At 43.9% G+C, this 106,163-nt stretch overlaps 1 protein-coding gene across 1 annotated transcript; it reads right to left on the reverse strand.

Annotated features, from left to right (window-relative positions):
- Positions 1 to 14,128: 14,128 nt before the first annotated feature.
- Positions 14,129 to 69,346, reverse strand: P2RX7 (purinergic receptor P2X 7). The gene is made up of 13 exons (XM_040250780.1): positions 69,113 to 69,346; positions 46,946 to 47,114; positions 45,737 to 45,805; positions 41,350 to 41,422; positions 38,920 to 39,016; positions 34,234 to 34,314; positions 33,466 to 33,595; positions 28,407 to 28,543; positions 22,746 to 22,836; positions 20,937 to 21,002; positions 20,701 to 20,850; positions 18,633 to 18,734; positions 14,129 to 15,102 (listed from the first exon to the last, which is right to left on the reverse strand). The coding sequence occupies exons 1-13, from the start codon at positions 69,235 to 69,237 to the stop codon at positions 14,605 to 14,607; spliced, it is 1,788 nt and encodes a 595-aa protein (XP_040106714.1). The 5' UTR covers positions 69,238 to 69,346; the 3' UTR covers positions 14,129 to 14,604.
- Positions 69,347 to 106,163: the final 36,817 nt, after the last annotated feature.

Below are 106,163 nucleotides of genomic sequence, written 5' to 3' on the forward strand. Positions count from 1 at the left end.
CCCCATGAACCGCAGCACGCCAGGCCTCCCTGTCCATCACCAACTCCCAGAGTTTACCCAAACTCATATCCATTGAGTCGGTGATGCCATCCAGCCATCTTATCCTCTGTCGTCCCCCTCTCCTCCTGCCTTCAATCTTTCCCAACATCAGGGTCTTTTCAAATGAGTTAGCTCTTCGCATCAGGTGACCAAAATATTGGAGTTTCAGCTTCAACATCAGTCCTTCCAATGAACATCCAGGACTGATTTCCTTTAGGATGGACTGGTTGGATCTCCTTGCAGTCCAAGGGACTCTCAAGAGTCTTCTCCAACACCACAGTTCAAAAGCATCAATTCTTTAGTGCTCAGCTTTCTTTATAGTCCAACTCTCACATCCATACATGACCACTGGAAAAACCATAGCCTTGACTAGACCGACATTTGTTGACAAAGTAACATCTCTGCTTTTTAATATGCTGTCTAGGTTGGTCATAACGTTCCTTCCAAGGAGTAATCATCTTTTAATTTCATGGCTGCAATCACCATCTGCAGTGATTTTGGAACCCCCCAAAATAAAGTCTGACACTGTTTCCCCATCTATTTGCCATGAAGTGATGGGACTAGATGCCATGGTCTTAGTTTTCTGAATGTTGAGCTTTAAGCCAATTTTTCCACTCTCTTCTTTCACTTTCATCAAGAGGCTCTTTAGTTCTTCTTCACTTTCTGCCATGAGGGTGGTGTCATCTGTATATCTGAGGTTATTGATATTTCTCCCAGCAATCTTGATTCCAGCTTGTGCTTCTTCCAGCCCAGCGTTTCTCATGATGTACTCTGCATATAAGTTAAATAAGCAGGGTAACAATATACAGCCTTGACATACTCCTTTTCCTATTTGGAACCAGTCTGTTGTTCCATGTCCAGTTCTAACTGTTGCTTCCTGACCTGCATATAGATTTCTCAAGATGCAGGTCAGGTGGTCTGGTATTCCCATCTCTTTCAGAATTTTCCACAGTTTATTGTGATCCACACAGTCAGAGGCTTTGACATAGTCAATAAAGCAGAAATAGATGTTTTTCTGGAACTCTCTTGCTTTTTCCATGATCCAGTGGATGTTGGCAATTTGATCTCTGGTTCCTCTGCCTTTTCTAAAACCAGCTTGAACATCAGGGAGTTCACGGTTCACGTATTGCTGAAGCCTGGCTTGGAGAATTTTGAGCATTACTTTACTAGCGTGTGAGATGAGTGCAATTGTGTGGTAGTTTGAGCATTCTTTGGCATTGCCTTTCATTGGGATTGGAATGAAAACTGACCTTTTCCAGTCCTGTGGCCACTGCTGAGTTTTCCAAAGTTGCTGGCATATTGAGTGCAGCACTTTCACAGCATCATGTTTCAGGATTTGAAATAGCTCAACTGGAATTCCATCACTTCCACTAGCTATGTTTGTAGTGATGCTTTCTGAGGCCCACTTGACTTCACATTCCAGGATGTCTTGCTCTAGGTGAGTGATCACATCATCGTGATTATCTGGATCGTGATCTTTTTTGTATAGTTCTTCTGTGTATTCTTGCCACCTCTTCTTAATATCTTCTGCTTCTGTTAGGTCCCTGCCATTTCTGTCCTTTATTGAGCCCATCTTTGCATGAAATGTTCCCTTGGTATCTCTAATTTTCTTGAAGAGATCTCTAGTCTTTCCTATTCTATTGTTTTCCTCTATTTCTGTGCATTGACTGCTGAGGAAGGTTTTCTTATCTCTCCTTGCTATTATTTGGAACTCTGCATTCAAATGGGTGTATCTTTCCTTTTCTCCTTTGCTTTTTGCTTCTCTTCTTTTCACAGCCATTTGTAAGTCCTCCTCAGACAGCCATTTTGCTTTTTTGCCTTTCTTTTCTATGGGGATGGTCTTGATTCCTGTCTCCTGTACAATGTCACGAATCTCCATCCTAAATTCATCAGGCACTCTGTGTATCAGATCTAGTCCCTTAAATCTATTTCTCACTTCCACTGTATAATCATAAGGGATTTGATTTAGGTGATACCTGAATGGTCTAGTGGTTTTCCCCACTTTCTTCAATTTAAGTCTGAATTTGGCAATAAGAAGTTCATGATCTGAGCCACAGTCAGCTCCCGGTCTTGTTTTTGCTAACTGTATAGAGCTTCTCCATCTTTGGTTGCAAAGAATATAATCAGTCTGATTTCGGTGTTGACCATCTGGTGATGTCCAGGTATAGAGTCTTCTCTTGTGTTGTTGGAAGAGGGTGTTTGCTATGACCAGTGCGTTCTCTTGTCAAAGCTCTGTTAGCCTTTGCCCTGCTTCATTCTGTACTCCAAGGCCAAATTTGCCTGTTACTCCAGGTATTTCTTGACTTCCTACTTTTGCCTTCCAGTCCCCTATAAGGAAAAGGACATCTTTTTTGGGTGTTAGTTCTAAAAGGTCTTGTAGAGTACAAGTGCAAACGGATTGCATTTTATACACTGGAGGAAGCACTATGAGATTAAAGGTAGCTTAGAGATCATATTTATCCCAATCCTTTTGCAAATATGAAAGCTAAGTTGAGGTTTAGAGGGGTTTCACAGCTAGCCAATTGAAGTTCAGGCTTTGGACATCTCCTGTTACTTTGATAGATAAAATCCTAAAAGAGAGGACTCCACGTTTATATAATTTCATTCAAATGTTGTTGAAAGGAATCTTACCTTGTTATAAGGAAAAATCATGCTTACCCATCCTATTTACTTATTTTTTAAATCTAGACTTTTATAGATGAGGTTTATTCAAACCCAGTTATTTTATAAACTGAGTTTCCCAGGACTTCCCTGGGGGTCTAGAGATAAGAATCCACCTTCCAGTGCAGGTAACATGGGTTTGATCTCTGATCAGGGAACTAAGATCCCACATGCCAGGGTGTAGCTAACCCCATGTGCTGCTGCAACTCCCGAATCTGTGAGTGCCACAACTAGAGAGAAGCCCATGTGCCGCAACTAAGACCTGATGCAACCAAGTAAGTAAATAAGTGTTAAAAAAAAAAAAAAAAAATCAGCTCTCCATGAGGAAAAAAAAAAAAGTCCAAAAAGACAACATGAGTTTCCTACAGGGATTCCTTCCTCTGCTCAAATGTTCTGGTCACTCTGATTATACCTCTCTCTGCTTCACTTCAGTATTTGGATCTGTTTCTTTGAGGCAGCAGCTTCAACCAGCCTTATACTCTCCAGGCCGCTGCTGTCCCTTTTCAGGACAACCTACCCCAGCACTTTTTTTTTTTTTGATAAGGCCTTTGTGGCAAATTCTGAAACCTCTGCATCGCAAAGACACTCAAAGTAATTACCCACTAGCGCTGCCTGGCTGCATGTGGGTTTTCTCACCTTACCCACCTTGGAGGCCAAGCCACTCTGCTCTCCCAGCAGCACAGGAGCTAATTTGGATGCAGCCTGAGCAAGCAAAGCTGACTCAGGTGCCTCTCTAGGCAGTCCTCAGACTGTGAATGGTATGCATATGCCCGTGGTATGCATGGATGCCTCCCTACCGATGAGCCTGAATCTTCACAGGCAACAGCAAGTGCCTGTGGGAACCAAGTCCCTTAGTGCTTTATCTGAAGCTGAAGGCAGATTTATTCCCAGAAGAGCGAAAATGTCTTTCCTGATAGTGGATGGCAAAGTCAGTGCCTCAAGGCAAGGCCAGTGCCTCAAATTCCACACTAAGAAAGCCCAAGGTAAGATATATATCCACCAACCACTGGCTTAGCCCTTCTACCTTGCATGTCCTCACAAATATTATTCTCCTGGCTTGCTGACCAGGCTGGGGATCTCCACTGGAATGTTTTCTGATAGGATACACTTATGTGTTTGGAGGGAACAAAATGTATGAACAACAAGCTGAGCCAAGCCTCCAACTGAAACTCAGACTAAAACAATATTGTTGCTGTTGTTCAATTGCTACATCATGTTGGACTCTGCGACCCCACAGACTGCAGCACGCTGGGGCTCCTGTGTCCTCCACTATCTCTTGGAGTTTGCTCACATTCATGTCCTTTGAGTCAGTGATGCTACCTAACCATTTCATCCTCTGTTGTCACAAAGATTCTAGATGCTGCAAAAAAAAAGAAACTTTATACTTTTAATGATATATGGAAATTTCCATGAAATGTAAAAATCCTACAGTTGCTTAAGCATTGGTTTCTGCTTTTGTCGATGTAAAAAATTGTGGTAAATATACATAACATAAATTTAACTACTTTTCAGTGTACAATTTAGTGGAGTTAAACACATTCAGTGTTGTATAACTGTGGTCATTATCCAGTTCTAGAATTTTTTCATCATCAGGAGCTCTGTTCCCATTAAACACGAACTCCTCATTTTCTTCTCCCACCAGCGGCCCCTGGTAATCTTTATTCCACTTTCTGTCTGTATGAATTTGTCTTTTCTGGATATTTCATATCAATGGAATCATACAACACGTGGCCTTTGTGTGTCGCTTACTTCAATTACGATAATGTTTTCAAGGTTCATCCATGCTATAGCATAATGTCAATATTTCATTCCTTTTTATGGCCAAATAATATTCCATTGTATGTATATAATCCATTTTGTTCATCCATTCATCTCTCCATGGACACTTGGGTTGTTTCCATCTTTTGGCTATTGTCAATAGTACTGCTATGATCATTTGTGTACAAGTCCTTGCCTTCAGTTCTTTTGGGTATATACCTAGGAGCAAAATAGCTGGATCGTAAGGTAATTCTGTATGTAAGTACTTGAGTAACAAATACTTGACGAACTCAAGCATTAGATTTTGTACTTAAAATATATTCATCACAGTTAAAAGGAAGAGAGTTATTTGGTAGGACTACCATAATAAAGCACCATAGACTTGGGGCATGCGTGGGTGCTCAGTTGATTTAGTCGGGTCCTACTCTTTGTGACCCCATGGACTGTAGCCCACCAGGCTCCTCTGTCCATGGGATTCTCCAGGTGAGAATACTGGAGCAGGTTGCCATTTCCTTCTCCAGGGGATCTTCCCGACCCAGGATAGGCTGTGGTGGGGGCGGTGTGTGTGTGTGTGTGTGTGTGTGTGTGTGTGGTGGTGGTGTGTTTGTGGGGGTGGGGGGTGGGGGTGGGGCTTAAATAGCAGAAATTTGATGATCAAGGTGTGAGCAGAGTTGATTTTTCCTGAGGCTCCTCTCCCTGTTTCTTAGATAGTCATCTTCTCCCTGTATCTTCATCTGATCTTCCCTTTTGCCTGTGTGCTAATCACCTCTTCTTATAAGGACACCAGTCAGATTGGATTAGGAGCTACCCATGTGATCTCATCTTACCTTAATTGCGACATAGTCATTTTTTGAGATAATGGGGGCTAGGACTTCAATATATACATTTTGGTGGTGGTAGATATGCTATTAGTGACTTACCCAAGACAAATCAGGGTATAGGAAAACCCAAAAGATGGTTTTTAAACTTGATTTTTGGATTTCAAGAAATGCCATCAACCTTTCCTGCTGTCTCTGAATTTGTCATTATCCGTGACATTTTCCAGTGTGGAATGAGGTGATTCTTTGTCTCTTTAGATGTGCATTCAGGCTTAAAGGTTTGTAATAAACACTATCTTTGCAAGAAAAAAATGAACTCTAATTGAAGATTCACATTTCCCTTAAGCAAGAAACATCATGCAGATTGTGTTTTGTCTTGAACATATTTCAGTGTCACTTACTATCTTTCTATGGCATCATTTTAAATAGCTGCATACAACTCTGTTATATGAGTGTTCCATAATTTATTTAACCAACCTTCTAGTGTTGGAGTTAATGGAATTTTTAAAATTCTTACTCAGATTCTTTTCTTTCTATCACCACCACCTAATTAGTAGTCCAGGTTGCTGTTTTGAATCCCTCTAACATGATTCCAGCAGACATCTAAAAGTAATCTTCCTTCCTGGGATCTCCCCCTTCACCCACCATCCTCATAGCTGTCTGAAGACTGTTCTTAAGTCACTGCTTTCCTCATCTCACCTGCCAACCCAAGAATGGCTCCATCTTAACTTTGCAGTCACTGCAGTGGAAGCACAGAGTCCTAACCACTGAACCACTACGAAATTCCCTTTTTTTTTTTTAATTTATTTTTTTAATTTTGGCTGAGCTGGGTCTTTGCAGCACTCAGGCTTCCTTTCGTTGCCTTGTGGTATGTGGGATCTTAGTTCCCCAACCAGGGATTGATGCTGTGTCCACTGCATTGCAAGGTGGATTCTTAACCACTGGACCACCAGGGAAGTCCTCCCCCCGCCCCCACCACCTTTAAAAAAAAGATTTCCCCAAATCACCCTTTATTTAATTTTCATCCACTTAATTCCCAACATGAGGAGCCAGCCAAGCCTACTTGTAATCTCAGCACATATCATGCTTACTTCTCTGGACCTGGCTGGGGCCACGTCCTGTTGGGAATCCCTCTTCTCATCTCACTGAATATTTGCAGTCTTCATCTAGGAGGGCCAGCACATGTATCATAAGCTGTACGAAGCCCCCTGTGGTTATCCTTGTCAGTATGGATTTTTATTTTGCCTTTCTTTGAGCGTCTGTCTCACTGAGATGGGACCACACAGTTTATGAAGCAGTATGAAAATAAGTAAGTTTGTGTCCCTTCCTGGCTAGACTAGAAGGTAAGGGCTTTGTTGTAAATGTCCCAGTCACACTGGCCATCCGACAATTCTTGGGATGTACTCATTTCTTTCCCACTTCGGTGCTTGGTGCTTGCTGTCCCTCTGCCTGAAATGTACTGCCTCCAACTCATCATGGTTAGTTCCTTCTTACTATTCAGATCTAGTTTAAATGTCACTTCCTTGGAGGGGCTATCCCTGACCCCTGTAACCCCATTGCTGGGACTTCCCTGGGGTCCAGTGGCTAAGACTCTCCTCTCCCAATTCAGGTTCAATCCCTAGTCAGGGAACTAGATCACACATGGTGCACCTGAGGACCCCACATGCTGCAGTGAAGATAGAAGATCCTGGGTGCTGCAACTCAGACCTGGCACAACTAAATAAATAAATATTCTTTTAAAAAGAGATAAGTAACTCCATTTTTGAAAAAATTAAAGAACATTGCTTGTTTCCTTCAGACCCTTTATCCCAGGCTGTGTTCATTTCATTTATTTACACGTTGCTTGCCCATCTTTCCCATTGCACCTAACCTCTTGTTCCCTTGTTTATCCTGGTTCCGTACCTACACAGTGCCAGGGTGTTCAATACATTTTTGCTGAATGAATTGGTGTGGGATTGGATGGAATGGAGAAAGAGATGATGGATGCTGAGGCTGTCCCTTGGATTTCTGGCTTGGGAAATTGAGCTGATGGCAGATGTTGCTGCTAACTGAGCTTCGGAGTTCTAGAAGAACACCTGTGGGCGGAGCGGAGGAAACAGAAACGATTTCTCCTCTGTGCTTATTTGAGGTGCCTCTACACTGTTTAAGTAGAATATTCATCCACAGGCAGTTAAATATAGGGGCCTAGAGCTTAGGACTGGAGAAGGCGATGGCACCCCACTCCAGTACTCTTGCCTGGAAAATCCCATGGATGGAGGAGCCTGGTAGGCTGCAGTCCTTGGGGTCGTGAAGAGTCGAACACGACTGAGCAACTTCCCTTTCACTTTTCACTTTCATGCGTTGGAGAAGGAAATGGCAACCCACTCCAGTGTTCTTGCCTGGAGAATCCCAGGGACAGGGGAGCCTGGTGGGCTGCCGACTATGGGGTCACACAGAGTCGGATACGACTGAAGTGACTTAGCAGCAGCAGCAGCAGCAGCAGATCTTAGGAGTGATGCTTGGGTACTGTCCAAATAACAATATAGCCAGCATCGTTAGACATGGTTAAACTTAAATAATAATCATGCCTCACACTTATTGATCGCTTACTCTGTACCAGGCAGTGTGCTGAGTGCTTCACATACATTTACACTTAGAACATTTAATATTTAATACAACCCTTGGACACAAAGATACAACAAAAGTTTCTAAGGATTCGATAAATTGCCTGAAGCCACTTGGCTAATTAATGGGCAAGCTAGGCTTTGAGCCAAGGTGGTCAGTTTCCAGGGTCCCAGCTCTTCCCTACTGCACCACTGTGCTGGAGTAGGCAAGCAGGCACGCAGAGCCAAGCCCTTTGCCTTTGAGGAGCTTCTCGTTTGCTTGGGGAAGTAAAATATAACTCATAATTTAAACTGTCCTCCACAGGCTTGCCTCAGGCTCCCATCCAAGCCTGCCAAATACAGTAATTATTTGATTAAAATGACTAGTGTTGGCCTCCTCTGATTGCTGAAGACTCAGATTCATATGACCTTCATAATTCATTTAGAAGAAATAAGGATGTTGGAAATGCAAAATCCTCTCCACAGATCATCATCTATTTTGGAAACAAGATTCATAACCCTCCTGGGACTAAAAAAGAGGAATCTGAAAGATCACAGTAAAAGTGAAAGAAGATAGTGATGACTGCTGCTGCTGCTGCTGCTGCTAAGTCGCTTCAGTCGTGTCCGACTCTGTGCGACCCCAGAGACGGCAGCCCACCAGGCTCCCCCGTCCCTGGGATTCTCCAGGCAAGAACACTGGAGTGGGTTGCCATTTCCTTCTCCAATGCATGAAAGTGAAAAGTTGAAAGTGAAGTCTCTCAGTCGTGTCCAACTCTCAGTGACCCCACGGACTGCAGCCTACCAGGCTCCTCCATCCATGGATTGTCTACGTCCATTCAAAAGGGAGCAGAAGGATTTCAGTCAGGGGACTCGGGGATTCCTAGAATGATGACTGCATAGGATCAGAGTATGAGCTGAAAAACACACAAGCAGCAGAAAGTGTAACCACACCCAGTGCCCTCTGAGTAAATGGTGGTAATGGTCCCAGGTCTCGTGGGCTCTAGGAAACAGGACTTTGCAGAGTGACTACACAGAAGCCAAGCCTCTTATTTTTTAGGAAAACTGGAATTAAAGGTACCTGAATCACCTCCTCTTCACCCCATTGGTAAGGGAGGGATTCCCACCCTAAGGGTATGGGGATGGCCAAGCATATGACACTTAGCACTGGATAGATGAAACCGGCAGCAATTCATTAGTCACATATACTCACAGCACAGGGAAGATGGACACCACATGCCTTGCGGGTCACGTGAGGATGGCATTTAGGAACAGAGTGCACATCCGGAAGCAGTGGGAGTCGCGCTTGCTTGGTAGGATCAGGAAGGTGAGGCGTCCTGTGCTTCCCACAGGAGGATGTCATTGGCTCTTCTGGGTAATTCCATGGCCTGCTGGGGAACTCAAATCCACTCTGCAGGGATCAGCAGGAACTGCATCTGGTCCATCTAATAAGGAGGGAAAGCTGTTGAACTAGGTGACCTTTCCTATCAGAAGAGAAACTTGCAGTTAAGCCAGTTGTTAAGGCAGATGTTAAGGCAGCATGTGATATTAGACCTTGATTTTAGGCTTTACACCACAGGGTGGAATGCATCTGTAGGCTCTGTTGACTGCCCCTTGTCTCTAGATTTGGCACATTCCTGCCCCTGACTCAAAGTCAACGAATGTTCTCATCCCCATCTACCTGGGACAGGAGATACTCTAAAATTCAAGGCACAATGGGAATTCCCTGGCTGTCCAATGTTTAGGACTTGAGAGGCCCTTGATTCGATCCCCAGTCAGGGAACTAAGATCCTGCAAGCCTAAGAGGAAGAGCAAGAGAGAATAGAAAATCAGTCTGTTTTGCTGCATGTTTGGGACAGATATTGCATGGAGTAGGGAAAGACTGAAATGAAAATTAAAACTATATCTACCACCACTCTTAATGATTAGAATTATCTTTTAAAAATCAAATATAATCTTACCAGGCTCCTACCTAAAACCTATCAGTGAGTCTTCATTGGTCTTTCTTAAGAGAAGGACAAAACTCCGTGCCATGACCTTTAAGACCCTATGCAGTCCAAACGCTGCCTATCCAGTCTTACCTCATTCTTTGCTTCCCCATACTATTTATGAACAGGCATACAAGTCTTCTTAAGTTCTGCAAAGCTTCTATGGTTTTTTTCAGCCCCAGGACCTTTGCACATTCTATTCTCTTTGTCTAAATTGCTCTTTCCTCCCCAGCTCATCTAACTCATCTAGAATTTATCCTTTGGATTTCAGCTGAAGGGCTCCTTCCTCAGGGAAGACTTCTCTGATTTCCCCAAATAGGTCAAGTTCCCTTAATACAGGCTCTCAAAACATCTTCTTCATCATGATACTTATCATAAGTTACAAGTTTACATTTATTTGAATTATTTGATTAACATTTATCTCCTCACATCACCATGAGAGCAGCAACTTATCTATCTTTGATCTCTAGTAAATGCCTAAAAGAAAACTCCTGTTTACCTGTAGTCTGCTCATAGTACTTCTGACACTAAATGTGCGTGGGGTTTTCCAACACAAGCAATTCTCCAAAACTCTCCAGATACCAACTGGGTGTCTTGCAATTCAGTTATGACATGAATTGCCTGGAGTTAGCGTAAACCTCACAGGTTAAGAACTCAGTGCCACAAGATTGCCCCCACTTCAGACATCCAAGGCTGTCACCTATATTTCTGACCAACTGGTTATAAATTGGGGGTTCCTGTAACCTCCTCCTCAGGTTCAATAGTGGCTCATGGAACACAGGAAAACACATTTACTCACTTATCATAAAAGATATAATAAAAGATACAGATGAATAGCCAGATGAAGAGTTACATAGAGTGAGGGCCAGAAGGGTCCTGAGTACAGAAGCTTTTGTCCTTGTGGAGTTGGGGGTGTACCACTCTCCCCAAATGTGGATGTGTTCTTCAATATGAAAGGTTTCTTAACCGCAGAAGGTAGGGATTTTTACGGAACCTTCATTACGTAGTCAAAATCAGTGACTAACTCAGTTTCCATCCCACCCCCGACCCCCACTCTGGAGGATAAGGGAATAGGACTGAAAGTTCCAAGCTTCTAATCATGGCTTGGTCTTTTGGTGACCAGCCCCCTTCCTGAAGTTATCCAGGAGCCCACCAAGGCTGGCCTCATTAGAATACAAGACAGCTCTATCTCCAGGAAATTCCGGGGAATTTAGGAGATCTGAGTCAGGAACTGGGGGCAGAGACTAAAATACATCTTTGTATAATCGTGCCTCAGGGTGTGTGTGTTGAATGACTGTGTCAGTGAATAAGACTGCTGATTTGGGGATCTTCTGAGAAAAGAAAGTAAAAGGAATACTTCAATAAATACAAATTACACATTTTTTTTATTATTATCAAAACAGTTAAGACATCTGCTTTGCCCAGCTAGAATTAGGAAGGGTTTTAAGGATTCCCTCTAAAGAGAAGAATGCAAGTCTATAACCAATGCTACATGAAATCAGGCAGGGTTACAAGAAAGCAGATCTCCGATACAGAGATGAAGCAGTGAATACTGTGCAGTTACTATAACAGAAGAATGGATTTAAGTACAAAAACCAGACCCTATAAAATGTGACTTTAATTAGGATGCCTTTGGCGTTGACACTGTTTTCTACAGTAGACTAAAAATAAGAATATAAATGTGATGCATGTTATTCTAGGAAGTGTCAGACACGCAGCTGACGTAACACTTCACCCTCTCACCCAGAGCATCTGAGAAAGGTGAAGGAAAACAGTAGGTGGATCCAGTGATTATTTGTCATTCCAAATTCTGACTCCATCTGGGGCCTCCACAAGGTGAGAGAAACACACTAGGAATAAGGCACCAAAAAATTTCATGTAAAGGCTCAGAGGCTATCAGAATGGAAATCTGTAGCAGGTACATAGAATTCTTGGAGTAAAAAATTTCCGTTCTGAAGAAGTCATATGTAATTCACTTTTCAAAAATATCTCTGAAAGGTAGTAAAAATGAGAGTTAAATCTGGCCCAATTAACTTGATTCCTGAGTTTAGAGCCAGATAAAATGCTAGGTCAAAAAAGGAAGGTTTTTGTTCATATTATTTTACATTAATATAGTAGAAAGCTGGTAATTTTTAAAAAGTATCAAAATGCTAAATATTAAAGAGTATGTATAAAAACTCACACACCATTTATTAGTCACAGTTTTGAATACTGCTCTGTATTTATTGTTTAAAATAGTTGTCATTTAGAAACAGTCTGTTCTAGTGCTAAAACCTTGAAAAGGAAATCCTTAGGAAGATTCTAAAACCTGCTATTCATTTTTATACTCTCAGCGGTTGATGGATAGAAATGGTAAGAGCTTTGAGTGTCAGTTGCTTTTTAAGTAGCAATCAGACTGTATCCATTGTAACTGGTTGCAAAGTACAGGATGTTAAAAGCACAAAGGTGGCTTTTATTTTTTCCAGTTTTTAATAGCAATAGTTACTTCCAGTCATAGAAATGTGATGTGGATTGCAATGTACTGGGTAGCTCAGCAGTTAGATTTGATGGATTCCAGAGCTGGTCTGGTGAGTTACCTGATTTGGTCTGCAGTCATATATATATTGCTGAAGATATATACGGTACATATATATATACACATATATATTGCTGGCTTAAAACTCAACACTCAAAAAACGAAGATCATGCCATCCAGTCCCATCACTTCATGGCAAATAGATGAGGAAACAATGGAAACAGTGACAGATTTTATTTTCTTGGGCTCCAAAATCATCGCAGATGGTGACTGCAACCACAAAATTAAAAGATGCTTGCTCCTTGGAAAAAAAGCTATGACAAACCTAGACAGTGTATTAAAAAGCAGAGACATTACTTTGCCAACAAAGGTCCATCTAGTGAAAACTATGGTTTTTCCAGGAGTCATGTATGGATGTGAGAGTTGCACCATAAAGAAGACTGAGCACCAAAGAATTGATGCTTTTGAACTGTGATGTTGAAGAAGACTCTTGAGAGTCCCTTGGGCTGTACGGAGATCAAACCAGTCAATCCTGAAGGAAATCAGTCCTGAATATTCATTGGAAGGACTGATGCTGAAGCTGAAGCTCGAATACTTCAGTCACCTGATGTGAAGAGCCTACTCATTAGAAAAGACCCTGATGTGGGGAAAGATTGAAGGCAGGAGAAGGGGATGACAGAGGATGAGATGGATCACTGACTCAATGGACATGAGTTTGAGCAAGCTCTGGGAGATGGGGAAGGACAGGGAATCCTGGCCTGCTGCAGTCCATGGTGTCACTAAAAGTCAGATACGACTGAGGAACTGAACAATAACGACATATATATATATTATGGCTGATTCGCATTGTTTTACAGTAGAAACCAACACAACTTTGTAAAGCAAATGTCCTCCAATTAAAATAAAAGGAAACCTAAGCCCTCGAGGGGCTCCAGGGATGTCCAGGCTACCCAAGAACCTTAGAACCAGAGAAGGTGTAGGCTGAGTCTACATCCTATGAGTTGGGCTTGCTGTCTGTCCCTGTATAACAGACAACCCCAAACGTAGTTTAAGATAGCAATTCTCTTCTGTGGGTTCACTGGGAAACTCTCACTTAGGGTGTCTGTGCAGCTGCAGTCATATGTTAGCAGGATCTGGAATAGTCTAGAGGCTTCTTCTCTCCCATGTCTCGTGACAGGCTCAGATGTCTTGAGTGCTGGGCGCTGGTCAGGCATCTCTCCTCTCCACGTGGCTGCCTGGGCTTCCTCACAGCAAGATGGACTCCGAATGGCCAGGTTTTTACATGACAGCTGGTTTTCTTTGCAGCAAGAGTTTCAAGGGACAGGAAATGGAAGCTGTCAGCATCTTAGGACCAAGACCCTGAATCAGATACAGCATCACTTTATCATTGGATAAAGTGATCAAAGCTGTCAAGACCCAAGGGGAGGAGATATAACCCTCAGGTCCTATGTAACAGATGTCAAAAAAATTTGTGGCCACTTTTAACCCTCCTCATTCTTTAACCAGGACCCAAAGGGTTTGTTCATGGTTGGACATTATCCTAGTCTGACCTCAAAATGCTCTGCTTCGTATCCATCTAGTTAAAAAAAAAAAACATTATTTTTTAAAAAATTCATTTTTGGCTGTGCCGGGGTCTCCACTGCTGTGCGTGCGCGGGCTTTCTCTAGTTGCAGAGAGCGGGGGCTATTCTTCGTCGCAGTATGCGGGCTTCTCATTGCAGTGGCTTCTCTTGTTGCGGAGCATGGGCTCTAGGGCATGGGCTTCAGTAGTTGTGGTCCACGGGCTTAGTTGCTCTGCAGCGTGTGGGGTCTTCCTGGATCAGGGATTGAACCCATATCCCCTGCATTGGCAGGTGGATTCCTAACCACTTGACCACCAGGGAAGGCCATATTCATGTGGCTTTTATGCATTAATAAGAAAATTTGTGTACACTGTCTCAATTTGCTCTCCTAATTGTGAAACAGTAGGTTGGCTAATAAGGCAACTAAGGTACAGAGTTTACAGGCCTGGGATCTCAACCTCCTAGGGATAGAACAGAGAAATGAAACTGAATCTCTTGACTCTCATCCATGCTGAAGGATTCTGGTTTATCTGTTGTTTGTTTACCCCGTCACTTTGCTCTCTGACACACAGAGAGCTGGGGGAGAGGAAAGCCCATTTCCCTTTGGCTGAAAATCTGGACACACATCCTTGCAGGTGAAGCTCAAGGTGCAAGCAAAGGCAATGTTCTGTGACTGCTCAGCGCATCAGTAAGGACTCTTGAAGCCGCTGTACTGGCCTTCACTCTTGGGGAACTCTCTCCGGATCCTCCAGCGGCAGCAACTGGGCAGGATGGCGAAGTCAGCCAGGTCCTGGGAGCCAAAGCGCCAGGTGGTGTAGCTCCTGTAGGCACAGTGCCGCAGCCGGCTGTTGGCAGAATCTGCATCCAGCACCAGCAAGGGCTCCTGGTACTGCACTAGGAACTGCAGGGCCCGCCTGGACAGCACAAGGTCCCTGAATGGCTCTGAGGTGGTGATACAGGCACCCAGCTTTTTCCGGCAGCACAGCTCCTCCAGGCATCTTTGGTTCTCAGGGAGTTGGGATGGAAGGCAGTTTCCGCACTGGCACCAATCCGGGCAGTCCCTGGATTTAAGGTGCACCTCTTCACCGAGCAGCTGGATCTCCTCTGGTTGTCCGGGAATGGGGGCTGGGTCGTGAAGAGACAGAGGCAGCCAGGACAAGTCTGCAAAGTCCAGCTGGGGTCTCTGAAAAAGGCAAGTTTCCAAACCCGTCAGCAGTGACAACCCCTAAGGTTCTGGGTTCTTTAATTTTCTTATGAACTTATAAAATTACATTTAATACTACATTAATACTAGTAGCTCTCATTTATTAAATGTACATGTCAAGTCTGTGTTTCGCAAGCATCGCCTCATTTAAGCTTTCGAAAAACCTCATCAGGGCTTCCCTGGTGGCGCAGTGGGTGAGAATCTGCCTGCCAATGCAAAGGACCAGGTTTGATCCCTGGTCTGTGAAGACTGCACATGCCGCGGAGCAACTAAAGCCCATGAGCCGCAAGCTTCTGAGCCCGTGTGCCTGGAGCCTGTGCTCCGAAACAGGAGAAGCCTCTGCAGTGAGAGGCCCGTGCACCTCGGCGAAGAGTGGCCCCTGTTCACTGAAACTGGAGAGGGCCAGCATGTAGCAAGGAAGGCCCAGAGCAACCAAAAATAAACACAGGGTTTTTTTTCAAAAAAAGGAAAACCTCATGAGATATGTGTCTTGATCTCTATTTTACAGGTTTGGAAAGTGCAGTGCAGAAAAGCCAGGCCTTAGTGCATATCCTCTCATCAGAGACCTCCGGGCCCCACCCACCTGATCTAGGTAGTTCCCCCCCGCTCAGGTCCTTCTCTTGCCACAGGATGATGTTCTATGCTCCTCATTAGTACTTACCACCATCTGAAATCATCTTATGAACTGGTATGTTTCCTGGATGATTCTTCTTCCACATGAAAGCAGGGGCCCTGTTTGCTTTGTTTACTGCCTGTATCCCCAGTGCCTAGGACAGTGCCCAGCACATAGTAGACAATAAATACTTGCTGACTCAGCTCTCCTTTCTCACCATGCTCCCTTTTCTGAAAAGTCCCCTTGTTATCCTCCAAGGGAATTTGCCATAATTGCCATCATTTATGACTATTCTTTGTGACATATACCTTCATTCACCAGACAAAGAGAGTATGAGTTGAATACATTAAAACTAAATGGTTCATGTACATGACTGTACACAACACCATTATTATAATAGCCAAAGGGTGAAAATAACCTGTGTCCATCAATGAATGAATGGTTAGAAAACTGTTATGTTCAGGACTTCCCTGGTGGTACAGTGGTTGAGAATCCACCTGCCAGTGCAGGGGACGTGGGTTTGATCCCTGGTCTGGGAAGATCTCATATGCCACAGGGCAACTAAGCTTGAGCACCACAACTACTGAACCCATGCTCTGCAACAAGAGAAGCCACCACAGTGAGAAGCCCACACGCCACAACAAGAGAGTAGCCCTTGCTCACGACAGCTAGAGAAAGCCCACATGCAGCAACAAGACCTGCACAGACCAAAAAAAAATTATGTTCATGCAGCTATGAAAAGGAATGAATTACTGACAAATACTAAACATGGATGTTTAGCTAAACATGGATAGAACCTTGAAGACATTATGCTAAATGAAAGGAACCAGACATAAGGAGACAAGTAAGATTCAATTTACATGAAATGTCCAAAATAGGCAAATTCATGGATACAGAAAGCAGATTAGTGGCTGCACAGGGTCTGGGGAGAAGTGAGTGGGAGTGGCTGCTGAATGGATTCAGTTTCCTTTTGGGGTGATGAAAAAGTTCTGGAGCAAGGCAGTGGTGATAGTTGCTCAGCATTGCAGATATACTAAATGTCACTGAATTATACTCTGTAAAATGGTTTAAAAGGTAAATTTTATGTTATGTGTCTTTTATTGCCCTTCCCCAACATATGAGAGTTCACTTTATACCCAGACCTGATAAAAACATTACAAGAAGGGAAAAATTTTGGCCAGTCTCTCTCAAGAAGAGATGTAAAGTTCTTAAATATTAGTGACTTGAATCAGCAGTAAATACAAAGAATAATACATTGCATTCAATGTATTTTATTGCAGCAATGAAATGTTGGCTTAATATTTGAAAACCAATCAGTGTGATGTACTAAAAAACAACAAAAAAAGAAAACTCATTATTTGAAAAGCCTGAAAAAATACATTATTTAAAACTCAGTGTCCAGTCATGATAAAAATTCTTAGTGAACTATGAACAGAGGGGAATTTTCTTAATCTGATAGGGTATTCTTTAAAAACCCACAACAGGGAATTGCTGAGACTCAGCACTTTCACTGCAGTGGGCCAGGGTCAACCCCTGGTCAGGGAACTGGGATCCCTGAAAGCCATGAGGGAGGCCAAAAAACAAAAACAAAAACCCTACAGCAAATACAATAGTGAAATAAAAAAACTTTCTTCTTGAGATAGGAAATGAGACAAAGCTGCCTGCTCTTATCATTTCTGATCAGTATCGTGCTGGACATCCTAACAGGTGAAATAAGCATCTGGAGCTGGAATAAACAAGAAGCGAGCTTCCCCTAGAGCCTTCAGAGAGAGTACAGCCCTCCTGACACCTTGATTCTAGGCTTCTAACCTCCACAACTGTGAGAGAATACAGTTCTGTTGTTCCAGGCTCCCTAGTTTGTGGTAATGTATTACAGCAGCTGCAGAAAACTAATGCAGTCAGTGAAGATGTCCAGCAGCCAGAACTGCTGGGGAGAATGTGAATGAGAACACCCACTTTAGAGAACTTACAGGCAGTAACTATGAAAGCTGCACACAGGCCTGCCATGACTCAGCAGTTCCGTTCTCAGGCGCCATGTGTTTACTGTAGCGGCAGCACTGGCATGAACCCCGAAGTGGAAACTAACCAAATGGGTAGTTCATTCAACAATTGAATGGATAAATAAATTGAATGTTTATAAAACAAAAATTATACAACAATGAGAATGAACCACTGCTACACACATCATGGATGACTCTCACAAAAATAATGTTGAGTGAAGGAAGCCACTCAACAGGGTATGTACTGAATACATACTATAGGATTCAAATTTTGTAAAATTCTATAAGAGGTAAAACTAACGTTTGAATGCAGGATAACGTCTACTTTTAAGGGAAGATAGTAATTGGGTAGAGGCGTTAAAGGGCCTTCTGCTAGTAATATTCACTTTTAAAATCTGGGTGCTGGTACCACGTGTTGCATGGTGTTTACTTTGCATCATTTGTGATTTATATATATTTCTAGATATATTTACATTTAATAGTATTATTTTAAAAAGGACTGGGATTTCCCTGGTGGTCTAGTGGTTAAGAATCCACCTTGCAATGCAGGGGACACGGGTTCATACCTGGTCGGAGAGCTAAGAACCCACATGCGGCAGGGCAGCTAAGGCCATACACTGCACCTGCTGAAGCCAGAGCACCACAACTAGAGAGGCCGTAAGCCTCGACGAAAGATCCCACATGACGCAAGGAAGATCCTGTGTGCCACAGCTAAGACCCCACGCAACCAAATTCATCAGTTAATTAGTTTGAAAAGACTAATGAGAATTTCCTGGGGATCCAGTGGTTAGGGCCTCAGGCCTCCACTGCAGGGGGTGTGGGTTCCATCAGGGAACTAAAATCCTGCAGGCTGTGCCGCGCAGCCGAAAAGCAAAAGCAAGCACTAAACAACGTACCAGGACTTTTTCACCTTTGACATCTTGCAGACTTCTCCCAAGCAGTCTTTCATTTACCATCCTAATATAGGGTTCATCCACAAAGGACACATATTTTAATGTCTAGGAGATAAAAATTAAAGGGTTAGCCATTTTAGTACAGAGTTACACCTACTGTGTATCTGAACATATCTAAAGGCAACTGTTATTCCTACTTACCAAATGACAACCCGTTAAACAAGCTAACCAGAAACTCTTGCTAACTAAGAAAGAATTGATTCTGAGTATCAGAAATGGAGCCCCAGCCACCTTAATTTGTAGACTTAGAGTATCCACAGCTTACTGCCTGTTACCTCCAGGTACCCCAAGTGCTATATAAAATTCCTTTGTTATGGTCCCTCGATTTCAGTTATGCTAAAGTTAAATATCTCCAGAAAGTTATACTATTGCAACTTAAATTATTTATATCTTCATTAAATTGCCTGCCATCTTGGGCTGTGAAATGGTGATTAATTTTAGTTGCAAAGATGAACTTTGATTTTAATTGCAAATACATGTACAATGAACAATGAATTGTGCATTCAGCTGCTACAAAAGGACAGCAGTGTTTTTGGACAAGGGAAAGAAACCTTCTTTGTTGTTTTTAAAGTACCAGAGATTTCTCTTTGATTGGAGGAAATCATGGATTCCAAAATTAATCAAATTCCAAATGAATCAAATCAAAACCATACAGATGAACTAAAATTTCCTTTGACTACTCCCCCATCTGAGGCTCCTTTCCATAAGCAATCACTGTGAGTGATATGTGAGTGTCCCAACCCGATTCCCTAGTGGCTCAGAGAGTAAAGTGTCTGCCTGCATGCAGGTAGACCTGGGTTCGATCCCTGCGTCAGGAAGATCCTCTGGAGAAGGAAATGGCAACCCACTCCAGTACCTTTGTCCGGAAAATCCCATGGACACAGGAGCCCGGTAGGCTACAGTCCATGGGGTCGCAAAGAGTCGGACACGACTGAGCTATTTCACTTTCAACCTTTTTGTATACATTTATTACTTCCCCACACACATTTACATGTGTGTGTATAATGCACATAAAAATATACAGAACATATATGTATGTATATAAACAGACATATATATGTGTAGAAAATACATTAAATAGTTTTTGTGTATAGTTGCTTTTTAACCTATATATCATACCACAGATATTGTTCCATAGTTTGCTTTTTCCCTTTCAGCAATCCCTTCAGCAAGCTCATGTCAGTACCTCTAACATAATAGTTATCAACATGGATTCTGAAACCAGCCTGCCTGAGTTAGAATTCCAGCTCTGCCAACTGTATGACTTTGGGTAAATAATTTAACCTTCCTGTGCCTCAGTTTCCTCATCTGCAGAAAGATAACAGTAGTACCTATCTAGAGTTCTACTGATAATCACACAATCCTATAAACCCACCTGTAAAGCTGTGTGAAGGTTTAGTGAGTTAACGTATACATAGCACTGGGAACTCTATATGAGCATTTGCTTTTATAATTATCTGCGTCATTTTAAAAAACTGGTGCCAGGCATTCCCTACTATGGACTTATCACAGTTCATTTCACCATTCACCTGTTGGGCATTTGGGCAGTTGCTCTTCATCATTGTCACACATAGCACTGTGATAGACATCTTGTACACGTGAACTACTTGGGTACCCGTGTGAGTGTTTCTCTAGGGCAGGTATGGAGAAGCAGAAATGCCAGGGTGTAAAGTATGTCCTGTTTAAATGTTACTAGATTGACAAATTGTTCTCCAAAGTTATTATACTTTTATTGCACAACCAGTTTAATAAATCTGACCAAATTGACAAATCCTGGAACACAAACATTTGTTTTCCCTATATCGTGCTTCTCCAATTTTGTCTCTTTTCTTTACTAAAATGAAAGGATTCATCTGAGGGAGAATGTGGATTGGGGTAGGATCCTGATACTTATCCACCGCGGGATTGACTGCACCTATGATTGTGGCCTTATTTCTGCACTCTCCTCAGTGATCCAATAGGCCCTTCAGGTATTTTGATTTTGATATCCTGTAGACATATCTAGTCTTACCCGTGTTGGCTCCACAATGGATTCATACTTCTTCTTGTAGTAGTATTCATTGACTGCGCAGGGTTGACAGCACTTGCACCAGGGATAAACATGCGATTTACAGTATTTACTTGAATAAGTGTTGATGAGCATGTCAATGAACACGGTGGCCTGGAGAAAACCAGACAAGCACCTTTTCAGTGAAACTTCCTTTAGCCACATCATTTTCATAAAGTGTGAGAAAAAGAATCTCTTACCAAACCAAAGTAGGAGAGGGTTGAACCAATGTACACGATCAGCTGGATGATGTCAAATTTCCCCCCCTGAAAACAGTACAAAAGATTACTTGGTTGAAATTCAGAATCATGCTTTTCTGTTCTAACATGTAATTTTAAGTTCCAGCAGAGGAGGGAGTCTAGTGCCATGAATTTGACAACTGCATCCAAGGTGTTCATAGCAACAAAGATTAAGGAGACTGAAAATATGAATCCCGTTCTTTCTGCTTCTGTCTCTCAGGATGTGATTGAAAACATGGGTGTTTTAAACTAAGAAGCACTGGAACCCACACACTGAGAAGAGAGCCACTAAAAGTTTATTTTTCCATTCAAGGTGAGGGTTTCAGAAGAGCTTTCCCTAAAAGTGATTTGAAATTACTTTGGAAACAGAGGGAAGGAATGTCTGCACAAAGTCTCCCCTTAAATGTCCTTGTGATTTTTATTCTCAGTGTCTTTGTATCTTCTCACTATATCTCATTACCACATTAGGTAAATAATATGCTGTCAGACAAGATATGTGGGCATCCATTGGTTTTTGCATCTCTCCTCCTTCTGGAGGAGACAGCATGCCAGTTTTCCTTTGGAGAACCATCTCTGTGCATACTTAGTCCCTGTCGTTTGCAGGGAAGAGGCTGGTTCAGAGCTGGTCTAAGACCAGCCATTGTGAGTGACCCTAGTCATAGTGATTAGTTCATCAGTGAGTATGTGGCTCATGCTGGGCCAGTCAAAGCCAGTGGCATCTGCTGAGGTTTTTGCTGAGATGTTCTCTTTCCATGGAGGTTGCTAAATTGCAAAGATATAAGTAGCTGCTGAAACCACCACCTAGAGATGACCCACTGGGAATGACACCAGAACAGAAGAGAAAAATGTAAGAGATAGAGGGCAGCAGGTTCCTCATGATGTTATTAAAACATCTGGATTCAGCGATAGCTGAAGCCTGAAAATTGGCTCTGGATTTATCAGTTATGTGAACTGAAAAAAAAAGGACTTTTTTTTCTTTTTTGAATTGGGTTCTGTTCCGTACAAACTATTTTACAGAGGGATCTCTTTCTCTCTCCTTTTTTAAAAATTATTTTTAATTAAAGGATAATTGTTTTACAATATTGAGTTTGTTTCTGCAATCCATCAGCATGAATCAGCCATAGGTATACATATGTCCCCTCCCTCTTGAATCTCCTTCCCACCTCCCACCCCTTCCCACCCTTCTAGGTTGTTACAGAGGTCCAGTTCGGATTCCCTGAGTCATACAGCAAATTCCCACTGGCTATCTGTTTTACACATGGTAGTGTATATGTTTCCACACTTCTCTCCCGATCCGTCCCGCCGTCTCCTTCCTCCCCGCTCCACGTCCATAAGTCTGTTCTCTATGAATGTGTCTCCATTCAGTTCAGTTCAGTCGCTCAGTTGTGTCCGACTCTTTGCAACCCCATAACCCACAGCACACCAGGCCTCCCTGTCTCCATTGCTGCCCTATAAATAGGTTAATCAGTACCATCTTTCTAGATTCCATATATATGCATTAATATATGATTTCTCTCTCCTTTTTAAGCATCAGAATATTTTAAAAGTTGAGTTATTAGGTTTTTTCCCCAAGCCCACTCTTGTACTCATTAGATGACTTGTCCAGGAACAAGGACATTTCTTCCCCTTTTTATATCCCACGTGCAAAGTGCATAGTGCCAGCTAATGACTATGACCAAAGCATTCACTCTTTGAGATACTACAGCAGTAATTTAAGACACAGTCATAGGAACGGAGATGCCAGTGGCTGAGAGCAGAGAAGAGACTTACGGTGCCAAAAACCAGGATGTCAAATCGGATCCCGTAAGCTTTTATTAGGGTCCGCTTTTCAGTGTTATTTTCCTTATAGTACTTGGCATATCTGTAGGAGGAAAAGGATCCATATTTATAAAGACCTATCTGAAAGTGCTGGTATTTTATGAAAAGAAAAACCGGAACAGAAGCCGATCTAGTCTTCTTTGCCTGATCTAGTCTTCTAGTCTTTCAGCTCTGCTGTTGTTAGCAAAGGGAAGAACACAAATTTCTCTCTCTCTTCACCTGGAACCAAAGCACCACCTCCGCACGTCACCTCCTCTACTTTTGGCATAACAGAGTGATGGGAAGTCTGCTTTTTTTTAAAAAAAATTATTTTTGAATATTTATTTAGCTTCCTCTGTGGCTCAGCTGGTAAAGAATCTGCCTGCAATGCAGGAGACCTGGGTTCGATCCCTGGGTTGGGAAGAGCCCCTGAAGAATGGAAAGGCTACCCAGTCCAGTATTCTGGCCTGGAGAATTCCATGGACTGTACAGTCCATGGGGTCATAAAGAATCCAACACAACTGAATGACTTTCACTTGGCTGCTCCAGATCTTAGTTGCAGCATGCAGGATCTCTAGTTGTGATCTTCGAACTCTTAGTTGTGGCATATGGGATCTAGTTCCCTGCCCAGAGAGACTGAAGCCAGGCCATCTGCATTGGGAGTTCAGAGTGTTACAGACATTTACAGCAAAGATATGAGTAGCTGCTGACACCACTGCATAGAGATGACTCACTAGAGATGGACCACCAGGAAAGTCCCAGGACATTTTTTTTCTTTGAGTTATTAACACATAATCTACTTATAGGTGTGGGGAGAGAAGAAAACAAAAATGAATCCTCTGCCAAAATATAGTATGGAACATCTGAAATTCTTATTTTTTTCTTTTTTTAAGCTCTCTGGATCTGACAAAGAGATGAATTAGATGTTCTCAGCGCTTTCCGTGCCTGTTTCTGGCCAAAGAGGTTTCAGTTTCTTTGCATCTGAATGTTCTCATTTAATGACAGCACTTTCTTTTGCTCTATTAACTGATTTGCTTTTTAAAATGCAAAGCAAGCATGCATCACCACTCCATGCCCCAGGGCTGCATAATCTCTCCATGCAAGCTGTTTTTTTGGAAGGTTAACACTGTAGTAAATATTTGAATTTCAGTTTTCAGGGGCTTGGTATGGTGGTTCTCATACTGAGGGCAAGAATCACTTGGGAAGCATTTTCAAAAGGCACATTCCTGGGCCTCACCCCCAAAGGGTGGTTTCAGATGGTGTGAAATGTTTCTGGGAACCTGTATGTCTAGGAAAGGGACCAGCTGGTTCTGATACAGGTGAACAGTGGACCACACTCAAGAAATACCAGGCCCTCATGGGCAAGGATGCTTTTGCATGCTATAGTGGGTTGAATAATGCCCCCACCAAAGGCAAGTCTCAAGTGCTTAACCCCTGCACCTGCGAATGTGACCTTATTTGGAAATAGGATCTTTGCAAGTGCAGATGAGTTAAGGATCTCAAGATGAGATCATCCTGGATTTAGGGTGGGCCTTAAATGCAATGACCGTATCCTTATAAGAGGAAAGAGAGGGAGAGTTGAAACAGAAACACAGAGGGGAAGCCCATGTAAAGACGGAGGCAGATACTGGAGGGAGGCAGCCACGAGTTAAGAACCAAGCAGTTTCATCTTGTTGGAATTGGCTTGAAACAATATTTTGGGTCAATAAAATTTTCTGTCTTAGGAATTTAAAATTTAAAAAAACCACTAGAATTGGCCTATTTTTTTTTTTTAATTTGATGTTCTAGATGTAGTGCTGGTGCTAGAAGGGCTATGGAGTTAACTCTTGAACAGCACAGGGGTTGGGGTACCCACCCTCTGCCCAGTGGAAAATCCACTTTAACTTACAGTTGGCCCTTCATATCCATACTCCCTCTGCATCTGTGCATTCAACCCACTGCAGATTGTGTAGTACTATAGTATTAATATTTATTATTTAAAATAGTCTGTGTGTGAATGGACCCATGCAGTTCAAACCCGTATTGTTCGAGGGTCAGTTATATATTGCAAGCTGATATCCTTGAGAAGCAGAAAAAATAAGCATTAGTCACATTAAGAGCAGAGCACCAGTGAAGATCTGTAATTCCTTGGTGGCTCAGTGGTAAAGAATCTGCCTGCCAGTGCGGGGGACTCAGGTTCAATTCCTGAGTCAGAAAGATCCCTTAGAGTCGGAGATGGCTACCTGCTCCAGTATTCTTGCCTGGAGAATCTCATGGACAGAGGAGTCTGGCAGGTTACAGTCCATGGGGTCGCAAAGAGTCGGACACGACTAAGCACAAGAGCCATCGGAAGCTAGAAGAAGCAAGGAGAGATCCTCCCTTGCTGCCTTTAGAGAGAGTATGTCCCTGCTGACACCTTGATTTTGGACTTCTGGCCTCAAGAACTGTGAAAAGTTTCTGTTGTTTAAAGCCACCAAGTGTGTGGTAATTTGTTAAGCAGCCACAGGAAATGAATATACATATATACCTGTTCTGAGAGCAGAGAAGCCCATCAGGCATTCTGTCCTGCTTTACATGTCTTATAAATAAACTAAATCATTCCCTAAGGACCTTTGGCCACAGATCTTTTGTTAAAGGATGAAATTTCTGCAACATGATCAATTCCTTCAACTTCCTGTGTTTTAGAAAGCTTATATTTTCTCATATACCTCATATAACCTCTAATTTCCTTCTCTTTTCTGTGGCTATTTGAAAATAAAGTTACCCATCAGGTCTCCACAATTTATTTTTGGCTACAGATTTCTTCTGGTGCTTGATTCCAGAGAACAAATGCTCCTAACACTTTGATCTGAAAGATCAACTAGTTCTTCAGAAAGCTCAGATCTCTCCAGGAGCTAATGTTCTTAGGCTCAGCTCAGAGACTTGAAGGACATTTGCTAACATCTGATGGGTACATTGCCCTGCATGCATCTGCTGGCCGCTGAATAAACAGCTTGTGAGGGCAGTCGGGGACCACTGACCCAGGCCTTGCTTCCTACTAATGGCCACAAGCCTATTCAGTAGAGCAGCAGGGAACGATCAAAACATTACCTAAACTAGGAGCTGGTTTCAGGGCCCTGGATGAGACTCCATGGACCCAGAGAAGGCAAAAAGCCTCTTATGGGACTTCCCTGGTGGTCCAGTGGTTAAGACTCCAAGCTCCTGATGAAAGGGGCTCAGGTTCGATCTTTGGTCAGGGGACTAGATCCTACATACTATAACTAAAAAGATCCCACATGCTGCGTTTAAGTTTCCACTTGTAGCAACTAAGACTCAGGGCGGGAGGGGGAGAAGCCAAATAAATAAATATGAAAAAAATAAAGTCATTGAAGCAAAGACAGTGTTCTTTAAAAATGCCTCTGTGTGTTGATCTCAGCCAGCTCTTAGTTAGGAGTTTAAAACTCAGATGCCTGTAGGGGCCAGACAGATGACAGAAATGAGTGATGCAGCCAGGTATGAGGCAATAAAGAGTGGTGAGGACTGTGGCAAACCAAGAGGGAACCACTGATACCCAGCTCCAGCTGAGAGCTCTCCTGTGGGATATTAAGCCAGTGTTACATGGTTTGATTTTTTTCCAAATAGTTTAATTTTTTAGAAAAAGCAGGAAGTCCATCTTTTTATGTAGAATATCTCAACATTCAAAACATTGTATAGGCCAACAACAACAATAACAACAACAACAAAAAAGTTTGAAGTCTGCTTGCCAGTTAATGATGCTGCTTTACCTAAAATATGAATAGATCCATTGGCTTGAGTGGATAACAAAAAGTCAGTAAGAGTGCTAGCAGAAGGGTTACAAGGCAGTGAATGGGTGTGTGTGTGTGTGTGTGTGTGTTTGCACATGCACTTTGGCCTGTACTTGCACACTCAGATTAAGTAGACACCTCATTTTATTCATTCTCGCAGGCAACTAGCAACCTGGTTGTAAGAAACAACATATAGTCAAACGAAACATCAAAGAAGAAAGCATGTTTGGGATGCTAGATGACATAGCCTAGACCAGTGCTTCTTAAATTTTAATGTGCACATGAATCTTTTGGGAATCATAAGATGTAGATTCTAGGCACTAGTGGTAAAGAAACCGCCTGCCAACGCAGGAGACATAAGAGAGTAAATTAAGAGTGGAAGCTGAGATTTTTACATTATAACAAGCTCCCATGTTGAGGCAAGGCCCATGTTCCTGGTAATAGGATCACATTTTGAGTATCGAGGGTCTAGATTAGTGATTCTCAAACTTGAGTTTGCATTCAAATAATCTGGGAGGACAATCCCTGGAGTGTCTAATTCAGTAGGTCTGAGGAGAGCCTGAGAATTTGCGTTTCTAACAAGATCCCACATGATGCTGATGTGGGGACTCACACTTTGAGAGTCCAGACCGTTAGTAGTAAAAATATTCAAGGAGGCAAATATGTTTGCAAGTTGATTCCCTAACATGGACTCCTATGTGTGCAGTTTCCCTTCTTAACTAGGAAAGCTCACTCTTCAGGAAAGTGCACAGTGCCTATGGGGGGTTCCTATCACGTCCTTGGAGAGGCCTTTTCTGGTTGCATCCCTGCTCCCCACCCCATCAAACTATCTTGTTTGATTTTCTTTGAAGCATGTATCATCATCTGAAATGGTCTTATTGGATTTCTTTGTTTGTTCTATTGAGATATAATTAACATATCATAAAATGCACATAAAACGCTTACTCCTTGGAAGAAAAGTTATGACCAACCTATAGAATATTAAAAAGCAGAAACATTACTTTGCCAACATAGGTCCGTCTAGTCAAGGCTATGGTTTTTCCAGTATTCATGTATGAATGTGAGAGTTGGACCATAAAGAAAGCTGAGCCCTGAAGAACTGATGCTTTTGAACTGTAGTGTTGAAGAAGACTCTTGAGAGTCCCCTGGACTGTAAGGAGATCCAACCAGGCCATCCTAAAGGAAATCAGTCGTGAATATTCATTGGATGGACTGATGCTGAAGCTGAAACTCCAATACCTTGGCCACCTGGTGAGAGGAGCTGACTCATTTCAAAAGACCCTAATGCTGGGAAAGATTGAAGCCAGGAGGAGAAGGAGACAACAGAGGATGAGACGGTTGGATGGCATCACCGACTCAATGGACATGAGTTGGGTAAACTCCAGGAGTTGGTGATGGACAGGGAGGCCTGACATGCTGTGATTCATGGGGTCTCAAAGAGTCGGACACGACTGAGCGACTGAACTGAGCTGGCATATGAAAACACCTCACAGAATACCAGGTTATACATATTATATGATCTCATATAAGCCTCACAAAAGAGTTGGTTAGACAAAGGAAGTTTCACCAGAAGGTTATCTTCGGTTATCTCAGGATAGAGGAATTATGGGTGATTTTTATCCTCTTCTCTATGTTTATCTGTTTCCCAAGTTTTGTCTTTTATCTTACAAAGAGAGTGCAGTTCTTTAATAATTCATACAAAAATTTAGTCCCTGCCTAGCTCTGAGAGGAAGTCTTTTACATTCATCTTGTTGCCTTGGGAAACAAAACTAGTCTTACTGGCTGCCGGGGATACAATTCAGCAGGGTCTGGGAGGTCCCTGGGAGCCAAGGGCTAGTTACTGGGCAAATCCGACCTGGAGCACTGTTACCTGAAGTTGTAGCCAGGGTACAAGGACTCCTTGGCGGTCTTGTCATCAAGGCGACGGAAACTGTATTTTGGACGGCAGTGATGGAACCATCTGTCCAGGTTGCAGTCCCAGTAGATCTCAATGCCCATGATTCCTCCCTGGGGAAGAAAACAAGAGATAATCTCTAAGCCTCACTGGACGTGGGTTTTGCAGCCATCAGACATCTCCCTGCATAGTGATGATCACTGAAGGAAAAATTTGCTTTTGAGGGTAAAAAATGCTGATAAAAAATTTCAGAGCCCTAAGTACCATCCAATTTAACTCATACAATGACTACTTTGGCAACTACAAATGCATCTCCCTGCTCCTCCTTCCACCTGGAACACACTACCATTAAATTTACTTTCCTAAAATAGAACTTTCAACAAGTAGTAGTAATGTTAGTCGCTCAGTCGTGTCCGACTCTTTGCGACCCCATGGACTGTAGCCCACTAGGCTCCTCTGTCCATGGGATTCTCCAGGCAAGAATACTGGAGTGGGTTGCCATTCTCTTCTCCAGGGGATCTTTCTGATCCAGGGATCGAACCCAGGTCTTTGGTATTGTAGGCAGATTCTTTATCATCAGAGCCACCAGGGAAGCCCAACTTTCAACAAACCCCTCCTGTAATCAGACATTATTAATGCCTCCACCCCCATTAAAGATTAAGTTGAAACTTATCATACTGGAATTCAGCATGCTCCATCACTTCCTCTCCGCTTATCTCTGAATTCTCCCTTGGAGAAAGCTGTTATGCCAGACTATGCTTTTCCCAGACACACTTTGCATTTTCACCTCTTTTTAATTTTAAAATAAAGCTGTATCTCAACAGCTTTATTGAGATACAATTAACATACAATTCGCCCACCTAACATGTACAATTCCACACTTTTTAGTGTATTCATGTATATCTGCAACTGCTACCACAGTCAATTTTACAGGATTTTCACTACCTCCAAAAGAAAACATTAAACTTTAGTTATTACCCCTCTCAACACTGCTGCTGCTGCTGCTAAGTCACTTCAGTCGTGTCCTACTCTGTGCGACCCCAGAGACGGCAGCCCACCAGGCTCCCCCATCCCTGGGATTCTCCAGGCAAGAACACTGGAGTGGATTGCCATGTCCTTCTCCAATGCATGAAAGTGAAGTTGCTCAGTCGTGTCCGACCCTCAGCGACCCCATGGACGGCAGCCCACCAGGCTCCTCCACCCATGGGATTTTCCAGGCAAGAGTGCTGGACTAAGCAACCACGAATCTACTTTTTGTCTCTATAGAGTTCCTTATACTGAATTTTTACATGAATTAAATCATGTAATACGTGATCTTTTATGTCTGGCTTCTTTCGCTTAGCATAATGCTTTTAAAGTTCATCCATGTTGTAGCAAGTGTCAGTACTTCATTCCTTTTTGTGGTGGAAGAACATTCCATTGTATGGATACACTACAGTTTGCTGGTCTGTTCATCCTTTGATGGACACTTGGGTCGTTTCTACCTTTTGACTATAATGAATAATACTGCTATGAATGTTTACGTACAAGTTTTTGTGTGAATATAAGTTGTCATTTTTTGGGGGTACATACTTCAGAGTGGAATTTCTGGGTATGCTTTGCCAGAAATTTTATTCTTGGCCCCTGACCTTTTCTCCCAACGAAACATTTCTCCCACCCACTTCTCTAGCTAAATTCTGCTAATCCTCCAAGACCCAGCCAACATCTTTCCCCATCCACTCAAGCACCCCTATACTCCTCAATTCATGGTGACCTTTCTCTCCTCTAAACTTCTAAAGAATCTGCTCATCTCTTACCTATACTTGGTACTTCTTTTTTTTCTACAGACATTTTTTGAGCACTGGCCATCATATTTCACTGAAGCTTAGACACCATTGCTTGTAAGACACACAGGGTTTTTTTTTTTTTTTTTAATGTTCCTCCAAGGAAAAAACTGATGTCAATTAAACTGTGAGACTCCATCAACTGAAAGCACTTACTGATTTCAAAATTATTAAAAGTGAAAAAAGATATCTCTGAATTGATGAAATTATGCATTTCAACACAGTATGCTAGATGTAGTATTCTGAGCATACAAAAATGAGTAACAAAGAGGTTCTGACTTGGAGAGAGGAGAAACAATACAGAATAATCACAACTGCCTTTTATGGGGGGTCAGACACTAAGCCAAGCACTCTACCTACTATAGTGTATTAATACCTTTGTCACTTGGCATCCATTTTGCCACCTTCTAGGAAAGCTACCTGGAATTTCCTTTAGGAAACACCTTTCCTAACTCTCAGTGGTTTGAATGGGGCTGTGACCTCTCCCAGGAGTGGGCACCTGACTTAGTCCTGGCCAATCAGGACAGTGCTTCCCTCTGGACCTGATGATTAGTTCAGATAGATTATGTGGCCCAAGGTAGGGTTAGCCAGAACTCTCCTTGAGACATTTTGCCAGCACCATAGGGGAAAAGGTCCTCTATTGGTTGAGACCACTAGCTATGGAGTGTGAAATTCTAAAGCAGCACTATCTAATAGGATTTTCTATGCTGATGGATATAGTCTATATTCATGCCCTATAAGACAGTAGCCAGTGGTTATTGAAATGAGGCTAGTATGACCAAGGAAATAAGTTTTTAATTTCAGTTAAGTTTGAGTCACTGCATGTGACTTGTGGCCACCATATTGGATGGCAGAGTGCTAGAGCTTTGGTGGCTTTGACTTGACATATGGCGAATATCATCATTAAGGAAACAATCAAAAAATGAAAGGAGTCAGATTCCTGAAGACATCATTTGAGTTCTGGGATGCAGCTATGCCTAAATCTATCATACTCTTCATTCAGCCAACAGATATTTATTGACTGTCCATTATGTTCTGAACGTTATACAAAAATGAACAACAACAACAAAAAGAGCTACCTTCATGGAACTTACATTCTAGTCAGAGAAAATAGACAACAGACAAATGGATATGATTAAAATATATAGTATGTCAGGTAATGCTTGGTACCAGGGATAAAATAAACTTGAAAATGGCCTGCTAGAGGTGGGAATTGTCATTGTAAATGTAGCAGTAAGGGAAAGCATCACTGAGCTATACTTGAGTGAATACTGGAAGTAAGTGTAGGAGGCAGTTAATTCTATGTCTGGGGCTAGACTGTTCCAGGCAGAGGGAATAGCAAGGGAAAACTCTCAAGGTTGGAAGATGCTTTGGGTATACTAGAATGTTCATTCTGCCTGGTCTTTCTACACAAGTTAATATGGTTCCTTTTTTGCTTAAGTCACTTGAATTTTGTTTCTGTTATTTGCCCCTAAATTACTTTTTATTTTTTGCTTAAATCACTTGAGTTGGATTTCTATAATTTGCGACTGGAATAATCCTGAGTAACCAAAGTGTGGTAGTCTGGATAATTGTCGTTGTTAGTCTCTAAGTTGTGTCAGACTCTTTGTGACCCCTTGGACTGTAGCCTGCCAGGCTCTTCTATCTGTGGGATTTCCCTGGCAAGGATACTGGAGTAGGTTGCCATTTCCTTCTCCAGGGGATCTTCCCGACCCAAGGGTTGAACCCACATCTCCTATACTGGCAGGCAGATTCTTTTCCACTGAGCCGCCAGGGAAGCCCAGCCTTAGTAATAGCCCCCGAAATACACCTAATCCTAGGTCCTAATCCCCGCATCTCTGAATATGTTACCTAAAATGGCAAAAGAGACTGCATCCGTGCGTGCTCAGTTGCTACAGTCGTGTCTGACTCTTTGTGACCCTACGGCCTGCAGCCCAACAGGCACCTCTGTCATTTGGCTTCTCCAGGCAAGAACTCTCCTGGAGTGGGTTGCCATGCCCTCCTCCAGGGGATCTTCCTGACCCAAGGATCAAACCCACGTCTCCTGCATTGCAGGCAGATGTTTTACCACTGAGCCACTGGGGAACCCCCCAAAGAGATTGCTGCTGCTGCTGCTGCTGCTAAGTCACTTCAGTCGTGTCCGACTCTGTGCGACTCCAGAGACAGCAGCCCACCAGACTCCCCCGTCCCTGGGGATTCTCCAGGCAAGAACACTGGAGGGGGTTGCCATTTCCTTCTCCAATGCATGAAAGTGAAAAGTGAAAGTGAAGTCGCTCAGTCGTGTCCGACTCTTAGTGACCCCATGGATTGCGGCCCACCAGGCTCCTGCGTCCATGGGATTTTCCAGGCAAGAGTACTGGAGTGTGATGCCATTACCTTCTCCGAAAAAGACTGCAGATGTGATTAAATAAAGATCTTGAGAAGAGGAAATCTGGATTATCTGGGTGGACCCTATAAAGACATACTGATCTTTATGAACAGAGAGGCAGAGGGAGATTTAACACAGGATAAGAAATCAATGTAGGGGACTTCCCTGGTGATCCAGTGGTTAAGACTCCATGCTTCCAGTGCAGAGGGCACAGGTTTGATCCCTAGTCAGGGAACTAAGATCCCACATGCGGCAGAGCAAATAGGCCTGCAGGCCACAGCGAAGGATCCCATGTGCTGCAACAAGGACCCAGTGCAGCCAAATAAACAAATATTTTTTTAAAGAAAAGAAAAATGAAATCAATGTGACCACTGAAGCAAGATGCTATGCTGGTGGCTTTGAAGCAGGAAGAAAGGGCTATGCACTAAGAAATGCAAGGAACGCAGTTTTGAAAGATGGAAAAGGCAAGGAAATGGATTCTCCCATAGGGCCTCCAGAGGGAGCATGGCTCTGCTGGTATCTTGATTTCGGCCCAGTGATACTCATTTTGGACTTCTGACCTCCAGAAGTATAAAAATGTGTTGTTTTAAGCCACGAAGTTTGTGTTAATTTGTTACAGCAGCCACAGGAAACTAATAGACGAAGAGTCTCACACATACGGTTGTTGTGGGATTAGATGTGGTGATGCAGGAACAGTCCTTGTCACTGAACATGGATTTACAAAATCCTCCATAAATTTGAGCATATTATTAAGACCCAGTGGTCCAGCCTCTTGGCCATTTGTCATCCTCCATCCCTTGACCCACCCTCCCCACATTACACTTTACAAACAGGCATCACCAACCTGAATTGCCACTTCTGAAAAATTATCTCCTGTTTCTTGGAAGATATCTCCTAGTCGGAAAATGGGACACTGTGGATCCCGAGTCTTGTGAAAGATGCAAGTGCTGTTTAAATCCGGCAAGATGTTTCTCCTGCACATGATGGAAAGCAAACAAACATCTCTATTGAAAATTGAGATCCATCTCTTTCATGGGAGTGAACCAGTGTGGTACCTGGCACCGTGAGGGCCTCCAACGATCCTGCCTTCTGGGATTCACACCCTTGTGTATTCCCCTCTTACACTGTCCAGTGTTGGTCTGTGTGGCCAGTAATATATGACAGAAGTGATGGTATGCCACTTCTGAGATTAGATTATAAAATACAGTGGCTTCTCTCCTAGTTACTATCTTGCTTGCTTGCTCTTTGGCTTGGATCACTTGCTCTGGGAAGCCAGCCACCATGTCCCAAGGGGACTCAAACAGTCCGAAGGAGAAGTCCACATGGTGAAGAACTGAGTTCTCCTGATGACAGTCACTTGAGTGAGCTTGGAAGAGGATTTTTCCAGCCCTAGTCAAGTCTGGAGATGGCTGCAGCCCCCATTGACAGTTTGACTGTATCCTGAGAGACCCCAAGCCAGAACCTCCCAGTGAAGTCATTCCCAGATGTCACTCTGGGATGCCCAGAAACTATGTGAGAAAATTAAAGTTTATTGTTTTTAGCTTCTAAGTGTTGGGGTGATTTGTTATGCAACAGTAGATAACAAATACAGCCAGACATTCTGGGCACTTACGTGGTGTAATTGTGGCCAGGGAAGTCGATATTATTCTTGATGAGTACAGTGAAGTTTTCAGCACTGACCAAGAGCGCAGGCCTAAGAGAGAGAAATGCAAAATTGGGGATCAGTGACTACAGGGACCAAGGGAGTCAGTGAGCCAGTGACCAGAGGCTCTGATTTCTTGCTTGGGTCAATATGATGTTTGGAGAGAAATGCAATCCAGTGGGCAAAACCTTCCAAAATTCTCCAGCTTCTCCAGGAAGAATTTCTCCCTTCTTAAGACCCCATGGAAGGAGTTCCCTGGTGGTCCAGTGGTTGATAATCCTTGCTTCCACTGCAGGGGCACGGGTTCGATCCCTGGTTGGGGAACTAAGATCCCACAGCTGTGTGAGGTGGCATAAAAAAAGACTTCGTGGCATTTACTGTAATACTTCTCACTCTGATATAATGGTATGTCTAGGTACGCACAGTGGTGTGTTGGTAAATGTTTAAAAACCAGCTCTCCAGGAAAACAATAAGCCCTGAAATTGTAGCAGTTACTGACTATTGTGGTATATATACCCCCACCATCGCTGATTTCAAGCTACCAGTAGAACATCACTGAATTGGAATTGGGAAAGGATGAGCATAAATGGCTCAGAGCTGGTATAAGCCAGCTCCAGCACACTCCTGTTTGTATTTTCCACAATAAGCTTGGTGATCCTGCAGGGCTGAAACAATAATTTTCTCATCTTGGCATCCTCAGCCTTTAGCACAGGGCCACACATACATACTTGACTCTATCATTCACTCTCTAGAGGCTCTGAGTAGTATAAAATCCTCCATGAGTGAGAGGAGCCCAAATTCTAGACTGCCGGAAGGTCCCCCCACCATCCATGCATTCATTCATTCAACAAATATTTATTGTACCAGGAATGGGGCTGGGCCCTTGGGACGCAGTGATGAACAAGACAATCAAGGTTTTTGTCCTGGTGAGGTTGAGAATCTGTTAAAGGTGGAGAGAACAGGCTCCCTAAAATAATGCCACTGGTATCCTGTTGCCTGGCACACCTGAGTAGGTGGCAAATATACATTGGGAGAAGCACAGGCTAAAGGTGGAGGGTATTTGGAAGGGAACATCAAGAACAATCTGCTCTGGGGGCTTCCCTGGTGATCCAGTGGTTAAGACTCCATGCTTCCAGGGCAGGGGACAGAGGTTCCTTCCCTGGATGAGGAACTAAGATCCCAGATGCCACAAAGCAACTAAGCCTGGGTGCTGCAACTACTGAGCCCACACACTGTGGGGCCCGTGCTGTCACAAAGACCCTGTGTACCGCAACTAAAATCCAATACAATCAAAATTTTTTTAAAGAAAGAATGATCTGCTTTTTATTTCAGGACTTCCAAAGCCCAACTTTGGCTCTACTGGGGATGTAATTATAGAGAACACTGTAATTTTTGCCTTTCTACATCAATTCCCCCCCTCTAGCAGTAGCACCTCAATTTTTTCCCTTTTGGAAAGCCAGGTCTCTTCCACTCTCAGTCCACTCTCATCTCCTGCCCATCCCTTACAGCTCCCAGGGTGGGCATATGACCTGGAGCTGGTTTAACAGTGTAATCCACAGAGTCCAAAAGTCTGTTCTTTACATCTGTGTCTCTTTTGCTGTCTTGCATATAGGGTCATCTCTGTGGGAGAAGGTGAGAGTGGGATGATTTGAGAGAATAGCACTGAAACATGTATATTACCATATGTGAAACAGATCACCAGTCCAGGTTCGATGCATGGGAGAGGGCTCTCAGGGCTGGTGCACTGGGACGACCCTGAGGGATGGGATGTGGAGGGAGGTGGGAGGGGGGTTCAGGATGGGGGACACATGTACACCCATGGCTGATTCACATCAGTGTATGGCAAAAACCAGTACAATATTGCAAAGTAATTAGCCTCCAATTAAAATTAATTAATTTAAAAAATCACATCCCAAATGAAGCAGCTTGAATTTCATGGTGGTCTTAATATAGTCTACATTTTTAATAAGTCATCAATTAAAAAATATTTAATCAACCAGCTTTGTGCTGAGCCATCTTGATAGAGATAAAATACCATTTTCACCTCAAAGAGTCCCTAATCTGATTGGAAAACACTAACATAAAAGCAATAATAAAAGTATACAATAATGACAGAAAAAAAACAGTGTAATCCAATCCCCTTGGCTTCAGTGACTGATTCTTTGACTGTCACATGCCTTAGGCCATTGAGAACACCCCAGGATTATTGTGGGAACTATTGGGAAAGAAACACTTGTTTTCTTTAGGATTATTAGTAGCAAGGACGATGTAAACCTGGAGCGCCCCAGACCACAGTGTGAGGCGAGCCAGCATGGAAGAAGAGACAGAGGTTGGAGAGAGGAGAAAGGTAGAGGAAGAAACAGAGAAAATCTTAAGACATCATTTAAAGCCTTGATCAAGCCTTGCCTGAAGCCAGTGTTTCTGGACTTCTCATTTACGTGAGTCAAAAACACAAGCCAAAAATTAACAGTCCCTTTTTTTTTTTTCTGAAGCCAGTTGAAGTTATATTGTCACTTGCACACGCACAAAATCTTGTTTACAATAGATACCTAATATTTGCGAGAACCTTTGCCTTTAGAACATTTCAAACTTCTGGGCAACATGCTCAGAATCAAAGGACTAAATGGTCCCTTTTATTTCTCTTTCATGACGCTTAAAAATCTCCTTTTCAGAATGACAGCCCTCTGTGCATGTGTCTTATCTCTTCTATTAGATTGCAAAACTCTTGGGACCTGCTCCATATCTGGGTCTTCTTGTATTTAAAATAAAAAAAAAATGAGCACAGTTCTCCCTACTATCTGATAATGAATGTGCTGGAGAAACAATTAAATGAATCATCTTTGTAATGCTTCTCTATAACATATGAGAAACTGAAGGTAAGGGATTTACTTGTCCAGGGTCATGTAAAATTGCAGCCCAGGTCACAGAACACCAGAGATGCACGGTATTTATGTGATAAATGAGTTGCTGGCAGAGCCAGGGCTGAAAACCACAGGTAATCAAGAAGCTCTTGCCTTGAACCAGGGCCTTTTTGAATGTAGGCTCGTGTCCCTCCTGGGTCTTGGATAATTTCTTCTGGGACAAAGAATCTTCCCTGACCTACAAACGAACCTGGGCGGTGCCATTAGCGAGTGAGAGCCAGACACACTGGTGCTGCCTGGTGCTTCGCACTCCGACATCAGGAACTTTTGCCTGAGGCTTCTAAACAGTTAGTTTGGGGAAGTTTTCTCTTTGCCCCATAGATGCTGAGTCACATTTCTCTAGAACTACACTGTCCACCATACCCTAGGCACGTGTGGCGTGTGTGACTATTTAAATTGTGTCTGTGTGCTCAGTCTCTCAGTCGTGTCCAACTCTCCGTGCAACCCCACGGACTGTAGGCCGCCGGGCTCCTCTGTCCATGGGATTCTCCAGGCAAGAATACTAAGTGGGTGGCCATTTCCTCCTCCAGGGGATCTTTCTGACCCAGGGATTGGACGCATGTCTCCTGCACTGGAGGCAGATTCTTTCCCACTGAGCCACTGGGGAAGCCCGACTATTGAAATTAAATTAAACTCAAAATTCAATTCAGTTGTGGTAACCACATTTCGGGTGCTTAATAGCCACATATACCAGTGGCTACCAGACTGGATGGTGGAGGTACAGAATCTTTCTGTCATTGTAGAAAGTTCCATTGGACAGTGCTGGTCTAGAACCACCACACGTCTAGGGGCAGATCATTTCTGTGTTTGTGTGTTATTGGGCACTTTACAGTGTGCCAAGCACAGGGCTCACTGTGCAATCACTGTGCAGTTATCATCTCATTTAATTCTCACAACAGCCCAGTAAGGTTGATACAGTTGTTATCCTCATTTTATTTTTAACTGAAAAAAATATATTTTGGCCACGCTGCTTGTGGGATCTTAGTTCGACCAGGGATGGAATCTGCGCCTCCTGCATGGGAAGTGCAGAGTCTGAATCACTGGGTCTGCTGGGGAAGTCCTGTTATTCTCATTTTAAAGACAAGGAAACTGAAACCCAAAGGGGTTAAGGCACTTGTTCAAGGTCACATAGCAAGGGTGCATTAAAGCCGGGATTTGAATCCAGCTCTCCTTATTCTCTGCTGAAATGCAGTCCTCCCAGTGTTTTCCGAGGTTTAACATCAAGTTCTGCCTTCTGGGCCTGACCTTGAGAAGAATCAACACAGGGGAACACCAAATGTGTACATCACTGTGAACATTTAAGAAAACTTCTTTTCCCTTCCCTTCCTTCTCTCCTCCCTTTCCTTCTTCCTTTTTCCTATTTTCCCTCCCACCTTCTCTTCCTTAATCACTCAGTACAGACACTAACAGTCAGAGTGTTCCCTGCTATAGCACTGGAGGTGGTGTCTGGAGGTGCCCTGGAAAGTGCTGGAACACTCAAGGGGCAGGGGGCACCCAAGGGTGCTCAAGGTAGTAGCTATTTACCAGCTGGTCCAGGATTATGTCAGTATTTTGACCACAAGCAAGGCCCTCCCAGAGACCACTAGTGTGTCTGGCCTGGGAGTCACTAAGCCAGTAAGACCTGGGACTTGGGGAGGGAGGGTGGTGCTGAGAAGGGAAGCTGGGGCAGTGCCTCGCAGGGCTTCGTCTGCTTGAAGCTGCAGGCCACTGTGTCTGTCCCCTCCCTACAACTCACGCCGGAGCCTTTTCCGCTGCCTCGACAGGACACCAGGCGAAGACTTCACAGGTCTTCTGCTTCTCTTTATAATCTATACACCTGCCGGTCTGGATTCCTGTGAAGGGTCAAGGGGTTGTAGAAGCACAGGTGTGAAAGAACCGTGGGAGGAAACTCCACTCCACTCAAGCAAGAGGCTGTTTCTCAATCCAAGCAGTTTTAGTTTCTGTGTAACCTCATCCAAACCACAGGCTTACATAAGAAAAACCAAGCAAGCAACACATCGAACAGTAAGGTTTTCAAAGAAGGATCAAAGAGAAGACATAAAGACCACAGATGCTGTTAGATTTTTGCTTGCTTGTTTGTTTCTTCACAAGAAAAGATGCCTGAGAGGCAGGCAGAACAGGGTGTATTCTTTTGCCTGGTATAAATGGACTAGCACATGGCTTCTAGACAGACATCTGAGTTCCTCTAGGTGTGTACAGCATGGACCAGGATGTACAGGGCCATGCAGTAAGCACGGCACGTCTTCCTGGAGTATCAGTGTCACTAACAGATATTTGAGGGGAAAGTTAAATACTAAGTAGTGTTGGTTAACTCTCCTCCAACTCAAAGCACAAGCATTATGGAATGGAATGGAATATTCATATGCCTTTCTGTGTACATGTGTGTGGTAAACTGGCTTTTAAGGCAATGGCACCCCGCTCCAGTACTCTTGCCTGGAAAATCCCATGGACAGAGGAGCCTGGTGGGCTGCAGTCCATGGGGTCGCTACGAGTCGGACACAACTAAGTGACTTCACTTTCACTTTTCACTTTCATGCATTGGAGAAGGAAATGGCAACCCACTCCAGTGTTCTTGCCTGGAGAATCCCAGGGACGGGGGAGCCTGGTGGGCTGCCGTCTATGGGGTCGCACAGAGTCGGACGCGACTGAAGCGACTTAGTGGTGGCAGCAGCAGCAGCAGTGATAAAGAACCCACCTGCCAATTCAGGAGACATAAGAAACATGGGTTCGATCCCTGGGTTGGGAAGACCCCCTGGAGGAGAGCATGGCAACCCACTCCAGTATTCTTGTCTGGAAAATGCCCATGGACAGAGGAGCCTGGAAGGCTACAGTCCATAGGGTTGCAAAGAGTTGGAGACAACTAAAGTGACTTAGCACATGTTATAAATACTGATGGCTGGAGAGGATGTGGAGAAAAGGGAACCCTCCTACACTGTTGGTGGGAATGTAAACTGATACAGCCATTATGGAGAACAGTGTGAGATTCCCTAAAAAACTAGGAATAAATCTACCATATGACCCAGCAATCCCAGTACTGGGCCTATACCCTGAGAAAGTCACAGTTCTAAAAGACACATGCACCCCAGTGTTCATTGCAGCACTGTTTAGAATAGCCAAGATATAGAAGCAACCTAGATGTCCATCTACAGATGAATGGATAAAGAAGAGGTAGTACAAATACACAACGGAATATTACTCAGCCATATAACAGAACGAATGAGTCAGGTCTAGTGAGGTGGGTGAACCTAGAGCCTGTTGTACAGGCTGCAGAAGTTGTACAACTTCGTGAAGTTAGTCAGAAAGAGAAAAAAAAATATCATATATTAACTCACATATATGGAATCTAGAAAAATGATTTCAATGAACCTATTTGAGGGGAAGGAATGGAGAAGCCGATGTAGAAAATGGACTTGTGGACACAGTGGGCTAAAGAGAGGGTGGGACGAATGCAGAAAGTAGCATTGACATATATACACTGTCATGTGTAAAACAGATAGCTGATGAAGAGTTGCTGTATAACACTGGGAGCCCAGCCTGGTGCTCTGTGATGACCTAGAGGGATGTAGAGGAGGGAGGGGAGAGAGGCTCAGGAGGGAGAGGATGTATGCATATCATGGCTGATTCAAGTTGTTATATGACAGAAACTAACACAACATTGTAAAGCAGTTTTCCTCCACTTAAAACAAAACAATGGTATTTTTACTTTTTCTTGTTCTTTTTTGCGAAATCTGTTTCAATTTCATGTGCCTTTTTTTAAGTTAAAACAAGATCTCTGGAAACTCTGAAGGTTGATATTGCCTCCAGGGGCCCTGGGCGGGGTACACGTTCATGCTCCTCAACCTTTGGGGAAATTCAAGAGAAAATGTGTAGAATACTCAGATGATGCTATTGGGCATTCAAATTTCTATCAGTGAGAACCCTGAAGGGGATAATTCTGTGAGGTTTTCAGGAGCTGCCCTCACTGGGAATTAGAGTCACATTCATAGTCAGCAGTTGGTCCTCTGGGTTCAGAGTCGAGGCATGGGGCAGGCACAGGCCCATCCGTGGCCCAAGGAAGGTGGATGAAGGCAGCTGAGAGCCAGAAGCTAAAGAGCTGGGCTTCTCATACATCACCAGGATTCCAGACCATCCCCCTGCAGGTCTCAGAAAAAGAAATAGAACATACCTTTGCTCAGTGGGCCCAGCCATCCCTTTTTACAGCCCTGATCAGAGGAACAGAGCGTCCTGGGGGTGGGGTACTGCAGAAAGAAGGACAAAATAGTGGGGAATAAATTGTGTCTCTAAGATATAGGAGAGCAGATGTCTATGTTCACACAAACATTTGTGTGCAGATAATGCTCAAAAATCAAAACAGCCCAAACAGCCACCAATAGATGAACAGACAACTAATATCTAGGACATTCATGCGATGGAATGTTATTTGGCTATGAAAAGGAATGAATGAAGTACTGACACCTGCTACAGTGTAGATGAAACTTGAAACATGATGCTAAGTGGAAGAAGCCAGACAGGAAAGACCACGTATTGTATGGTTCTGTGTATATGAAATGTTCTGAACAGGCAAGTCCATAGACAGAAGGGTGATCCGTGGTCGCCAGGAGCTGAGGGAAGTAGGGTACTGAGAGTGACTGCTAGTGGGTATGATGTTCCTTTTTGGAATGATGAAAATGTTCTGGAAACTGACTGAGATGATATTTGCCCAGTTCGGTGAATATACTAAAAAACACTGAGCTAAACGCTTGAAAATGGTGTGTTTTATGGTACATGACTTATATCTCAATAAAAAATAAAAATAGGGACTTCCTTGGTGGTCAAGTGGCTAAGACTCCGCACTCCCAATGCAGGAGGCCAGGGTTCGATCCCTGGTAAGGAAACTAAATCCCTCTCACTGCTACAAAGATTTCACATGCAGCAATGAAGATCCTGCATGCTGCAACTAAGACCTGATGCAGCCAAATAAATGAATACTTTTAAAATTAATAAATATATAAAAATAAGTAAAAGTCTAAGAAGCATATGCCAGGGGCCACTTTCAGGGAACAGCCCTTGGTTTGGAGATCAGGGGCCTGGATCATACAGCCTTGTGGCTGAGGAACCAAGTGAAGCAGACAGGTGCAATGGCTCAGCAGGAAATGTGGAAATAAAGGATTCCAGCCAGCCCTCTCTCCTGGCCTGAGAAAAATGAGGTCAGTCAGCTTCTAAGACTAAGGGCTGAGGGCAGAATGAGGAAAAGAAAAGTGAGATGGCTTGGTTTATGCATTCTCGACTTCCCGATTTCTGAGGACCAGGTTTAATGGTCAGTCTTAGGGAGACCAGGAGTTTCATGAAAATAGGCTCTTCCGTGCAGTGTTACAGAAATTCAGGGGAGGGCCCAGGCTTGGATGCAGGTGCAACCAGGTTTGGCAATAGCTGCATCATTTTCTAGCTGAGTGGCCTCAGCCAGGTTACTTTGCCTCTCTGTACCTCAGTTTCCTCACCCCTAAAAGGGGAATGGAGAAATTTGTCTTATATGGTTGTTGTGAAGATTAAATGAGTTATGATGGGAAAGGGGTTAGCCCATGGCTTTTGCTTAGTGAATGTTTCCTGTAGTTTTCAATCTCTTTCACTTTCATGTTCTCTTTTCTTCCCAAGTTGCCTTCTTCCTGTCACCCAGCATGTCCTTGGTTTGCTGCTCTTGTGATCCCCAACTATATTGTGAACCCTTTGAACACAAAGCCTGGGTTGTGTCTTTGTAGTCTGAGTGTCTGACACATAGTCAGTCTGGATAAACATGGAAAGAATGAATGAATGATCATTCACTGTGACTCATGGGAAGTTACGTTATTTTGATTATCGACTGGAAAGAAATCTCAGGAAAGAAGATAAACCGACTCTATTTTAAGGTGAAATTCCAAAATTAAAAAAAAAGAAAAAACAACAGACATTCTAATCCTCTCTTTTGTGATTGTCACATGCATCAACGATGGCCACAAATTCTCTGTCACTCTTGCCATTGGGAGGTATCTTCCCTTCCCTTTGAAGCTAGGTCTGACTCTGATCGAATAACCAACAGAAGGCAGTGGGAGTAACACTGTGTCAGCTCTAGTCCTGAGCTTGGGAGGCCTGGAATCTTCTTTTGGTCTGGCGGATCCTGAGCTGCTGTGAGGAAGTTTGGAAAGACTACGTGGAGAGACCCTGAAAGGAGGAGAAGCCTTAAGAGTCCCCAGAGAGGAAGAGAAGGCAAGCCATGAGAGCCCCCACACAGATCCCAAGATCAGCAGAACTGCCCAGCAGAGCTCTGTCAACCCCTGAACTATGAGAGTTCCTAAAATACTCATGGCTTTAGGGACTTCCCTAATGGTTGAGTGGTTGAGTCTTCACCTTCTAATGCAAGGGGTACAGGCTCGGTGCCTGGTCAGGGAGCTAAAATCCCACATGTCTCACGGCCAGAAACACAAAACATAAAATAAAAGCAATGTTGTAACAAATTCAGAGAAGACTTTAAAAAAAATGGTCCACATTAAAAAAAAAATAAAAAAAGAAATGCTCGTGGCTTTAAGTCCAGCAGGTTCAGGGTAGTTTGTTATGCAGCAATAGATTATTAGGACCAATGTCTCTTCATTTCAGTGTACACCTGGGGCTTGGCCATTTACTGGAGACAGATGTCAAGCCCTATCCTTGACTTCCACCTTCCGGTAAGAATTGCAGGGCAGGGAAGGGGGGTGGGGTTGGGGGGGTGGAGGGGGCGGCTGTCAATATGCAAAGAGAGGAGGCAAATTTCCCACTAGAGCAACCCAAATCAGCTCAGATCACAGATTAAAATCCCCAGAGTTACAGTATTCTCCAGGCTGGCATTGCCTCCACAGAACTCAGTCTGAGTGACAGCCTGTCTGAGAAGGAGTAACTTGTCATTTGGGTCATAACAGCTCGCATTGGAGTTCATTTTACAATGCATCATGCCTTGTTTCCAGCCTGTCACAGAGATTCGCTCATTGTTTCAATAATCCCAAGACCTAGGTTTTGCAATCAGCCCCATCTTGCAAATGACACCAGGACACAGAGCCGTGAAGTTACCTGCCCAGAGTCACAAAAGTAATAAGTCAAGTTTTGAACCATTTGCAGTCAAGCTCCTAAAATCCAGGCTCTTAATCTCTGTGATATCCTGACTCTCTTCCTTGACTTCTTTTACAAGTCTCTTTATTGATTTCTTGTAAGGGTCAATAACTTGAAAAGTATTTGTGAAAAGTGCCATGGCAGGGGTGGGGGCCGGGGTGGAGGAGTGTGAGTAGCAATTTCAAAGTATGGGACAGAGGGAACCAAAGGCCCCAACTGGATTCAACTTTGGATGCTGCTGGGTAGGGAGATGGAAGGAAATATTTAGTTGGACAGGCAGCTGGCTACTTCATTAGAGTAGCAGGGACATTTCAGGGGAAGTGGAGGCGAAATAAACGTCGAGAGGTCTCTTTTTAGGGGAGCATTATTGAGACAGACCTGAAGGGAACGTTCACTTATTTCCAAATTTAGGTAGAAATGATGGCAAGGACTGTGATACGAGAGAGCATATCCACACTGAGCTCCCAGACACTCAGAAATCTAGGCGTTGTCACGAGAGGGCTGATGAGCAAGACCCACAGGCAAGGCTGGCCTTCCCCACAGGCGCTGCACCTCACCTCTCGGTGTTGGGACAGTCCCTGGTAAAACACAGTTGTCTTACTTGAGAGGGGAACAACAGGAGGGTGTTGCCTAGGAAGACATCACTATAGACAAACTGATCAGAATAGCTAGTTGTCATTTTATAGAGCAGTGAACAAGACTGGGATGGGACAGAATAAGATACACATGTTTTTATAGGGAAGAAAGTTTTCCAGAAGAAGGCAGAAGGTTGAGAGAGAGTACGGAGAGGGCAAAGCAAGGTGGGGAAAGAGTGAGTGGATGGTGGTAGTGAGGGTGAGAGATGTCGGGGCTTCCCCACTTCACGTAGCGCCTAAAACTCAAGAAGTGCAATGAAATATCAAACTTGCACTGTCTGACATCTTCCCAGGCTCACCCTGCAGGCAGTTCACAGTGAACAATGGGAGAAGTTGTAAATGAGGACAGCTGGATTCTAAGTCTGGCTCTGCCTCCAGCAAGCTGTGTGATATTGGGAAGGTCACTGATTCCAGTATCAGTGCTGATCTTTGTGCTGACCTGTGAAATAAGGCTGGGAGTGCTGCTACCCCCCTAAAGTTGTTGTGAGGCTCCATTAAAACATGAGACACTATGCAAACGCCAAGGTTCCATGCTGTCCCAAGCTGCTCCGGGAGCAAGGAACGGAGCAAGCAGGCCTCGAGCTGCACAGCCTCCTAGTGCCACAGCTGGAGACCCAGGGCGACAGACAGAGATCTGGTGGTTACAGAGCCAGAAATGCAGGGTCTTCTCACCCTTACCAGCCAGCCCACATCTACACCCCTGTTCTGTAAAAGCAGAGGCTCAGTCAATATCTGTGGGCTCTACCACACCCCTGGTCCCAATTTCCATTTTCTCTGACCTGTGCCTCCTCCAGAAATTCTTATCACCCATCCCTCTTTCCTTACCTCGGGACACAACCCTTGCTCTTGGCCTTCTGTCTTGAGAAAGTTTGTCATCATAAAAAAGGAGTTCCCCTGCAGAGAAAAAGGAGAGAAGGCAAAATGGCAAGCCCTTTAAGAACAGAACTGCTTAATCATAGTAATCCAACTGGCTAAGTGCCTGGGGGCGAACCTTTCCACTCTTCTAAGCTTCAGTCTAGAAATCTGGGTCTGGAAGCAAATCGACTACCCAGAGCGCTTAATATCCAAGCTGGATGAGCCGCCCTGCTGAGCCGAGGGAGAGAGGAGGAACATTCAAATTGATTGAGCACTCATTTTCCATTCCAGCCTCAAAAGCAGCCTTTTCATTTTGAGGGGACACAGTAAGTCCCATTACATTGAAAACCAAAAGATATGAGGAGGCAGAGGTGGGGGTGTTACCTCCATCAGAATGCTATTCAGATTATCCAGGACTTTAATGAAAGGGTCATAGGGCATCCCACCACCTGGGCAATAAATAGGTGGAGATTTTAATGACACTCTGTTAGAAACAAATGGATAGCAGCTTGGCTTTTATGGTTTTTCAAAGCTTTCCAGCTTCCAATGGGCCCTTTCGTCCCTCTTACCACCCCTCTCCATTTGTTCTTTGGTGTTCTCAACTCCACTTCAACCTCTCCCTTTTGAGAATTCTACGTTCATTTTATCTTTTTTTGGCAGATTGAGACAATCTCAAGCCCTTTCGCTATGGTCCACACCTTTCCATTCTTTGTCATCTGTAGCCTTCCCTTGTCCAAAACTGTAGCCAAGAGTTTTCCTGGAGACATTTTTGTTGATAAAATGCCACACAAACAATATAAAAGGGCTCGTCCCCTCAAGGCAGAAAGTTCTTTGCCCTTCTGGATCTAGGCAAAACTTGCTGACTTGATGGCCCTGCTTCTGACAAGCTATGTATAAATAAAGTTTGAGTGAATCAAATCATGTTTTCAATGCACCAGGACACACTGCTATTTTGAGAAACCCTGTAGGAATTGATAAAGCAAAGTGTCATCTCCTTTGAGTTGCTGCATCTGACCCAATTTTGCAATTTTTAGGTTTTCTCAGTTGGGATTTTCACAGAGCTTTTTAAATGGGGCCAGTGTTTTTCTGGAACGAGTCTCTAGGTCCCAGGGGAGGAGGAAGAGGGCCTGGGGACAGTGACCAGGGACGATTCCTGGGAGGATGCTGACAGGTGCTCACCTGCAAGGGGAAGGTGTAATCCGCCATATCAAAGACACTCCGCACAACCTTCTTCTGCCCATTCTCCATAATCTCCTTTTTCACCTCTGCTATCCCTTTTATCTTGCTGTGCACAGAACTGATGACAGGCTCTTTCCGTTGGTACCGCTTGTCACTCACCAAAGCAAAGCTAAATGACAGACACAGAAAAGCATCAGCGATTTTCTCAAGGGAGACACAGTGCCATGGTTTTGGATGCAGGAACTGAAAGCCAGCTCCATTAAAATCCAGGCTTTGCTGGGTGACTTTGGGCAAGTGACTCGCCTTCTCTGTGACTCATTTTCCTTACCAGTAAAATGGGAAGAATAGTCATACCTACCTCATGGGGTTGTTTTGAGGATGGACTGAAATACCCATGCAAACTCCTCAGCACTGTATCTGGCTCATAGTGAGCTTTCATCATGTGGAAACTGTTGTCCCCAATACCAGTCTCTAATATCACTTAATATAGACCTTAATTTATAGATTGCCTTCTCAAATAGCAAAGTCCACCCCAGGTCAGTCCACCAGCTTTGTTCTGGGACTCAGTAACACATTAGCATCTACCTAAGGGTTTGTTCCAGGTTTCCCAGATGGCGCTAGTGGTAAAGAACCTGCCTGCCTAATGCAGGAGACATAAGAGACCTGAGTTCAATCCCTGGGTCAGGAAGATCCTCTGGAGGAGAGCATGGCAACCCACTCCAGTATTCTTGCCTGGAGAATCCCATGGACAGAGGAGCCTGGTAAGCTACAGTCCATAGTGTCACAAAGAGTCAGACACAACTGAAGCAACTTAACATGTACACACATACGTAAGGGTCTGTCCAGCAGGTCAGCTTCCTGTTTTCCAGAAACACCTGCCTGGTGTTAAAAATAGCATTGGTAATAGCAGCTTACCCTTTATTGAGTACTTAGTACATGTTCTAAATGCATCACCTCCTTTAGTGCTCACAACAGTGATAGGAGACAGTTCTGTAATCATCCCCTTTTGTAGATGAGAGAATGGGCTCAAAGAGGTGAAGGAACTTGCCCAAGATTGCACAGGTCATCAGTGGCAGGCCTGAGGTCTTTGACTGGTCGACTATAGAGCCCAGAGCAAGACCTCTTAACCGTGTGCTATATTTATTCATCCATGATGTGGCTTTGCCTCTGGTTTCCTGCCTTCTGATCTATTCATAAGCTATTAATGCCTTCTTTAGAATATGACTCTATGTCATTATAGTGGGGGGAAGAGAGGGAAAAAGTGGAATTGATAACTAAAAATGGTAGATTCCATCTTCATTTATCCATTTCCTGTTTTCCATTGCCCTGAATAATTGATTTTATTTTATTTTGTTTATTTATTTTTTGCTGTCCTGTGCATCATATGGGATCCTAGTTCCCAGACCAGGGATCAAACAGATGCCTCCCCTGCAGTGGAAGTGTGGAATCTTAACCACTGGACCACCAGGGAAATCCCTTAAGAGTCTGTTTTAAATGCTTTGTTTATTCATTGGGCATGTATCTGTTTGGTTTCTTCCCTCTGCTCAGCCTCTAATATCTGAATGTTGTTAGGCAGTCAGTAGCTGTCCTCTATGACCTGACCCTGGGAAATAGAGATACTGTAGGCCAAGGTTTGGTCCCAGCTGTTCTCAACCTTGGCTGTACAGTGGAATTACTTAGGGAGCTTTCAAAATTGCAGCTCCCTGGTCTCATCCCTGGAAACTGATTCAATAGGTCTGGGGAGTTATCCAGGTGCCTATATATTTTTCTGAAATTGATTCTAATACCCAGTCAGGGTTGAAAACCCCTAAGAGACTCATGGAAAAACAGCTCACATTTGGCAATATGAAGTACTGTACATTTGAGGTGCATTCCCCACGCCCCAACAATTTCACTCTTAGGTGTATGCCCCAGAGGAATCCTCAAAGAAGGTGCCCAACAATTTATGTACAGGAAATTGTAAAGCTGCACTATTTATAATAGGGAAAACTGGAAATCATGGAAATATTCTTGAACACTGAATGGGTGAATAAATTGTTGGATTTATTCTCTGGAAGGTTCTGTAACAGTGAAAGTGAATGGAGAGCTGCTTGCATCGATGTGGAAATAACGTAACATTGAGTAAGGAAAGCATGCCGCAGAATGAGATAGAGTTTAAAGAAATTAAAAATGATATTATGTGCTCAAACAAATACCTGTCCACACATATTCATGGCACACTATTCACAATAGTCAAAAGGTGGAAACAACCCACACGTTCATTAAAAGATGATGGACAATCATCTACCCGTGAAAAGGAATGAAAGGAGACACACGCTGTCCTGTGGACAAACCTCAGAAAACTCTGTGCTAAGTGAAAGAAGACAGACACAAAAGACCATGTAGTGTATGATCCCACTTATACGAAACATCCAGAATAGGCAAATCCACCGAGACAGTAGACTGATGGCTCCCTGGGGCTGGCGGAAGGGGTAAACGGGAAGTACGTGCATAATGAGGTTGCTGTTGAGTTCTGTAAGTTTATTTCTGGCTCTGCTGGGTCTTCATTGTTGTGGGAGGGTTTCATCTAGTTGTGGCGGGCAGGATGGGGGCTGCTCTCTAGCTGCGGTATGCTGGCTTCTCATCACGGTGGCTTCTTTTGTTGTGGTGCCTGGCTTTAGCTGCCCCACGGCGTGCGGAATCTTCCCAGACCAAGGACTGAGTCCATGTCGCCTGCATTGGCAGGCTGATTCTTAACCATTGGACCCCCCAGGGAAATCCACATAATGAGGTTTGCAGAGAGCCCAATTTGAGATCCAATGAGCATATATGAGACAGAGCTATCCAGTGTAATTCCATAGACAAATATGATGATGCTTATTCAACAGTGTATTTCAGCCTATCATCACAATGCACGATGTTCTTCTGTGTTGGATATTGCAACAGTCTCCCAGAATAACCGTGTCCATTTAACCCTCCATTTGGGAAGCTCAGTCTCTTGTTGTTGGTATGTCGCTCAGTCACATCCAGCTCTTTTGTGATCACATGGGCTGTAGCCCACCGAGCTCCTCTGTCCATGGGATTCCCAGGCAAGAATACTGGAGTGAGTTGCCATTTTCTTCTCTAGGGGATCTTCCCGACCCAGGGATCAAACCTGTGTCTCCTGCATTGGCAGGCAGGTTCTTTACCACCGAGACACCTGGGAAGCCCTTAGTCTCTCATATTCATCCCCAAATGCATGATGTGGTATAGATCAGCCTTAATGGAATCCAGCCCTCTCAGAAATCAGAAAACTTGTCTTTATATATCCATGGTTCAGTGTCTTAAGACTCCACACTCCCAGTGCAAGGGCCTAGGTTTGGTCCCTGGTCAGGAAACTAGATCCCACCTGCCACAGCTAAAAGGTCTAAAGATCTTAACGCGACTGCAAGGTCCTAACGCAACAAAAACTGAAGATCCTATGTGCTGCAACTAAGAACTGATGTAGCCAAATAAAGAAATAAATGTTTTTCAAAAAGAATCAAAATGCTTCAGAGATGCATCAAAGAAAATAAAGAGGAAACAAAAGAGTCTGCATATGGAAAGAACATTCTAACGATTGTCCTAGCAGCTGTCTCCTGATCTCCTTGGTGAATCAGACAAGCCATGCCACCTCTTTGGGTAATGGATTTAGTCTCTGAATGGGGAGATAACTTGGACAGCAAAGAGATCAAACCAAATAATCCTAGTGGAAATCAATCCTGAATATTCATTGGAGGGACTGATGCTGAAGCTGAAGCTCCAGTACTTTGGCCATCTGATGCGAAGAGCCAACTCATTGGAAAAGACCTTGATGCTGGAAAGATTGAACACAAAAGGAGCAGGGGTCTGCAGAGGATGAGATGGTTAGATAGCATCACTGACTCAATGGAAGTGAATTTGAGCAAACTCCCAGAGATAGTGAAGGACAGGGAAGCCTGGCATGCCACAGTCCGTGGGGTGGCAAAGAGTCAGACACGACTTAGCGACTGAACAGCAACAACAACGGGGGGATAACTCCCTGGCTCCCTAATCTCTGTGACTGTTCAGCTCTAAGAAGCTACAATTCTCTGTATTCGGAAGAGCGCAAAACCACTGGTCCCTGGAGTGAACAGGGGCATGATGGAACTGGGGGATTCAGCTGGGCCTTGTAGGATGGATAGGTGGAGATGGGGGAGAAGAAAGCTGAAGAGTCTGGGAAGACGAAAGAGAATAAAAGTGACAGGAGCCTGGGTCCTCACAGACCAGTCTAGCTGAAGAGGAGGGCTGCGGAGGGGCAGCAGGAGGACAGAAGGATGGAGGGGAAGGTCCGCTGGAGGAGTCCCCAGACTGGCACACTGCACCTGACTCACCAGTTGTAGACCACGATGCACACCATAAAGAGGTTTTTCAGAAACCCAATCCACGAATTCTCAATGAGAAGGACTTTCACAGACTTGGCCTGGCATCTCAGGGGGGTTTGGCTGCATGCACCCATGGTGAGAGAGTCCTCAACGTGCCACGGGAAGGAAATGCCTCTCAGCAAAGCCAGACTTCACCCACACAGTGCCTGAGCTCACTGAGCAAAGGTAACACTAGAGTGAAAGGGTGTGACCTGAACGTGAACCATCCTCCCATCCGGTTAACTGATGTCTACCCCAGGGCCAATAGACTTCTGTGGGCCCCTAAGAGAACTGTGGGTCCTTCCTGGGCCCTCTGTGCCTCATGGAGTAGTTGAGCCTGCAGCCTCTGCAGCTTATGTTTAAAATCCCAAGAGAAGAATCTGATTGTGTCCAACCCTGGTCCACTCAGCTGCGTGAGTGTGTGTGTGTGCGGGGGTGGTTAGAAAGGGGCCAGGGGAAGTCAGAGATGTACTGCGAAGAAAGCGAAGGAGAGCCTGTACCCTGAAAGGCAAGTTAAATGCTGGCTTCCTGTGGCTGCTGTAATAAGCCACCAAGAACTTAGTGACTTAAAATAACACAAACATTTTTTCCTCTTAGTTCTGGGGAGTCAGATGCCTAAAATCATTCTTAGAGGATTCAGATCAAGGTGACAGCAGGCCTGCTCCCCACTGGAGTCTCCACTAGAGAGTCTGTTCTCACCTCTTCCAGCTTCTAGACCATCCCCGGATTCCCAACCACAACTCTCTACCCTCAACTCTTGTCACATTTTCTTTTTTTCGACTTCAACTCTCTTGCCCCTCCCCCTTATAAGGACTCTTGTGATCATGCTGGGGCCACTCAGATAATCAAGAATAAGCTCTCCATCTCAAGACCTTGAGCTTAATCACATCTGCAGAGTTCCTTTCATAAGGTACCATATTCACAGTTTCCAGAGATCAGGACATGGAGATTTGGCACAGGGTGGGGGGCATTATTCAGCCTCCTACAGTATAGGCAGGGCTTCCCTGGTGGTTCAGCAGTAAAGACTCCACCTGCTGATGCAGGAGACGTGGGTTCGATTCCTGGGTCAGGAGGATCCCCTGGAGAAGGAAATGGTGACCCACTTCAGTATTCTTGCCTGGGAAATCCAATGGGGAGAGGAGACTGGTGGGCTATAGTCCATGAAGTCGCTAAAGAGTGGGACACGACTTAGCTACTAAACAACAACAATATACCAAGCCTGTTCTACTCTGCCAGACCATTCCTTGAGCTAGCTAATGAAGGGGGTTCAGTTTCTTGTTACTCACAGCTTGGCTAAGACATCATCTTTTCTTCCAATTCTCTTTGACTATTGCACTTCTTATCCACTGTCTAGTTCATTTGGAAAAACCTTCCTTTTCATACTTCTTAAACTGTCTCTCTCTTGTTCCAAAAACTCCTACTCCAGAACACAATACTTTCTATATATCCTACTATATGGAGAGAAGAGAGTGAGTCCTAGTCTATTAGTTAATGTTTACCAATTAGAGGAAATATTGGACTGGCCAAAATTTTCATTTGGCTTTTTTCAGAAAACAGTATAGGGAAATCCAAACGAACTTTTTGGCCAACCCAATATAATGGATAGGTGTAAAGGCATTGAGCTCAAAAACTCAGTTATACAGATATAGGCCATGGACCACCCAAATTGGCAGAGGTTTATCTTAGAGGCCCAACATTTTAAATAAGTCCAAACCCATATTAGCCAAAGCTGTGCTATATCCTCTAGTAAACAAAACCCAAAAAACTAGTGTCGTCTTAAGCTTTGGTGAGAGAAGTAGAATATTTTCCTTGAGGGTGGTGTTAAGCCAATGACCTATGCCCTAATTAGGCAAAAGGCAGAAGGAGCCTTGTGTTCAGGTCTTACGAGCCACACATTTAAAGAGAATCCCTTTGGTGGTTGTAAAAGTGTAAACTTCACAGAAAAGCACAAAGAACATGAAAAGGTTCCAATGTTCTCCCTCTCAGAGGTTATCACTGTTGAAAATTTGTGCACATGTTCCAGATACCTCTTTATGCCCCCACCTAGACACACAAACATGGCCACACTCTACATGCTATTAAATAACTTGCTGTTTTTGCTCAATAATATATTAACTCTTTTCACAATAGTAGCGCAAAATGGATGATAAAGATAGATCTATGATATATACCCACTTTGAATAGTTACAGGGTATTCTAGTGTTTAGGTTGGAACATATGAAATTGCCCATTTTGTAGACAAAACTATAGAATATTGGCAATTCCATACGGTTCAGCCTAAGAGGTGAATTGTGAAAATTTGCCAGCTATTCTCTTACTGATGGATATTGAACTGGAACTTTTGTTCAGTTTTGTAAACATTTTTGGTAGTCTTGATATAGCTTTTACTATGTGTCAAGCACTCTTTTAAGCATATATTAATAACAAACCTAACTCTTTCCACCCTAACCTGCCCAAAAATAACCCTGTAAAGAAGGAACAGTCTTACGCTCACCTTATAGCTGAGCAAACTGTGACACCAAGGAAGTGAGCCCAAGTTCACATAGCGCTGTAGACTCAATGTTTGTGACCACCCCCCCACAAATTCATAAGTTGCAATCTAACCCCGATGCAATGGTATGAGAAGGTGGGGCCTTTGGAAAGTGAGTAGGTCACAAAGATGGAGCACTTATGATTGAGAGTAGTGCACTTATAAGAGGCCCCTGAACCAGCTCACCTCTTCTGCCATGTGAGAATACAGCAGAAAGATGGCCATCTGTGAACCAGGAAGTGGGTTTTTATCAGAAACCATATCTGATGTTGCACTGACCTTAGGATTTCCAGCTTCTCGAACCATGAGAAATAAATTTCTGTTGTTTACAAGCCACTCGGTCTTCAGTATTTGTTACAGTGAACTAAGACACGTGGTAAGTAGCAGCATTAACTCCCAGCTCGTGCTATTGTAAATGGAAGTGCTTTCTTAATTTCTTTTTTAGATTGCTCATTGTTGGCGTGTGGAAACATGACTGATTTTTGTGTGTTGATCTTGTGGTTTGAAACTTTACTGATTGGTTTATTAACTTTAATGAGTTTTTTGTGAATTCTTTGTGATTCTCCATATATAGGATCTTTTTTTTTTTTTTAAATTTTATTTTGGCTATACCAGGTCTTCGTTCCAGCTCACGGGATCTTTAGTTTCAGCATGCAGACTTCTTAACTGTGGCATGCGTGGGGGATCTAGTTCCCTGACCAGGGACTGAACTGGGGCCCCCTGCATTGGCAGCCCAGAGTCTTACCTACTGGACACCCAGGGAAGTCCTCCATATATAGGACCTTATCACCGAAGTATAGTTTACATCTTCCTTTCCAATTTGGATGCCTTTTATTTCTTTTTGTTACTTGATTGCACTGGCTAGAATGTCGAATACAGTTTTGAATAACAGGCATTTCAATGGTAAAAACACTCATCTTTGTCTTGCTCCTGATCTTTGTGGGTGGGGGAAACCCTCAGTCTTTTGAGGCTCAGTCTGTTCTCTTCAGTATTATACTTCATGTATTCTCCACTCTCCCCTTTCATGTTGCCAGGCACATGTTTACACAAGAATCTTGTCACACTTCAAGTAAATTTTACACCTTAAGATAAGTCTCTGAGTCAAAGGATGTGCACATTTTTTTTTTTAATCTCAGTTAATTTTACCAAACCACAAACGCTTGAACCATTTCATGTTTCTACCAGCAATGCAAGAGTGCAGGCATCACCTTTTAAGAGAGCCTTGACAAACCAGAGTGTGGTTGTGTGGGCTTGGCTGGGATAGTAAAGAGTCTGGATACTGTCTTAGGGGTACAGAACCAGAGGGACTTCGGCTATTATTGTGGAGAAGTAGAGAAATGTAATAGCAGGCTGAAGCCATTTGGAAACTGTCAAGTAGAAAATGGACCACAGGGCAGAACTCTAACCAAAAGGGAAAAATTATAGGGAGATAGATTTTGATTCAGTGTAAGGAAGGAATGTCTAATAATTAGAACAGTCCCAGAACAGAACAAGCTTTCCCTGTAGTTGCTAGTTGGTGACAGTGATGACAATGACAACAATGATGATAATTTTCATTTATCCCATCATCTCCCTTTCTCTTGAGTCTCCTCTCCATCTGCATTTCAGCATCAATTTCCCATCTTAAAAATAAACCTTCCCTTGACCCCACATTCTTCTCCTACTACTTGCTGCCTCTCTCCTCCTCTGTATCCAAGTCCCTTGAAAAAGTGAGTCACCACATCCATTTCCGAGTCTCCATTCACTCCTCTGCTCACTCCAAACTGGCTCCCACCCCTGGAACTTCTATAAAGCCTCTCTTGTCAAGCAAACAACAACACCATCACTGAATCCAGTAGACGTGCCATGGACCTGATCTTCCTGGAATTCTCAGCAGCATTTGACCATGCCTCCACTTTTCCCCTCACCTTCCCAAATCCACGTTCTCCTGACTTTCTTTGGATCTCCATGTTTGCCCTTTCTGAGAATCCTTTGGTGACCTCTGTGCTTTTCACTGCTTAAAGGCTAGAATTTCTCAGGGGTCTGTTCTAAGCCCTCTTGTCTTCTCATCTGCATCCTCTCTTGCTGGTCAGTTGCAGCTACTGCCATGGTGCTAGTCAACCATTTTTATGCTGGTGATATAGAAATCTACATCTCTCACTCCAGATTCACATATCTATCTATCAAATAAGTATCTACATCTGCATGTCGCATAGACTTGTGCCTTTAGTGCCTTCAGTTCTGAATTCATCTTCCACCCTAGATGGGCGTTTCCCCCCCTTCACATTTCCTATCCCCAGGAAGTTCTTTTACCACTCATCAGTGGCCAAGCCAGAGCATGGCGAACAGCCTAGTTTATCCTTTCCCTCATCACCCCATCCATTCAGCTGTCGAATCTTATTGTTATGTCTTCCTAGCATTATTCAAAACCATCTACTTCTCTCATCTACCGCTGTTCACTCCTCATTCCAAATCACCATGAACTCTCACCTGGATGGCCCGATACTCTCCTAAATGGTCTCCCTCCCTCTGCTTGTACTCTTACCTCCTCCATTTTCTACAGTACTTTATGGGGAGCTTGGGCTCTGGTTTCAACATCGGCTCTATCACTTACTACTTACCTGACCTTGTGTAAGTGACTTAGCCTGTCTTTATTTTTTCTTTAATTTTTAGTTGCAGTGGCTCTTCACTGCTGCACCGTGGCTTCCTCTAGTTGCAGGTCACAGGCTTCTCACTTCGGTGGCTTCTCCTGTAGCGGAGCACAGGCTCTAGGTGCACGGGCTTCAGCTGTTGCAGCATGGAGGCTCAGTAGTTGTGGCGCACGGGTTTAGTTACTCTTGGCCCAGGAGTTGAACCTATGTCCCCTGCATTGGCAGGTGGATTCTTATCTACTGTACCACCAGGGAAGTCCTACTTGGCCTTTTGGAGTCATTGCTTCTTCTTCTATAATTAGGGGATATTAGAATTATATTGGGCTCCCCTGTTGGCTCAACTGGTAAAGAACCTGCCTGCCAATGCAGGAGATGCAAGAGATGTGGGTTCAGTCCCTGGGTCAGGAAGATCCCCTGGAGAAGGAAATGACAACCCACTCCAGTATTCTTGCCTGGAAAATTCCATGGACAGAGGACCCTGGTGGGCTACAGTCCACAAGGTCGCAAAAAGTCAGACACGACAGAATTATATTGGCCAGGGTTTCTAGTTCTAAACAACAGAGTCCACTCTGCCAAGTTTAAGAAGATTGTCTAGAAAAGGCAAATCTATAGAGGCAGGGTATAAGTTAGTGTTTGCCTGGATCCAGTGGGTAGGAATGGGGAGTGACTGCAAATGGGAATGATGGATCTTATTGGAGTAATAAAATATTCCAAAACTGAATGGTGATGATTTTTGTCCATCTTGCAAATTTATTAAAAAATCATTGAAGTATATGCTTAAAATAGGTGACTTTTATGATATAATAAATTATACCTCTGTTGGATCACAATAAACTGTGGAAAATCCTGAAAGAGATGGGAATACCAGACCACCTGACCTACCTCTTGAGAAACCTATATGCAGGTCAGGAAGCAACAGTTAGAACTGGACATGGAACAACAGACTGGTTCCAAATAGGAAAAGGAGTATGTCAAGGCTGTATATTGTCACCCTGCTTATTTAACTTATATGCAGAGTACATCATGAGAAACACTGGGCTGGATTAAGCACAAACTGGATGACACCACTCTTATGGCAGAAAGTGAAGAGGAACTAAAAAGCTTCTTGATAAAAGTGAAAGATGAGAGTGAAAAAGTTGGCTTAAAGCTCAACATTCAGAAAACGAAGATCATGGCATCCAGTCCCGTCACTTCATGGCAAATAGATGGGGAAACAGGGGGAACAGTAGCTGACCTTATTGTTCTGGGCTCCAAAATCACTGCAGATGGTGATTTCATCTATGAAATTAAAAGATGCTTACTCCTTGGAAGGAAAGTTATGACCAACCTAGACAGCATATTAAAAGGCAGTGACATTACTTTGCCAACAAAGGTCTGTCTAGTCAAGGCTATGGTTTTTCCAGTGGTCATGTATGGATGTGAGAGTTGGACTATAAAGAAAACTGAGTGCAGAAGAATTGATGCTTTTGAACTGTGGTGTTGCAGAAGACTCTTGAGAATCCCTTGGACTGCAAGAAGATCTAACCAGTCTGTCCTAAAGGAGATCAGTCCTGGGTGTTCAGTGGAAGGACTGACGTTGAAGCTGAAACTCTAATACTTTGGCCACCTCATGTGAAGAGCTGACTCATTCGAAAAGACCCTGATGCTGGGAAAGATTGAGGGCAGGAGGAGAAGGGGACAACAGAGGATGAGATGGTTGGATGGCATCACTGACTCAATGGACATGAGTTTGAGTGAACTCCAGGAGTTGGTGATGGACAGGGGGGCCTGGCATGCTACAGTTCATGGGGTCGCAGAGTTGGACATGACTGAGCGACTGAACTGAACTGAAAGTTGTTTAAAAAATAAAGGAAAAAGGAGATTTTAAAAGGACATTAGGTAATTCATACAGTCTCTTGGTAGACCAAAAACCCGGCTTGCTGAAACAATGCACAGCTAGGAACAACACCCAGAAAACAGGTACTATTCCAGAGAAAAGACTCTGCCAGCCACTGCTGAGCCATAGGTAGAAATTCATGCCAATAGTGTTTGAGTGCCAGAATCTTAGTCACTGCCATGCCCCAGTGAGCTCAATGCCTGGGGCCACATCTCCTATAGGAGGCTGAATAATGACCCCAAAGCTATCATGTCCTAATCCCCAGAATTTATAACTGTTATCCTGTTTGGGGAAAAAGTCTTTATAGATGTGATTAAGTTAAGGATTTTGAGGTGGTGAGATTATCCTGAATTAGGTAGGCCCTACATGCCATCATATGTGTTCTTATAACAGAGAGACAGAGGGACTTCCCCGGTGGTCCAGTGGTTGAGAGTCCACCTGCAAATGCAGGGGACACAGGTTTGATCCCTGTTTCAGGAAGAGTCTACATGCTGCAGGGCAGCTAAGCCTGTGAGCCACAACTACTGAGACTGCACTCTAGAGCCCTTGAGCCACAGCTACTGTGAACCCCTCATGTCCTAGAGTCTGTGCTCTGCTAAAAGTGAAGCCATTGTCTTGAGAAGCCCATGGGCTGTAACTAGAGAGTAGCCCCCACTTTTTGCAACTAGAGAAAGCCCATGTGTAGCAAAGAAGACCCAGCACAGCGAAAAATCCAAAAATTTTTGATTAAAAATTAAGAAAAAAGACAGAAGATTTCATGCACACATACATACACACATACAGGAGAAAGGTTCATGAAGGTGAAACGGAGAGTCAGGGATGCAGGCCTTGAAGACTGGTGTGATGTGACTCCAAGCCAAGGAATACAGGCCACCCCCAGAAACTGCAAGCGGGAAAAGTCTTCTCTAGAGCCTCTGGAGGGAGCATGGCCCTGCTGACCTCAGTTTTGACCTAGTGATACTGATTTGAGGTTTCTCCAAAACTTGGAGAGAATAATTGTTATTTTATGTTTCTAAGTTTGTGGTTGGATTGTTCCAGCAGTGACGGGAAATTAACAGCTGAGAACAAGTGGAGGCAAGAGAACAAGTGGAGGCCCACATGCTGCTTATTTAAACGTTTGAAAGTCATAACAGACTTTCTGGGGATTCCCTTATGTGCTTTTTATTTTTGCTTTTTCCTCGCTGCTTTTAATATTTTTTTCTTTGTATTTAATTTTTGATAGTTTCGTTGATATGTGTCTTGGCATATTTCTTCTTGGGTTTATCCCATATGGGACCCTCTGTGCTTCCTGGACTTGATTGACTATTTCCTCTCCCATGTTAGGTAAGGTTTTGACTATATACTCTTCAAATATTTTCTCAAATCCTTTTTCTTCTTCTTCTTCTGGGAGCCCTATAATTTGAATGTGGTGCATTGAATGTTGTCCCAGAGGTCTCTGAGACTATTGTCAGTTCTTTTCTTCTTTCTTCTGTTTCATGCCAGTTACTTCCATCATTCTATCTTCCAGCTCACTTATCTATTCTTCTGTCTCCTTTATTTTGCAGTTGATTCCTTCTAGTGTATTTTTAAAGATATTTATTTACTTTTGACTGCACTGGGTCTTATTGCTACTCGGGGGCTTTCTCTAGCTGTGGTAAGCTAGTTGCTAGTTATACTCTGTAGTTGCCACGTGCAGGCTTATTGCAGTGGCTTCTCTTGTTGCACTGGCTCTAGGGTGCATTCGCTTCCGCAGTTGTGGTGCGTGGGCTCAGTAGTTATGGCACCCAGGCTCTAGAGTGTCGGCATCAGTACTTGTGGCCCACAGGTTTAGATGCCCTGTGGCATGTGAGATCTTCCTGGACCAGGGATTGAACCCATGTCTCCTGCATTGGCAGGCGGATTCTTAACCACTGGACCACCAGGGAAGTCCCTGAGCCTTTAAAAGTAGGGCATTTCCTTTGGCTGGTCCCAGAAGAGAGGTCAGAGATTTGAGGCATGAAAACATTGTGCCATCACTGGCTTGAAGATAGAGGGGAGCCACACAATAAAAAATGCAAGTGGTCTCTACAATCTGAGAGTGGCCCCTGGCTAGCAGAGCTCTGAGTCCCATGATGGCACAGAATTGAATTCTACCAACAGGGAGAATGAGCTTGGAAGTGAATTTTCTCTCAAAGTGAGAACTCAGCACAGCATAACGTTTTGATTTCAACCTTGTGAGACGCTGAGCAGAGAACCCAGCCATGCCAGGCCCAAACTACTGACCTACAGAACTGTGAGCTAATAAGTGGCAGTATTTTAGGTGAGTTTGTAGTAATTTGTTATGCAGCAATAGAAAACTAATACAGTCCCACAGGCTCCTTACTCCATAGAGAAGCTCACAGCTAGCAGAGAGCCAGGGTGGGATCTCTAAACATGGGGTCCAGGAAGTGGCCCCTATGGTGTCAGTCAAGGCTGGTATCAGCCCCATACATTCCTTCAGATGAATTCTGCTCATGCTCACCACCCCATGTTATTTCCTGTGTACCAAAGCGTTGTTGCACGGTGCATATGTTTGAAAAGCTTGAGTCTCATGCCTGTGTCCTAGCTGCAAGGGATGCTGGGAAATTAAGTTGTGACATACAGTCAAGAAGTGGAACCCATTACCTGGGAATTTTCCAGTAGTTACGCTGTTCAAGTCATGGTTACACATTATGAGGACCAATTCTGTAGGGTTATTTATAAGGATCAAACAGGCTAATACATGTCATAAGCTAAGAACAGAATCTGGCCCATGCTAAGCACTCAGTAGTACTCAATAGGTGTTGCCATATTGAAAGTAGAATGCTTTCTTTAGAATGAAATTATTAACCCTCAGTATGAACTCTGAATCTATAAAACCCTTAATGTTTCCTTTATGGTTGGAATTTTTCATAATAAAATGTTGACAGTGGGGTAGGAAAGACTCTTCCTTTCTCAGTGTTCTCAGGATGAAGTCCAAGCCTGTTCCCAGTTGGATTCCTGCTGGCTTCTCTAGTTCCACTTCTCTGACATTTTGCACACCAGTCAGTTGACATGTGTAGTAGTGTGAATAATCTATGTAATCTCGTCCTTGCTCTTCCCAGCATGGTGTTCCAAACCCAGCGGGGCTGGGAGATCTCTACCCTCGTGGGAAGCAGGGCTCGAGTGTGGTGCCCAGAAGCCTGCCAGTATGTGATAGCCGGTCCACAGAGAGGCCTCTGCCATTCTGCACTGAAATGAGAAAACCAGGACAATAGGACAAGCTCTTCATAAAATGAAAATCATTCACTTAAAAAAAAAAAATCATTCACCATCTTTTTTTTTTTTTGAAGACTCTGTGCTTCTAGCTTTTTTAATGTTTTGGTTTAGACATTAGTGAAGGGAAGCTGAAATATGGTAGTAGTCGAGGTGTTTTAATAGTTTGACATAGTTAACAATGCTGCGTTAGTTGGCAATCTAGCCTCTTCTTGGTCTTTTATGTTGATAAAAGGCATCATCATCCACCAAGAAACCTAGCGTCATCTTTGCCTTCTAGAAAATCTGTCATTTTTACCTCTAAAACATAGCCTGTTTGCTCACTTCTCTCCAGGTGCACTACCCCATTCTAGTCCAAGTCACCACCTTCTCTCCTCTGGGTGGCTTCAAAAGCCTTCTTACTGGTCCCATCACTGCCCCTTTTGCCCCCCAACAATCTACAGTCTGCACAGTGGCTTGACAGTGCTTTTAAAAGCGTGAATCAAATGGTTTCATTCCCTTGTATAAAACTTTCTAGTGGCTTCCCATGGCATTGAGAAACAAATCCCAACCCTGGCCCCTGCCTACCTCTGTCCTCAGCTCCTGCTCCTTCCTTCTCACTCACCAGGTTCTGGAACACGCTGACCTTCTGACTGCTCCTCTGTTTTGCTTCCATTCATTTGCGTTTGCTGGTGTCTTGGCCTCATATATAAGGTGGCTCAATTCTTCTCCTGGAGGGGGTCTCCTCCTGCAGTGGGTCTTCTCTGGGCCTTCCCATCCCTGTCGCATCAACCAGCGGCCCGGGGTGCGTTGAGAACATGGCAGATATCGTCATGTTTCTGTCACCCTCAAGTGGCAGGGGCCATGCCTGAGTTGGATTTGCCCCTCTCTGGCCTCTGGTGACTCTTTCCGCCTGTGCGGGGGACTCACTTCCATTCCACAAGAGGAAACCCAGCAACACAAGTGTGTGGTCACCCTCTGGTAATGGGCAGCCAGCCAGGAGCTACGTTTAATGATTGCAAATTAGCACAACAGCACCATCTCCATGGTGACAGAGAGCCTGAGGCTGTGCAGGACAATGTTGCCTTTGCTATTTTCCTGGGTGGAGGCTAACTTGAGGGAGAAGAAGCAGTTGTGAGTAGAGTTTGTTCTCCTGTTTCTCTCTCAACCTTCCCTGCTCTTCTGTATTTATTGGAAAAGCTTCTGAGAGGACTAGTCTCTAGTGAAGAGGGAAATCTTCCCAAGAAAACACCAATATCTTTTACTTCTCAGCTTTAAATCTTCCTCTCAAATCATTCAGAATGAAATCCAAATAACTCAGAGTGGGCCTTCAAGGACTTGAATCATCTGTCCTCCCATCTCCACCCAGGTTACCTCTCCTTCAATGCGTTGTTCACTCTGCTTCTACCACTCTGACCTCCTTGCTTTTCCTTGAATACCCTATCAAGTCCTCACTTCAGGGCCTTTGCACTTCCTATTCCCTCCATCAGAAACACTCTTCTTCCAGATATTTCGTGACTTGTTCCCTTTTTGTGGGCAGATCTCAGCCCATATGCCTCTATCACACATATGCTCATTCTCTGTCCTCTTCCCTAAATTATTACTCTTCATAGCACTTAACACCGTCAGACATTTTATTATGTTTCTGCATTTTCATATCATGTCTCTTTCCTCCTTTAGAATATAATGCAATGAGTTGCCAGAACTTTGTTTCACTGACTGTTATTAATATAATCTCTATTATATTAATGTTTACAGAGTCTGACTCATAGTAGATACTCTAAAATTTGGGGAATGGGGACTTTTCTGGTGGGCCAGTGGCTAGGACTCTGTGCTCCAAATGCAGGGGGCTCAGGTTCAATCCCTGGTTGGGGAACTAGATCCCACGTGCCACAACTGAGAGTTTGCACGCTGCAAATAAAGATCCCGCATGCCACAACTAAGACCTGATGCAGCCACATAAATAAATATACAAAATAAAATAATAACATTGAGGGAATGAATAAACAATGGAGAGAGAAAAAATGATGGGATGCTCATCCCAGCCTCCATCATCATCCTTCACTCGCCCTGGTCAACTCAGAAAGACAAAGAAGAGCCTGGTGAAAAGGAAGAATGGTTGGCTAAATATTGAGGAGACCCAGTGCCTGGGCTTTCAAAGTCTGACAGATAACTACTTTAGTGGTATGGTTTGTGGGTTAAGAACATTGGTTTTGGATTGAAATGTGGCTCAGACGGTAAAGTGTCTGCCTACAATGTGGGAAACCTGGGTTCAGTCCCTGGGTCGGGAAGATCTCCTGGAGAAGGAAATGGCAACCCACTCCAGTATTCTTGCTTGGAAAATCCCATGGACAGAGGAGCCTGGTAGGCTACAGTCTATGGGGTCGCAAAGAGTCGGACGTGACTGAAGCAACTTAGCAACTAAGCGACTTCACTCACTTTCTAACTGGATGACTTTTAATAATGTAACTCCATCTTTCATAGCTTCCATTTCCTTATCTGTGAAATAATGAAGAGAATACTTAAGTCCCAGCACATCAAATGAGATGATATAAATAAAGCTAACAGTAGAAAGAAGTTATCTTTATTGTCATTCAGGTGTTTGATTCTCAGTTTTCCTGGAGTGTAGTCATCATTATCCCATTCTTCCCATCTCATTGAGGCCAGAAGATGAAACAGAGTCTTGGAAAACCAGGAGCTGATTCTCAGAGGCACTTTTTGTTGAGAATACCAATGTCCCAGCCTTGACAATAATTTGGGGTGGAGTCTCCACAGCCCAGGTACTGGGTTGAGACAAGCCAGGAAGAGACCTGTAGCCTTCAGAAGTCCCTGGAATTCCTGGCTTTTGGAAAGACCTGTAGTGGCTATTTGGTTTTTGTCTGTCTTTTCCTTCCACCCACTTTTCCTACTTCTTCTGGGATCCCCTGGAGTAGAAAATGATAACCCACTCCAGTATTCTTGCCTGGAAAATTGCATGGACAGAGAAGCCTGGTGGGCTTCATAAGGTCGCAAAGAGTCGGACATGACTGAAGCAACTTAGCATAGCACAGCACAACCATCAGTCTTTTCTGTGAATTTTTTGCCAGAGCTATCAGAAAAGACTTGTTTGTTCCTCTGGGGTTGCTAAAAGGGGAGGATGTGGGGATATGAATGTGACATCCAGCTACATAGAGAGCCTATTCAAGAAATAGAGCCAAGATGTGGGGAGAGAAATATAAATGGGGGAAAAAAAAGTGTGTGGAGAGAGACCCAGCCCCCACAATTTTACAAAGCCTGAACTTTTATAACCATCCATGTCTGAGGACCGCTCCGTCTCTTCCACTGCCCAGTTATGTGAGAATAAATCCCCCTATGTGGCTTGGTGGCCAACATGACTTAGGTTTCTGTCATTTAGTAGCCAAACAATTCTGCCTAACACAGCCCTGTTCAGTATCCTCTTCACGCACTCCCGCACTCCCGGAGCCCTGGAATCTGGAGCTGCTTGATCTTGCCTGTGGATACAACCCTTGCCTTTGATTCTAAATCTGAACCCAGTTGTGAAGGACTGTGAGATGCTGATCAGCCTCTTGTCTTATTTCCTCTATTGCCTGCCTTGTACCTCCCTGTCTTCTTTCATTATCCCGACTCTGCCTTTTCAGCCGGAGTGTAGACAGCCTCTGAACCCAGGACCTCATGACCAGAATCCTCCCCCTGTTGCTATATATATCCTGAGTATTACCTAAAGCTGTTTGGATTTCCGCCTCTGGTCCACATTATTTGATGTCAACTACCTCCCCCAATCCCTGTGCATCGTGGGTCTACCCATTTCACAGATGGCCTAGCTGCAGTTATATCAACTTGAGGCCTCACAGTACATTGTAAGGCAGCATTTTCCAAGCTGTGTTCTATGGCAAGGGTCCCCAAACCCTGGGCCAGCGACCCATACTTGCTGTGGCCTGCTGGGAAGCGGGCTACACAGCAGGAGGTGAGCTGTGGGCCAGTGAAGGAAGCTTCATCTGCTGTTCTCCATTGCTCACATTACCACCTGAAACACAGCCTCCCACCCCACACACCCACCCCCCATCCGTGGAAAAATTGTCTTTCACAAAACGAGTCCCTGTGCCAAAAAGGTTGGAGACAGGTGTTCTATGGGGCTTCATTCAGTGAGATGTAAATAACTATATGGTTAACACAGACGGGGGAGAAAGCAAAGCCAGAAATACTTTTTCTTCAGTTTTATATTTTAAAATATAAACAGTGGAGAAGCATTTTATGTGGGGGTTATCTTGTAAAGTCAGCACTTAGGTAAAAATTGTGTCTTGTTAAAGTTGCCTACGGTAAATCCTTGAATTGTCCACTGCTATTGCTGCTGCTGCTGAGTCACTTCAGTCATGTCCAACTCTGTGTGACCCTATGGACTGCAGCCCACCAGGTTCCTCTGTCTATGGAATTCTCTAGGCAAGGGTACTGGAGTAGGTTGCCGTGCCCTCCTCCAGGGGATCTTCCCAACCCAGGGATCAAACCTGGGTCTCCTGCATTTCAGGCAGATTCTTTACTGCTGAGCCATCAGGTAGGACCCTAAATTGTCCACAATGCATAGCAAACAGATCTTCCACCTCCCCACGAGTTCATCAGAGCCAGTTTTCCCTTCAGCTCTGGAACAAGCTACTGTTTTCTGAGTTTTGCTCTCAGTGAAGGTGAAGGAGTTGGCTTATTTTAGGGGACGTTTTGGGTGGAAAACATTCACAGGTAGAGTGGCAAGATGCTCACTGTTATGAGAAGCATGTGGGAACAGAGACTGAGGGAACCCCATCACGAGCTTAGTCCCAGGCACCCAATTGTTGACTCATCGCACTGTTTAAGTTGTGCTGTCTCCACAGATGTATAGAACAGTCTTTAGGACTGTGGGAGAAGGCGAGGGTGGGATGATCTGAGAGAATAGCATTGAAACATGTATATTATCATATGTGAAACAGATAGCCAGTCCAGGTTCGATGCATGAGGCAGGGTGCTCAGGGCTAGTGCGCTGGGATGACCTAGAGGGATTGAATGGGGAGGGAGGTGGGAGGGAGGGTCAGGATGGGAACACATGTACACCTGTGGCGGATTCATGTGAATGTATGGCAAAAGCCACCACAATACTGTAAAGTAATTAGCCTCCAATTGAAATAAATAAATTTAAATAAAAAATAATAATAAAGTAAATAAATTGTGCTCTCTCTCCATGCTCCTGTGGATCGTGTACAGCTGAACTTGCGGGAATTAAACGCTCTTAAGATAAAATCCCACCATATGAAAGAAAAATATTTATCATTGTAAGGTGTTCTCATAATAATCTGTTCTTATATATACAATAATCTGCTTTTAAGACATTGTGTGCTAGACCCAAGAATACCGGGAAACCGCATCACAGTGTGGAACTGTGACATGGGATCTATGTATTGACTCATAAGGGAGCATTTGCTAACTATATTCTTTATTATCTATTCAGTGATATCTGGTCTAAGTAATATGTTTTATTTTAGAATTTTAACATACATGCTTATTATTTATTGAATAGTAAACATGACTCAAATAATGATATTCCTGGTAATATTATTAAGAAGAAGAACTAACACTTTGGCCTGGCCATATGTTGAGTATTTTTCACAGCCATTTTACATTTTATTAATTCTTTTCATTCTCACAACTATTATCCCCATTTTACAGATGAGGAATCAAGGCTCAAAAAAGTGAAGGATATTTGAACCCACATTTCCAGATCTCAAATCCAAGCTTGGGCATGGTTACTTTAAAAGTCAAAGGAGAGAGTATTTGTGAAAGTACCTATTATATTCAAAAAGGTTATTTTTAATAAAGAGCTATCATTTGTGAAGCTAGGCATCGATAAGGGCTTGTCAGGCCTTTTCTTGTGTGATTATCACAACAGTGCTATGCACTGATGCAGAAACTAAGCTCTGAGAGGTTAAGTGACTTAGTCAAGGAAACTTAGCCAGGCTTATGAAATAAGTTGCTTTAACTTTTAACTGGTAAACTACACTGTCTCCCTAATAGATTCAAGTTATCATCATCACCACCATCATCACAGAGAGCAAGGGGACTTTAGCCACTAGGGAATTATGAGTCAAAAGACACAATGAAGACTTCACTGGTGGCGCAGTGGATAAGAATCTGACTGTCAATGCAGGGGACATGGTTCAATCACTAGCCTGGGAAGATTCCACATGCCGCAAGAGCAACTAAGCCAATGGCCCCAACTGCTGAGCCCACGAGCCACAATTGCTGAAGCCTGCGAACTTGTGCTCTGCAACAATAGAAGCCGGTGCAGTAAGAAAGCCTGCACGCAGCAATGGAGACCCAGCACAACCAAAAATAACAACAAAATAAATTATTTTTAAAAATCACAATGAGTTAATCACTCACTAGGATGCCTATACTCCAAAAGACAGACACTATCAAGTAGTGATGAGGATGTGGGGAAAATGGAACATACATGGTTGGTGGGAATACGAAATGGAGCAGCGACTGTGAAACACAACTGGGCAGTTTCTCAAAAGGTTAAAAATAGAGTTTATCGAAGGATCCACCAATTCCATTCAGAGGTACATACCCAAGAAACTGAAGACATGTTCATACACAAACATTCATAGCACATCATTCATCATAGCCTGAAACTGGAGACAACCCAGATTTCCACCCCACAGTGGTATATCCATAAAATGAAGTATTACTCAGCCAAAAAAGAGAATGCAGTAAGGAAACATGTTCCAGCATGGATGAACCTTGAAAACACAATGCTAAGTAGAAGAAGCCAGACACAGAGGACCACATATTGCATGATTCCATTTATATGAAATATCCAGAATAGACAGATCCATAGCGACTGAAAATACAATAGTGGGTGCCTAGAGCTGCAGGGAAATAGATGGATGAAAGTGATGGTTGAGGGATGTGGGAGTGGTTTTTTTGAAGTGATGAAAATATTCTGAAATCGATTATGGTGATGGTTGCACAACTCTGACTATACTAAGAATTACTGAATTATACACTTTAAATGAGTGACTTGTTTGGTATCTGAATTATACCTCAATAAGATTTTTTTTTTTTAATCAAAGAAGGTCTTCTTGACATCTGGGAGGGCCTAAAGTGAATTTACAGGTCTGATCCTATTCCTCCCTGAAGTGGTGATGACTCACATAGATGCCAGCCTTATACCAGGCGCACCCTGAATCCTTGATTCCTCTGCTGGAATCCAGGGTGTTCCCCTGCATTTTCCCACCTTCCCCAGGCATGCCCTGGCCCAGCTTGCCCCAGCAGGCCTGGGTTAGAACCCAAACTGTCACCCTCCCTTCCCGTGGCTTCTTCTTGCAGCTGACTTGCACTGCTTCCTCTTGCCTGCTGCTTCCTCCCTCAACTCCCACTCCTCCCCAGCTGGCTGTCAGCCTCACATCTCAGATTTTAAAACCTCAAGGAATTCAGGATGTGCCCCAGAAGCTGAACCTTGAGGTTTTCTGTGCTGCTAGCCACTGCAGAGACTTAGGGTCATCCCCACACCCTACTTACCCAATGTAAGAAAAGAGCACCACGTGGAAGAACCATTTAATGGTGCCATAAGTCTTGCTTTGGATCCAGATGATTTTGTCTGTCTCATACTGGAAAACATCATTCCAGCTGCAGCAGGCTGTCATGGTGAGAGGCTCGCTCTCCACTCAGGGCTGGACCAGGGCTCAACCCTCCCCGTTCTGGCCACCGCAGACCCTCCAGGACGAGGAGAGTGAAATGTCCGGATTCTTAGCAGAAGGCTTTGAGTTCCTCCAATGACGGCAGAGAGAGGGCGGGTCCTGGCAATGGCCCCAGAAGTGCCAGGGAATAAACAAGTGAAGCTAAGTGCCTCGGATATCCACGCCCTAGCCGGCCTCCCCCAGATTCCTGCACAAAGATGGTGTTCAAAGGAAGGGCATTTTAAGAATTCTGCCTTATCCCCTTTTTCCTTTCACTATTTTTTGGCTCATTTCAGCTGGGGTAAAGGGACAGCCCGTTAAATGTCAGGAGACCCAGTGCTTCCACTGTGTTTTAGTAAAGAGCCCAGATCCTTCCGTTGCCTCAGGGCCCACTCAGAGACAGATCAGTTCATTTCTAGAAGATCAGTTCATTTCTAGAACCCTTTATTCAGCCCCAGATGTATGTGAACACTGGATGAATGAAGGTCTCCCCATTCCTCCCTCTCTCACATCTTTACAACACTTTGTTCTGTTTTGCTGGGGGCTGGGTTTGGGAGAGGACTTTATTTCTATGGGGAATATTTCCTGCCAACCCTCTAGATCCACTTTCCACCCTGCTCTACGGGTAGGTCAACCCATGACCTACCCAGTCAGCCTAATTTTGTTGCCATCCAACAAAATTAGATTTATTAATCCATTCGATGAGGGTATGCACATCATGAAGCAAAGAGATGGAGTTCTCATCAGATTCTGGGAAAGGTGGAGTTTAGATCAAATTTAAATGAAAGCAAGTTTCCCAGGTGGCTCAGTAGTAAAGAACCTACCTGCCAATGCAGGAGCCACAGGGTTTGACCCTGGATTTGGTAAGATCCCCTGGAGAAGGGCATGGCAACCCACTCCAGTATAGCCTGTGGTGTTGCAAAGCGTTAGACATGACTGAGCAACTGAGCACGAGCATGCACAAGTTTTCACAGGCTCAGAGCAAAGCAGGTTTATATAAAACAGCCAACTTCAGACCTGGATTGCAAAATGGACCCAAGGCCCTGTTTCCTTGGAAGCAATAAAGCTAAGATAGATGTCGATTGTTTTTTCCAGAAACACTTTATCGGAAGTTTTGCACCTGAGTTGCAAATCGAGGCTGCCTTTCTGTGTCAAGATGACTCAGGTTCTCCAGGCAAAACAGGAACTTTCATCCTTTTTAATTTTTAAAAATATTTATTTATTTGGCTGTGTTGGGTCTCAGTTGCAGCACGCAGGATCTTCGTTGCATCATGGAGGATCTTTCATTGTGACGCATGGACTCTCTAAACGTGGTGCATGGGCTCTAGAGCACTCAGGCTCACTCACTGCAGCACACAGGCTTAGTTGCCCCGAGGCATGTGGGATCTTAGTTCCCCAGCCAGGGATCCAACCCACATCCCCTGCATTATTACAAGGCGGATTCTTAACCTCTGGACCACCAGTGAAATCCCAGGAACATTTCATTCTTACTGATGTAATTTCAAATAGCAAAGTTTCTGAAAGTCTGTGATTTTAGAGGATGACGTTTCTCAGTGAGTAACAAAGCAGCAGCCACTCACTCAAAGATGGGGAGTATTATTACCTTGTGCATGCTAAGTCGCTTCAGTCATGTACGACTCTTTGCGACCCCATGGACTGTAGCCTGCCAGGCCCCTCTGTCCATGGAATTCTCCAGGCAAGAATACTGGAGTGGGTTGCCATTTCCTTCTCCATTATCACCTTGTAGCTATACAGAAATGCTGTTTCTTGTTCCCTTTGCAGTGGAATTTATCCATTTCTGCTCTTCCTGCCTGCTAAGTAGCCAGGCAGATTTTTACTTTTCCAATCTGAGCTGATTTTTACTTTCTCACCTGCTGTGTCAGGGACTCCGTTACCTCCCAGCTTCCAGTTCAAGAGGCAGGAGAACAGGAGGACAGTGAGGTTAGATATGTGTTTCCTTGGCTTCTCTCCACCCAACTGCACATGGTAGGACTTCTGGGCACCACGCCTTCCTTTTCCCTTCAGGCTCAGATTTGGTTGCCAGCCCCAGGGGGCTCGCTATCCCTTACTGGTTTCTCTGAACTCTGCCCACACCTCCGTAAATGGTCCCATCATTAGTTATTTTACTGGAGTACATCACTGCTTTCCTGCCAGGACTGAATAATACAGTTATCTTCATCTATGTGAAGAGGAGATCCACAGTAAAGCTTGATGGTTAGAGCACAGGTGCTGAGGGACGAGGGACTAATTGTCTAGCTTCTTTTAAAAATTAATAATTTTTTTAAATTTGGCTGCTCTCGGTCTTGGGCTTCCCTGATAACTCAGTTGGTAAAGAATCTGCCTGCAATGCAGGAGACCCCAGTTTGATCCCTGGGTTGGGAAGATCCCCTAGAGAAGGAAAAGACTACCCACTCCGGTATTCTGGCCTGGAGAATCCCAGGGACGGGGGAGCCTGATGGACTACTGTCTATGTGGTCGCACAGAGTCGGACACAACTGAAGCGACTTAGCAGCAGCAGCAGCAGTACCTCAAACTCTTGAATGAGCATTTAAATGCTTGCTTGACCCCATCCAACCCCTGGGGAACCAGAAAATTCAGTCTCACTCTATATCCCTCATGTGCCCAGAAACAGAAGCAGAAATATTTAGTGAACAGTACTGATAACTTTTGCATCTTCTCTCTGGAAAATTTAATTCACACATATTGTTTTAAGAATCACCAAAAACTAAAAAAAAAAAAAGTGGGGGGAGGGTGAGAGGAGCAAATATGTCTATTATTTGCTTGACTCTGAGATATATAGCTAGAAACAGGTCCTCCTGCCTAACTTGGAGAGAGGCAGTGCAAATTTAAAATGTAAGTTCCCTTATTCAAAAATGAAGAATTTCAAGATGGCATCTGCAGGGCATCAATCCAAGCTCAGATCTGTTCTAAGCCTAGGTTCCTATGTGACTGTACAGGTCTCATGTCCATACAGTTGACCATGTCTGAAACGATATAAGATGGTCTCCAGGGAACTGTCCTTGTCGAGAGACTTACTTATTACCTTTCTGTAAAGTTTTCTCCACCCTATATATGCATTACCTTACCAAAACAAAAACAAAACACTGACAGATTTTAAAAATTGTATCTCCAGACCAAACTTGCCTTTGGAATTCCACATCTGTAGTCTATGAAACTCCAGATCCAAACATCCCACAGATCCTTCAAATCACAACTTCAAAATGGGATACTTTCCCATGAAATAATAGAGCAAATAATGATTAATGAGAGTGGAGACAGTAAAGATGAGCTACAGTGGTCTGTTGCCTTGTGAAGTAGGAGCTTAGGTCTTGAATGAAACAGGCTGGAGGGCTTGGGTGAATTTCTCTTAGTCAAGGGTGTGTGTGTTTCTGGTTACAGAATCAGAAAATCAAATGACTTCCTTCAGAAAAAAAAGAAGGTTTTGTTGTTGTTGCTGTTGTTGTTTCTAGGAAACACTGTTATCTCACAGAACTGAAATGCATAAAATGTGGCCCCAAATGGTGAGAACCCATCAGAAGAATAGGGAAAAAAATGTCCTGTGCTGAGGTTGCTCTTCCAATTTGTCTAAAGCTGTGATGTTCCCCCTTCTGCATTTCTCTCTTTCCACCCATTGTGTCTCTTTCTAAACGCTGGCCATCTCTGCTTCTCAGAGGCTATCATGGTTAGAGGTCCACCATTCAAGTGATGGCTTCCCTGATAGCTCAGTTGGTAAAGAATCCACCTGCAATGCAGGAGACCCCAGTTCGATTCCTGGGTCAGGAAGATCTACTGGAGAAGGGATAGGCTACTCACTCAAGTACTCTTGGGTTTCCCTTTTGACTCAGCTGGTAAAGAATCCGCCTGCAATGCGGGAGACCTGGGTTTGATCCCTGGGTTGGGAAGATCCCTTGGAGAAGGGAAACACTACCCACTCCAGTATTCTGGCCTGGAGATTTCCATGAACTATATAGTCCATGGTGTTGCAAAGAGTTGGACACTACTGAGCAACTTTCACTTTCACATTCAAGTGAAAGTCCAGATCAGTGCCCAAATTCAGAATTCCAGGGGAGTGAATCTTAGGGTATTGGCTACCTTCCCTTCTTTCTCTATGCCACTTCCCCACTCCCCTTCCTGGGCTCACATCCCAAATAAGCTACTTTCACCCAGATCCTGTCTCAGGGTCTACTTTGGGAAAACCAGTCTATTTCAACCTTCTCTACTTTTGTTAAGGAGTCAGAAATTTATTCTTAGAGCAATAGGTCAATTTCAGCGCTGTGACATGATCTTGTTTTCACTTTAGTAAAATCACTCTGGCTGCACTGTGGAAAGTGGATAGAAGGGGCAAGAGTGGAAGCAGGCATTCAGCTCAGAGAGGGGGCATCGTGACATAGAGGAGGGCTGAGGACAGATCCCCAAATAACCCAATACCATGGAGACTCAGCAGTGGCATCAGGGAAGGAGAAGACGATGGAGGGCGTGCATGCACTCTGAAGGCAAGGAGAGCAGTTCACAAGCCAGTGGCCACAGGAGATATTAAGAGCAATTATAATGCTGCAGGATTAAAGGGCACTAGTTAGGAGGCTGACAGGTAAATTAATGGAACAGAATAGAGTCAAGTATAAAACACAGGATAGCAGGAACTTAGTGTATGATAAAAGCATTTACAATCAGAGGAGAAAGAAATTACTCAAAAATATGATCTCAGAGCATTTGGCCAGCCATTTAGAGGAGGTCGGTAGTGGGAGAGGGATGTGGTATTCTAACATTTCATATTAAAATAGATGTGCAGCTGTTTGAAATGTGATAGAATCATCAAAAGTGAACAGAATCGGCTACACAAAAGAGATCATCAAGCCACCATTCTGTTCATGTTGCACACATTTTGTGTTATGGTAGAAACGCAAAGATAATTGGCTGGTTGTTTTGTTGTTTGAAATAACTGATAACTACACCTCACCGGCAGCCGGCTGGTGCTTGGTTATTTCTCCCACTCAAACTTTGCCTTAGTGTCAAGTCTAGCATGGATTTGCAGTGCTAATAGATGATAAGATGATGAGGCAAGCCTCTTACTCTCCTTCAGGAATGCAATGTTTTAGCCAAGATTCACAGTTGTTTCTTTCCTGGTAACTGGAGCTACTAAAAGCAGCACATCAAAATGATATTTATTTTACCTGTATTTCTCCATGGCGGTTTCCTGTGAACCTGCCTCTCTAACCCTCACTTCCTTCCTTCTTATCCCCCAATTCATATCCTCGTAAGTTGGTCAAGAGTCTGCTGCTCAGGGATGTCACGGAGTTAGGAGAAGTCCTAGTGCCCTCTTATTCAGCAATGTTTTTCTTTGAGTTACACTAAGTTGGTGTTGTCTAATACAGTGGCCAGGAGCCATGCATGGCTGTTTAAATTTAATTAAAATCAAATGAAATTTAAAATTCAGTTCCTCAATCTCACTTGCCATAATTCAAGTGCTCAACAGCCACATGTGGCCAATGGCTGCCATATTGAAAATGTAGAGCGTTTCCACTGCTGTAAGGTTTTATCAGACCACACTGCTGACTAATCTGTGAAATAGAGGAGAAACTGATGTACAGTTGCAGGCAAGTGAGGAAGGTCAGGGCAGTCCCAGTCAGATGGCATCTATTTTTTGTATGAAATAGGAGGCAGAGAGAATAGGATGTGAGAGAATGGGAGGCAGATAGTAGGAGGTTCTGTGAGCTAGAAGATTCAAAACAGTTGCTATGGTAACCAAAGAGAGCCAACAAGGAAAACAGGAATTCCAAGGTAGTATTGAGAATCAAGGACTATGAATGTCTTATTGCAACAGTCTACATTGACTAAAATTATGATGAAGGCCTGGCAGCCTTCCCATCTAGAAGATTAACCTCCCACCTCCACACCCAGAGACCAACCAGTGCTTGCCAAGTGGCTCAGATAGTTTTAGCATTTGTAATCATTGGTATCTACTGCCTTTATCCTGGTCTTCGACATTTGTTCCAGACACGCGAGCAAAGCTACATCTCTGCCTCTCCTTCCACCAAAGTGACTCTTCTGCTGGGGCTTGTATCCTTTGCTAGCCCCACAGTGCAGGGCAAGAAGCTTCCTCTTTTCTCCCTAACTCAACCAGAGCCCTAAGAATGACTTGGTTCACTCAATTTATTCTGGGTGTAATTCCTGTATCCTTCTCATGGGTGCTGGATTTCTTTTATCCCAAGATCTTCTCTCCAAGCCAAATATATCCAAGCCAAATACACATGCTCTTCTTGGGATCTTTTAAAACCCATTTCCTAGTCAAGAACTGGCCACTTCAGGGACTTCCCTGGTGGTCCAGTAGCTGCACCCAATGCAGGAGACCCAGGTTTGATCCCTGGTCAGGGCACTAGATCCCACATGATGCAACTAAGATCTGATGCAGCCAAGTAAATATATATATATATATATATATATATATTTAATTTTAAGAGCTGGCCAATTCAAGTGATAACTGATATGTTCTGTAAACCTAAACACAGAGGATAGGGAAAGGGTGGGGAAAACTGGCATTCTTCTAATGGTGGATGGGAGAGAGGTGTGTAGGGTTTCTTCAAGACCATGGCCCATTGTTTTCTCCACCAGTCTTAGCAGGACAGGTATGAACACAGTACAGAAGGATATGTACATTGATCCAGGGCTGATCTTTTGCTGGGAGTTAAAAATTATGTCACTTAGGGTGATTTTTATGTGAAAGAAATAGAATGTTTGACTCAAACTGGCTTCATATGAAATAAATTATTATCTCATGTAATAGGGTATTGAGAGGGAAGACAAATTTCAGAATGGGTTGATTTTGTGGCTTGGTAACATCATCAAGGTTCTTTCTACATCTCTGCCCTATGATCTGTGTTGCTGGGTTTATCCTCAGAAAGAAAGGGTTTCCCTGGTGGGTCAGACGATAATGAGTCTGCCTGAAATGCAGGAGACCCTGGTTGATCCCTGGGTTGGGAATATCCAATATCATCCCCTAGAGAAGGAGATGGCAACCCACTCCAGTATTCTTGCCTGGAGGATTCCAAGAACAGAAGAACCTGGCTGACTGTAGTCCATGGGGTCACAAAGAGTCGGACACGACTAAACGACTAACACTTTCACTTTTCAGAAAGAAGATCGATTCTTTGTCTCTTTCATGGAAAAATCTTTTCCAGAGCCCTTATCCCCACCTTACTCTACCTTGTACTAAAAGAAGTTAGTCACACACCTGTTCCTTTACTGACAAGAGAGAAGAAATGACCATGAGCAGCTCGGACCAATCACCTGGATTTAAGTAGATGTATATATATATATATATAATCTTTGTGTGTAACCTGAATTACTTTGCTGTACACCAGAAACTAACACAGGTTATAAATCAGCTATACTTCAGTTTTTTTTAAAAAAAAGTTTCATTCCTTTTAAAATGTGAATAATTCTGTCTCTCTCTTTGTGTATTTTATTTATCCAGTCACCCACCAGTGGACATTTAGGCTGTTTCCACCTTTTTAGCTGTTGTGAAAAGTCTTGCTCTGAACATGGTTGTTCAAATTTCTGGTCATGCCTCTCTTTTCAGCTCTTCAGGGTATATGGCCAGAAGTGAAATTGCTAGATCATGATAATTGCATGTTTAATTTTTTTAGAAACCAAGGTTTTTTTTTTTCAACTTAATAAGATATCCACATGAAAGCTTCTCCTTTTTAACCCCAAAGCTGAATATTTCACCTCAGGAGGGGAAATACTTCCCTTTTATCAATGAGTTACCTTCTCTCTCATTAAAGCAGAGATAAAAACCGTTCATTCCAGCAGGACATTCTGTTACAGAGAACAGAGGGAAACACTGAATAAGGTTATGCTGCATAGATGGAAATTTAGGACATGGAATGAAAAGTAGAAGTAGAGAGACAGAGAGAAAGCAGAGAGAAGATGAGTTGGGACTGTGGCATGAAGACCCACCAGCTCTAAGGGTCCCTGGAGTGACCCTGAACAGAGAATTCTTCATTAATTCTGGAGTCCAAAAAGCCTGACCCATTTACAACTGCTTGGTTTTTTGTTTTTGTTTTTTTCATGAAATTCCATGTTACATATTTTTCTCTGATCACATGCATAATAACTGTGACTAAAAGGAAAAACCTTTGTCTATCTCTATACTCACAACACTCCTGACATCAAATGTGTGGGTTTTCCACACCAATAAATTTTCCAAGTCTCTCTTGTCTCTCCCTAACTAGATATCCTACAATTCAATTATGACACTAACTACTTACAGTTAGCACAGGCCCCGCAGTTAAGGAATCAGTCCCACAAAGCTGCCCCTAGCTTCAGACACCAGTCACAAGTAGTGGGTCCCAGGTTTTGACTTGACTACAGACTGGGGTTCCTGTGACCCCTTCCCTGGGTTCAGTAATTTACTATAATGGCTCACGGATCTCAGGGAAACATGTTTACTGGTTGATGGTAAGGGATAAGAGACAAGAACAGTCAGGTGAGGAGGCACATAGGGCAAAGTCTGGCAGGGGCCCAAGTGCAGGAGCTTCTGCCCCCGTGGAGTTGGGGTGTGCCACTCTCCCAGCATGTGGATGTGTCCGTCAACCCAGAAGTTCTCCAGGCTCCATAGTTTAGGTTTTTCTGGAGGCTTCATCACATAGGCATGATGGGTTATTAAGTCAATATCCAGCCCTGGAAGATGGGGGGTGGGACTGAAAGTTTCAAGCCTCTAATAATGGCTTGGTCTTTCTGGTGACCATCCCCTCTCCTGAACCTATCCAGTAGCCCACCAAGAGTGGCCTCATTAGGACAAAAGTTGTTCCTATCACCCAGGGAATTACAAGAAATTTAGGAGCTCTGTGTCAGGAACCAGGAGCTGAGACCTAACGTATATTTCTTATTATATCACAGTGACCCGGTGTGACTGAGTATTTATTCCTCACAATCAAACAAGCTTACTAAAATAGTCTCATTATCTTGGCCCCTGTCAAATTGACAGCATCTTCATGTCAAAGATGTTGACCTCCTTCTGCCCTTTCTGTGGAGTCACTGATGTGGCTTTCATCAGGGTAGTCTCAGTCCAGCTCAAGAGCTCCAAGCCACATGAAGAAGCCAATGGAATGGATAGAAACGGATCAGGTCACCAGGCTGGGGCTGGACACATGGAGATGGTGACGGGACAGCAGGCACAACAAACAGGAAGTGAGGACCCTAGCTGAGAGTGGGCCAGGAGGCTGAGCCCCACGAGGTTCCATGGAGAAGAGGTGGGGAGACCACCCAAATTCTCTTCTGCTAAAAGAGGGCGAGGGTGTTGGGGGAGTCCGTGATTTGAAGTTCTGTGAACCTCTCCCTGCCCATTTCATTGCTCTTATCAAAACACTCACTGTCCACTTTATCCAGTCAAACTTAATTTCCCTTGTCTGTCTCTTTTTCATTCCCACCCCCATTCCTCTTATGCCTAAACAGCCTCCTACTTAGCATCCGCCTACCCAGGAGATTGCCTTCCTTTCAACTGCACCTACCACTTAGTTTCTCCAAATAAGTGAAAGTTGAATAATTATACTTCTTCTTGCAAAGCATACCTCTTCATCCCAAATGTCTCTGGGTTGCCATACATGATAAAAGGTCTCTGACTGACTGATTTTCCTTAAAGGAATTAACATGAGGTTACTCATTAAAAGCACCATGCCTGGTACTTGATATGTTCTTAATTATAGTAACAATAGTAATAAGAGGATATAAGATCCTAGAAGATAAGGACAGTGGTTGCTCTTTGCCCAGGTTCAATAAGCCAATATTTAAAGATTTAATTTTAGCAGAGGTAATACATTTTTCTGCCATGCCTAACTTCTTCTAGCTCAACCTGAAACCAGCAGCCCCTGCCCTTCATATCCCTGCTGCTGCTGCCGCTAAGTTACTTCAGTCGTGTCCGACTGTATGTGACCCCAGAGATGGCAGCCGACCAGGCTCCACCGTTCCTGGGATTCTCCAGGCAAGAACACTGGAGTGGGTTGCCATTTCCTTCTCCAATGCACGAAAGTGAAAAGTGAAAGTGAAGCCGCTCAGTCGTGTCCGACTCTTAGCGACCCCATGGACTACAGCCTACCAGGCTCCTCTGTCTATGGAATTTTCCAGGCAAGAGTACTGGAGTGGGGTGCCATGGCTGATTTGACGAGGATGGGCAACTGCCAAGCAGAGCCAGACCATTGGCTGGCCAGTGACCAATTGGGATCTCTCTATCAAGAGTATAAATTAGACTTCCCTGATGGTCCAGTGGTTAAGAATTCACCTGTCAATGCAGGGGGCACGAGTTCAATCCCTGGGCCAGGAGGATCCCACATGCTGGGGAGCAGCAAAGCCCATGCCCCACAACAACTGAGTCCATGCTCTAGAGCCTGTGCTCCAAAACAAGAGAAGCTACCACAATGAGAAGCTCGTCTACCATAATGAAGAGTAGCCACTGTTCGCTGCAACTAGAGAGAGCCTGTGCACAGCAACAAAGACCCAGCGTAGCTAAAAATAAAGACACATTTTTAAAATGTTTTAAAATTTTTTTAAATGAGTATAAATCAAGAGGCAGTGACATTAAGGGACCAAGTAAAAAGAAGAGCAATAGAGTTAAAGTCCTCCAACTCTAACCGATGTGGTCCCTGAAATCACTCTGGTTCTTGCCCTTCCTAAAGCTGTAGCTTTTCTAGGACATACTATTAGAACTATGTCTTTAATATGCAAATCATTTCCTGGAGCTAACTTGAATAGGTGGTTCTGGGCACACCTCACAACTCTGCTACTTCTATGTGATTTGAAGAAAGTTATTTAACCTCCTTGAGCCTTATTTTCCCCATCTGTAACAGGTGATGCTAATCCTTACCTTATGGTGCCCTGGTGATTAAACGAGGCATTGCACTCTCAAACTAGCATTTAGCAAGGATGGACATCCTTGTTTTATTTTTTTTCCCTTCTCTGCCTAAAGGCCACTGAAAATGTCCTGATATGGGCACTGTATCAGTTAGGATAAGATCTCAACTGCATGCATTAAAGACACCAAATAACAGTGGCCTAAATAAGGTAAAAATGGATTTCTTTCTCACATACAGTCTGGATGACAATGGTCCAAGGCTGGTATAGCAACTCTGAGCAATGAGTTCATCACGGACCCATCTCTAGGGTCCCTTACTAGCATCATCCAAAATGACTCCCCATCAGAGTCAGATTCCAAATAGAAGGATGGAAAAAGGAGGAAAGGAGAAAGAAAGGGAATGGCATGTTCTTCCCCTCAAGAGCACAGCCTGTCACTGCCACTTGCGGCTCATTAGTCACGTGGCCACACCTCCTTGCAATAGAACATGGGAAAGGTAGTCCTTATTCTCTTTGACCATGTTCCTTGCTTAAAATCTGATGGAGGGTTTTCTTACTTTTATTGAGAAAGGAGAATGGATATTGAAGGACAACCAAGAGTTCCTGCCACTGGTACCAATGAAATGGTCCTTTGACCTGGAGCCGAGCAGCCTGAATGAGTAGCCTCTTCCATGCATGGGCTTCCCTAGTAGTTCAGTTGGTAAAGAATCTGCCTGCAATGCAGGAGACCTGGGTTTGATCCCTGGGTTGTGAAGATCCCCTGGAGAAGGAAGATCCCCTGGAGAATTCCATGGACAGAGGAGCCTGGCAGACCACAGTCCATGGGGCTGCAAAGAGTCAGACATGGCTGTGCGACTATGTTCATGTTCATGTCCATGCATGGAAGGAGATCTTTATGTTCACAGGGAACCTGGTCAGCTAGAAGGCATGTCATATGGCCCAGCCAGGGAAGAGCTCTAGAGAGAATTTATTTGCCCAGGTAAAATGACCTGATAGTATTTTTGCAGAGGAAATTGTTGTTGTTCAGTTGCTCAGTTGTGTCCGACTCTTTGCCACCCCATGGACTGCAGCACACCAGGCTTCCCTGTCCTTCACTATCTCCTGGAGTTTGCTCAGACTCATGTCCATTGAGTTGATGATACCATCCAACCATCTCATCTTCTGTTGCCCCCTTCTCCTCCTGCCCTCAATCTTTCGCAGCATCAGAGTCTTTACCAATGAATTGACTCTTCCCATCAGGTGGCCAAAGTATTGGAGCTTCAACATTAGTCCTTCCAATGAATATTCAGGTTGATTTCCTTTAAGATTGACTGATTTGATCTCCTTGCTGGCCAAGGAAATCTCTAGAGTCTTCTTCAGGACCACAGTTTGGAAGCATCAGTTCTTCAGCACTGGGCCCATATGATTTCATCTAGCTTGGCACCTTTTTCACAACCCTTTCCCCATCCTTTTGTTTATTAATTCAGACAACACATGTTTATTGAACACCTACTATGTGAAAGGCTCTGTGTCAAGAGCTGGGTGTATGTGGTGTGGTGGTATAGCCTGGCTGGCTACAGTCCATAGAGTTGCAAAGAGTTGGACATAACTGAACAATTAAGCAACAGCAATTTATCTAAACCAGTGGTTTTTTACAGGGGTAATTGTGCACCCTCAGGGAACATTTGGCAACATTTGGAGACATTTTTAGTTGTCATGGTCGTGGGAGTGCTGAGTGAGTGAGTGAGCAAAAGTCACTCAGTCCTGTCTGACTCTTTGCGACCCTGTGGACTTTACAGTCCATGGAATTCTCCAGGCCAGAATACTGGAGTGGATAGCCATTCCCTTCTCCAGGAGGTCTTCCAAACCCAGGGATTGAACCCAGGTCTCAGGCATTGCAGGCAGATTCTTTACCAGCTGAGCCACCAGGGAAATGCTACTGGCATCTAATGGTCACGGATGCTGCTAAACATCTGACAATACACAGATCAACCCCCTACAACAAAGAATTTTCTGGTCCAAAATGTCAGTAGTGCCCAGAGCTGAGAAAATCTGGTCTATACGGTGTTGGCACCTCAGCTCTAAGTTCAACTGTAAATGGTGAAATCAAGGGCCACAGTGTAAGACACATAGTAGGTACTTAATGAATGTTTGACAACCACATGAATGAGTGAATGATCAAATGAATGATCAGATTTTACGTTTGTAATTTGGCCAAGTGCCTGGTACAGGGCTGTGTTAGAATGGCTGTTCATAAATGGTTATTGACTCATTTCTCTAAATGTCCCCACTGAAGAGCACCTGGACAGCAGCTGGGAACGACATCTTGCTGGCTGGGGGCCAAGATGGCCTCACAGCACCGGTTTGGGGTTACAATCAATTGCTGTGGGCAGCCACAGAGTGACGGAGCTGACAGTGTTTCTCCACACAGTGATGGATTCATTGCCTTCTCTCCTGCCCTTCTTTTCTCAGACTCTCTGCAGAGAAAGGTTTATAGGGCTGAGCTGAGAGCTTGTGGATTCAGCTCTTGAGGAAAAGGAGGAAAAAAATGAACCCAGACTGAGGATTATTGTTCATATATTTGAGGATCAAGAGCCAGTCAGAATTAGAGACAGGGATGGAGGGGAGGGGGCTTCCCAGGTGGCTTAATGGAAAAGAATCCACCTGCTAAGGCAGGAGACTCAGGTTCCACCTCTGGGTTGGAAAGATCCCCTGGAGAAGGAAATGGCAACCCACTCGAGTGTTCTTGCCTGGGAAATCACATGGACAGAGGAGCCTGGCAGGATACAGTCCATGGGATTGCAAAAAGAATCAGACATGACTTAGTGACTAAACAACAACAACACAGAAGGTTGCGGGAGCCGGACTCTGCTTCATCACTACACTTCTTCTAATTAATTTATAAAACAAATATTTAATGAGTGTCAGCAACTCTTTGGGGGTTTATGTGAGTTAACTAAAGAGATCAAAATCCCGCCTCTGTTGGAGTTTATATTCTAAAGAAACAGGCTGAACAGTAGATCCTAATATAGTGTGTGTGTGATTTTCCTATGGAGAAAATTCAAATGAGGAAGGGAGATAAGATGTATTGAGGGATGAACTTAACACTACCTCTATCTAGTTTCAAAACATATTCTTTTAAAAATGTTATTTATTTACATATTTATTTGGCCATACCAGGTGTTAGTTGTAGCACGTAAGGTCTTTAGTTGTGGCGTGCGAACTCTTAACTGTGGCATGAGGGATCTAGTTCCCTGACCAGGGATTGAATCCTGGCCCCTTGCTTTGGGAGCATGAAATCTTAGTCACTGGACCACCAGGGAAGTCCCCCTGTATTGCTGGGTTGTATATTTAACTTTTTGAAGAACCACCAAACTGTTTTCTCCAGTAGCTGCACCGTTTTACATTCCCGCCAGCAATGTCTGAGGGCTCTAATTTCTCCACAATGCCAGCACTTGTAATTTTCCATTTTGTAAATAACAGCCATCCTAGTGGTATGAAGTGGTATCTTATGTGGCTTTGATTTGCATTTCCCTAATGCAGATTATTAGGTGTTGAGCCTTTTTTCATTTGCTTATTGGCCATTTTTATGTCTTCTTGGAGAAACATCTATTTAAGTCTTCTGTCCACTTTTGAATTGGGTTTTCTGTCTTTTGTCATTGAGATGTAAGATTTGAGGGTGAAATTTTAAATAGGGCAGTCGCGAAAAGCCTCCCTTAGGAAGATGACATTGTTTTTTTAAAAACGACATTTATTCATTTGGCAGCACTGGGTCTTGGTTGCATCATGCGGGATCTTTGATCTTCATTGCAGCATGTAGGATCTTTAGTTATGGCTGGCGAACTCTTAGTTCCACGACCAGAGATCGAACTAGGAACTAGTTCCTTGAATATGTTTAATGACTACATTATTATTTTTTGGTCTCCATTGTTTTCCTTTGTTTCTGTATTTCTCATTTCTCTAATTAAACTTATTCTTTGACTAAAGTTTTCTACAGACAAAAGGCAGACAGAGGACATGGGGTGGTGGGGGGTGGGGCGGGAAGGACCATAGGGTCCTGTCCCATTTTAGAAGATGACTTTAAAACAATTTTTATTTATTTATTTTTGGCTGTGCTGGGTCTTTGTTGCTGTGCTCAGGCTACTCTCTAGTTGTGATGTGCGGGCTTCTCGTTGTGGTGGCTTCTCTTGTTGCAAAGCACAGACTCTAGAGTGCAGCCTCAGTAGTTGGGGCTCCGAGGCTTAGGTGCCCGGACTCATGTGGAATCTTCCTGGACCAGGGGTCAAACACATGTTTCCTGCATTGGCAAGTGGATTCTCAACCACTGGACCACAAGGGAAATCCAGAAGATGACCAAGTGAAGATCTTAGGAGGTGAGGGAGCAAGCCCTCTGGATGCCTGGGAAGAGCATTGCACGCAGAGGGAACAGTGAGTGCAAAGGCCATGAGGAAAGTCATTTTCACTTGTCTTTAACTCTATTTTCCTGTCTGTTAATGGGGAAAAATAAGACCATGAAGACAATCTCACATAAAATATTGGCAAATTATCAACACCTGGGCTTGCTCACACTTAAATAAGGTACAGCTAACCCTTCAATGGGGGCTTCTTAGGTGACTCAGTGGGTAAAGAACCTGCCTGCAATGCAGGAGATGCCGGAGATATGGGTTCAGTTCCTGGGTTGGGACGATCCCCTGGAGGAGGACACGGCAAACTACTTCAGTACTCTTACCTGGAGAATCCCATGGACAGAGGAGCCCCGCAGGCTACTGTCCATAGATCTCAAAGAGTTGGATGCGACTGAACACAGCACAGCACACAGCCCTTCAATAACACAGGAGTTAGAGGCACCAACCCTGTGCATAGCTGAAAATCCCAGTGTAACTTATAGTCAACTCTCCATATCTGTGGTTCATCCACATCTGCTGGTTCAGTCAACGACGGTATTCACTATTGAACAAAGTCCTCATGGAAGTGGGTGAGGGCAGTTCAAACCTATTCAAGGGTCAACTATACTTCTCAGAGCTTCAATCTGTTCACTTGTAAAACAGGAATAATAATTGCTATCTACCGCACAGTGTTCTTTCAAGAATCAAATGAAATAATATACTCAGTTAGGCCTGGCACACAGTCATGCTCAGAAATGGGTTTGAACCTCGATCAGGAGGACTTCAAATCCTGAAGCCTCCAGGTATAAAATGATTTGTAGAAGAGTCTGAAGGGTTTCGTGGCTGGAGGTCTGCAGTCGAGCCGGACACAGACTACCATATACCCTCCTCTGTGCTCCTTATATTTTTAAGAATGTGATTTGTTTATATACTAACACCAGTCAGGGGGATTAGAGTCTGAATGCTAGCTTTTACCAAGTGACTTTAGGCCAGTTTCTTAATCTCTTTGAACTCAGTCTTCTCATTTGTGCCTCAATATTGCTGACAGAATTGAAGAGCATGTATGTGTCACAGGAGGATTGACAGACGATGTGTATGAGTGCCAACGGCACATGTGAGGCGCTCAAATAATTTCTTTCTTTCATTGCTTCATCCTATGTCTGTCTGCCCAGCAAATGCCATTTGAGGCATTAAAAAACGCCACAAGATTACCTTTAATCATCCCTTCAACACATGTTGCCATGATGGTTTGCTTTTTTTTTTTGTGTGTGGCAGGCATAATGTGGGCTTTGGGGGGTCTCAGGTGAGAGTTGAGATCATGGTTACTGTTCTTAACCAGCTACTGGACCTTGAGCAAGAGTCTTAACCTCTCTGAGCTTTAGTTTCCTGGCCTACCTTACAAAGCAGTTGTAAGGATCTGAGATCATTTTTTGTAAAGCATCCAGCACCCAACAGGACTCGTAGCCTCAGGGCCAATGGAGGGCACCTTGGTATGAAGAAAAGCTTGGGAGTTCCAAGCAGTTTGGGTGGTGAGGGAAGAACAGGAGAGAAAAATCCCAGACTGTCTAGAAAATCTGTACCTAGCAAGACTGAAGCATAATGAGTGAGCTTCTAGTCCTCATTTTTCTCCCTTTGGAAAAAGCTAAGAATCAGGAGTCCCTAGCATTCTGTCCAAGGCTAGCTCTGTGCCCTCAGGCAAGTTGCGTTCCCTCTCTGAACCTCAGTTCCCTGGGGTCCCTCTGGGACCCTCTTCTCTTTATCCATCTGTGGCACCGCTAATGACCAGTAGAGGGTAGCGGTGAACTATGAAGTCTTTGCTTCCAAGTCTGTTTTGCTTGCCTTCTTGCTAAAGTTCCACCTGGGACAAGAAAACTGTGGGAAATAATAATAGTAATATATTTCTCTTTTTCAAAGAGCCACATTTTATCCTCATTGCACAGTCAGAATGAGGTCTTGCCATAGTACAAAAATGAGAAAGCAGAACCTCAGAAACATAAGAAATTTAATCAACAGAAAATGTTGGTCATACCACATCTTAAATTTAGAACATTCCAATGCTAGAAACAGCATTGCTGTATGTCTTGTCTGCTTAGTATTGATAACTTGCTACCTACTTTATGGTTCAGGAAGTGTTTTCTGATCCTCAGTATCAGGGGATTCTCTTCTTGTTCTCCCCAGCTTACAGTTGAGTAAACTGAGGCTTCTAGAGGTTATGTTATTTGGCTTAGTATTTTCTTAACTTAAAAGCACCATCTGAGAGACTGTTTGGTAGACTCCCCAAAATATTAGCTTAACAACTATAGACATTGGTGTTTTGCAGCAGTTTTCATATGGTGAGACCCAGTGGGTTCAAGTCCAGATATTGCTCGTTTTGCAAAAGAAATTAAGCTCCTGTCGTTGTCTCAGCACCTCTACAGGTTATCAGCAATTTCACATGGCACTGGAAACTGTTTTAGATCAGCAGTGGTACTCAAAAGAGGCTATCACGTGATATACCTGTCCCAAACTCCAGATTCTGATATTTACCCTCAACCATCCTTTTGGCCTTGCCCCATAGCATGTGGGATCTTAGTTCCCTAACCAGGGTTGGAAGCTGCACCCCCTGCACTGGAAGTACAGAGTCTTAGTCACTGGACCACCAGGGAAGTCCCCAGATTATCACCTTTTGGATGGTCCTTTTATTGTATGTGTGTGCAATGTCTTTAATAGACCCCTGGGTTGGTTAAGATGCTGTAACAGAAAGGCACAACTCACATGAGCTTAAACATTCAGGAAAGTTTTTACTTCATACAACAAGTAAACTCCGAGGTAGCACATGCAACGACTCAACATTAGCAGAATTATCCTGTCCCTGAATGTCAGTAATGCCGAGGCTGAGAAACCCTGAGTTGGACTGATCAGTAGCAGGGCTTGGGGCTGGAATCCTCTTCCATGAAGTGTGTGGCAGTGAGGATGAGGCAAAGGACACCACATAAAATCGAGGTTTGGAGAGTCTGAAGGAGGAAAGGGGGACTGGCTTTGGGGAAGGGAATCAACGGTCTCTAAGCCCTCTTGCTGTTATTACTAACATGGCTTCCAGTGAGCTCCAACTAGCTCTTACACTATCTGTGCCCTGTTGTGGGGAGTTAGGAGGCATATCAGAATTAACCCTTAGTCCTTACCTTCACCGTGCTTATAGTCTAGATGTTTAAACCAGACTCACATTACTGCCTTTTATCATAATCTTTTCCCTAATTGTAGAAAATACTGCAAGGAATTAAGAAAAGCCAGAATCACCCATAACCCATCAAAATAGCTACCACTAACATTTTTGTTTATTTCATTCTAGTCTTGACCCCGCTTTCTAATTATCGCAATTCATGTAAATTATCTCTGCATTCATTCATTCAACAGCTATGGAGTTGAGTGCGGGTGTGTGTCGTTCAGATGCTCACTGTATTAGGAGTTCCCAGAAGAACAATTTCACTGTAGCCCAGAATGGTTGAATAGGTGAGGCTCTACCTGGGTCTTGAAGTCAGTTTGAATGAAGAAAGAGGGTCTGAAGATGGCCTTCCCGTGAGAGGAAGGGAATGTCCCAGGAAGAAGACAGGGCAGGTGGGAATAGAGAAGGAAACTGATGCATACTGGGAAGGCTAGAGGGAAGGAGTCAGTGGTGGGGAAGAGCCTAGGTGTAATGAATGTGGTTCTTTGTCTGTCTAGAATTCATCTCCCTTCTGATAACAGCACCTGCTTTTCCTTTGGGTCATCTCTCCTCCACTGTCAAACAGAAGCTTCTGTTTGGTTGTAGCTAACCCACCCCCTTGTTTGGAGGTGGTCAATCAAAACACCACATTTCTCTGGCCAGTGATTGGCTCAGGGTGCATGGCTAGATCAGGCCAGTCAGGATCAATGAGACTTAGTTCCTGTTTGTCCCCGCTGGTCTCAAAAAAGCAGCTCTTTTTCCACTGGATTGGAAAGTAACAGGTGAAGCTTACCTTGCCATCGTGAGTGGAATGGCTGCCTGAGAATAAAGGCAACACAGTAAAGCATCGATAAAGAGAAATGGAGAAGGATTGACAGAGTCCTTGGGACAACATTTGAGCTCCTACATCCAGTTATGCTTAAAGCCTATGGCTCATTTGGATTAGCTCATTAGCTACATGAGCTAATAAATTGTCTTTTTGCTTAAGCTAGTTTCAGCAAGCTTTCTGTCTTTTGCAACTAAAAGTTCTAACACACTTTGCAGTCTAAAGTAATGGATAAAGTATCAAACTTAGAGTCAGAAGGACTTTGCTCTGCCACTAACCAGCTGTGTTCTTGGGCACTGCCCTTCACCCCTCTAAGACAACTCCTCTCAAAAATGGAGGAAATAGGACTTCCCTGGTGGTTCAGTGGATAAGATCCACCTGCCAATTCAGGGAACACAGGTTTGATCTCTGGATTGGGAAGATCCCACATGTTCTGGGGAGTGGGCCACAACTACTGAACTCCATGTGCCCTAAAGCCCATGCCCTGCAACAAGAGAAGCCACTGCAAAGAGAAGCCAGTGCACCATAGAGAAGAGTAGCCTCCACTCACTGCAACCAGGGAAAGCCTGTGTGCAGCAACAAAGACCCAGCACAGCCAAAAAAAAATTTTTTTTTAAACAAAGAAGTATGTTTTTTAAACTACAGTTAAAATAAATAAATGGAGGAAATGTGAGCCTCTTGGGTTATTAGAAGTGAATGACAGTGCTTTGCCAACTGAAAGGAAATAAAAATGTAGAGATCTGTTATAAAATTACAGGGGTAATTTTAGGAAGAAGATTTGAGAAGGGCTAAAAAAGGATGACAAGCTTAAAGGTAAACTTGGATGCTACGGGCAGCAGGAGATGATTTAAGTGACTGAAATGGGAGCAGGTACAAGAAAGAATGTAGGGTTCCTCATCTACACTCTCCTCTTCAATAGGTGCTTGAGACAAAGGAACGTCATTCTATGAAGAATGGCAGCACAAAGGTGATGGTCACCAGCAACTGACACCAGCTTCATGGTAGGAAGTGATGGGCACTGTGACAGACAGGTCAGTGCACGTCCCATCTGAAGGGGGCAGCCTCTTCTCACCTTCAGCCAACCTGCCATACAGTATATCCCGATTTCCTAAAATTTCAATGGAACCCAGAAATCTAGACAGTCCCGATGAATAGAATTGAGTCTCACTGGTTTTGACTCTTCTCTTCCTGAAATATCTCAATTTTCAAATGTTGGTTTGTTTGTTTAGCATTCTGTGAGCCAAACACAACTAGTCTATCTGTCAGACTTAGCCCTGGAGATGCTTGTTTTTTGTTTCTTGGGTAGATGCCAAGATGAATCTTAGTGGGAAGGATGGGAGGGTGGCTAGTAGGGAGATGTCTGTACAAAACAGAAAGTTTGCGCAGGAGGAGCTCCATCTTCTCCTAAGAAGCAATTCTGTGAACATCTGTTGAATCCTCACATGAACCTTATGAGATAAGGCAAGTTAATTCTATTACGTGGATGTGAAACTGAGGCTCAGAGAGTGCTCACATCCATAGACTACAAAATGGACCCTCAAGGCTGCACCCTTTACCTCTTCACTGATGGTACCCAAGTTGGGGCTGACTTTGAAGTTCACCAAGAAGCTCAAGACATTGCAGGGAAAAAGGAACCCTTTTGCTTCAAGGATGCCCAGCTGGCATTGTTACCCACTGCATCTCCAGCGCCTTTTCAATCTCCTTGTCTTAAGGAGAATGTAGTGCTGGGCAGCACTTCTCTGATGACGTGCCAGCCATGGAGTGCACCGCTCAGAGCTCCTTCAGGAGAGCTCTGCTTCGAAGAGCATAGTTGACCAACAGCCCTAGTTCCCCCTCTGGATCCACCAGGTTCATGCCAAGGTCATACCTCCCCGGGGCTGCTCCCAGACAATGACAGTGCTAGTGAAGCCTCACGGCTGCCTGACCTGGAATCCCTCTTCCTGACTATGGCTGGGGAACTCCCGTTGAGCATGGCCAAAACTTTCTTAGAACCGTGCTGCTGTCCAAGGCTCTTCCTACCCTATCCTCCCGTCCCCTTCTCCTGCCAAAGGTATCAGCCCAGCCTCACAATCTGAACAGTCTCTTGCCTACCCTCCCTCCCTTCCCCTCTATCCTTCATAGGCATAAATAAATAAATCCTCAGTACGTCTCTTGCAAATCTATGCCCATCTTAGCACCTGCTTCTCAGGGGATCTGCACACAGATGACTTCCATTTTGTGAAATGAGCCAGTGAAGTCTGCAGTCATACAAATCCAGAGTCATCTGTTAGAACAAGGAAATAGGGTTTTGCACTGTAATGCTTAGGCCCATGGGCTTTGGAATCAGGATGATCAACGTGTAAGCCCTACTGTCCAGTGGTATGACTTAAAGGATTTTATAACCCACACTGAGTCTTTACTTCCTCATCTGTTGACAAAAGTGATTCTCAAAAAAAAAAAGTGCTTCTCAACCAGAAGTCATTTGTCTCCCAGGAATATCTGACAATGTCTAGAGGTGTTTTTTGGTTGTTACAACTGGAGGAACTGAAGGTGGGTGAGTATTGCTAGTGACGTCTAGTGGGTAGAGGCCATGCTGTCGCTTCAATTGTGTCCAACTCTGTGTGACCCCATGGACTGCAGCCTGTCAGCTCCTCCATCCATAGGATTCTCCAGGCTAGAATACTGCATTGGGTTGCTATGCCCCCCTCCAGGGGAATCCTCCTGACCAGTGTCTCCTACATCTCCTACTGGCAGGCAGGTTCTTTACCACTAGTGCCACCTGGAAAACCCTGGGTAGAGGCCAGGGATATTGGTAAGTATCCTACAGTGTGCAGAGCAGTCTCCCCAACACACACACACAGCAAAAAATAATCCAACCCAAAATGTCCATAGCTCTGAGGCTGAAAACCCTGTATACAATGGAGATGGTAATGGTAGCTAATTCTAGAAGCTGTTGTAAGGATCCAGTGGGATCATATGTTCAATATCTGTCATTTCTGTTCCCCCACTCTCTTGTAAACTCCACAATGGCAGGGACCGGATGATTTAAGATCAACATTCGGTATCACTAATGACTAGAACATGGAAGGTACTAAGTAAATTATTATGAATTAAAATGCTTATCAGATGAGTGTAGATCAACAAATGGTAACTTATTATTATTGATGTTATTATTTTTACAATCATCATCATCATCAACACTGTCTTTTCGGATGCTGGCTCAATGCATGGGGCATAACTGGTCCTCAGTGTTTGTTGAATGAGTGAATGAATGAATGCATGAGAAGTGAAGGGGTATTTACTCACTAACTGCTAATTTATGTGTTTTGGAGAGATATTGGAAACTCTTGGGAAACAAGCCCAGTCTTTTTTTTTTTTTTTCCCAAAGAGGAATTTCTGTTCGTCAAAGAAATTGCTTGAGAGGATTGAGACCTCAGCCAGCCAGAGTCACGGGCCTGACTCAAAGTCATGTAGAGTTTAGGACGCACATCTTGCTTGGCTTAGGCAAAAAAGGAAAATGGGCCAGGTTTTGTGCGAACTCGCTGTGAAACAAGAGCTGTTTTCAGGGCTCAGGAACACGCTCTGTCCCATGTTTAATTTCTTCCATCTGTCTGGTATCTGACCTCTGCTGCCCTCTAAGCCATTGCCACACATTGTCTGCGCACGTTCCCATATAAGGTGATCTCTCTATTTCTTTCTCTTCCTCTCTTCCCCTCTCCCTCTCTTTCTCAGGGTTGGGCTGCCGCAGCACTTCCTCCACCCTGCTCTCTCTCGGCCTCCCCTGGCAAGCTCTGCAGTGAGGATGGATGGCTGGAGAGCGGGAAGGGGCAGGGGGCTGCCAAGGAATGTGGCAGGTTTATTTTTGTTCGGGCTGCATTCTTTGCCAGGCCTGCAGTCCCCAGCCACTTGGGGATGTCACATGCTGATAAGACAGTGGGGGGTGACTGAGACCTGTGGCTCAAATCTGCAACACCCCAGGTGTGAGACATCGTCACAGAATGGGGAGGGCAGGGAGTGGGTAGGCAGGGACTCTGAGGTCATGGGACTTGCCTCTTCCCACTGCCCTGTGCCTGATTCCGGGAAAGAAGTCTAATCCTTCAGAGAAGCAATTGCAGGAATTGAGATCTGTAACCACGTAGGGCCATCTCTGGGCAAAACCCAACATCTGTGGCTGAGTGGAGAAGAGCCAGGTGTCAGGGTGAAATTATTAGCTGTGTGACCTTGGGTAAACTGACTGACTTCTCTGACTCTCAGTTTCCTTATCTGTCAAAATAATATCAACAAATCTACTCGATAGTATTCTAGCATCATAGTGTAATGTAAACTTCATGTGGCAGCAATTATTATCTATTCTGTTCACTGTTGTTTCACCAGCACACAATAGGAGCTCATGTGTTAAACAAATTAAGTGACATAGTTCTTTTAAATGCTCAGCACCCAGTAAATGATAACTTATTATTATTCAACAACAGATGCTTCTTAAGCACCTATTAAGAGCCAGGCCCTGATAGGTATGGGGATATAATGGTGAACAAGACAGACAAGGTCCCTGCCCTCAGAGAACTTATATTCTAATGGGAGAGCTATGTAGTAAAGTAAATTAAATTCTGAGAGTACAAAGTGCTATAGAAGATATTAAAAAAACAAATGTGGAAGAAGTGTGGAGTTTTAAAATATATATATTTATTTACTTGGCTGCGTCAGATCTTAGTTGTGGCATGAGGGCTTCTCTCTAGTTGTGGGGCATGTGTTCCAGAGCAGGTGGGCTCAGTAGTTGCAGTATGCAGGCCTCGTTGCTCCATGGCATGAGGGATCTTAGTTCCCTGACCAGGGATCAAACCCAAGTCGCCTGCCCTGGAAGGCGGATTCTTAACCACTGGACCACCAGGGAAGTCCCAGAGTGTGTTTTTTAAAACCTTTTGACTGTGACTCACAGTAAGAAATATGTTTATTCTGTGACTCAGTGAACACACATGTACGTTTACTAAGCTGAAATAAAACTGTCCCATAAGTTGTGGTAGACTGTCTGTGAAGATGTCTGCCAGGAATCTGGCGAACATCATTCCTGGTTTGCACATGCCACTCCTGAGTCAAGAGGTGGAGTCTAGAGAATTCCCTGGTAGTCCAGTGGTCAGGACTCTGCACCTGATAGGGTCATGTGACTTCCTTTGACCAATAGAATGTGATGGAAATGACACTGTACTTGTTCTGGGCCTCTGCTTCAAGAGGCCTGGTGGCTTTCACTTTTATTCCCCTACTATACAGCTGCCATATAAAGAAGCCCAGGTTAGACCACTGAATGATGAGGGACTGCAAGGAGAAAGAGAAAGTCCACTTGAGGGAGAAATGGTAGCCAGTACTGAGGCCCCAGAAGGAATGGAAACCATCTTGGATGTTCCAGCCACCTCCCAGCTGAACTCAGTAACATGGTAACCCCAGGAGATACTACACGGAACAGAACTGCCCAGCTGAGCCCAGCTGACCCACAGACTTGTTGGCAAAGGTGTTGTTTTTAAGCCAATAAATCTGGACTGGTTTGTTATGCAGCAAATAATATTTCTGACCAAAGAAGCATTTACTCTTATTCTGTGTGCTATTTTCTATTTCACTTCATTTCAGTTTTTTAAAATTTTAACCAAGACCCATTAACCCGGGTTTACCTGGTGGTCCAGTGGTTAAGAATCTGCCTCGCCATGCAGGGGACACCCATTCCACCCCTGGTCAGGTAAGATACCACATGCCCTGGGACAGCTAAGCCCATGTGCAACAACTACTGAGCCTATGCGCTTGAGCCCAGGAACCGCAACTGCTGAGCCTGTGCACCGCAACTGCTGGGCCTGTGCGCTGCAACTGCTGCAGCCCACAGGCCCTAGTGCCCGTGCTTTGCAACAGGAGAAGCCACTGTAACGAGAGGCCCGCTCACTGCAACTAGAGGGTTGCTCCCTGCTCTCCACAACTAGAGAAAGCCCGCACAGCCACAAAGACCCAGCGCGGCCAAAAATAATTTTTTTTTATAAAGAGCTGGGCATCCTCCTTTCTTAAAAAAAAAAAAAGACCCATTAAACTGATTTCAATACCCACTAGTAATGGGCCATAACTGACAATCTGAAAAACACAGTGAAAGAAAATGACCCATAGATGTATCACTTTAAGTAATGCCATCAGAAAAGGCCTCCCTGAAAATCTAACATCTGAGCTGTGATCTGGATGGGGAGAAGGAGCCAGGCTGGTGAAGATTTGGGGAAAGAACAGCCAGGCACAAAGGTCTTGAGACGGGGACAGGTTTGGTGTGTCTGAGCAACTGAACAGAAACCAATGGTCAGAAGAGCAGAGAAAGAAGGGAAATCTGCTATGAAATCAGACCTTTTACCAGGCAGCACCTGAGACTTCAGCCATTGAGAGCAAACAGCTTGGAAGATGTAGGGTGACCTCCTAAGGGCCTGACTGCCCATCATTTTCTTTAAAAAATTGAAGTGAGATCCATGTAACATAAAACTAACCTTTTTAAAGGGAAAACACAGTGGCATTTGGTACATTCACAATATTATGCAACCACTACCCCGGTCTGTTTCCAGATTTCTATCACTCTCAAAGGATATCCTGTCCCCAAGAAGCATTTGCTCCACAATCTCTCTAGTTCCCAGCCCCTGGTGATCACCAGCCTGCATAGTGTCTCTACAGGTTTGCCTTTTCTAGATATTTCATATAAATGGAGTCATACAATAGGTGGCCTTTGGTGTCTCTAGCTTCTTTCACTGAAAGTGTTTTCAGGGTTCATCCCTGTTGCGACCTGTATCCATACTTCATTTCTTTTTGTAGCTGAATAATATTCAGCTGTGTGGTTATACCACCAGTTCTTTAGCCAGTCACCCATTTGCATGTCATTTTGATTCTATAATTCCATCTGTAGCACTCTTATAGACCTTGATTTGACGTCATCAGCCCAGAAAGGAGAAAAGGTCTTGGCAACATGAAGAGGCTTCATGCCCTGCTGCTCCTGGCCTTTTCTTGTCCCTCCCATCAACGTTTTCCTGCATGATTCTGAGCTTTCTGATGGCCCCAAATGCAGCTTCACTGCTGGTTACCCTTAAATACTCCCCCTGAATTCTATAAATACACCAACACTCAGCTGGGAAAAAAAGAACTTGAAAGGCATCTGAAATGAAAATATACTTTTTTCCCATCATCAGCCAAGCATTTTCTCTCCATCTTCTCTCTCTCTTTGATTTCAGGATAAGTGCTTGGATTTCAAACCATTAGCCCTACCTGGGAAAGAAAAGAACTTCCTTGGCAAAGCCCTCGTAGGCAGAGAAAGCCAGATAGCATGTTAACCCTGGCCCTCCCACACAGAAAATCCCCTTGCCTCACACAGAAAATCGTTTTGCCTCAACAGTGTGATTTGTGGTCCTTCTTCCGGACTCCATTGATCTGGTTTTGAGCTAGTTTAGCCAAGCTGGTAACAATGGCTTTGGGATCAAGCAGACTAGTGTTTGAATCTTGGCTGACCTTGGGCCTTCTATTAACTCTCCAGGACTCAGTTTCCTTCGTTACATGGAAAAAGCAATACTGTCCTTGCAAATCTATCGTGAAGGTTAAATGAGATGATGTGGGTGTGGGCAGTGTGCAGAAATGAAATTAGACCTAACTCAAGGAGATGCCTGGAACTTCAGCTGGAGAATCGGGGCAGCTTGGCCATGTGGGGGTGATTTGGTTGACCTGACAAGGCCTTTCTGCCCATCATTTTGATTGTATAATTTGCTTTATAGTTCAGTCCATCTGCCCCTGCAGATCTCCACCCTGCCATTTTCTCCCTTGGAGGGCCAGTCTGCATGGATAATCTCAAGTGGCTGCCTGCTCCTTTGGTTCCCTGTCAGGTTTAGCCAACAGGAGGCCAAGCAGAAGATCAGAGGGTGGGAGGAGACTGAGGCCAAGACTGGCTGCACCTAGAGGCTTCTCTTGAGCAACCTTCCCCCAACAGGGGCTGTGTTGGGCTTCTGGTGCCTGGTCCCTTCTCTCGCTGCTTCAGGCTTAGGGACGCATGACTGCCTTTGTTGCTGGATGCTTGTTGGTTTCCCTAAACCCTGCCCACACCTTTATAAATAGTCCTTTGTTAAGCTCTCCGCCATTGCCCAGAATGTGCCATCTTTATCCTGCCAGGGAACTGACTGATACAGAAGTCACCCATTTTAGTTCATGTCTCAGGTTTGCCAGAGGAAGTATATTGTTTGATAATCAACTGAAATCCAACTCTGAGCCCCTATTCTGTCAGTGGTGAGTTTCTCTCCCTCACACAGTTCCTGGGGGATGCCAAGGTTCTGGGTTCTTTTGCCATGACAAAAGCCTCAGAGAATCACTCATAGTCTTTTGTCAAAGGCCCATCCTGGTTACTGACTGCGAGGTCACCCACCCATCATCCTGGGGTGCCTGGTCCTTTTAGGTTCAATGGAATTGATGCTTCCATGTGAGACCTGGGACAAGGTAAGCTTAGGTCACACTGGAAGCCACCAGATGGATGATGTGGCCCCCTTGCGGGTATTTCCACCTTCTTAAGAGCTACCCCAAACTTACCACCTGTGATGCTTTCCCAGTCTTCTCAGCATCTCGCTTCTCTATTCTCACTCTGAACTTCCCTGTCCGCACTCACCCTGAGGACAACCAGTATAAGCTCCCCTAAAGACTTCAGACCTTTACAAAAGATGTAAGGGCAGCTTCTAATTTTGGCCTGTAAAACTCAAGGTGATGCAGATTGTTTCAAGAGGAAGGGAAACAGAAGGAGTACACACATAAATTAATATTTTAATAAATTCTGACATATACATGAATTATTTAACAAAGCTCCTAACATACAGTAAGCACTCAATAAGTGATGCTATACTTATTTTTTGAGCGCAGTAAGAATGTTAGGTGCATTCTGTATTTCAAGCCATAATTATAACCAAGGAACTAATATGAATTGCATATTATTTTGGCTTTTCTGCATTCCCTATTAATCTCACAAAACCCATTTTAAAAAACCATGTGACAAAAATGTCATACCAGGCATGCATTTAATAAGATCTCTGGAATCTCATCCATTCGGTTTAATGTTTCACATATGATTTACCTTTTAACCTTTCAGAAAAGCACATTCTGCTACTAAACATACCCACAAGATTAAATTGCCAGAGCAGAGACAATTTAGCCTCTCTGCAAAACTGAATAGGTTTCCATTTAAATTTAATTTCTTTCATCTCCAAATAACCTAGATGGCAAAGGCATTAAATGGATAACATTAATGGATAACAGAATACCCCACTTCCGAATTTGTTCCTGTGTCTGGGTCATTTTTCTCCGGTTTAAGAGAATGAGATAAAATGGGCAGTATGCAGAGTAGCCCCAGATGGGATAGCATCTTGAAAACTGGCATTCACTGAATACTCATGAAGAATCCAGAAATATCTCATGGTCAGAATGAAAGGTCTAAATTTAATACCCCAAACAGAAAATTGGCTTGGCTTCCCTGTACTCTGCACAGGAAAGTTCTTGTTGGAAAGTTCTGAAATGAGAAGGGGCTGGAGACATTAAGTTCCTAGCATTATCAGATTTTTATGGGGATGTTGAGGGTCTGCTGTTATCCCAAGATCTCATTTGGCCCATGCTGGAAGCCTGCATTGAAGGAAGATAATTTGTTGGAAGGAAATCAAGGAGAAGGTTTACACTGATACACAAACACCCCACAATAAGTACAGACTCATTTCTTCCTCTTCTGGTTGTGCTTACCCAGCTTTTAAGATTTAACCACCTTCCCAAGACCACCTGAACAGGACATCTGTTGTTCTTGTATGCACAGTATCTGTACCTCTGGTAAGAAAATCCAGCCCTTTCTTTTGGGAAACTGCCTTACCCTATCTATTACTATGTTTATCAGAGCCATAACAATTGATTCAAGAATGATCAGACACACTTAAGACCATTGAGAATTTGCCCTGGGCATTTGCTGGAACCATGGAAGCAAAGATCCTCTTTTTTTCTTTTTTTTCCTACCACACTATGTGACTTGTGGGGGAATGGTTTGAGGGATCTTAGTTCGCCAACCAGAGATCAAACCTGGGGCCTTGGCAATGAGAAGACCAGGGAATTCCCCTAAAGATTCTTTTATTGAGGTTGCTAGATTTGAAGAATGTAAGCCTCTTGCTGCTAACAGCCCATTCAGGGAAAAGTGGGAATGAGAGACAGTTAAGAAGAAGTGAAAAAGAAAGTTAAGATGACATCATTGAGCTCCTAGATCAAGCCATACCTGATGGTAGTAATTTCCTTGGATTTCACAATTACATGAAATAATGACCAATCTCCTTATTTTTAATTTAATATTAAACTCAGTCTTGAAAAGGCACTTGACTAGGAGTGATTTTTTTCCCCTCTGAATAACCAGACCAGAAGGGGCATAACTGTTGATGGTCCTTGTAGTAACTACAAGGTAAAATGAGGGAGCTAGAAGGGGCAGCTTCCAGTTTCTCTCTCATCTCCTCCACACTTCTTCCCACCTTCTCCTCCACTGGAGGCTGGTGATAATGCCAAATAATAGCATTTTCTTATCAGAGGACTTTGAGAAGCAGATTGGGAATTTTAGTGCTTTGATAGCAAGGAAAAAGAAGGTTTCAACAACAGTCTGTTTTACAACCAAAAACTCTAAAGAATCTACAGCTTGGGTCCTATAGTCTGCAACCACAAGCAACCAAGAGGCCAAAATTAACAATAATTGAAAGGAAAAGACAAATCCAAGAAAGGGCACCCCTCCATTAACCCATGTCCCTGATGTGCGTACCCTGCTTACCTGATTTAGCCAATGGAAGTGCTTTATCCTTGAGAGTGGAGGTATGTACATGCATGTTCATAGCAACACTGTTTATTGTAGCCAAAAAGTGGAAACAATCCAAATGTCTATTAATAGATAAACAGATGAACAAAAATCCATACCATGAAATGTTATTCTGCCATAGAATGGTAGTACTGATATATGCTGCAATATGAATGAACCTTGAAAATACTGCAACTAAGTGAAAGAAACCAGACACAAAGAACCACATACTTTATGGTTCCATTTATATGAAATGTCCAGAAAAGACAAATCCATAGAGAAGGAAAGCAGATTAATGGTTTCCAGGGGCTGAGAAGTGGTAGGTTTTTGTTTTTTTTTTTAATTGCAAACTGGGAGATAATGGCTAAAGAGAATTGATTTAACAGGGACAGTGAAAATGTTTTGGGGTTGGATAGTGGTAATGGTTGCACAACTTTGCAAATATGGTAAAAGCAATGGAATCATACACTTAAATGAGTGAATTGTATGTATGTGGACTTTATCTTAATAAGATATTAAAAAAAGAGAGAGGGTCAGGGTAGGAGCAGGAATCTTTCAGAGAGGCTGTCTCGTGACTGAAACTTCCTTTCATCTATTAAAAATGTCAACTATAGTTCAGCCAAGTGGCATCTTCTTTACAGGGAAGACTCAATATAGAACCTAAGGGAAAAAAAGAATACGTGTGGGTGGCTTAACTTGGGATATAATCAGCAATGCCTTCATGGTTGTGAAATTGTTGCTGATAAGTTCTTCTTGGATCCCTCAGTGAATCTTTTTATCTTAAATGAATCAAGAGATGGTTGCAAAACCTTCCTTTGTCTTGTGTGTGGACCTGATAGATAGGCGGGGACCCAACATGTGCAAGGCTGCTCTATGCCTGTCTTCTTTGCTTCTAGTTGGAATATAAACTTCTCAGTATATGGATGGATCCCAGGCAGCATGCAGACTGGCTTCAAATTCTTTCCTGTGTTTCAAAGCAATCACATTAAGCATAAAATCAATTCAAATTTGAGTACAAAGAGTAGATTCCATTGCTCACTTGAATTTACACAGGATTGCATTCTTGTTAAATATCACTTTATGTATTTACTTATTGGCTGGGTTTTTGTTGCCACGTGGGCTTTTCTCCAGTTGTGGCAAGCCTGGTACGAGGGCTTCTCATGGGGGTGGCTTCTCCTGTTGCGAAGCATGGGCTCTAGGCCCTGTTGGCTTCCGTAGTTACGGTCCCTGGGCTCTGGAGCACAGGTTCAATAGTTGTGGCACACAGGTTTACTTGCCCTGCAGCATGTGGGATCTTCCTGGACCAGGGACCAAACCCATATCTCCTGCATTGGCAGGCTAGATTCGTTACCACTGAGGCACCAGGGAAGCCCAGGATTGCATTCTTATAACTGAAATGTAGTGTTTTCATAATAGCAGCAATAGGCAGAGAAGGAACTAAAAACTACTGGAAAAGTCACTCATCTTTATAGTCTACATCTGTAGACTATAAAGGAGCAAATCTAACTATATCTTTTATTTATTTATTTTAATTTTAAAAAAATTTATTTATTTTAATTGGAGACTTACTTTACAATATTGTAGTGGTTTTGCCATACATTGACATGAATCTGCCACGGGTGTACATGTGTTCCCCATCCTGAGCCCCCCCCCCACCTCCCTCCTTATCCCATCCCTCTAGGTCATCCCAGTGCACCAGCCCTGAGCACCCTGTATCATGCATCGAACCTGGACTGCCGATTCGTTTCACATATGATAATATACATGTTTCAATGCCATTCTCCCAAACCATCCCACCCTAGCCCTCTCCCACAGAGTCCAAAAGACTGTTCTATACATCTGTGTCTCTTTTGCTGTCTCGCATATAGAGTATCTTTAAAAAAAAAAAGTGGGGAGCGAGGAAGGTAAGATGTCCTTATCGTGGGCTTCCCAGGTGGCACAGTGGTAAAGAATCCACCTGTCAGTGTAGGAACCTCGAGTTCGACCTCTGGGTTGGAAAGATCCAACCCAGAAGGAAATGGCAATCCACTCCAGTCTTCTTGCCGGATAATCCCATGGACAGAGGAGCCTGGTAGGCTACAGTCCATGGGGTTCCAAAGAGTAGGACACGACTGAGCAACTGAGCATGCATGCATGTACGTATCTTTTCTAGTATCAGGCACTGTTCTAATCTCAAAACCCATATCAACTCAATCTTCACATCAACCCTTTTAGGAAAGAATTTTATCGCCACATTTTATAGGTGAGGAAATGAAATCTCAGGTGAAGCCAAACAATGGCAATCCAAGCTCCAAATTCAGGTAGTCAGGAAAATCTAACATACCCAATAGGGTCAAGTAATTACATCATCCCTTGTAGTCATCTTTTGGGCTTCGCAGGTGGTGCAGTGGTAAAAGAATCTACCTGCCAGTGCAGGAGGTGCAAGAGACATGGGTTCGATCCCTGGGTTGGAAAGATCCTCTGGAGAAGGAAATGGCAACCCGCTCCAGTATTCTTGCCTGGGAAATCTCCCGCACAGAGGAGCCTGGAGGGCTACAGTCCGTGGGGTCACAGACATGACAATGCATGCATCTTTTATCGTTGTTTAGCCATCCAGAGTTAACTTTTCAAGGTTAACTGTCCAGAGTTAACTTTTAAGGTTTTCAGTGTTGCCTTCTTCAACTAGTCTGGAGCATCTGTGAGCTGGGACCTGTCTTAATTTCTCTCCAAGCACCCTGCAGCCAGTGATGTACCCATCTTGGAATGTTCTGTTCCCTCTGCCCAAAAAAACCTCTCCCCTTTCTTGTTTGGCTACTTTTTACTGACCTTTAAACATCTTTTTTTCTGATGGAACCTCTCCTGACAGTACAATCCCTTCAGCTCCAAATAAACTTGAGACCCTTCATCTGGACTCTCCCATCATTGGATCCTTCTTTATAGCATTTATTCTTGTTGTATTGGTGTTGCCCATTCAGCTGTCACTCTTCCTGCATAGACTGTCAGCACCATGAAGTCAGGGGCCAGGTAATTCCCTGCCCTCCACTGCATTCCCAGAAGCCAGCACAAAGCAGGGCATACAGGAGATGCCTAATATGGAATTTGTTTTGTTTTGCTTTATTTTGTAAGTCTGATGCTAAATCCGTAGTTGGTTTCTTCCAAGATGTTTGAGCAGGCTACTAAGTTTTCAGAGTGTGAGGACTTTCATTTTTTTTCTTCTTCTTCTCATTTCTTCACTGCCAGCTGACATCACAAAGCACAGTGGTGTCCACTCTGATAGGGGCAGTTCAAAATACCATTCACCGACTAAGTTCTCTCCTTACACCAGTTAGTAAAATCCTAGGCTTCTGCTTCTGTAGACTTCCTGGCCTCCTCTGTGATCTGGGCATTAAGATCTCCTCTCCCCTATCTCATAGAATGTGAACTCCTTGGAAAGGTAAGGAGGACTTTATTCATTTCTGCAAGTGCCTAAAAATAGGCTCTCAGAAACCAAAGAGCCTTAGGCCATTTACTTTTTTTTTTTTTGTCTCTCTCCATATTAAAGAAATTCTGGAAGAAAAAAATTAATTCCCAATACAGGCTATGTGGCCCAATAATGTGACAAAGAAGCAGAGATCTCTATGATGAATGTGTCTTCTGTTAATCCCACCGGAGACTCTACAATTATTCCATGTATAACCCAATTCGGAGATATTTATGTCAAAAACCTAAATTTGAAGCCCAGGCCAAATGCTTCCTCAACCCAAATCCTGCTGGCCTTGCCTCAAAGAAGTCATCACCAGATGTTTGGTGAAGGAAGGAGGGAAGGCAGGAAAGAGGGAAGGAGGAAGGAGGGAAAGGGCACAGGAATTTAAAATAGGTTAATAATGAAGAGAGGCTTCCCTGATGCTTCAGGGATAAAGACCCTGCCTGCCAATGAGGAGCCGCTGGTTCGATCCCTGGGTCGGGAAGATATCCTGGAGAAGGCGATGGCAACCCACTCCAGGATTCTTGTCTGGGAAATGCCATGGACAGAGCCTGTCCATTGGGTCGGAGTCCATAGGGTTGCCGAGTCCGCAAGACTTATGGACTAAACAACATAATAATAATGAAAAGAGTATTTCGTAAACTGCAAACTGCAGGACATTTGCGAAACTTTATTGCCACCGTTCAGTTCAGTCGCTCAGTCGTGTCTGACTCTTTGCGACCCCATGAATCACCGTAACAACCCCCAATTCTCTAGGCTGTCTGCAGTGGCTCAGAACCTGCGAAACACCTTGAACTTGGGCCCCGCACTCTCCGCCTTTCGCATCCAGAACTTCGGCTTCACTGCGCGCGCCCGCCAAGGGCCTCGCGGAAACGCGCCAACCCTCCCCTCCGGAAGTGACGTGTCCACGGCCTAGCAACCGTTGCCAAGGAGCTCGTCTCTAGGAACCCACTAGAGCCTGGATGCCTGGTGTGGGGGTAAAGTGGTTTCGTGAGGAGAATTTGAGGTAACGTCGCCAAGTCGCGGTCGGAAACTCCCCTGAACCCCGGAATAGGAGAGAACTCCCTCCCCCTTCCCTTCCGCTTTCCAGTGCGGCACCTCCAGAGTGGAGGGGTCGCAGCAGTTGAATCCCCCACTTCGGGGGTCGGCTCCTGTGGGGCCTCGCAGTGATCCAGGCGGCTTCCCAACAAGGTGAACCGTAGGGGAGCCCAGAGCAGCCCTCGCGAGGTGCCTGGGTTAGACGTGGGGTCCTCTGTCTCCTCTCTCGACCCCAGGGGCGGGAAGCGGCGGGGAACTATTTTGGGGAATCTTAGGAGGCTCGTGCCAGCCTGGGACCCGGACAGCGGTGTTTCTGTCCCGAGTTGTGCTAGATAAACGCACGTCCTGGTTTTAATTCTCCCCCACCCTCTCGGGTTCTTATGTGGGTGAGTGCTTGTGAATTAGTGAGGCGACTTTCCGCTGGAACAGGGAGAGTAATTGCTTTTGCTAATTTTAGAGCGGAGAACCCACTGGGCATAGACAACCTACCTATTCAGTATATCTTTGTCCTTAGTGGGTGACCATCTGAAAGCTGGTGGGCAGCTAGGAGTGAAAATCAACTGGTTTCTTTTCCTCTCCTAGTAACGTTTTATGCGTTTATCCTAGTATTTTGGGTTTTGGAAGGGGAATATATGTGTGTATGTGTTACGTTTTATATACATACAATTTTTACATTTTTATAATTTCTAAAGGATGAAAAATTGAGTATATCCGTGTGTGAAGGTTGTGACGTGTACTTTTACTTAAAATACTTTACACAGTGGAAAATTTGCATCTCCAGTGTGGATTTTTATTTCTCTAAAGGTTTTCCTTTTATAGCTTAAAGGAAACCTTAAAATTTTAAACCACATTGGTTATTTTTTTTTTTACCATCTTTTGGCTTATTTTTCAAAAATAATATAATCATTTACTCATAATTTTATCATAATTATGAGAAAATGATGATACTTTTACATTTTGATGTTTTCTAAGTATCCAACTCTACCTACCCAATTTAAAAAATCTGTTTCAGAGCAAGATGCATGCAGCTCCAACTAATGTCTTAAGTAAATTAGCATCTCTTCATTTCATGGTTAAAAACCATTAGGGAACACTGAAATATCTTTTCCTTTATTTCTTTTTTTTTGGCAGTTCACTGTTAAATTCATTTTTTAAAACTGCTACTCTAAAATAAACTGCCTGTCTGCAAATTTCTACCACTTTCCCCCATACTAAACACATGATGTCTGCATGCAAGAGACACTAGGAGCCATGGTTAAGTTGTTTCAGCCATTAAATAATCAGATAATCAGTTGAAAAAAGTTATAATCTTCCTCACTGCCACCTTGTTTAGGCTTACACTAATTTTCTGGCCTTGGGCCTGTGAACAAATTCATTCTAGTGGAAGAAGTCGCTGTTTTATATGCGACTTTATATATTCTTTATATATATCTTTATATATTCAAAGATAGAATTAGGCACAGATATGTCTTCAGGTGGGCTTCCTGGTGGCTCAGAGGTAAAGAATCCATCTGCCAATGCAGGAGACTTGAATTTGATCTCTGGGTTGGGAAGATCTCCTGGAGAAGAAAATGGCAACCCACTCCAGTATTCTTGCCTGGGCTTGAACAGAGCTTGAAAAATGGTAAGGTTTTGCACCTCTGGAGATGGGGGGAAGGGAAAACAGCCCTAGGCAGAAAAAGCAGGATTAACTGAAGGCAAAGATGGAAAAACTATGTAGGGAGTAGTGCTTATTTCAGTCAGCTGAAGATTGAAAGGATGCAAGGAAAAGAAATGCAAAAAAGCAAAATGGCTGTCTGAGGAGGCCTTACAAGTAGCTGTGAGAAGAAGAGAAGCGAAAAGCAAAGCAGAAAAGGAAAGATATAAGCACCTGAATGCAGAGTTCCAAAGAATAGCAAGGAGAGGTAAGAAAGCCTTCCTCAGTGATCAATGCAAAGACATAGAGGAAAACAACAGAATGGGAAAGACTAGAGATCTCTTCATGAAAATTAGAGACACCAAGGGAATATTTCATGCAAAGATTGGCTCAATAAAGGACAGAAATGGTATGGACCTAACAGAAGCAGAAGATACTAAGAAGAGGTGGCAAGAATACACAGAAGAACTGTACAAAAAAGATCTTCACGACCCAGATAATCATGATGGTATGATCACTCATCTGGAGCCAGACATCCTGGAATGTGAAGTCAAGTGGGCCTTAGAAAGCATCACTACAAACAAAGCTAGTGGAAGTGATGGAATTCCAGTGGAGCTGTTTCAAATCCTGAAAGATGATGCTGTGAAAGTGCCGCACTCAATATACCAGCAAATTTGGAAAACTCAGCAGTGGCCACAGAAAAGGTCAGTTTTCATTCCAATCCCAAAGAAAGGCAATGCCAAAG

Source organism: Oryx dammah, unplaced genomic scaffold (genome assembly GCF_014754425.2).
Source record: "Oryx dammah isolate SB20612 unplaced genomic scaffold, SCBI_Odam_1.1 HiC_scaffold_12, whole genome shotgun sequence".
Lineage (NCBI taxonomy): Eukaryota > Metazoa > Chordata > Mammalia > Artiodactyla > Bovidae > Oryx > Oryx dammah.

Bases quoted from the DNA above. Each gene is read 5' to 3' on its own strand.
- P2RX7 (XM_040250780.1), bottom strand. From the start codon at position 69,237: ATGACAGCCTGCTGCAGCTGGAATGATGTTTTCCAGTATGAGACAGAC. The intron at 47,115-69,112 runs GTAAGTAGGGTG...TCTGTCATTTAG, and splicing joins GTGCTCTTTTCTTACATTGG to CTTTGCTTTGGTGAGTGACA. The intron at 20,851-20,936 runs GTAAGAGATTCT...GGTTTTCTCCAG, and splicing joins CCCTCTCCTACTTTGGTTTG to GCCACCGTGTTCATTGACAT.